Source organism: Lacerta agilis, chromosome 7, assembly GCF_009819535.1.
Source record: "Lacerta agilis isolate rLacAgi1 chromosome 7, rLacAgi1.pri, whole genome shotgun sequence".
In the NCBI taxonomy this organism is placed as follows: Eukaryota; Metazoa; Chordata; class Lepidosauria; order Squamata; family Lacertidae; genus Lacerta; species Lacerta agilis.
In genome coordinates this window covers 52,819,611-52,963,789 of record NC_046318.1, presented here as the reverse complement: position 1 = coordinate 52,963,789, position 144,179 = coordinate 52,819,611, and the positions used below count along the sequence as shown (strand labels likewise).

Sequence of the window (144,179 nt, the reverse complement as noted above, 5' to 3'; positions counted from 1 at the left end):
TGCCAGGGCTGGCTCAATACATTTTTTTTTCTGTCAGAAGCAAAGGGCAAGTTGGTGTCTCCCTCAATTTCATGTAGAAAAGCCAGCCAGCCTGGCCACTAAATGTTATTCCATCACTGTTAATGATACTCCACTGCACCCAAGAGCAGCTAGCTTAGGGTGCACAGTGTATGTTGTGTGATATGCACAGCTCTGTCTACTCTGCCACCTGAGGTGGCCGACATACTCTGGCTAATGGTAGGGCTGGCCCAGTCAGTTCCCCTCCCCTGGTCCCACCAATTTTTTTGCAGCTTTTGCAGCTTTCCGTAGCATTTCCCCAACATATTTAACCATGGATATTTTGGCTGCATTGCACTGGCCCAATGTTTGGCAATGCCCCATACCTCCTACCATTATTGCTGTTCTAGGTAGCAGGTGAAATGCTTGGTGATAAATTATCAAAATGGAAATTTATGAGAAGGTAAGTAGAAAAATATCCTTTATGGTTCTGTTCACTGAGATCCAATCCATTCATGCAATGGGGATTCTCCTCCTTCTCCTCTCCTGCAGGATGGGGTACGCAAGGTACTAACTGCTACATGTCATATTCATATGATGGCATAATATCTGAAATTTACTTTTCATTCAGCTGAGAAAAGAGAGAATTGATTTGTCTATTTGCTTATAAGAGTAGCAAAAATATTTACCCAGCTATCTTGTGAGATCCCCCCAGCCTTGCAAGAACCTGAATTAAGCATTGGTATAAGAAGAGGAAAGTTTATGAAACCCTTTAAAATATTTATGAAACACTGACAATGAGGTATTAATTGGCAAACAGCTTAATTAAAATGCTTTCTCAAATAATTAGAAGCAAATACTTTCCTATCGGTTATGCATGCCATTTGCCTGGCTCTCTGTTTGTTACAGCCTGCCTGTCAGTCAAACTTTGCTTCAGGTAATATTTTGGCTCTGTGGGGAGACTCTTCAAAAATTACATCTGAATTTTAAAATATTTTGATTATCATTTTTCACCTAACAAATCCTCCTTTTCGCTTCATCGTCTCTATGACCTGAGCAAAGCAGCATCCTGAGAACGTAGGGCCTGAAGATGAAATTCCGCATCAAGGCATTACTGAGTTTCCAAAAACGCTCTCCAGAGAACAAACTGAATCAATCTAGAATCAACAAACAGAGCAGTTAATTAATGAGAACACCATAAGGGAGCTTTTTTAAACAATGTTGACTCCTGCTGCCTCAGGACCAATAGCACCAGAAGTTATTGCGGGTTTGAAAGAAGTCACTCTTTGGGTTCCCCCAAGGCACCTCTTGCTTACATTAGCTATTTACTACAACTTTTTCTTTTATTTGCACCGACGGGAAACCATCCTTATTTGCTAAATTACTTTTTAAGTGATGCTTCTTCATGCCAGTAGCCTGAGGTGTATCAGTGAAAAAGAAGCCACAGAGTAAATAATAACAGAAACAAGCTGAATAATATTATAGGGGAAAGCTGAGGGGAGCCACCAAGCCACCTTCATTCTACAGGTGGTCAAGTTGGCGTCCAAAGATGTCTGTATGAAAAGGGGATTGCAGTTGTCCCCCAAAGAGTTGTGAAAGTAAAGAGCAGGGCACAGGGATAATCTTCCTAGTGAGCTTTTTAAAAAGTATGAGAGCTATTAAAATTAATGCTCAGGAATTATTCATTAAGTATAGCACTAGAGATGAGATTATTGTGTTTTAGTGAGCTTGCTACCCACTGGGGTCTTTTAGCGTAACTTAGAGGACACAAAATAAAAAAGGACAAAATATGAAATTCCCACCCTGCTTATACATTATTCATAAATGGATAATGAAAAAACAACAAGGACAAGAGTGCAGATGCAAAAGATATGACATGAAATCGCAACGGATTTGAGTTGTAGCTTCATACATGGACATCTTACAGAACTTACATTCTTGAGTCGGTATATGCAAAAGATGGTCTCTCTTAAATAAGTTTGAAGACTAAGGTAGTTTCTCATAGCATATTTAGCAATGGAAGGAGCGAGGGAAGGTTAATAATGTTGATGCTTAAAGAAATGTCACAATTTTTCCTCTCTGTTGTATCAATAACCCCTTATTAGAGGATGCTATATATCATGTATGTCCAATGCATAAATTGAAACCCCACTCAGCCCTAGTCCAACACTCTTACCATTACACCACACTAGCTCCCTGTGATATGATATCCATCTGTCTCCCAAGAACCTTACATTAAATGTATTAATGTAAACTTATGAATCAGACCAAAATGGAAGAATGGCTTTTCACTCACAATGGAAGAGTCAAGGGGTGTTAGGTGTATAGTAATACATACATTCCACTACGGTTTCTCACTATTGGCTTTCCTCCCTCCTTCCTTCCTTCCTTCCTTCCTTCCTTCCTTCCTTCCTTCCTAACAGAAGCTCCCCATCTCTTAGTCTAAGCAGCCTCACAGGGTTGTTGTGAGGATGAAATGGGAAGGAGGAGAACCATGTACACCATGTACACCACCTTGAGATCCTTGGAAGATAAAGGTCGTATATAAACAACAACAACAACAACAACAACAACTAATAATAATAATAATAATAATAATAATAATAATAATAAATCATCTCATTGTTTCCATGCACGTGATAGAAGCGTAATAAATGCGCTAAACCATTCTTGAGATATTCTCTATTCTCCCAAAGATCCGCCTCCCCCCCCCTCCCAAAAAATATTGCCAAATATTGCCTGGTAGGGAAAAAATTACTTGGGTGTTCCGCAACAGCTTGAGCATCTGTCATGTTGAGTGGTGATTTCAGACAAAGAATGAAAGCTCAGATAGTTTGCTTCACTCTCATGAGGCACCACATCTGCTACAGATAGGGCTAATGCCATCTGAATCCAATAAGTTAAATGCAGTCATTTAATTCTATTATGTTTGTGTCTGGTTTTGTCAATGTTGTATATTCCTAAAGCACTTTTGCAGCTCAGTCACCATGACAGTGTGACCTCAGCAATGGACATCTGCTTGGAGGAAAAGACCTTGTGTCATCAAAGCTCAAGCACAGAGTTTGAGAAAGGCAAGTTCAGTACTGCCACAGTCAGTGAGTGGCTACTGCTGCATTTTCTCCTTAGTTTTCCCCTCTGAAAAGTTATGTAACTTGCATCAGGTCTTCCTACCACAGTTTGCCCATTTTCCAGCTGACAGAAGGAGGCTGGCACCTAGAGGTTCCTATTCCACCATTATGGTGAAATTAGCATGCTAGCCTATAGCTCTACAAGCTTCATGCAAAGTTGGGGGCTTCTTTTTGGCTGCTTGTAAAAAGTATTGCATAGGACGCGGGTGGTGCTGTGGTCTAAACCACAGAGGCTAGGGCTTACCAATCAGAAGTTCAGCGGTTTGAATCCCCACGACAGGGTGAGCTCCCGTTGCTCGGTCCCTACTCCTGCCAACCTAGCAGTTCAAAAGCACATCAAAGTGCAAGTAGATAAATAGCTACCACTCCAGGGGAAAGGTAAACGGTGTTTCCGTGTGCTGCTCTGGTTTGCCAGAAGCGGCTTAGTCATGCTGGCCACATGACCCAGAAGCTGTCTGCAGACAAACACCGGCTCCCTCGGCCAGTAAAGCGAGATGAGCGCCGCAACTCCAGAGTCGTCTGCGACTGGACCTAACGGTCAGGGGTCCCTTTACCTTAAAAAGTATTGCATTGGGAAAGTGACTAGCTAGTTCCATCATATCTGTCTTTCCAGCTGATATGGGCTTCCAATCCTATACACAGTTAGACTGCTTCAATCTCACTGAAGTCAGTGGGATTAAAATAGCCTCTGTAAAGACCTGACAATTTATATAAGAAAAAGGAAGGCAACTTCTTGCAAGAAAGAGTTGTAGTTATCTGGGGAAAGGTAATTATAATGTGACAATTTCCTGTAGCCATTAAGATATGGAAACATTGTAGCCTGAAAACACACACAAGTGCACTTCATGAAATTTATAGTTTCCTAAATATTCTGATATACAGCTATGTATAGAATATTCACACAGGGTATGTTTTGAATAATATAGCTGACTTCCACTTAATTATATTCTGATTAACTGTATAATCCACTTAGGTGTATGGACAGTTGTGGAGTCTTGGCTTGATGAGAAAAGGTTTAATAACTGCGAGCTAAGATTAAATCTTGACATTATCGTTATTTCAGATAAGTGAGTGGCAATTTCTGAACTGGGCCTTTTCACCTACTAAAGGTTAATTTCCTGCTGGTGTGATAGCTTGTTTTAGTAATACATGGCTTCAGGAAGTTAATTAGGATAATAGGGGTGACTCTTAATACAATTGTCATGTATTGAAGAAACATTTATTAGGGTGTTGCATGTTATGGGAGCACTGAATATGGTCACTGGTGTTGGTGATTGACTTGTTCAAGATATTAATGATAAGTCAGTCAAGAGCTCTTCTTATATTTTACTGCTTAGAGAAAATGAAAGGTCCTGATATGATTAATAGTAAAAGGAGAAAAGGAAAGCTGGGGAAGTGGCCAAAAGGGGGAGCAACATGAGATTTGTGTAAGATTTGCTCCTTAGCCTTTTCTTCTCCTGAAGATACATCACAAGTTTTAAGATCAGGGTTATACTTGTCCTAGATGGGCTACCTTCCCAGGTTGACAAGCTTCATCTGTCCCTCACTTCCCACTACAGCACATGCAGAAGCTGCCTTTTTGGCCATTGGACCCACTATTGGTCTTGTCCACTCAATCCATCAGAGCCTGTCTTCACATGCAGGGCAAATCCATAGAAATGCATACATTGATTTAAAATCAGAAGCAAGCTACATATGTGAAATCGAGATGTATGAAATTGGCACATTTCAGAAATAGACTTATGTGTCCATCCATCCCTAATTTTCAAGATTCAAGGAGTGCATCCAGTGCTTATATTATAAGCAGAAGAGTAGCATAAATTACTATTAGCATTAGTATTGTGTGTGAAAAACCCAGGGCACGATGAGGCCGGTGGGTTTCTTTATCTTCTTGCATGTATATAAGCTACAAAAGAATTGTTTCATGAGCATCATATAAATGTTTGTTCCAACAGACAGAAATAATGCATAGGTGGGCTTTCAACAACAAGAAGAACAAAATAACAAATAGAAATTATTTCTGTTTCAGAAGGCAAAGGTAAATTTTACTTTGTGGGCACAGGTGTCTGATAGCACGTAGCATGCAGAAAGTGGCAGCCAGAACAATCAGCAGACTCTAACTCTAACTCCTCAGTGCAAAGGTGTGGATCTGCACAGCTTTTATTCATGGCGGCTGTCTACCTTTGTTTGTATATACACATCTGCATTGCTCTTGATGACTATGGTGGTGGTATTCACACTGATAGAAGCACATGTTGTCAATGCCATCCTTACAAGTTAAGGGAATTGTAGTGAGTAATGCAAGTAACTATAGCTAGTGTGAAATTCAGGTCATACCTGACATTAGAAAAGATAAAGGAGGCAACTCATGGGAAACAGCATATCCCTACAGCAAAAAGAGGGGGGGGGCTAGAACAAGGTTCGGCAAGGAGTTATGTTGTCACAGTTTCATGGTAGACATTCTTCCAGTTATAAGCAAAGGAAGAGCCATGTCATGTTCTGTGGTTGTCAAACCAAAGGCTGTCTGCAAAGGTGACAGTGAATGTGACTGCAGTTACAGGGTTGGTGCATGGGGGATAGGTCCTCTATGGTCACATCTGCAGCATCCTAAGGAAGCACCTGGAAAGCTGATGAGATCTGAAAGTTTGCTTTGTTAGAGTAAGTCCTCAGAGTCCAGATACAATAACCCTGTATTGTTGCTCTTCCCACTCAATAGCATCAGGAAATAGTAAGAGCAATCCCTCAGTGTGCTGGTGACATACATCCAGATGAATTTGCTTTGGAACCCAAAGGCAGAGACTGATCTCAGCAGTAGAATTTTAACTGGTTTTTTTTTTTTAAGGGATGTGTTCCTCTCCCTTCAATATTAACAATTCCAAGTTGGCTTGCATGAGATCGAACTCAAATCAACTGAGAAACAATTAAAGCAAGTCAAAATTATGTAACAATAGAACAGCAGAGCATAAACAAATTTGCATTTGAATAACTAAGATCTCATTGTTTCGTTATTATTGGAGCAACACACTTATTGGCAAAACACTACATTCTGATCTTTTCAATGTTTTGTTTAATATCTTGTTTTGACTTCAGAGTGTTAAATATGATCAAGCAAACCTACTCTGTGCTGCACCCAGTGCCTTTTTTCTGGGGGAGATGCAGGGGTACGCATACTCCCAAATATTTTGTGAATCCAAGTTTGGCCTCATTGAGGGGCAGTATTTCCATGTGAGTAGGAAAATGAGAGTACTCCTAAACATTTTGTTAAGGGGGAAAAGAAAGCACTGGCCACACCTTTATTCTTTAATGGTCCTGGTGAGATTTGGTATGCTTTTGCCATATCAAAATGTGTTTGTGTTTGACCCCAAATCATATAACCACATGTGCAGAGTTCTTCTCAATTGCAGTAGCACACTAAGGTAACTCATCACTGAAAAACTATTAAAGGTAACATTTCGGAAGCATGTGGGTGTTATACTCTATAGGACTCTGTCTTCAATTAACAGTTGTATCTAGAATGAAAGAAGACTGGTGAATGCTATCTACATCAAGGGTACGTAACCTGTGGTCCTCCATATGTTTCTGGATTTGAATTTTGAGCAGTCCCAGCCAGCATGGGCCATGGACAGGGGTGATAGGATAATTTAGCCCAACAATATCTGAAGAGCAGCAAGGTTTCACATTTGTATTAAATTGAATCAGGAATTTTGTCATTATATCTATCTAGAGAGAGCCAATTGCATGCAGTTGTTGTTTGTGTGTTGTGTGCACACAATATTTTATTCTAGAATCAATGGAGGCTGAGTATGTGTTTTTCCCCACATGCTCCACGGTGCCTAAGAAAAAGAAAGGAGAGGACAGAAAGAAGACTCTAAAGCTCAGCTTAACATTCTAATTTGTGTAGTTCTCTTGATGAAGGACCAGCTGTATACATTGGTGATTTGTTCTATTCAACACAGGATGGAAAAAAGAAAGAATAAAAAAACTGTATAAATTATTGACAATGTTTTTTCATGGATGTATCATACCAGTAGATACTCTTATTATAATACCCTTATTGTATTAATAACATGGCATCTCAAACCTAATTTTTAACACATGATGACACAAGGCCTTGAAATATTGATGTGCAATAGCTGAGTTAGTTATTGGAAGAGTAAAATGGGCTCATTTCACTGACCATGTGGTATGGTCCCATCTGTGACAACTGCTCCTTCCCAATCCTCTTGTAGCCATTTTGATGCCTGTGGAGCAGCTGGGGCATTAGTTTTCTATGGAGAAATCACAATTCCTTACCACAGGCCAAGGCCCCGTGCTGTTCTGTGTTTCCCAACAGTATATTTTAACCAGCAAACAAAATAGTGGTGTGTTCCAGATCTAGTTTCATTTTTTTTTTAAAAAAAATGCAATTTGGAGACCACTGCCTTATTAAATAAAAAATGGGACAATATAATATATATGAGTATGTGGACATTTCTCATATTGCACAACTTCCCATTTAATCAAAAGCTTCACATAAAGATTAGAGGGAAAGAATTGTTTACTCCCATGTTCTCTGTGTTGGATCAAATAATGAAAATGCAACCTGAGGACACAAAACTGACATGAAGCCTCCTAGTCGAAGAGATGATATTTTTGTTTTGTTATTTCAGTTGAAAACATACAGTAAAGTTCAGTGGTTGCAGATTTAGATGTGTGTTTTGGGTTTGAGTTAAGCTTGCATACCTGAATGAATGAATGAAGGTAGCATAGATTCTACACTGAGATATTTACTTACTTACATTTTCTGTTCCACCTTTCTTCCATTATGGAACTCAAGATCGAATACATGTGCTTCCCAGGCAATCATCCTATCCAGACACTGACCAGATTCATATCCTGGGACTATAATACATAAAAGGTTTATACATGGGCGTAGCCAAGGCGAGGTGGGGGGCAGCTGCCCCCTAAATCAATAAAAAACAATACAAATCTGAGGTTCTGTCCCCCTAACAAAAGTCTGTCCCCCCCCACAAAAATCCTGGCTACACCCATGGGTTTATATAGAGCACTCTTGCCTTACGGGTCATGCTAAGTGATAAAAAAAATGGTATAACACAATGACAAAGATCTCAGGAAGCACAGCCCAAAATCTACCTCAGCCATATTCACTGGATGCCCTTAGACTATTATCTCAACCTCCCACCTGCAAAAAAATTATAATTATACTTTCCTGCTTGTAAAGACTATGGGGATCATGCAGTCTTTTGTGTTCAGCTGGAGTGTCCTCTTCTCAACTTCACCAACCTGTTTACAGGATACAAAGTCAGGAGGTCATTTGGGCAATTTTGCAGATGGAGTGCAAATAAGGGTGAAGCATGGGACAAACAGGACAGCAGCTATAATTGCTCTCTAAGCAGAGTCAGCTCAGCCATTATTCAAGATGAGCCCCTCATTTCATATGTTGGATTGGAAGAGGCAGTGAATCAGTGCCCTCACCAGATGATGATGATGATGATGATGATTTCTTGAACTGACCCTGGCTCTAAGTTGCTGGCAAACACTGTTTTTTCTGCCACCCAGGAGCAGAATGAAGGCAAGAACCATTGCCACAACTACAAGGTGAGACCAGAAAGTTTGGTGAATGGTCACAGAAATTGGACAGCAAGAAATATTCAAACATAAATGCTTTACAGGCCTTCAGAGTAGGCCCCCTCTGATATGCACCATTGACAACATTAGTAGAACTGTTGGGAACTTCTAGAGAAGTCCTCTATTTGTATTGCTTTCAGTTTCCTCGTCACAGCAGCTTGGACATGTGAAATGTTGGAAAATCTGTGCGGATTTCAGTTTTGGAAAAGGAAAGAAATCTGGTGGGGCTAGATCGGAAGAATATGGAGGGTGGGACAACTCAGTAACCTCAGTAATGATGTCACGCAGAATATGCAATTCTTTCACCATCCTTTGGATGGACAAACGCCAATCCTGCATCAATAACTCATAACTCTGTCGACATTTGCCGCCGTTTTGCTTGTCGACGGTCTGCCAGACCGAGAGTCATTTTCGATGTTTTGCTGCCCTTCATAGAAATGCTTGAACCACTCATACACTGTCTTTCAAGGTACAGCTTCATCTCCGTACACAATTGTGAGCATTTTGTGGCTTTCCGATGCTGATTGTATGTTCAAATATTTCTCGCTGTCCAATTTCTGTGATCATTCACCGAACTTTCTGGTCACACCTTGTAGTTTGCTTAATGACACCCAGTGATGATGTTGTGCCTTAATGAAGCCACATCAGATTGCGGGCAATGCTTTTTGCTGATATTATGTGGCTCTTTGTGGATGGGTGGATGATATCCAACAGCAACAGGGAGCATGATTGCTACTGCAATTTGCACCACAAACAAGTGGTTGCAACAAACAAGGCTCCCATTCTCCAGAGCCCTACATTCAAGAAAGCATTCTGGGAAGATCTTTCAGTTGAGTGCTGCTTTAACACTCTAATGGCTAATTATTATCATCATTTTTCCACCAGACCACCTTTTGCTTGCCATAAGAATTATGGGTTGTTTCTGCAATATAATGAAATAGCTTACCTCTCCTTTCATTGCCTGTTCATACTGTCTTTTATTATATAAGAATGGAGGAGTTTCTGTTTCTCCATTTTTAGTTCACTTCTTGTTAATTGGTAGGTATGGGGTGAATAAGAGATAGGGAGAAAGTGTAAAGTAGATGTGTGTGCCTATTTCTTTTCTCCAGCTCAACAGTCAGAGGGCATGCGATCTCATTTTGATTTTTTTAAAATATATTTTCCACAGCTGAGGGATAATTGCAATTTGAGCCAAAATATTATCAAATAATAATGAGGCCATTCCCAATAGCTGGAAGACTTACAGGAGGTACTAATGTACTAAGACACTGCCTGCCAGAGTCATAGACTCTAGGGAACAACATGGCAAATGGGTTTTAGGCTTTGCCGGTTTCACATATCTCACAGATCACTGCTAAAATCCAGTCTCACCAGTTCTTTCTACCATACAGGCAGATGCCTTTCACGGAATGAACCAAGGCTTGATTTATGCAGGACACTGATCAGGCACACAAACAAATATGTGTGACATTCCACATGCCTGGCATCTTATTAAAACCACTACAACATGGAGTGCTATCCCAGAATGTTTTAGGTGTCCTATTTAAAATTAATCGGGTACATGGGGGCTTAGTTGATTTTATGGACTTTATTTATCACATTTGTACTCCAAACTTCCTCTGAAAGTCTCAGTTTATCCTCAAGACTATACTACAAGCTAGGTTAACCAGAGAGACAGTGACAGGCTATGGCATTGTCCTTAGTATCTTGGCTGAGTACAGATTCATAGAGAGCTCTCTTTAGCTGAAGTCCAATACCAGCCAGGTTCACCAATAATGCTAAACTATGGTTTGTCTAAGTCATGGCTTGTTTAATAAATGACCAGCTCACCATGAGTTGTCTGACAGATCATCAAACAAACCTTAGCCTACTTAGTTTACTGCAATATGCTCTACGTGGGGCTACCTTTGAAGATGACCTGGAAACTGCAACTAATCCAGAATGTGGCAGCTAGACTGGTGACTGGGAGTGGCCACTGAGACCACATAACACCGGTCCTGAAAGAACTACATTGGCTCCCAGTATGTTTCCAAGCACAATTAAAATGTTGGTGCTGCCCTTTAAAGCCCTAAACGGTCTCGGCCCAGTATACCTAAAGGAGCGTCTCCACCCCCATCGTTCAGCCCGGACACTGAGGTCCAGCTCTGAGGGCCTTCTCATGGTTCCCTCACTGCGAGTAGTGAGGTTACAGGGAACCAGGCAGAGGGTGGTGGCGCCCGCCTTGTGGAATGCCCTCCCATCAGATGTCAAGGATATAAACAACTATCTGACTTTTAGAAGACATCTGAAGGCAGCTCTGTTTAGGGAAGATTTATGTTTGATGTTTTATTCTGTTTAATATTCTGCTGGGAGCTGTGCAGAGTGGCTGTGGAAAACCTAGCCAGATGGGTGGGGTATAAAAAAATTTGTTGTTGTTGTTGTTGTTGTTGTTGTTGTTGTTAGCCTATTTCTTGAAAGTTTGGCTGGCTTTCCAGATCATCTTGGTGGGGTGGTCAAATGAGCCACGGTAATAGAGCTGGTAGTGGGTTCACGCATAATGCCAAGGTATAATTGAAGCAAACCAAGCTTTCTGCATCTCTCTTTAGTTAAGACTGTGAAACTTTTATAATTATGACATCATTGACCACCCATTCATCTGTGTGTGCAAACAAAGTCATTTTAGAAACAAATCACTTATTTTTGACAACTAATTGTGTAGGAAATATGGTTTCCATACTTCCTCTGGAGCATTTGCAAATATGAACAATATCCAATACACTTCAAACTATTTGAGCTGAGGCCCAGTTGGAGGACAATTCTCTCCTGCTTTAAGTTATGCATTTTGCATGGCTCTGCATTGAAATTGCCTCTTGGGCAACATCCATGGATAACTTTCATTGCCTAATTCATGGGGAAAGTGGTGAAATAAACTTTTCTATTTCCTGGTTTGTTTGTTTTTAAATCAATTACTAAAATATGCAGCCTTGTTTTGGATATTACCCACTGTAGATTTCAAGTGTAAAGTGATTCTACACTTTGTTTGTAATCCTAATATTGATTGCCTTAGGGCAAATAGCTTGTCTTTTCATGTGTATGCTTCTCTTAAGTAAGGGTAAAAACTTTTTTTCTGGTGAGAGTTGCATTCCTTGGGGAAATCTTTTGGGAAACACATGCTGTTAGTAGGCAGGGCCAGAGTCAAATTTGGGTAGCTTGCAGCATTGCACAATAGCACACCTTACTTTCTCTTTCTCCTTACCACCTGAGCTATGTGTGCGTTTTCCCATCCTTCCTCCACCTCTGCATACTGCCCTCCCCACCTTCCTTTGTTCAGTCTATTTCTGTTCACTCCACCTGGACTCACTTCACCCTATGGATCACTCCCCAGCTTCTCTATCTCTCTCACACACAAAATGTGGAAGAGTTCATGATTCCTAGAGTGGTGGTGTAGAGATGTGATCATTGTGTAGCCCACATTGGAGAATTTGTGCTGCTGCATCACAATCCTGGGGAGGGGAGCAAAAGAGAGGGCAGGTTGCACAACAGCAGTGACCATAGCATGGGAGCAGGAAGGGAGAGACACTGATGGGGGGGGGAGTGGTAATTTGAAACAAAACAGGAGTAAAACAAGAATGGGATGAACTGAAAGGGAAATTGTGTTTTTAACCAATGGCAGAGGTTTGAGTGAAGTCTTATGGAATATTTGAGAGCTCTGTATCCTTTAATTTTCTCACATGAGGCAGCTGGAAGTTTAAAACAGTATTTCTTCCCCTTTCAGTGTCTTTCATTTCTTGCTGCATTCAGTACTGACAGAAGTTTGAGTAAAGTAGGTGTGGAGAGACACTGAGGAGCTTTTGTTTGTTTTTTATAATTAAAAAAATAACCCAGATCAGTTTTAACAAGGAAAAATAGCAGTATGGGTATCACACAGACACTATCAAATTCCCACAATGTATTTCACCCCTGGTACCATTAGTAAAACTGAAAAATAAAATCACTCTCAATAATTAACTGAGTGTAAAATATACAAAATAGCAGTTCAATAATACAGCAGCAATTATTACTGCAAAGTCAGAACATCTAACCAACTCCCTCCTCCAAATCCTGGATGAAGATATGTGTATTTAAATGAAGCTGAAAAGCAAATAGTGTTGGCACCAGTGGTATCTCAAGAGGGCAGAAATTCCAGAGCTGAAGCTCCATCATGGAAAATGCCCATGGAAATTAAAAAGACACATCTTGATAGTTTAAAGAAGAGAGTAATGCCACATACTTCAAGAGGAAACAAAGCGCATAAAAGGCTATCACCAGAAACACTTATGAAAACAAGGACCCCAGGAAGACTGATAATGGCAGATGGGGAAGTGAAGGTAGAATTATGTACAGACAGCATTATAAAAAGGGAGAAACTGCTCTATGTTCTTGTGTACTGTTTTCCATCTGTAATCATGATTGTTCAGAATTAAAGGGAAGTCAATGTTTAACATGAACATGCTAATGTTTCCCATAAATTCGCATTTCAGAAAGCTTGTAGGAACATAGACACTATTTTATTTTATATTCTATTTAAAATGTTATGTAATCTACAAGTAATATTAATGACTAGTAAACCAGTGTTACAACCTTTGTGATCTTTCTGTGGACCAATGGCCAGCTGTAACTTCTACAATACATAAGGGGGTTCTGGATTTTCCCCTCTTATTTTAAATCAGTGTATATGTTAATTCCATTACTGCTAATGACCGTAGACTTTGCCCTCCTAGTTCCATGTGGCTGCATTATTTTTACTTTGCTTAGAATATGATTAGGTATAATGGAAATTTGGGATTCAATAAAGACACAGTCACTTAAATGTGAAGGTTTAGTGCAGTTTTATAACTTGATTATGCTAAAAAAAACGTTTCAACTTATAGGTTTTTTTTTCAAGCAAGCATAATAGACCTTATTCAATAAGTATACTTAATCAAGTGTTGCGTGAGAAGATGTATGACACTTCCTTTTAAGATGAAAAAAGAATATATATTTTACAGGGTACTTGTCTTTTGAAATCCGATAAAGTTTTGGAATCCTTTTCACAGAATTCCATGTGTACTAGCCTTCATTGGAACCAAAAATATTAATCCCTGTGTAGTTCATAGCTATCATACCCCAAAGATCTGTACACCTCAAAGCAATATACTAGTCTTGTTAGAATGTTTGATTTGGAAGGTGGATCTGCCATCGAAAAAGAAATCATCATCATCACCACAAGTGGGAAGTGAGCTACTGCTTCCCATCAGCATCTGGCTGGCTCCTGTAAGAACAGAATGTTAAAGGTAAAGGTAAAGGGACCCCTGACCATTAGGTCCAGTTGCAAACGACTCTGGGGTTGTGGCGCTCATCTCACTTTATTGGCCGAGGGAACCGGTGTACAGCTTCCAAGTCATGTGGCCAGCATGACTAAGCTGCTTCTGGTGAAGCAGAGCAGCGCATGGAAACGCCATTTACCTTCCCGCAGGAGCAGTACCTATTTATCTACTTGCACTTTGACGTGCTTTCCAACTGCTAGGTTGGCAGGAGCTGGGACCGAACAACAGGAGCTCACCCCATCGCGGGGATTCAAACCGCCAACCTTCTGATTGGCAAGTCGTAGGCTCTGTGGTTTAACCCACAGTGCCACCCGCTCCCAAAACACAGAATGTTAGTTAGACTAAATAAGATTTTGATCTTATTCTGAACCACCAAGGCTCTTCTTAAATTCTTATACAGAAGACATGAGCTATTTACTGCTGACATTCTGCTACAAATGTAGGGGAAAAATAACTTTCCAAATTTATTTTCCAGAAGGTTTAAGTCACTCACTGGACTGGCTCCAGAGTTTCAAACTTACTTTGTGAATTAAACAAAAAACAGAAAAACACTGATGCATTACAGAATGTAAGCAGCAGTAGGGAGACTAGGAAATTGAAATGTCATCAGGGAGATTCTCTAAACAAAGCAGCCGGTTATTTAAACTTGGAGTGGGAAGGAAGCGACAAACTATAACAAACAGAAGCTTTTTTTTTTACAGGCACTCAACTACCGGTATCTCTAACATGCTAGAAAACATAAATTTCCAACAGCAGGACCATCAGATAATTTCACTTGCATGTGTTGGAAAATTGGTGCTCAGGTTGGGGTGCAACAGATTTTCATACGGATGTGTCTTGTTACTGAAACAAGCCAAAGCAGGGAGAAAATATCTCTGACTATTTAAACAACCATGTAAAGCACCAACTATGAGGGGAACGAAGTATAAATAATGTCTATGCTATATTTTTAACGTACAAACCTGATGGTCCTAATGCCAATGAATGCCTTTTTATTGCTTTTACTTCTAAATATAAATATAAATCCCAAAATACAAATTTTAAACAATTTATGACTAGGTTCAACTTTTCTCTATCTGGCCCTCAATACTTTCTCCAAACCTCATTCCCACTTCAGACCATCCTCACTCCCAGCCCTGTTTTGCATTCTCATTCAGTGTTTTTTGTTTACCTGGCTGAAGCATGTCTTTGAACTTGCCAGGGTAATGAACCTGAACTGAATATTGCCTTTTACTTGCCTGGGTGGAGTATTTAGAAGTGTGTGAATATCTGTAATAGCTAAGCTACTGTACGAAGGAGAGGAAGTGGGAGTAAGTCAGAGTCACTTCAGCCTTTAGACAGATTGAGGTGGCAGGAGCCCCCACAGTGGCAGCCTGTGAGGGCCCACCTTCTCTGACGCCTCTGCCACCGGTGCAGAAGTGACGCCAGTACTGGCGCTGATTTGGACTGAAATCACATCTGAAATTGCACGAGATCTTGCGGAGCATGCAAGATCTCATGCAGTTTTGACGAGACCTTGCCCAAATTGGGCAAAATCTCACCCCAAATTAGCACCGATACCACTGCTGCCTCTCTGCCAGTGGTGGAGGCAGCAGGGAGAGCAGAGAAACAGTGCCAGTGGCAGCAGGTATGGCAGCAAAGGCAGGGCAAGGCAGCAGCTCCTGTTTTGCCTGAAGCGTTGAAATGGGATGCACCCCTTTTGGCCGTTGTGGGGGAATCATATTTTTGCTCTTAAGCATGGGAGTGTATGTGTTTGAGTTTCAGTTCTTTTGTCTTGTCTACTCCATTGGGCTATTCCTATTTACCGTATTTTCCGTCTATAATGTATAAGACACCCCCTATTTGGGGGACCTGAAATTTACGAAAATGGAGGGAGATGGCACAAAGTTGTTGAGCTTTTTTCGGGGAAGGAGTGCCGAAAAACCACTCACCTGCATGCATCGCTAAATTTGACTCCCATATGTCCCTTCACTGCCAGAAGCAGCAAATCGCCCGCCCAGTTGCCACAGCATCAGCCAATCAACACCACACATTATTGACGCAGCAACCAATAACACTCACAGTAGCTGCTAACAGCCACGGCAGCAACCAATAAAAATGCACTGCCCATGTATAAGACGACCCCCAACATTTTAGCATGATTTCTAAGGGAAAAACCATAGTCTTATGCATGGAAAAGTACAGTAACTTTTGTTATTAGGTTGTATTTTAATATGCTGCCTGAGCTTTGTATTTGTATATAACCCTTTGTGAGCCACCTTGGGATATTTGGCCAAAAGGCAGCACAGAAATAAATTGTAACATGACATAGCCATTTTTCCTGGGTGCTATGGTGGCGCTGTGGGTTAAACCACTGAGCCTAGGGCTTGCCGATCAGAAGGTCAGCGGTTCGAATCCCCGTGATGGGGTGAGCTCCTGTTGCTCGGTTCCTGCTCCTGCCAACCTAGCAGTTTGAAAGCACAGCAAAGTGGAAGTAGATAAATAGGTACCGCTCTGGTGGGAAAGTAAACGGCATTTCTGTGCACTGCTTTGGTTCGCCAGAAACGGCTTAGTTATGCTGGCCACGTGACCCAGAAGCTGTACGCCGGCTCCCTCAGCCAATAAAGCGAGATGAATGCCGCAACCCCAGAGTCGGACACGATTGGACCTAACATCAGGAGTCCCTTTACCTTTTTATGGTGGAAAAGCTATACTAACATATTCTCTTCTCTCTCTCTCTCTCTCTCTCTCTCTCTCTCTCTCTCTCTCTCTCTCTCTCTCTATATATATATATATATATATATATATATATATATAGTGTGTGTGTGTGCAATCTCTTTTTTGCTGGAATGCCTTCTCTCCCCCCTCCCTATCCCAACAACAGAGAGGATTTATGGGTGCTAAATGTCATTGAAAAACATTGCAAAAAACAAACCCAAGCTGCTCTGCAGCTTAGCATACATGGCTACAGCAAACCCCATCCTAGCGAGTTGGAAGCGTATCACTCTGAGCATCTGCACCACTCCTCCTTGGAGAGCGCATACTAATCATCTCTCTTCATGGTCAGTAACCACATAAGGACAGCACCAGACGATGCCAGTGGTTTTGGTCCTGTAGCATTTATGTGCTTCCCTGAAAAAGAGAGGCATGCCAGAGAATATTCGTCAGCCTTGTCTGTTGGTCCCCTCTCTTGATTGAGGCAGATGTTTATTTTCCATCTGCACTATATGTCAGTGCAACTGCAGCCTTCATCTGGCAAAGGGGGCCTTTAATAATATGAGGCCATTGCATGAAACTGCCGGAGAGATGGCTCTGGTGAATAAAAATCAGGTTAGAGCGGGAAACGTTTATTCTTCATTTTGAGAAGCCCTTTTAACAAATGAAAATTTGCCTCCTTCTCCTTTTGCCAAGCATAGGACCATGTTTATTTCCAGCTATATGGGTCACGGAGGATTCCCAGCTGTTAGATAGAGTCAGTTGTGCATTGCTGCACTCAACAACATCTGTTTCACAAAAACAGTATCCAGCTTTTAGCGCTCAAATGGAGGTTATACCATATGCCAGCAGACCACTTAGTTTTTACCTTGGGAACCAACTTTACACTAGTCAAGGTAACAGACGAAGTACTGAGTATTTAAATGGTAGCGGCCTTTGGTTGCATCTTCATTCGCTCCAACTATATATAGTAAAATTAGTTCCAAGCATACACCACAAGCTGTTCCTCTCTTCAATTATTCATTGGGAGAAAGTTTGTTTGCAAAAGCGTTCAAATGTTCATCGAGATCGACTCTGATATTGAAAGTGGCACCGTAAGATGCTTTGGCAAACACAGAATCATGTTAAAATGTCAACTGATATCAGCAATCAACAAAGAGAGATCGGGCTGAAAAGCCTTTTTCAAGCAAACAGCATTTTAAAAGTTACAACAATGTGGATGTTTTTGGAGCCTTAAAGAACATTTTCCATGTCTTTCTTGCATTTTCTCCTATGCGTCTATTTGTTGTTTTCTGTAATGATCCGCATTTTACTTAGAGATGGATCACTGGATGTTAATCAAAGAGAGGAAACCCACCAAATAATTTAACAGGAATATCTATTTCATTTTCATCACCCTGATTGCTTTACTTGACAACAATGCTAGCCATATCTTACAACAATACAATATATAATTCAGCAATAAACCACACACATACCTGTACAGGAGTCTATTATGGCACCAGTGAAATACCTGCAAGATCAAATTATGCCTATTGGAGAATGACTGAATCTAATGTATGGTCACTGTAGAAAAGGCTCTACAATGGGTGCCCCTTGACTCTAATGAAAGGGCCTATAAGCAAATCTCTCTGCTACTTGCATTGTCATGTTGTGCCATAGATGTGGCTGCCAAATTCTACTTCTGGGCTGGCAGAAGGAGAATTCCTGCTGTCACTGCCTCTGCTCTTCAGCCCCAAGCAGAAGATTCAGCCACCCCCAAACAAGGTAGATGGGGGAGAAGAATGCTATGGATCATCTCTGTGCTGAAGGATGGAATAATGGGGGGAATAGACCATAGGCAAACTCGACCCTCCATATGTTTTGGGACTACAAATCCCACCATCCCTAGCTAACAGGACCAGTGATCAGGGATGGTGGGAATTGTAGCCTCAAAAGATCTGGAGGGCTGAGTTTGCCTATGCCTGCCCTAGACCTTCTACCTTCGCTGCAGAACAGATAGAGTACAAGCAGGGGTTGAAGTGGCCCTAAATTGGCCAAGTCTGTTTCCCCATGATTGGTCACCTCTCCTCAAGTGACTTTCTCATCCCTTCTTGGAAAAATTCCTTTTGGAGTCCCCTTTAGGTAAGGGTGATCACATTGGAGCAAATGCATCCATACTAATGGTGAAACCACCATTCCCAAGAGAGGATTCATGGTTGGATAGGGCATACTAGCCAACATTTCACAGGTAGAAATAGGGCAGCACTTGTAATGTATATTTGGTCATACCAATTCTCAGAGCAGTAACAAGCCCAACTGCACAATGCTCATGAAGCATCCCATATCAGAAAGTGGAAGAACCCCGACCTTAATAATGATCAAGTTTGGGAACCCACTAGCATACCAAGAATGATGAGGCAACCAGGTTTGACTCCATAAACATGGTGTCATCCAGATGTTATTGGACTACAACTCCCATCATTCCTGAACATTAGTGACATTGGCTGGGGCTGATGGGCTGATGGGTGTTGTAGTCCAGCAACATCTGGAGGGGACCACATTGTCCAACCCCCTGCTATGAACTGGTTCGACATGTTCATGTGTCAATGCCTTCCAGCTGCCTTCTGGACCGATCACCTTCTGTTTTGCTCTTGGCCAGTGCCCTGACTTTCTGACACTGCTGGGCAACATCTACCTGTCAGTTATTCACAAAACCTTTGTTGACTTTGTTGAATGAACCACTCCCCTACCAAAAAAGGAGCAGCATAAGCCTAGGTCTTCCTAGTTCATATCCTTATGAGCATTATAGCCACCATGGATCTCAAATCTCCGCAGTAATCAAGCAACTGCAGACGTCTTTGTTCAAACTTTTCAGTTACTAACAAGAATAGCCAGGGAATAGACTTCACACTTTTTACACTATTATTGAATTTATGCACCAAATAATGATAACTGGCCTTAGTCATTTTATTTTTATAATGATTTTTGACGCCATTCTTCTTCTTCTTTAAAAAATATTCCACTGCAATCTTGTATACACACAAACACACACATCTCCAAGCTGCCTTTCCAGGTGGGTTTTCCCAAGCTCTCACAGCTCTCATTTGAATCAGGTTTTTACAGTTACATCTGTGCAAACACGGAAAACGAATGCAACATAATGGCACTGAGATGGAGGAAGTTAAGCATACCTCTCCACCTGCCAAAGCCCAGATGTGGGGAATAATATGGCACAGAATCCTCAGATACAAAGCATGCAACAGTAAGTTTTCTCCAGAAAGCTTCCAAAAGAGGCTCTTTGCAGTTCTGTGCAAGTTCCTGGGCATTTGTTTGTGCTTTTATGTTGTTGCTGCAAGCAGTTGGTAGAAAGACATCTATGAAATGTTTTTGTTATTTTCTCAAGTTTTTCTTTCTGTATAAGTAAATTCTAATGCTATCCATTAAACCAAACTAGAGACTATTTAACATTATCCGTTTCATGCAAAATTAGAAAAAAACACTATTATTGGGAACTTACATTAGTGCTAGTTTATTTGTATTTGCAAAGCTCCTGTTAAGTATAATTTATAAACAAGCAATGTAGGGTTATTACCTTCATCCCATCCTTCTTGCAAGTCCGTTATGACCTAACTCCACCAGCTTCCCCCAACCCTCTGAGACAGGTTAGGCAGAGATGGGGAGAGGGAGAGAGAGACTGGTCCAAAGTCACCCAATAAATGTAATGGCCAAGTAGGCATTTGTATTGGGTCTTCCTTGGCCACGGCACTTCCAGACTGTCACTATTTTGGGTGGGATTCAACAACATGCCAGCAACTTCAGGCTGAACAATTAAAGCTGATTTGGAGTGCTTGCAAAACAAACCCACTTCACTAAAAGATCAGGCTTTTTGCAAAAAGGAAAGCTAATACATTGTTACAACAATTGACACACATCCTGTTCTCTCCTTTTGAAGACAGCTTTCATGTGGGTGATGTCCCAAGCCTTGGAACTGGGAAACAAAAAGGGCACTTTTTGGTAGACATTGGGCATGCAAGGTCTGTTCACACCAGTGCTGTCACCTCTGCATCTTATAGATGGAGGCAGAGTTGAAGGTGCTGGCTTGCTGTCATATATATCCCTGTGTACTTTCCTGGAAGGGGATGGCTTTACACTGACATGGGAAGGCATGCAAGTCATCTCCACTGGCGGTGACATAGCACTCAGGTACTGAATGACACGGAAGTGGGCTGTTCCTCCGACAACCCTCTTGGAACTTCCCTGGATCCACGTCTCCACATCCTAATCCACTGAGAACCTCCCTAGGATCAGACTCTTCCTGGTGTCCAGAATCCCCATACCCTAACCTGCTAGGACCTTCCGCCAGGTTGGACTCTTCCAATTCCCTGATCTACAGCTCATCCTCATCATCTGACTGCCCTCTCCACAATGTCTCCATGGGGCTCATGACATGTGCATGTTAGCTCCAGAAGATGTCAGGCTAAGCGGATTAAAAATGCAGGTCTTTTTTAAACATTAATGTGAAATCTGTATCTTCAATGTTTTAATTGCTTTGACTCTCTGAAGATTATGTAACTATGGTCTCCATCTAAGTAATATATTAGGCATATATTTTTAAACAGTCAACAATGGAAGTAACTATCACCATAGTGTTCAACTATAATTCTCGATTCTCTCTGCAATGTCTCTTCTGTTGGCCATAGTCTTTCTGGATAATTTGCTTCAAAGGTCTTGTTAACTAAGATTTGCAGGTCCTCTTAGTTAAGGGTAACATCTCACCTACAAAACTTTGGGGAAAGAAAACATAACGTAATAGTATTTGGAGTTCATCAATACCAACCACAATGCTGTGTCAAGTCTGGCAATAGCAGCATAAGCAAATAATATCATGTCATAATAGTAGTAGTAGTAGCAATAGTAGCAGTACAATTAAAAACAAGTTGTAAGGCACCAGAGCTCTCCAGCCAGGAACTCTAGCAGTAGGGCCCAAGACTTTCTATGCCACCAGAGCAACTTGCTTAAGAAAAGGATCCACTAGATCAGTGTTCTTCAAGCTTGTGTCCTCCAATGTTTTTGGACTAGACTTCCCATCATTCCTAGCTATCTTAGCCAATGGTCAGGGATGATCCAACTCAAGGCAGAGGACCACTGCACTAAATTGCTCTCTGCTGTTCTGCAGTGCCACTGCTGCATAATTCCAGAGGGTGGTAGGGAAGATCCCAACTGAGCAAAGGGCAGGTGACACAATGAGTCAACAGGGTTCCATTGTGTCCTGTACAGGTGCTGACTTTGGACTGGCCCCTCCATCTGAGCAGCCTGTTACTGAGGAACAGACTAAGCTGCTTACTTATTTAACTTTTTCATTCCAGAGCACCAGGCCCAAGACAACTTAAATGTGCTAAAAACATAAGCATGGTCATAAATACTTCCCAAGGCTTCTTCAGTAAGTGCAAGCTCAGTTCCATGACCAGTTCAAAAGGTAGTTTGACATTTTGAAGGCAGGTCCGCATTTTCCCAATGGTCAAACAACTAGTAACAGCCAGAGAAAAAGACAACAGTGGCGAAGAAGCAGGACTGGCTCAATACATTTTGTTGCCTTAGGTGAAGGGTAAGATGGTGCCTTCCTAATATTTCATTTATAGAACACTAAGTGGATTGGCAGCTGAATCTTATTCCAGTACTGACAAAGGGATTATTTCATTCACAGCATCTAAGAGCAATAGGTTAGGTATGAGAGTAGTTCAGTACAAGGTAGACCGCATGGTAGTCAGAGCTCTGTCCTTCCACAAAAAGGATATGGTCAGAGAGCTCATGAGGAACAACTGTGGAGCTGTTATTGCTGTTATTGAGAGCCAGTGTGATGTAGTGGTTAAGAGCGGTAGACTCGTAATCTGGGGAACCGGGTTCGTGTCTCCACTCCTCCACATGCAGCTGCTGGGTGACCTTGGGCTAGTCACACTTCTTTGAAGTCTCTCAGCCCCACTCACCTCACAGAGTGTTTGTTGTGGGGGAGGAAGGGAAAGGAGAATGTTAGCCGCTTTGAGACTCCTTAGGGTAGCGATAAAGCGGGATATCAAATCCAAACTCTTCTTCTTCTTCTGTCCCTCAGCATCTACCACCTGAGGCAGTTGCCTTACTCTGCCTCAAGGTAGGGCCAGCCCAGAAGAGGAGGACAATATGCTGTTGTTGATGACACTTGGGATTTGTTTTCCATTTCAAGAGACTTCTTATTGACTGATCTGCCTTGGTGTTGCAGCGTATCATAATTCCACATCCACAGACTTTGAAAATTGCAGAAACAGCCACATGCCTTTCCATGAGATTTGAAGATGTGTGGCTTAATTCCTCTTTGAGTGCTGGAGCAATGAGTGAGCTGCATGCCCTCGAGGCAGAAAGCCATGAGCATGTGCTCAGTTGGCACTTTGGAGAGTTCTAGGAGACAGCAGCTTTGCTATAGGCTACAAGCACATCCCATGCTATAGCCCACAGTGTTTTTAACACTTTTGCACACACTATGAACTGTGATTAATTAAAAGTTAGCTTTGGCTCCTTCAAAGGAAAACCCTTTCTAGCAAGTTGATCTTGTTTGTAAGACCTTCATATACATACACAAGCATATCCACTTCCATTTAAATGAATAATCAGCACCGTGCCAAAAACAGGGTTTGGTGATGGATTAAAAAAAACACCACAACTTTTAAAACCTATTAAAATGGATGATGATTATGATGATGATGAAGAGGAGGAGGAGGAGGAGTTTGAATTTGATATCCCGCTTTATCACTACCCTAAGGAGTCTCAAAGCAGCTAACAATCGCCGTTCCCTTCCTCCCCCACAACAAACACTCTGTGAGGTGAGTGAGGCTGAGAGACTCCAGAGAAGTGTGACTAGCCCAAGGTCACCCAGCAGCTGCATGTGGAAGAGCGGGGAAGCGAACCCGGTTTACCAGATTATGAGTCTACCGCTCTTAACCACTACACCACACATCTCTTGGTCAACTTACCCTTGGCTTCCAAAAACTTATGTAAGCAGTTAGTCCTTAAAAGGGTGGTATCCAACTAATGTGTTTCATCAGTACTAATATTTCTGCTTGTGCAATGGAACTCCCCACTCCTCCTCTCTCTGTGTGCTCCCCAAATCTGCTTTGGAATGTTGGGAGGAAATACTTGAACAGAATTAGGGGGTGCATGGGGTTCAGCAGTGCCACTACTGCATAATTCCAGAGGGTGGTACTGCCAGAGGCGTAGCTAGCTGCTTGGGTTGGGTGCCTGGTGCGGGGGCATGCCCCGTAGCTGGGGGCAGGACGATCTGCCCATGGGGCGGAGTGAGCCTCTCCAATGCTTGGAGCCTCTCTGCCGCCTCCCCCTCAGCTGTAGGGCAGCTGAAGAAGAGGCAGTAGGCAGACACAAGTCCCATGCTGCCATTTCAGGCAGCATGGAACCTGCAGGTGCCTAAGCCACCACATCACACCTAAAATGTTTTGTGAGCCCAATTTTTTTATTTTTTTAAAAAACTCATTTTGTCACCCCCCTCAGTGATGACACACGGGGCAGACTGCACCCCCCACACCCCCTTCCTCCACCACTGGGTATTGCAGTTGCCAACTGAGCAGGCAGCAGGTGACGCAATGAGTCAACTGCACATTTATAGCCCCACTCCATCATTTCAAGGCTTGTGCTGGCTTTCCCTTGTTGTAGTGTACCTTCTGCTGTGGGAAGCCTTTTCTACTTGTGGAGCTTCCCTACACCATGAAGAACCCTGGAAGATCATGTGGGGAGCCTCCATGAGTAGAAAAAACTGAAAAACTCACACTAGAACATGAAGAGGCCAACACAAGCTACATGATTATGAAAGCTGAAGACATGGTCCCATCTCTTGTGGAGGCACAATTAGTGCCAACGCCTTCTGTCAAGAGTTTGAGTATAATCTTCGATGCCTCCCTTTCTATGGAGGCGCAGGTTGCATCTACAACAAAGGCAGCATTTTTCCATCTCCACCGTGTTAAACAGTTGGTCCCTTACCTCTTTTGCCATGATCTTGCCACTGTGACCCATGCAAGGGTCACCTCCAAGCTTGATTATTGCTATTCACTCTATGTGGGGCTGCCCTTGAAGCTGACCCAAAAACTCCAGCGGGTGCAGAATGCTGTGGCGAGATTCCTTATGGGGTACTCGCCATGGGATCACATTCGTCCAGTGCTATACCAGCTGCACTGGCTCCCGGTGGAGTACAGGATCAGGATTAAGGTGCTGGTTTTAACCTTTAAAGCCCTATACGGCCTAGGACCCTTATACCTACAGGACCACCTTTCCTAGTATGCCCCACGGAGGAGCTTATGGTCCGCAAATAATAACATCCTGGAGGTCCCAGGCCTCAAGGAGATTAGACTGGCCTCAACCAGGGCCAAGGCCTTTTCGGCCGTGGCCCCAGCCTGGTGAAATGCTCTGTCCCAAGAGACCAGGGTCCTGCAGGATCTGATATCTTTCCACAGGGCCTGCAAGACGGAGCTGTTTCGCCAGGCCTTTGGTTGGGGTCCAGTCTGACTCTTCCTCTCTCCTTATAAGAACTTACACGAAAGTGGCCCCCTAATTTTTCTCACAGGCTCATATAAGATCAGTATAAACAGTTAGGCCTGGTGAGCATTTAATGTCCCCCACCCTAATCTGTGGGTTGCCATCTGACTGGATTTCACTTTGACCCTGATTTGATTTTAGGATGTATTTTAATTGATTGCTTGATTTTATGTTGATATGTTATATATCTAATGTTAGATGCTCTGAGCCCGCTTTTGGCCGGGGAGGTATAAATAAATAAATGGTTGTTGTTGTTGTTGTTGTTGTTGTTTTCCTACTCATGTAGCCCCTCCATGGCTGTGATGCCTGAAGAAGCCTAGAAAGATTGAAGGATGTGGGCAGAAGGACATCTGTGTATCCTCAATAAATAACTGAAACCTAATATGATAGATATTAGATAATCCTTCCTCAACCTGGCCTTCTGCAGATGTTGAACTGCATCGGCCATCATCTTTGACCATAGACCATTCTAACTTGGGCTGATGGGAGTTGGAATCCAACACCATCTGAAGAGCACCAAGTTGAGGAGAGCTGCCTTTTATTCTGATCGTGAATGAGCCGAATTATCTGAGAACCGCCCCATAAATACCCACAAGATCGAGTAGTCACACCATCCAGGTCTCATTGTCAACTGTATCAAAGGTTAAAAAGCAATCTAACAGGGCTGGTATGCTGCCATTGCTTCTATATACCTTTAATTTGCTCTAAAACTCTTATCAACCAAGGCTATAACTTCAGCCAGGTCCAGGTGAAAAGTCACAGTGGCAGGAGTTCAGCAGGCTATTTTCCTGGTGTGCTTGGAGCCAAGTGGTAAACAACTACTCAGCAGCCCTTACCCCACAAATGAAAGGCTGGAGACAAACTGGCAAAGGCAATGTAACAAGTAACAGGACAATCTGTACCCAAATCATTATTTTATTTTATTTTTTGTTAAAACATACCAAACCAAACAGGCACCTTATCTCCTTGATCTGAATGTCAAGGCTAACAAAGGTGCCAGGCGGGGGCGGGACTGGCACGTGTCCTGGGGGTGGGGTGCATCACCTGCAGGGGCGTGGCGGTGCATCCTAGGGGCGTGGCGCCCACCGCGGGGGCAGCCGCGATGGCACCCCACACTCCTCCTCCTCCTCCACCAGTGATGGCACCCACCTGAGAGGTGCTGGAACTGAGTTCCTGTGAATTCCCCCTGAAAAAAGCTCTGAGAGTAAGCATGTGATATTCTATCTCAATACACACAGGAGGTGACAATAATATTAGAATTAAAGTGGGAGGGGTAAACCGGAAATCTGCAACTAACTGAACAGTAGTCATTGGATTACTGAAAAGGCAAGGCATTATGAAAGGTGTTGTTTCCTTATACACGGTTCATTCTTTGTAGATCTCAAGTTTGCTTAAAACGAAATAGGTTTCCTAATCTGCAGTTGCCCACAAAGTGGCTTCCTCAGAGCATCCTGCCCCCTGTTGTTTTCCAACTCAGTGTTTGGCTGGTTAGAACTTTCTTTCTCTCCCCCTCAAGGCAAAAAGGTATTGCTGATGAAGTGATTTCATTTAGCTCAAAATGATCCCTGTTAGTTACATGAAAGATGGAACACTTATTCTCTTACGCTGGTATGCAGAGAGTCTCCTAAGTACAAAATACACATCAAGGGCCAATTACACATGAAAAACCACTGATGGTATGAGAGCTGGTTAATATTTCTGAATTATTAAGTCTGACAGCATAATCATGCCTTTTTGTTGTTTAGGCTGTTGATACCAGATGTTGAATGCACAGCAGAATGTAACAGCATAATAGAAGACATTTTAAGGTAGCACCGTTCTGCAGAATGGAACAGAAAGTGCTCTGGGTAACTCCAAATGTAGAAAAGCAGATGCTGGATTCCAATAAAGGGGCAGCTTTGTGTAGCAAAATGCTTGTGGTCTTTCCGGATACATATGGCTGCATTGATATTTCGCCATGGATACATCCAGGCCACCAATTTATTCCTACTGAGTGGTGACTTCTGTACTTGCTGAATTCTGGGGTGCAAGATTAAAGAAGGCTCTTAGAAAAGATTCACCACAGGATGAGCTTTGGTTTTAGCAGGTTTTCAGGAAATTAGAGTTCACAACTTAGCTTAAGTTTGGTGATAATTCATGTGATTAATCTCTGGTCAGCCTACTACTCCTATAGGTTGATGTTAAATTAGATATGGCATGAATTGTGTGAATGGAATTAATGTGCATGTTTTCATATTGATTAATTTACATATAGTCTGTCATTCCCAAAGAGGTCACAAGATAGCTTTAGTTTCATTAAAACCAAGTCAAATAAAACCAAATCCCCCTCTCTCTCTTCCTCCAACCACCACCCCCTCTCCTTTAAACCATCATCACACTAAATACTAATGCAAAATATACATAATTACAACTGAATCATCACAGTCCAGTACAAAAATTCCTATATCTATTTGCCTGTATGTTGTTGATGTTGTTTACCTGACCTTAACCCTCAGGTCCCAGGGAAGGTTACAACATTAAAACAAAACATTTAAATCAGTTTACAACAACTTACAATCACAAAAGTAAGATAGGACCAAAAAAATATAAACATCAAGTGTCAAAAGTCAAAGGAAAGAGGTGATTTTGGCATAATTTGACAATTTTTATCAACTGAGGAACTATTATGCAAATTTCATCCACTTTTTGCCAAAGGAAGAAAGGTGATAGCTGTTTTCTAAATTTCTCAATGGCAAATGTGTGTGCGGCAACCCAAGAAGGCTTGGATGAACCCTGAGTCAAATCAGGAAGCCTATGGACTGTTTTCAAAAACCACTGAATTGCAGTGTGAACTGAATTTTGTGACAAGTGCACACCCCTAATGTACTCACAAATTCTGGCTGCTTGCATAGTTTCATTACATTTGTATAAGCAGCTCCTTTGGATCATGTTTCACATGTATGCTGCAAAAGTACATCTGGTAGAAATTCCTGGAGACTAATAAAAATCTGCTGATATGATTTAATATTTGTTCGTTAAATGTGTTTATTGTTTTATGAAAGGAGAGCATCAAGGGGAGAAATGAATATCAAGAGCCATTTGCATGTGAAATATTACTGACGATTATGAGAGCTGATTAATATTTCTGAATTATTAAGTCTGACAATATAATCATGCATTTTTCCTTGTTTCTTCTGTTGGCACCAGATGTTTAATGCAGGGTAAAATGAGACTGTAATATACTCTGTAATTAATGGCTGGAAAGCACAAAAGTATATACTCCAAATTTATATGACTATGAAGATGTTTTTGTTCCATTAGTATGAATAAACAGATGTTCCATTGAAGAATGTTCACTTGACATGTCTCAAACCCCCCCTGGGAAATGTGGATTTTAGGGGATTTTCCATGACAAAAGAAATAAGTTTGTTTTTTACATAAAATAAGCAGTGGCTTTGTGGTTAGTCAGCAGTCTTCCTTTAGCACCGGAAAAGACACAAAAGAGTAACAACAAGTTTAATATGAATATGGGTGGATGTGGAAGCGTGTAAAATTCTCAGATTCCATTGAATTGGGGCGGAGTACTAATTTCAATATAGAATGCAGTGTATTTAAACACAGACACAGACACACACTTACATTTAAATTCTCAAAATATGTTTAGTCTCTCTGCTTAAAAACAGTTGGTACAGACAACCACTTTGCATATGATAGCTCCCAGTTCAGTTGTATTAATTTCATTGTGTTATGGTACTGAATACAGAAGCCCCCTGGCCTAGTGTCTCTTGATGGTGCAAAATGGTGTAAGGGGTAGTCTTGTCCTACCACTGCTCCATAGGTTTCCTCTACATGAGGGGGAAATCCTAATTGGGTCAGGATTTGTCCTATGTACATACATGAGTACATCATGTTGGTCCCCTTGACATGGCTTGCAAATGGGCAGCTGTGAGTATTGCTGATCCATGCCATTATCAGGATGGGACAGGGCTAGCTACGTATGCATGCTTGCAGTACATGAGGGGGTTCGTGTGAATGCCCCTAATTTTCCTGCCACAGATAGAATATAAACCTCACGTCAATTTCCCTTTCACAGCAGTTATTGTGGTGAAGTGAAATTAACATATTTCACCCCAATCATCTTGAGGCACAACATGTTGGATAAACAGTGAATGCAAGAGTCTGTCTGCCACTTCCTTCCTTTAATAACACTGACTCACTAACTCCTTCTACATTTAAATAGCTTCCCCTATCCTTTATTGCACAATCTGCTAATTTGGGGAGGGGGGGAACAGCTGTTTGGTAGACAGCTGTTTCGTTTAACAAACAACTGAGAAAACTGCTCTCTTGGATGCAGTAAACAAACAGGAAAAATTTTGATTTAAAATTGTTGGGACTCGTGCAATTGCACTGCTGTGTGGGCTGTGATGAGGCATGGGAGCACATGAATGCTCACTCCACTCCTGTTGTGTCTTAAAAGCATCTTTCTCAGCAATACATTTCACCCCCTTTTTTGGCAAGCACTTTAACTCACTGAGTTTATAAATTAATCCTGGGGTTTGAGTGGATTCTAATGGGGAGTACAGGGTTTCTTCTATCCATTGCAAACCTGTACAAAAACTCTCATGCTCATGAAACAGAAAAACCCTGGCTTACCAGTCCACTTAAGGTAAAACAGTCATTGTTAGCAATCACTTGCAACACTGAGATGGAGAAGTGAGCCTGTTCTTGTGAAGCCAGGTAAAATTACTTGGTGAAACCAGTCATCCCAAAATCCTGCAGCCTGCTTTTTTCAGGATCAGGTGGGTAGCACATGTCCAAGATGTGAGCAATTCAGCAGTCCTGGTTCTACTATTTTGGGGACAACATGGAGACAAGAGATCTAATGAAGGCAGCACATAGCAACCACTATTAATCAAACTCTTCTTGGCCAGAAGCACCCTCGGCTAGATCACTGTGTAGCAAAGAAGATCTAGGCTGTCATGGATTAGAGGATGGTGGCTGCGGATCAAGAATGAAACTCCTCTTGAGACATTTGAATGCTATTGCCAGTCAGATAAGAGATAATATTGAGTTACATGGACCAGTGGCCTGACTTGTTGTATAGCAGGTCTTTCTATCTTACATTGTAGAAACAAAAAACACAAAAAACAAAACAGAGCTCTCCATCATATTTCTTTGCCCTATAGAAATTTGGAAGCCATTTTCTTCTGCAACCAGGGGCAATCTGGTTTGCTTTTTCAGTCTGATTTGTAGAAAATCTCCCCCTTCCAGTTCTTATCAATTTTCATGGCTGTTGAGCTATCCAATCTTTAATAACAAATCAGAAAGATGTCTGAAATATCATTAGACTATGCCACCATATGGCTGAGATTAAAAATGAATACAACTACAGCACATCTGTCAAAAGCAACTTACTATTTAATGAGAAATCAGAACTCGGAGATAAAAAGTCTTTGTTTCCCTAGTTGCAATACAGATTTATTTCTCTTGGCCATCTGGTCAACTGGGGTATTGTTTCGATTCAGACATGTGACTGCAGGGGTGTCACAGCAATTATGCTGGAATGCAATGAATATCCTAGGTTTTGCAGGTTATATACTGACTACATATGTGTACATTTCAAATCAGGGTAGGTTTGGTTGCTATTGTTCAGGTGATCAATTGTACAGAACTGGAAAGAAAGATTCCTGAAGAGATAGTATTTTTGTTATTTCTTACTTAGGTTTTGTGTTGTACATTTAATAGTGCTCACTTTGTGGCGATCAGAGCATGTATTCAAGAAACCCGTGCCAATCTGTAAGCTGCTTAATGCAGCTTAAGCCAATGTATATATTGTGGGTGTACATCAGCTCTGTGTTGTAAATTGAGGTGATTTGGTGGTCTTCCCTACCCCTCTGAGTCAAAGAGAGATGTCAATTTCCCCCTCAAGTGAGATCAGCATCCTCTGGAGGGGGTTCTTGTGCCTCTGAAGTTATAGTGATTTTTAGATTGCCTGTTACTGTGAATGGGGAAGATAGAGCTTCACAAAATTCAGAGAAGTGCACATTTCAAAGGATACCTGTGCTTTGCTTTGTGCATTGTTTGGTTAGAAGCAAATTAGGTGAGTCCATATTAAAATGTGAACCAATGGGAAATTGTCCCCCATTCCTAGCCAGGACCCACACCAGCCATTTGAGAGGATTGATTTGTCCATCAGTTTAAAAGCAAATGTGCCCACTTAAGTGGTTTGTGATCACAGCCCATATGCTCTAAAAGAATGCAACTGCTTTGCCTTTGGAGAGCTATAAATACATTAAAAAGCTGCCTTCAGAACTTCCCCTAACCCCAGTTGTACTTTTCAAGGATGCATTGTGTGATCTAACTGATAACAAGCCAGTTTTTGTTTAACCCCCCCCAAACATAAGCTGCTCCAGGGGTTGTGTCAAGATAACTTACCTTGCTTAACTAGCTATGCCCTGAGACACTGAAAGAACCAAAAGGTTTAGTAAGAGATGCAGTTTTTTAAAGTCTGCTTAAAGTCAGGTGTTTGCATCTGTTCCATTGTGAGCACACCCTTTGTGACAGGTTTTGCTTACCTCCATAAGCTTTAGGTCAATATGGCTGACCTTGCCAATGAGACGAGCGCAGAAGCAGATTCTGATTTCAATTACATCCAAACTAATTCAGCTTGAGCCAAAGTAGGGTCCAAGAGCCTCTTCCATCATCGTTTAGCCAATCAGCAGAAGGCACCTATGATGGAAGAACAGGTTGGTATACCATCTGCAAACGGGGTTTTATTTTCTGAGGGAATATTCACTCTGACTGCTAGGTAAATCTACTCAATTTAGCTTGTATTGGTTTTTTTGTTTCAGTTTGTTTGTTTTTGCCTGGTACAACACCTAAAATTGATCTCCCGTTTTGTTAAAAACGCTGTTAACAAAGCAGCAACTAATCATCACAATCGAAATGAAAGTCATTCACAAAATAGCAGCCAAAAAATAAACTAAGCACTGTTAAGTTCTTACCACTTTCTCCACACACACACACACACACACACACACACACCCAATTCATAACACTTCACTCTTTTCAGCTCATTAAAATACACATACACATAATTCCCTGCGGCAGCAATTTCCTTCTGAAGGTTCTTAGCTCTGGAGGGTGGGGCAAGGCAGGTGGAAAAAAACTGGCCAGGACAGAGTCTTTCTCTCCTCACAGTTCTTCCTCTCTTTGGAATGATTCCTATGGTGGCATCTGTGTGGGAAATTTTATGACTCAGCTGATTAATTGTGTGGGTTTTTCTGACATGCAAGAGTCAGGTAGAATCTAATATCTAGACATGATCCCCCCAAACCTGAGGGATAATAGAGCAAAGCATAGCCATAACTGTGCCTTGTTTGGAGTATGTGCTAAGCAGTTTTGAAACATACATGGGAGCAGTTATGTCCTGCTGTGGTTGGAGCCATCCAGATGATGGAGAATTGGTTGGCTTAAGGCACCAGTGGCAATAACAGCAGTTAAAGCAGTTGTTCTATGGGTTAGTCACAAATTGTCATGAAAGGAAAGTATCCTACCACCTGTAGTACAGATGGGGAACCTGTGGCCTAATTTCATGCATCTGAACACTGGGCCCATTCTTGTTCTTTGGAACACTACTCTGGGAATCAATGCCTCTTCCATGCTCGCTCTGTCTGTCTGTCTGTCTGTCTGTCTGTCTGTCTCTCACTCTGCGGCTACATGAAAGCAATTGACTTTTCATGTGGGTCAATGGACCTTCATAGAAAATGTGCTCCCCCACTCCTACCCTTCCTTATAGTTCATGTGGGAGACATTTCCATTTGAGTTGGAGAAGGAGGATACATGTCTATGTGGAGAGAAAAGCACACTGAGGAAGGCGGGGAGGAAGAAGGAGGAAGCAGCAGAGGAAAAAAAGGTGAATGATGGAAAAGAGGATGTGGAAAACCAATTTGAAGAAGCAAATTCACACCATCCCTTTTCTGACTATTGGCACATGAACCTATCAACACAACTCAAAAAAATCTTTGAAAAGGAAGCCGAACTGCAAGATGATGAGATTCAATCTAGGCACATGCTGTAGTGTTGACAGAACCAGCTCACCTCACTTTCATGCGCTGAAAAAGCCACTACATACTAATTTCACCATGTACAAAGATGACCATATGGATTGGCTCTAAGTTACCCATTTTTAAAACTGGAGAAATTTATACTGAAGAAACAAACTAAGGTGAGAGAGCAAGCATCACATGCAAATAAGAAAGAACAGAATGTTGCATTTGTATGAGTTATATATGCATATGGCTAGCAAGGGCATCTGGTGTCTTTTCCTTTTCTATCATATTAAGAAGAGGAACACAAGGTGGAATTTACCCAGGCATAAACAAATCTTTTAGCTGTAGGGGGAACAGAAGAGTGCAGTTTTGATGAGATACTGGAAGAAGAACCCACATTGGCTTTGCTGCAGATGCAATGCAAGTTACAGGAGTCAGTGATCACATGCAGCCTCAAGAGGACATGTGCTAGGGATGACCTTAACACTAAAAGTGAAAATTCCCAAGGAAAGACAATAGGCCTGATTTTTCCTGTTCCATGCAAGTGTATGAGACAGCAGTTGGAGACTGAGTGAAAGAGCTGGAAGGATAGCCCAGGATAAAGCAAGATGAAAGCCACAGTGGTTGCAGGGGTAATTAATAATAATAATAATAATAATAATAATAATAATAATGGACTGTGTATTTCTCTCTCTCTCTCTCTCTCTCTCTCTCTCTCTCTCACACACACACACACACACACACACATAACTGGTGCTGCTGCCACTTACAGCAACAATATTCTGCTTTTCAGCAACATGTACAGAAGTCCTCATGTACAGCATTATATGTGTACCCAGTGCTTTTTTCTGGGGGTACAAAGGGGTAAGCATCCCCTAAACATTTTGTGAATGTAAGTTTGGCCTCATTGAGAGGCAGTACTTCAATGTGAGTAGGAAAATGAGAGTACCCCTAAACATTTTTAGGGGGGGAAAGCACTGTGTGTACCCCATAGCTAAGGGGGGTGCCTTTATTTCCAATTTCAAAATAGGAAAAGATAGAGACTGAAAGTATCCATCTTCCGACATGTAAACTGGTAAATTACTTTTATGCTGCAGTCCAATACACAATCACCTGAAGATAAGTTCCACTGCACTCAGGGAGACTTATTTCTGATTGGCTATGTCTTGGATTGCACTGTTTAAGAGCTCAAATTACTGAATCTTTGCAAAGGCAAGTGTTAACAATAGAGGACATAAAAAATGTAGCTGCGATGTGACATTCATATCACTTTGGCTCTTGTTCTTTCTCATTTGCCGTAGCGCCTGTGAGAATAAGGGAACGGGGCAAATTCAAAGGTTGATGATAAGCAGAGGGGCTAGTCCTTGAGGTTCTTCATTAGCAAAGAATGCATCACATTCCCAGACACTGCTTTTGCTGAACATGCTATGCCATCTGCTCTGGAGGCTTTTGGTTTCATTTCAGACACAACTGGCTCCAGCCCATTTTCAGCAGTTGATGAAAAAAAAAAGTTTCTCAAAATGAATGAGCATCCCAAAACACAAATCACTTTTTTTTTTTTTTTTGCAAACATTATGGTAAAGTTTCAAAACAGTACAGAGGGACAGAACGTATGTGTGTAGCCCTAAAGGGCTTACCGGTTCCTATTGTAACTCATTGATTCCTGCAGTGCATAGATTCATCTGAATGTTCCAAAACAGCATTGATCATTTTATAGTATGCACTACTGTGTGTGTGTGTGTGTGTGTGTGTGTGTGTGTGTGTGTTGAATGCTACAACTGCTAGCCTAAAAGCACTTCAGCTGACAGAATCCTAGATACTTATAAGGTTCCGGCAGAACAAGTAGCTCTAAGAAAATAGCCAAAAGGCACATGGTGGGGTTTTGGGGGGTGGGTGGGGGGAGGAGAGAGTGTAATTCAAAATCTCAGACAATTTATGTGCTAGCATTAAGAGCAAAAGTTGCTGTGCTGGGGGCATCCATATTTGTTTAATTGCATGTAACATATAGGATGGGAATGAGGAGTGGGTCTTTAATACCAAGAGAGGTGAATAGGTGAGGGGACAGTGACCTTAAGGTCAACTTTATGTTCCTGTACTCCTTTGTCTCTAGAACCTTTCAATCCTGTCCTCATTCCTAGTACTAGAGCTGGTCTGGAAGCAAAATGTTCAAATAAAAGTGTGTGTGTGTGTGTGTGTGTGTGTGTGTGTGTGTTTAGACTGCCCTTCAGAGTGGGTTACATAATTAAAAGGTCAATATGAATTGCAAAAGTGGAACAAATGTAGCAGAATGAAAATGTAACACAAAAATGCCAGACGTAGAACTGGGACTTAATTTTTTTAAAAAACAAACAAACAGATGAAGTGTAACTTTGCACAAACAGATAAAGTGTAGCAACTGCTCACTGAAGGATGAATTGTCTTTTCATTGATAACTGTAGTTGGGATTTGTTCTGATTGTTGCTATTTTTATTCAAAAATAAAATAGCAGAAAAATGTAATGCGAGCAGGCCACACAGTGTGCTGAAATGCCTGGGCAAATAATAATAAAAAAGTCTCCTTCATCTGGCACTGGAATGACCACACAATTGGTGCCAGGGAAGCCTCCATTTGGTGAAAATTCCTCACCCACATCATATATTCAAAGCCCTCTTATGCCACTCTAAGGGTTGTGGCTTCCCCAAAAGAATGCTGGGAACTGTAGTTTTTAAGAACCTGACAGTTGTCAAGAGACTCTTAATAAACTATAGTTCCCAGGATAATATGGAGGAAGTCCTGTCTTTTAACTTCTTCTTCCCTATATTCCAGCCTTCCTCTCAGAGGATCCCAGGACAGCAATTATCCTTATAAAAAAAACATTCTAGAAACAGTTTAAAAACAATCACATCATCTCAGTCAATGAGTTCAATGTTGCTGGAACAAAATCTTTCAGCCACCAAATGCCTTGTTAAACAGGAATGTTTTTAAAATTCTTCCTGAAAGTCAAGTATGAGGAAGACAGACATACCTCTCCAGGGAGGGAGGCCATTCCAGAAGCAGATAATCATCCCTCTCACCATAGGAGCCAACTCCTAGGGGCCAAGGGGGCTGCCCCCCCCGGAAGGTTGATGGATATTGCTATTCAAATGGTGTATGTGCAGCATGTCATGTGATTGATTATGTGGGGCGGGACTTACCTCCCCCACAATATTTCATTCAAGTTAGCACCTCTGCCTGTCACAGGTCAACACCAACCAGGAAGCCCCTAGCAGTGGCACCACTAACAAGGCCTCATCTGCAGACTGCAGGGTCTGAAAACACAGACACACAAACAAGAGATGTGGCTTCCCTAGTCATGTTCTAGCCTCACCATAAATTTGTATGAACGTTGCTTTAAAAATTCCATGATGTACAAGGTAATCTGGAGGGCAACAGGGCTGCAGGGGCTTTTCAGCTGTAGTCCCCTCTGATACGATAGGAAAAGACACCTGTTTTAGTTCCTGGATGCTAGCTTTACAGGGGAAACATTTCAGTTTTTTCTCCCCCTTGAAGACCAGTACTGTATTATGGCAGGTTTATTATAATACCACTTATCTTGCTCTGTAGCGCAGCATTGTGAGCAGCTCTTGTTAATTTGTGGTACCAGAAAATCAAAAATTTTAAATTTATCATTTAAAAAAAAAAAAAAACACCTCACAATTTCTATACATTTCTTGTTATGCATCTGTCCTATTGCCATATACAGTGGTACCTCTGGTTACGAACTTAATTCGTTCCGGAGGTCTGTTCTTAACCTGAAACCGTTCTTAACCTGAGGTACCACTTTAGCTAATGGGGCCTCCCGCTGCCGCCGCACCACCGCTGCACGATTTCTGTTCTGATCCTGGGGCAAAGTTCTTAACCCGAGGTACTACTTCTGGGTTAGCAGAGTCTGTAACCTGAAGTGTTTGTAACCCAAGGTGTTTGTAATCCGAGGTACCACTGTAAAGCAGGATGTGGAGAGTTTCAGTGTTTAATGCTTCCCTTTGGAGAACTGCCAAAGTCTAAGTGAAACCTTTTCCATAGGTGATTCATTGTTTATTCATCTGTTGCAAACATTGTGTGACAATTACAGGGCAAACTTTAGTTGTATTTTAAAAATACCTTTTCTGTCGTCTTCCTATTCTTCTGCCTAGTGTGGAAATATCATTAGCTATTTTGCAGAATGGGTCACGTAAGTTTAAATCAGTTATACATCACCAAGTGACTTGGCTCAATCCAGACTATGTTACACAATTCAACTGAAAAAGTCAACTGGAACAGGAAGGGCAAAAGCCACACTTGAATGCAGCCTGGCAAAAAAATAAATTAAAAAAAATCCTCCTTACATCCTTGAAACTCTTGCTTCTTATTTGCAGCTGACATTCTGCATTTGACACAAAGTTAGCATTTCATTCAGGTTTACATTGAGTGTGAGGTGTTAAAACCTCCATTTCCCTTTGCTCTCTCTCTAGAATTCCCCAGGGGGATGTTGGCAGCCTGCTAAAATATTCAATGAACCAAAAACATTCCAAAGAGCTGCAGGTCCCAACCTCACCTCCCACCCGCCTCCACATGCTGCAGCCCTAGAAGCAACTTCTGCTGCCATTACATGAATGGAGCTGCCAAAAATATACTCAGCAAGAAGGGGAGAAGTAGGCTGAACTGGGCTTTCCTTGACCCAGAAGCACAGAAATCACTGTCATATTTTTGGTTCACCTGCTCAGTGGCTTGATCTATGGGACAGATAGGGAAGCTGTAGCCCTATAGATGATACTGAACTCTCTGGCTGCAGCTGATGGGAGTTGGGCCTCATGCACACCACAGCACTTGGTAACAGTCATGGTTTTACCCAAATAATTTTGGGAAGTGTCATTTGTTAAAGGTGTGGGGATATGTTGGGAGACTCCTATCCCCCTCACATTTTTACAATTCTCCAAGTTCCATGGGATTTGAACAGGGCTGGATTTAGGTTTGATGAGGCCCTAAGCTACTGAAAGTAATGGGGCCCCTTATATGTCCAGCTGTCCTTTGTCAACAACAAATTGTTGCTGTTTTTTGTGTTGAATATATGCTATATGGTAATTTATGGACCTAATAGCTCCACACACAACACAAAACACTGTTGCTGTATGTAGGTTTTATTTTATTTGTTTTTCATCTTATGTTTTGGAAATGTACATCCAGTTTTTTTATTCTTTATTGGGGGGGGGCAAGAGAGTGGTGCCCAAGCTATAGCCTGTTTATCTTATACGTAAATCTGGCACTGGATTTGAATGCTAAACCAGTGTTAGTCTGAGTTGTGAATTCGCCCTTGGAATCCACAGCATCTAGAGGAACACAGATACCCGGCCTTGATCTATGGCAAGGAACTAGGAGTCCCATCTCAAAGTGTGATGTGATGGGTCAGCCTTAGAAGGTGCAGAAAGGTCCCAGGTGAGGTGTGAAATAACTTTGAATAATTGTGGTTGTACTCATAAAGGCAATAATTTCCAGAACTATTCATTTGCAAAATGTTCAAATAAAATTTCATTTTGATTACTCTGAACTATCCTGGGGAGGAAGTGCTATAGCAAACAAGCTGTTTGCTTAATGCATGTCACAGGTTCCATGTACAGTACCTGTAATTATTATTATTATTTTTTAAGTTTTAAGCATCCTCAGAATATTATTTTGGACTTCATGGCAAGAGTCTAGCTTAGTTGTTGCAACAGGATATTTCAAATAAAACAAAGTAACAAAGTAATTCTCTTCTCATTTAGGTTTCGATAGTTTTTGGCAAACTTTCAATGGTGTGGATGTACTTTTAGGAGGGTGGTGTCACAGAACAATTTAGCAGCAGCCAATCATCTGCTTTAAGATGGATCGTGAATAGCACTTCTCATTCTAGACTTCTGGAATCCAATTTACATTCTGTAGCCAAGTGGGCACTCCTCCTTCCCACAGCCCAAAAGTGGTTTGGGGTATTTTCATGTGGACAAATGTGAACGTTAGATCCAGTCATGAACAACTCTGGGGTTGCGGCACTCATCTCGCTTTATTGGCCGAGGGAGCCAGCGTACAACTTCCGGGTCTTGTGGCCAGCATGACTAACGTTATATCCACACACAAAAATACTGCCAAAGTAAGATCAGCTCACAAAAGGAAGAAATTAGAGGCCAGATTAAGAAAACTGCCCCCACAAAGACAAATGGATGAAAGGGACATCCCAGCCTCTTAGCTTTTATGCAGGAAGCACAGGTGGTCATCTAATGTGAGAGACAAGACAGGAAAGGCAGCTAGAGAGCTTCTTTTGCATGCCATCTCACTTCAAGTTATTTCAAATTTTACCTTTGAAACTGAAGTTGCAGCATATAGATTAGGGATGCGGAACTTCTGGCTCTCCAGATGTTGTTGGACTCCAACTCCCTTAAGCCCCAGCAAGAAGGAGCAATGCACAGGAATTCTGGGAGTTGTAGTCCAGCAATATCTAGAGAACCACAGATTCACTGTCTCTGATAAAGATATGGTTCCCAGTGTTTAAATTTTATCAACAAGAGCCATATCCCAATTCAAGTCTAATTAAAGCAAAACTATCAATTTACACAGAGCCTGTATTTGGCTCTTTCAAAGAGGATTGCAGCCAAAAAGAACCATAGCAATATCCAATGTTGCACATATTTATGCATAGGGGTCTGCAGCTGGTAGCCCACAGGCCAAATCTAGCCCACTGAGGAATGCTGTCTGGGCCCCAATTGCCCTCTTTCCTCAGCGAGATGATGAAAGGCAGGCAAACACAGAAGAGCATTGAAGGAGAAATATTTCTACATTCCTCATCCAAAGGCATATTATTAACTCTGATTTTAGGAGATGGAAATCTTTGCAGAGGTGATCAGTTTACCTATGCTAAACATAAACTGGAAATGCTACACAATCGGGTGGCGGGGTCAAAGCTTAGGTTAAAAGCTTTTTGAAAGTCCAAGTATGCTATGTCGGCCGGATTACCTCTTATCTATATGCTTGTTGACAGCGCAGTCTTTAGCATATGTGCCGCCAGGGTGCAAAGATCCACCTAGTGCCCCCAAATTTAGTTTAGCCCCCAAATTAACTTTCATTATGCTTATGTCAGACACCAAGCTTACACCTTATCCCTTGTTTATGAAAGAAGGGAGGAAAAAGAAACAAACTTTTTTATTTGCTCATTTATTTACAACACACTTATACTTAAGTATACAACACCACCACACTTAAACTTATAAGTATTGTTTAGGCACCTACTTAGGAGAAACATCAGTGGTGTCACAGGTGCCGCTGACCCCGCTACCGTATAGCAGCTCAATACAATACGTAACATAACAGTTTGATGTAAGAGTTAATTTTGTTGAGTCAACCGCTGTCGTTGAGTCAACAAGTGCCACTGCTGGCGTGGTGCGTCTTTGGTAAATGAGCGCACGAAGTCGAAAGTCCTTTAGTGAAACAGTAGGTATACATTTCGGTAATACCTAGGCATATATGTATTTTGTTTTTCTAGCTTGATCAACCTGCTTATTTAACTTATATGCAGAATTCATCATGCGAAAGGCTGGACTGGATGAATCCCAAATCGGAATTAAGATTGCCGGAAAAAATATCAACAACCTCAGATATGCTGATGATACAACCTTGATGGCAGAAAGTGAGGAGGAATTGAAGAACCTTTTAATGAGGGTGAAAGAGGAAAGCGCAAAATATGGTCTGAAGCTCAACATCAAAAAAACTAAGATCATGGCCACTGGTCCCATCACCTCCTGGCAAATAGAAGGGGAAGAAATGGAGGCAGTGAGAGATTTCACTTTCTTGGGTTCCATGATCACTGCAGATGGTGACAGCAGTCACGAAATTATAAGACGCCTGCTTCTTGGGAGAAAAGCAATGACAAACCTAGACAGCATCTTAAAAAGCAAAGACATCACCTTGCCAACAAAGGTCCATATAGTTAAAGCTATGGTTTTCCCAGTAGTAATGTACGGAAGTGAGAGCTGGACCATCAAGAAGGCTGATCGCCGAAGAATTGATGCTTTTGAATTATGGTGCTGGAGGAGACTCTTGAGAGTCCCATGGACTGCAAGAAGATCAAACCTATCCATTCTCAAGGAAATCGGCCCTGAGTGCTCACTAGAAGGACAGATCCTGAAGTTGAGGCTCCAGTACTTTGGCCACCTCATGAGAAGAGAAGACTCCCTGGAAAAGACCCTGATGTTGGGAAAGATGGAGGGCACAAGGAGAAGGGGACGACAAAGGATGAGATGGTTGGACAGTATTCTCGAAGCTACTAACATGAGTTTGGCCAAACTGCGGGAGGCAGTGAATGATAGGCGTGCCTGGCGTGCTCTGGTCCATGGGGTCACGAAGAGTCGGACACGACTGAACGACTGAACAACAACAACAACAAGCTTGATCAAAATTATTTATTATTTCATAACAGGTAGATAGTTAAGAGCTTAGGCCAGGGGTCAGCAAACTTACTGCAACTCGGACCGGTGTCTCCAGTGCCGAGGGTGGGGGAGAGCGTGTGCCCATACGCGTGCGCACACGCTATTTCCGGCACACTTCTGGGTCGGAGGAGCACCGGAAATAGCATGTGCGCATGTGCACGGGCCTCCTCCGACCCAGATGTGCACTGGAAATAACACTTGCGCATGCACACAAGCTATTTCCGGTGCTCCTGCTCCTCCGACCTGGAAGTGGGCAGCCACGCAGTGCAGCGCCGGTAAGAGCAGGTGGCAGAGGTCACCGCAGGCCAGATAAACAAGTCCCTCGGGCCTTATCTGGCCCACAGGCCTTAGTTTGGGTACCCCTGGCTTAGTCGGCTTCAGTGACAGACGTCTGATCCCCTCCCCCTCCCCCCAGAATTCGGCTTCCGGGTGCCCCGGGTAAAGATGGCCCTGCTTGTTGACACTCTCAAAGAACTCTTTAAGAAGTTTGTGAGACATAACTTGCCCTTGCAGAAGCTGTGCTGGTTCTGCTTCAGCAAGACTTCTTTTATATGCTTGGTTATTTTATCTGTACCCCTACTTTCCACCAGTTTTCTGGGAAAGACATTAAGCTGAGCAGCCTGTAATATACAGATACCTTTTTACAAGATGGGTGTTACATTGGTTACTTCCCAGTGCTCAGATCTGGAGCTTTATCTGATGTCCTTATGGGATGTGTGTGTGGGGGGGGGGGGGTGAACATTAAGGCGAAAATCCAACTTCAGCTACACGGAACTTTTACTTTCAAATAGTGATGCACTGTGTTATATTGACTCAGGACACCAGCCTTCTCTCTTTCCTTTACCTTGCACTTAAAACAATCGCGTGTCTGGATTAGGAGCTCTGTCAGGATCTGTAGTCTGGTAAATAAATTACCAGATCAGCAGCTGCGCTGCGGAGCATGAATACAACAGGCGACATTCAACAAAATCCCGTAAAAAAAAAAAAATACACCCAGAAACTGATTCTTTCTCAGGCCGCCGCTTTCCCCAGAGATCTGAGCGACGATCTGCATTTTTTCCTTTCTGGAGCAGCTTCTGTAGAATATTAACAATCCTCCTTCGCTCCTCGCGGGCGGCTCTCCCCAGCTTCCTCCCTTCTCTCCTCCAATGGGAAGCCGGACCCAGAGATCCAACTTCCCTGGGGAAAGGAGCGCGGGGGGAGCGGGCGAGAAGGGCGCGCGGAGTCTTTGCCCATCTCCTCCGCGCTTCCCAAGCGGCTCTTCCAGTCGCTTTCCTTCGACGGTGGGGCGGGGCTGGGATTTTCCTTGGTGCCGCCCAACCGCGCTCGCCTTCCAATCGGAACGCCGTCGCTGCTCGCTGTTTTTTTCTTTTCCCCGTCGCTGTCCAAACTTCCTGTAACGCTGCGGGAGGGAACCGGGAGCGGGAGTTCCCTGGCGGGAGATGCCTGAAGTTTGCTGGTAGAGGGGGAGGTCTCTGCGGCGGGAAGAGCGACAGAAGCACGCCGAAAGAGCCGAGCTCCCCCAAAATGGGCCTCCTCGAGCTGCTGTCCCCTCGCACCTACGGCCTGGTGCTCGCTACTGCTCTGGCGCTCTGGGCGCTCTGTGTTTTCTGCAGGCGGAAAAGGTAAGAAAGGAGGAGAGAGATCGCCTGGCTGCATTGCCGTCGCTCTCCTGGCTACAGGAGATTGCAGCAGGGTTGTTGAGATCTTGCAAGACTGGAAGATCCGGCTGAGTCAAGGCGAACTTGGATCCTGTTTCAAAGTTGGCTCTGATGCACCAAGGTTAACTTTGCAGAAAAGGAAGGGGGAAAAGAGAGCGATTGTGCCCCGTAACGATTAGCAGATTTATAGATCCACTTAACGATGTTTTCTTGTTAAACTGGCACCACACACGCATACTCTCTCTTATTTTGTGTTTGCTGCAACGACCGGGGGGCCATCTCTCTGCTGGGACGTTTCCTACACGAGAGGCGCCAGGTTTTACCAGGGGGTGTTGTAGGTTGTGGGGGCCTGGCAACATGATTTGGGTGGCCCCTCGAGCCTTCACCTTTCCGCAAATCCCCAGAGCCTCACTGCCGCGGGAGAGTGAATGAGAGCGATTCCAGACGGTTGCTCAATGGGCAAAGGGGGCGTTGGCAACAGGTTTTCTTTAACATATCAGATTTCCCCATGAAAGGGCAAAACTACTGTAGATGGAGTGTACACGAATGCAGCCTGCCATTTTGATACCAGCAATGTTGCTGCAACAAAGTTGGTGGATGCATGAGAAGCAACCATCCTAAAATAAGCACCCATCCCCAAGTGAAGCTGTAGTGGGCCACTTGCTTGTGTGCCCCTCCTCTGGTCTTTTTATTTCAATTCCTTTCCTGATGACTCCTAGCATGGAATTTGCCTTCTTCACATGTGCTGCACACTGGTTGGCCCCTTCATCAGTCTGTCTGCTGTGACCCCATGATCTCATTCCTGGTCAGTCACTGCCAGTTCAGATCCAATGTGCATTTGTTTACATTGAAATGCATTTGCCATTTACCTGTCCATTCACTTGGGTTGGAGAGATCCTTTTGGAGCACATTGCAATTCCATTTTTCTTTTATTTTTTTGTTTTAATCATCCTGAACAATTTCATCAGCAAACTTAGCTGCCTCACTGCTCACCCTGTTCACCTTGAAATCTATATAATTTATTGACAAGTTATAAAACACAGGTCCTAATACTGATCATTGGGTGCCCATGGGAGTCCCACAAACAGGGCATCAGTGCTACAGTGCTCTGCCTACTTGTGATTCTCAGCAACTGCTATTCAAATGCATACTGTCTCTGAAAGGGGAGGTAGAACATACCAGCTATTGGGAGAACTGTCCATATGGTTCTATTCTGTGCTTACTGTTTCTTAACTTCTTCCTGATCTACAAGAGGACCACTCCTCATATTCCATGACTGCCAAGGTTACTCAGGATCTTTGATGAGACATTTTGTCAAAAGCTTTCTGGAAGTTCTAATACACTATATCAACTTGAGTCACACCTAGTTATATGCTTGTTGACATTATTAAAGCATTTGACAAAGATAATGAGGCAGGACTTGCAGAAGCCATGTTGGCTGTGCTTTGGTAGGCTTGCCATACATTACGGAAATTATTGACACGTCCTTGCTTCTGGGTGTAAAAAAGGTGTCAGGGAGGAATTATGCCGAATTGGCAAAATGTCATGGAAAACCTGGATATATGGCAACGCAGTGGAAAAAGCAGTTCAAAAAGCTTAATTCCCCCCCCCCCAAGCCTCAACAATTTCACGGGTGTCAGGGAATTTTACATTTTGAAAGTAAAATTGACAAATCTTGTTCTTCTGTGTGCTTGGTTATTTTATCTTTTAACAATTCATCTTTAAGGCCTAGAACATCATTCCTTGTCACCACTCTTTGTTGCAGTTCCTCAGACTCCCTCTCTGCAAAAGTTAGTTCAGGCACAGAAATCTGACAAATGCTTCTTTGCATTCTCCTTACCCTCCTTTATCACACCTTTGACTCTTTTGTCATCCAAAGACCCAGCTCCCTTCCTAGCTGATACAGTGGCGTAACAACGGGAAGGGGGCAGTGCACTCCCAGTGCCACATCTCCAGGAGTGACAAGGCATGCGGTTTGCTGGTGCCGCCACTCCAGCGCTGTACGGACAGTGCCAGGGTCCTCTGCTTGCAGCTGCAGCTGCATGTAGAGGATCCTTTGTTCGCTGCTGCAGCCGCGAGCAGAGGATTCTGGTACCGTCCGTACAGTGCTGGAGCGCTAGCGCCAGCAACCCGCTATGTACAGCGCATGTGCGGTGCCGCTACATACAATGCATGCGTCGTATGTAGCAACACTGCGCATGTGCGCTACATAGCAACGCCCCACCCCAGGTGCACATCATGTTTGCCGCTCCGGGTGCCTGAGCGGCTTCCTACGCCACTGAGCTGATAATCTATTGCTGATGTATTTAAAACAATTTTTTTTGTTGGGCTTTTATGATTTTAGCAATATGCTCTTCATATTCCTATTTAGCACCCATTATTGTTTGTGTCAGGATTCCTGTTCCCTATAACACCTTGCCTTAGGGACCCGGAATGGTTCCTTAGTCCAGGTTCTGCCTGTGTGATTCTCATCACAGGATCCCTTTTATTATAAGTAACTTTGCTCTGCTTCCCCAGCTTGCCTCTAAATTTTATAACTTCAGACTTCCTCCATCAGCGATCCTCTCACAGGTGTTTCCCTTGTTTTTCTTGTCTCTCTCTGGGGCAAAGGCTCTCCTTCTCCTAGCTACTTATCTCTCCGTTCTTTCGCCTCGCCTACCTCCTTGTGGTTTTGCTCCTGGTATCACACGCCCCCATGCCTGCCTGCCGTCTTTAATTGCGCTGCTGTGAGCGTGTGAGGGTACTGCATGTGCTATCTTCACAGCATGCCACTCCCTGTCCCTGAAAGTCTGCCTGCATTTCTTTTGCCAGTGTTAGCTTCTTTTCGTTCCCATTCCATTTTCTTGCTTCTGGTAGCGTACTTGACTCTGCTTGTTAACCATGCTTGCTTACCTTCTGTTGTGGGGCTGCAGAGGGGAAAGGATTGGAGCCAGAGGTGTCCCTGCACTCATCCCAAAGTGGGCAAATGAGAATAGGCCATGTCCACACCTCCATGCTACAAAGGTGGCTCTGCTTCTTCCTCTGTGCTCTTGCCCAGAGGATGAGAAAAAGATGAGAGGTTTGCTCTTTGCATGAGCAGCTGCTTCTGTCTCCCTCTGGTCAGAGTAGTGGTGGGGATTTGGCCCTGTGGGACCAACCTTCTTTGCTGCACCATCCAGAGAGAGGCAGGGCAAGCAGATGTGGTGGATTGTGGTCTCCAGCAGCACCACAGACTGAGCCTGCCACAGCCACGGCTCAGAAAGCATGTGAGTGAGAGAAGGCAATGGGTATTCCTACAGTCCCAGCAACTGTTGCTCACTCTCTCTCTGGGCCATGTAGAGAAAGAGAGTGAGCAACAGTTGTTGGGACTGCAGGAATAGCTATTGCCTTCTCTCGCTTACATGCTTTCTAGGTGGTTGTTGTGACAGGCTCAGTCTTTACCTCTGTACCTCTGAGAGCAAGAAAGGAGGTAGCAGAGCTTGTTTCTTGCAACCTCTACTCACCTTGTGCCAATTTCCCTCTCAGCCTAAGCAGAAAGAGCGGGAGAAGGAAGTGTTACTCTTACATGGCAAAGTCTTATTTAATGGCGTGAGTCTGCATCTGCTGTGTCTGTAGATACACAGCCTTTTGATTAAAATGCAATACGTAAACTGAAGTAAAGATGTGCATCTTTGCCTAGGACTTTGAGGGAGTGGGGTGGTGCATTGGGGAGTCACATGTTTTGACCTTTTAGTTTAGTTTAGTTTTTATTTTGAATCATACCTTTAGGCAGTTTTATGTTTGAGCTTGATTTATGCATAAGTATGGGTCCATTCAGTGACCTTTGGGTGAAAAGCAGTTTATAAATGAACAATGAAATCTATTTTCTGTTATCTTAACACATGTAAAATGTTAAATACTGGAATCTCAAGAACATACTAACCACGTAAGCTGGGGTTGCCCTGAATTCTATCCCTGTGCAGCACCCCCTTTTCCAATCAGCTTGGCTTAGAAGGAGCAGGGCTGTGCATTCAGCTTTATGGTTGGTTGTACACAGTGATATTTTTCTAGAAAAAGAGGTGCCGGAACTCACCATGAATGCTTCCTGCATTCTCTTAGAATGGCAATGGTGCCCATCTGAGAGGTGCCGGAACTGTGTTCTGGTGAGTTCTGGCTGAAAAGAAGTCCTGGCTATACAGCTGAACCTTTTGGGCTTGCCAGAGGTGGTAGGAGAATTCCAGGAATTGCAAGAGGTTAATGAATTATTCCAATGTTCACTGTGAACTTCCAGTTACAGGTACACTGGTATTATTGATTTACTTTTAAATAGTTGTGCTTGTTTATTAGCACAGAGTTCTACAAAGTAGATTACTCTAAAGCATAAGACTAACAAATGTCAACATAAAGTAACACACACACACAAACACACACACACACACACCCCTGTAGAATCTCAGTTATTAAATAATTATCAAATTCATATCATTTACAGACTGCTTAAATCAAAAGCAACAAAGTAACTGAAACTGACCAACAACCATAGCTATAAGAAGCTTGGCAGAAATCAGAAGTTGTCACTTGGTTTTAAATGTGATCACGGAGTGGGCCTCTTGGACCTCCTTGGGCGGAGAGGGCCTTCCAGGATACAATGCCACACCTCACAAAACTCAGTGTCTAGTTGGAAACAGTGGTGGCACCTGAGTAATTGAAAGTAGGTATGGTGAGAGGTGAAACTTTGCTAAAACCTATAAACTAGCCCATTCTTTGGAAAATTCTTGTTGTTTCCTAATTGCGTGGCTGTTGTACAATGGTACCTTGGGTTCTGGAGGTCCGTTCTTAACCTGAAACTGTTCTTAACCTGAGGTACCACTTTAGCTAATGGGGCCTCCTGCTGCTGCCGCTACGTGATTTCTGTTCTCATCCTGAAGCAAAGTTCTTAACCCGAGGTACTATTTCTGGGTTAGCAGAGTCTGTAACATGAAGCGTCTGTAACCTGACTTCTGTTTCAGTGTATCTGAAGAAGTGTGCATGCACACGAAAGCTCATACCAAGAACAAACTTAGTTGGTCTCTAAGGTGCTACTGGAAGGATTTTTATTGTTTTTTTGTTTTTTTGTTTTGACTATAGCAGACCAAGATGGCTACCTACCTGTAACTGAGGTACCACTGTACCACACACACACACACACACACACACACACAAAGTCTGATTTGAAAAATAATAATGGTATGTACATATTTTCATGTTCACTTGCTTTGGTGTTTTTACCATGCAGTTTTGAAGTGCTTGCATAAGGGTTCCTGTATACTGTATAGGGAATCTCAGCACACAGGCTAGAGATTAAATGCACCAGTAATGTTTGCCATATGCGGAACAATGTTGTGTAAGATTGCTTCCAAATAATAATTACCTAACATTATTCTGCAAGAAACCATTTCCCCGAACTAAGCTATATTTCTAAAAAAAGGGCAGGGATTCTGTGGTCCTTCAGATGTCATTGGACTTCATCTCATCCCTGCTATTAGCTATGATCTCTGGAGCTGGTGACATCCAACAACATTTGGATGACAAGAGTTTCCCCAGTCCTGACCTAGAAGATAATTTCCTTCTTTGTGACAAATTATAGCTGTACTACCGGTAACATCTCTTTTAAACCAAATGAGCCAAAAGTCAAACTCCACTTATATAAAACATCTGCATCTGTACACATATATGATAGTTTTTCTGCTTTGATCCATTCTCAGAAAGCATGGGAAAATGTAACTTTCTGTCTTTTCATTTTTATGCCTTCATTTTTATTGCCAGAATACCAAATGGTTTGTGGCCATTGATAGACTCTCTTAATCTGTTTGCTCCTCTTTTAAGACCATCCAAGATTGCGGCCATCACTGCCTCTTGTGGTAGCAAATGCCATAGTTTAACTCTGTGCTGTGTGAAGAAGTACTTTTTCACATCATCAGTGATGGTGGCTCTTGAAGAACATCAGAATCCTACCATAGGTAGGAATACTGCAACTCCTCCAACTTTATTCATAGATCTCATTGCCTCAATAGCTTTGGGTATAAAGCTTGGAACCAAAAACATAACACTGAATTTTTGAGACAGTAGAGTTGTGTACCAGCTCAGTAAAAACACAATTCTGTGTTTTCAACTATGAACATTTATCCAGCAAATACATTGTGGATGTTCTGTTTTTGGTCTTATTCTTAAAGGGAGATTGCCATGTTTTCTGCTTACTTTTTTTTGTTTTTTGTTTTTTTGTTCTGCACATGCCAGGGACTCTAAAAAAAATAAAAATACATCTATGAATATATAATTGTTTCAGGATGTATTAGAGTGAGTTAGATAAACTATTGCCTCATTCTGGTTTAGTGCACACATTTGGAAATCCTGTTTGTATATTTTGCAGTCTTTGGAGAGTGTCTGGGCTATTGGTATTACTTTTGAGCCAAGAACGCTTCTGCCATTTTTACCTTTCAAATTGTATCTTTTAATATCTTCAGAGGCTCAAATGGCCCATTTAGAGGAAGGATGTGAATGGCAAATGACTAATTCTATACCTAAAAGGATGTTAGATGTTTTTAATTGAAAGGAAAATAGCAAGAAGGTTTTACTAGGTTATAAAATGTTAACGGCAGAAGAGAGTGTAGCATTGAAAACACTCTATTTTCGTTGCCATGCCATAGTAATGTACACTACTTATTGCCTTTTTCATGATCATTCTCATTCAGTAGCTTATTGCTTTTCATGCTAGGTCGTTTATGCTCGAGAGATTAGATTTTGGTAGGAACATCCACCTAGAGAAGGGGCCTCCAACATTTTTCAGCCAAAGGGCATAGCTGGAATTTTGAGAGAGGGCACTACCATCTCTGGTTTCTCCCTCCCTCCCCACCCAGACAAAGTGTACATGTGCACACAAAAATGATTTAAGTATTTTATGAAGCATGGGGAGAAGTGAGATCCAGGAGAGATAAAATGGATCCTCTTGAATTTGCATGATTTTACACAGAGCCGTCCCCTACCCAAAAGAACACCATCAAATTAAACAGTAAGAATCGCAGAACTTGCCAGCACCACAAAAATACTAACAAAAGGCACACATTCATGATTTTTACACAAGATGGCAAGAAAACCACACACAAAAAGTCACAGAACCCATTTGTGGGTCAAGAAGTGACCTGATGATCCATAAGGACCTATGTTTTTGCTGCATGGCAACACTGAAGAGTACCAAATCAGTAATTTTTAAATGTTTGCTCAATGTTAGTTGGGTTATGTATGTGTGTGTTTGTGTGTGAAAACTACACAACTTCAAGATGATTCATTTAACTGAATCCAGTGTGTGTGCCCGCGCACACACACACGCAAATCTCTCTCATGTGGCATCCCACTTTCTTTCCTTTGCCACTCATAGTCTCTCGTTGTTGTTGTTTAATTGTTTAGTCGTGTCCGACTCTTTGTGACCCCATGGACCAGAGCACGCCAGGCACTCCTGTCTTCCACTGCCGCCCGCAGTTTGGTCAGACTCATGTTGGTAGCTTCAAGAACACTGTCCAACCATCTCGTCCTCTGTCGTCGCCTTCTCCTTGTGCCCTCCATCTTTCCCAATACCAGGGTCTTTTCCAGGGAGTCTTCTCTTCTCATGAGGTGTCCAAAGTATTGGAGCCTCAGCTTCAGGATCTGTCCTCCCAGTGAGCACTCAGGGCTGATTACGCCCTCCCATCAGATGTCAAGGAAATGAACAACTATCTGACTTTTAGAAGACATCTGAAGGCAGCCCTGTTATGGGGAAGTTTTTAATGTTTGATGTTTTGTTGTATTTTTAATATTTAATATTTAATATTTTGTTGAAACCCAGCCAGATGGGCAGGGTATTTTGTTGTTGTTGTTGTTGTTGTTGTTGTTGTTGTTGTTGTTGTTGTTGTCGTCGTCTCCAAGATCACTCTCTTTTCCTTCTTACTCCACCCTGCCCCATTTTCCTGGTCACTCTTTCCTCTGTTCAACTGTTCTGACCCTTAAAACACTTAGACTGAAAAAAGAAGTGGGACTGAGTAGCATTCTTTCAACTTCCTCCTTCAGCTTTATACAGTTTCCAAGGAAGAAAAAAGGAGGCAGTGAAGGGAATGCTCAGAGACTTTGCTGGCAGTAGGGGAATTCCTCAAGGCCACCATAGTGTCCATGGATGTGGTACTGGTGACCCTTAGAGGCACACTGCTAGAGGCATTGCTAAGGGCCAGTGAGAACTGGAGTCCAACAAATGGAAAGCAGCACATTGGCTATCCACATAGGCCCATCCAACCATCATTTTTTTCCTTGCTAAGAATATAAGAAGAGCCATGTTAGATCAGGCCCAAGACCCATCTAATCTAGTATCCACTTCTCACAGTGCCCAACCAGATTCCTGTAGGAAGCCCACAAATTCTTAATCTGCTTTGATAGAGGATGGGTTGCCAACCTGTTTGGACTAGCTCATTTTAAATTTCAGAAGAAGGTTGGGGTAGCCAGAAAAAGAATATGAGTGCCATGAAGGGGGCACAACCATGGGGAGCATAACATAACACAAAATGAGAGAAATAAACAGCCCTGACAGCCTTATTCACAAGAAGTTACCTATGCCCTGCTGGTTTTGATTATGGAGATCACACCTGCCTGCCCACACCCACTCACTGATACTGTTGCTGCCTAATAACAAGGAGCATTCCTCAGTACCAGGAAAAAAATATCCACACCACTCTCACTTCACAGAAATCACATAGGGCATCCTTTGCCCCATAACATTTCTTCTGGGAGACTTAACCCCCCCCCCAAAAAAAACCCCAAAACAAATGGAAGCTCAGAGTCTGGGGAACCTCTCCAAGGGAAGCCTTCATAGGCACCATGGCACCTGCAGGTACTTGGTTGGTGACCCCTGGTTTTGAGTTCTACTAATTGAGGCAGATACTGTTTTAGACATGCTGATTTACTGTTGATAGTCCCGTAATATTTAAGTTTTGCTTTCCTTTGTTAGGTTGTAACCTGCTTTGATTATTGTCTCCATAGAAAAGTGAGGTATAAATATTCAGGAAATTTAACTAAGGATCTGGGCCGTAATAGAATGTGGCTAACATAGGCAGATATATTAGATGACACTTGAATGTACTGCAGGATAACTATGTACTAGAAGTTTCAGGGACAACTTGAAAAGTGTTATAAAAAAGGACAGCACCATTTCACACAGAATCTCCTCAGCAAACCTCTTTAACAAATCAGTTCTCTGCATCCCCCGCCCTCCACTTTAATCAGGTGGCTAAATAACATCTTCATAGTTTCTCCTGTTCAGCCAGTCAAGTTCTCCTCCGGCTCTCTTCTGAAAGAACCTGACTTTTCATTCAACTGACAAAATGAGTTCTGACCCATGAAATGTTATGTTATAGTATATTTCTTATTCTGTTAAACTGCTACGAGATTAACGTGTAAGGAATTAGCGGGTGGCACTGTGGTCTAAACCACAGAGCTTAGAGCTTGCCGATCAGAAGGTCGGCGGTTCGAATCTCTGCGATAGGGTGAGCTCCCGTTGCTCGGTCCCTGCTCCTGCCCACCTAGTAGTTTGAAAGCACGTCAAAGTGCAAGTAGATAAATAGGTACTGCTCCGGTGGGAAGGTAAACGATGTTTCCGTACACTACTCTGGTTCACCAGAAGTGGCTTAGTCATGCTTGCCACATGACCCGGAAGCTGTCTGCGGACAAACACCGGCTCCCTCGGCCTATAGAGCGAGATGAGCACCGCAACCCCAGAGTCGTCCACAACTGGACCTAACGGTCAGGGGTACCTTTACCTTTTTATATAAACAGTGGAAAACCTGAGGCCCACCAAATAGTGTTGTACCACAACTCCCATCATTCCCAGCCAGCATGGCCAATGGTCTGGGATGATGGAAGTTGTAGTTCAGCAGCATCTGGATGGTCACCGGCTCCCATCCCTGATGCACCCACTTGAAATTTCTGGGGGACAAAACGGTGTCCCCAAATAACCCATTATTTGGGAAAAGGGATATTTTTGATAGAATTAGTAGAACATCTGCAAAGGCTTGTAAACATCTTGAGACACGTTTCTCAAATCTGATCACATATATTTCCATGATTTAATTAAAGTACGTATTTAAGAAATATTTCTAATGCGGCTTGCTTTAATGTCTACTGACAACTACAAAGTAGGTGATTTATATCTAGAAAGTGATGCCAGTTTTAATTTCTTCATTCTCTAATAACATATTGTCTGCAGCCTTTTAAAATCGAAGGCTAAGTAGATTAATTATGTTGCAATATATATAATTATAAACACTACATATAAAGTAGCAAACAAGCATGCTGTTGGGCAATGTTCTTTAAAGTGACATATCCATGTCCATATCTGCCTTTGTTGTTTTCGTTCTGCTGAGTTTCAGGGAGTCTCCCATTCAACCAGTTCTCTGGTTCTTTTTGAACTTTTTTTAAAAATTTTTTTAAAGGAATCTTTGAAGGTACCCTATTTTTATGGCAGGAAAACAAATGTCTCTTGCCATTTTGCTTTTAATAGTAGCTATAAAAATAATTCACATTTAAATAAACTCCTTGGCTGACATCTAGCATGCTATGCTTTTGTGTTTGCACAAATCAAAACTAAGAAGAGTGCTTCTTGATTTGCAGTACAGTCATACCTTGGGTTACATTTGCTTCGGGCTGCGTTTCTTCGGATTGTGAATGTAGGAAACCCGGTAGTGTTTATTTTCGGGTTTCCCCCGGCGAGCATGCGCAGAAGCGTTCTGCGTGGTTTGTGCATGCGCAGAAGCACGATGTCGCACTTTCGCGCATGTGCAAAAGCGCCGCTTGGGTTACGGACATTTCTGGGTGCGAACGGCACCCCGGAACGGATCAGGTCCGTAACCCGAGGTACCACTGTACTAACTTGTACTTGTGAATTCAGATCCAGGAATTCAATTTTCTGTGTAATAGATCCTTTTGTTTATTTTGAATAGTAGGTTCAGGTTTTGACCTGTAAAATGCTTCTGGAAAGTGATAGGATGATCACTTTTTATAACAATGCACTATTAATCCATGAATGGGTAAATTCCAAAGGCTTTGAGTCCTGGTTTAAACCCTGGAAGTCTCTATAGGCATGATGTCACCACACATAAACCATGTGGCCAGTGTCAAATTTAAGCACCACTGGTTCATAGTCTTGCCATCTTGATATGACAGCAGTCTGCGTCCCCTGGCATGCTTGCATACTGGAGTCTATGATAAGCACCTTTTAAAACATGCTGACCATGTTTTGGAACCATGTTTTTGAGATGCTCACCATTTAAACCATCTACTCTGGAAATCTTTTGGCAACAAAATATACATTTAAAATTCCTCTGTACTGACATCAAGTTAGCCAATGGTTTTGTGCATGTGGCTTTTCTAGAGTCTCTGAATTTATCTTATTCTTACAAGATGGTTTATGTGCTCTCTACTATCTTGAAGATTGAAATATCCATACCCTGCCTTTCTATCACAAACCTATCCCTTGTGGCTCACAATATTTAGCAAGACAAAACGCTAAAATGGTATATTTTATGCTATACATTAAGTGTTATTTTCACTGGATTGAAGGGTAATGTACGAATGTTTTAACTAACAAATAAATACAAGGTAATATTTAACCCAGCTTTTCCAGTCACAGAATATAACCTGAGATAGTGGTTGACAGAAACTAAATCTTGGGTCACTGCTTTTTAGAATCCCAAACTGAAACCTCCATAGCTTTTTCTTTTCCTCCTAAGGAACATGTACCAATCCATACAAAACTCTGGTGATAGGAGAAAGAAGCTTTAAATAGTGGTTGAAATGTCTGTTATATTTAGTGGTGACACCTCGTAAGGTGCCACAGATTTGTGTTGCTTTTGTTTTATTTTGGAATAACCCAACATTCTCCCTGCAAGAAGAGCTTTGGGCCAATGACTGTGTAGCTTTATTTGCGCCTCTATAGGTATAACATTTATTTTTATTTCCCTGTATATTTAAATCTAGTTCTTTACTTGTTAGTGTGCCATGCCATATGGTACAGAGCTGTATGCCAGTTGATAAAAATATTCTGGGAACATAGGAAACCAACAGTCGGTTCAAGAAGGGTGATGCTTCTTGACCAAATGCTTGTGGGCTTTTTGTGTTATTTTTAGCACTTGTGTGCATTTTGGAGCAGCAAAGGTTTGTCCAAGAGGACATCCTGTGTCTCGTGATTTCCTTAAACACATTCCTTTAATATTTCTTCCTCCCTAAAAATGCAAAGTTAATGCATTTACAAGCCATATTATCAGGAAAAAAATATCTCCGTCTTGATGTATCCTGTGTGCTCTACTAGTCTTGTCATTCTTACATAATTACTCATTTTTGTCAGTGGTGCATTTTTATTCCAAAACGAGGTACAAGTTCTGACAAAGAAAATAATTAACCTGTTCTTCCCAGTCTCTGGTCCCAGGGGAGAGAGGGAAAACCCACAACGTGTCAATCAGTGAGGTGCCCCCAAATTTCCTTCTTGTCTCAGACGCATTAGGCCCAGACCCACAAACTACAGGGATGGTTTGTGATCTGATGAACTTACAGAGCCTGGCACTGAGTCTACTAGGCTTCCCATATATTTTTGTGGCTAATCAGGGGAAGGCATGTTTGCATGTTGCCGAAGTGTCCATGGCCACTTCTCATGCTTAACAAAGTTGTTTGGGTAAAGGGCCCTTGTTATTTCCTGCAGCTAGCATGATCGGTAGGCTGTACATTCTTACTTTCCTGTGAAATTAAAACAAGCCAGTGTGGTATAGTGGTTAATCAAACTAGGACCAGGGAAATCTAGCTTTCAATCCCCAGTCAGCCATGAAGTTCACTAGTTGGCTTAGTCTGAGATCCTGCAATTGGCTCAAATGTGTACATCATGGGGCACTTAGGCTTCTTTCTGAGCTTCTTGTAGGGTAAGGTTTGGTATAAATATTTTTTTATTATTTTAAGACATTCATTTGTATTTTTATATTTATTTAGATGTGGAAGCAAGTAGACATACCCAAGTTCATGTTGCCCTCTATGTTGAAAATCTGACATGAGCTATATAAAAACCTATTGATGCCAGTACAGTCTTCTGAACACTGCTGATACTGGTGATGGCAGAAATATATATAATAATAATTTTGATTCTGCTCTCTGGAAGGTGTGTGCCCTGTTCATTCTCTTCAGTATTTAATGGCCTCCATAATATTTTCATTCAACCCATGAACCCATCAGCAATTTGTTTTTACAGGTTAATATACTTACAAATGATTTTCTAATAGAATATCCTCATCAGAGGGCAGATTTATTAACACTCCTCCTCCTCTTTTGATTGTCTTTTTTAATCCCAGCTCCATGTATAATTTACTTCTTCCTTGGTGAGTGCTTAGTCTGAAGAAGGCTGTCTTGCTGAAATACTTGAGCTTAGACAAATTTGTCTTATTCTCCTGGGCAAGATATGTTGGCTCTAAGCACCAATTTTTTTCTGAGGTGAACATTAATTTTAATTGAAATCTTAGTGAGGTTAAAACAGAAGTGAATGGGTTAAGAGTAAGAGCCAGGTTCAATACAAGTTTCAGCAAGAAGTTGTCTTCGGTGAATTCCATCATAAGTGCCTATGCAGGATAAGATTTTCTTTGAATGGGTTTTAACACTAGTTGCAATCATACTGTCAGTGGATATTCTTCCTTGGGACCAGATCTGTGAGTGTGTAGAAGTAATCTTTTTCTCTATGCTTCAAGTCAGAGCTTTCCAAACTGTGTGTAATGACACATTCAGTGTGTCGGCTGCAGTGTGTAAGTGTGTTGTGCAAATGCTCCTTATGATCCTCCTGGGGCTAGAAAGGGGTAAGTTTAACCTCTGGTTTGCTAGTAAAACTGAATTACTGCATTGCGAAATGATGCATGTCTAACAAGTGTGTCATCAACATGAAAAGTTTGGAAAGCTCTGCTTTAAGTGCTTGATATTGTGTTTGTTCTCTGAGCTGCCCTGAGCAGGGGAAATATATTTTAAGGCAGTATATAAATAAATGCAACTAACAACAATAATAAGGTTGGTCCTGCAACTCTGTCCCTAAACACTGAGATCCAGCGCCGAGGGCCTTCTGGCGGTTCCCTCACTGCGAGAAGCAAAGCTACAGGGAACCAGGCCGAGGGCCTTCTCGGTAGTGGCGCCCGCCCTGTGGAACTCCCTCCTTTCAGATGTCAAAGAGATAGACAACTACCAGACATTTAGAGGACATCTGAAGGCAGCCCTGTTTAGGGAAGCTTTTAATGTGTGATATTTTAATGTATTTGATTTTTGTTGGAAGCCGCCCAGAGTGGCTGGGGAAATCCAGCCAGATGGGCAGGGTACTACTACTACTGCTACTACTACTAATTATTATTATTATTATTATTATTAAACGAACCTGTCTAGCTCATTCACGGTGATGTTTTAGAAGTGCTGGTAACGTGGCTGTAGCTCAATGTCAGAATATCTGCTTGTCATGCAGAAGATGTCTGTTGCCAGTCAGTGGAGAGCACGTGTTGTGGTGGGGGCCGAAAACTACGCCTTTGTTGTTGGGCGGGATGGTTTGGATGGCCACAGCTATGATTGGACCCATGGTGTTGTTGGGGAGAATTCTATGTTGCTATTTGGTGATGGACAGCCCAGCGTGTATATATTGGTTGGCACACAGCTTGATCTTCTTCTTTGGCTGCGTGCTTCAGATCTCCCTCCCTCCCTCCCTAATTTAGGCCTCTGAATTGACCTTGCTATGCCTGTCATTCGGTCATCTGCTTTTGGGGCAGGGGCCTGGTAGGAATTTTTCCATTTGGCTGATTGGCTGGTGCCATCTGGTTTTCGCCTACTGCGTAGCAATTAGTCACAACTTGTAAGGTTGGCGGTTAGGCATTGGTTTTTGTGTTGGTTGGTGGAGGGGTTATGATTGACTGTGTCTGCCCCTCCAATTGATGCTGGTGTGTGGGGAATTCCATTAAAGGAATCCAGGGGCTCGATATGTTTTTGTCCATATCTCCCGGTTGGGGGCCAGGGCCTTGCAAGAGCCCCTGGGAGCCTGTGGGGAGAGGGGAGGGTCAGATCCACCCGGCTCCCTGTCTTTCCCCAAAGGGTTTTCCCCTTTGCTGACAAATGTCAGTTCTGTCCTTAGGGGACAGATAGTCTGAACCAATGCCTAAGCAGCCACTCACATATCTTGTATTTTAATAAAGTTGTGGCCAAAATCATGCCAAAAACCAAACCAAAAATTTATGTCTGAAGTGTGAATTTATTTGAGGGGTGGTTGGGGACCTCGACACGCAACCATAATTGATAGGTGCTTAAGTTACACATAGGGGAGGGGGACTACACTGGGGACTACCCTCCCCCAGCAAACTTGGCATTATTGGTGCCATACATATATTGAAAATAAACAAATGAAAACAATAAACCTTTGCGTCTCCTCTTCCTTCTGCTGCTATACCTTTTTGTACTTCACTCCTTGTCACTTTGCTGGATGAGGTGGGGGAAATGTACGCTTGCTGCTCCAAACTACTTCTGATATGCTTTCAGGCTTTTCAGAACCTTCTCCTTTTACTTTTGGTTTAAGTCATGCTTCCAGCACAAAGAGCAAGTGCCAAGCCACTTGGCATACTCTGGAGGAGAGGTTTACAAGGCAATCAGCTGCATTGCCCATATAATATTTTGATGGATTCTTTGCACAAAGATACAATTGTACTAGGCCTCCTCTGAGGCATGCAGAAATGAGGCTCGAAGTGCACGTGGTTGGATTCTGCTGTGCACTCAGCACAGCCAAGAAGTCATTGTGAAAGGTTTCCCCCCCTCTATTTCTGTCCTTGGATCCCCACACATTCATGAGATCTGATCTTACAGTTAATTATATCTTGGATTTGTGGGACTTTAAAAGAGCATAATGATGAACAAGTTTCTGCCTCTGGGGAACATGCTTCCATATACCTGAAGTTTTACTGTAATTACTTTTGATATTCCAGCTCATGACAATAGCAAAGGTGCCTTCTCCTTTATGTCCTTTTCTTGATCCAATAAGATATTTAATTTTAGTAGATCATTTGGGTTCTCAGCATTGGAATTAGATAGCCATGGACATCAGCCCAACACATTTCTCTTGGGGTTGCTATTTAAAGCTATTATCTGGAAAATATATCTCTCTGAAGGCTGGAAAGGGTGATTTATCCCACATGGTAGATTCAAATGTTTGCCATTATCTGCATCTTACTTGCTACTCCTTCCCAGATTATTTACAATTCTGTGGCATAACACTGGTTATTAAATGCATGGTGATAATTTTAGAAAAGAAGCTACATGAATTTAAATCTGATTTCCACACTGAACTAAATCTGTTCAAATTATGTTCATTTGGGGACTTTAAGAAATTTAATTCAAAAGTGTTTTCTGGCTTCAGATGTCTTTCATTTATTCCTCATAACAAAAATGGAAGGCTAGCTTTTAGTGCTCTCTTGCATGTACATACATAAACACACATACAGACCCAGTTCAGATGTAATTTTATGATTTGCTCAAGCAAACCCTAATCTTCTCATGCCCAGGATTGCAAACCAGGTTTGCAGGGAGCAGACAAACTACAGTTGCCTGGTCTAGATGTCATGGGAAGTTGTGGTTTAACAAACCATGAAGTCTCCCTTGGGTGTATGAAGGAAGGAAGAGAACAGGGAACGAGAGTGAACAGTTTTATTTAAATGTAATTGATGAAACATTTGCATTTTGGAGGCTAAATAAATCAGCCAAAGTATTTAATTATTTAATAGTCCTAGTGTGAATTCATGGACATTTCTAGCAGATCCTTCCTCAGAATCAGGAAGCTGATGGAAAGCCCAACATGGGCCATCCAACCAAGTATGGAGTTGGACTTGGGACTTATGATGGAACCTGGAATCCACAGTTGTGGGAAATCTTGGACACAGCAGTTAGAGAAAATATTGAAGGTCCAAGGCTGGAACTGAAGGAAAAGAGCAGTCTTCAAAGTTGGAAAGGCAAGAGCCAGGCCAAGAGATTTGAGATGAGAACAGGGTATTCATTCAAGATCAATTATAAGCCTCAAGCAGAAAGTTAAGAAGAAGAAAATGGAGAAGAAAATGAATTAGAAGAAGCATTGGGTCTGAGGCAGACAGAGGTGCTGTAAGTCTTTCTGTCTCTTTCCCCATAGTGTTTTGATGATTAGCAGAAATGTCAAGAAAGATTAGCCAATCCAAGACAAGAGATGGGGCAACATCTATGGTTGTTCTTGGAAGCAAAGCCAAAAATGGTAGAGGCCCATGCTGGTTTGGCTGCTATGCAACCAAGGAAAAGGGAAGGGAAGTCAGTGGGTCCTTAGACTAGCCCTGCACTGCTTTGGTGCCTGGCAAAATGCAGGAACCTCTCAAACTCAACCTTCCTTCCAACCTTGAAGCTGGGGAGGGAAATCAGGAAGCTGCCTTATTGGACCATTGGTCCATCATGCCCAGTAATGTCTACACTGGCTGGCAGTGACTCTCCAGGATTTCAAACATGGAGCTGTCAGAGATTAAATCTGGGACCGTCTGCATGCAATGCGGATGCCCTATTGAGCTATGGCCCTCTTCCTAAAAGGCTGGGGGTTATATAAGAACTGTCAGGCTGACACATGTCACACTCGCAGCTCCAGGCTTGGGAGGAATGCCGTGGGTTATCATGCCATTGGAGGATGGTGACACATGGTCCTGACAAATAAAAAAGTGGAAGGTTGCACAAGAGCAACATAGAGTGCCAGGAACTTGCTGTGTTAGGTCAAGTGAGTCTCTGCTCAGGTTAAGGATTTCTATATTGGAGTGTTTAGAGTGGCAGTAAGCAGCATGGTGCCTGGGAGTTTTGAGGGGCAAGTAGAGCAGACCATAGCTGTCAACCTAGACTATAGTACTGATAGGGGAATTTCCCGCAATAAAGGAAGGTTGACAGCTATGGAGCAGACAGATGATCTTGGTACTTGAGATAGTAAAAAATAAGGTTGGCGGGGGGGGGGAGTCTGGAAAACATGATTAGAGAAATAGTTATTCTCTTGTGCACACATTGTTCCATTCACTTAAATTGTGTTTTTGGTTGTTATCCAAAGTTGCATTTCCTGGACAGTTAAAAGTCCAGTAAAAGTTTGTATCATATGGTAGAAAAGCTCCAAGCACATGGAATCTTTTTGGGTAGAATGTGAGAATGGGTCAGGAGAACAATGTAACCATGTAGGAGACACCATTACCATTGCATTTCTGTGTAGCAAGTTTTTGTACTTGTGTGAGATGTGTAAAGGTTTCAACTGAAAGGATGAAAACTGTTTCAGGCAATCTTGTTTTCTCATGCAAGTTTGCAAAAACAAAACAAAGCCCCCTGAAAAACTCACTCACAAACAAATCTCTAACAGCTATTTTTGTGGATTCCCCTTAGGATAAAAAGTCACACAGTGAATATCTTGCAAACATAATTGCTTTTTGATTTGTAACAGCCGCTGCAAACAAAAGGATATTTTACATTACAAATTCTGGGCAGGCAGTCAGATTTTGAACTTTGTAACAACACAGTTTCTCTAACCACTTTCCCCAGAGGACTGTTATAGCAACAGTTGCTTTTAAAGCATATAGCAACTTGCGCAAGTGAGGAATTTTGAGGGGTTCCATCCAACTCCTTGGAGAAATTGTATTGGCCAGTAGTTTAAATTGACCCCCACGCCACCAGCAAATCCAAACCTACACTACATGGAACTGAGACCTGTTGAAGAAGACATGGAAACAATAGAGTGATGGTGAGTCTCAAATTAACTTTTGCTGGAAGAGAGCATTGCATCCCAGCTGGCTATATGTGCTGCAGCAATTAATGGTGAACAGTATAGAGAATCTTGATAGTTCATTCATTTAGACCTCCCACAAACATCATGGTCTTGGTGGAAATCAGACAAATGCTAGATGCTTTTAAACTGTCTACATAAAATGCTTTAGGTTATTAAGGCTACACCATCCCCTTCAAGTGGCCACCTGTGATTTCCAATTAGCAGGGTAATTAATAAAACTTTCAGGATGTTTTTTTTAAAGATGTGCTCCCTGATACTCTGTTTGAATCTGACATATTTAGTTATTGCTTTGAAACCTTTCAATATTCTTTCCCCAATTGTGGATAGAACTAGTGTGATCATGCATGCAGGAACTGCTGGACCAGTCTGCAGCGGCCCAATGTGATGGATCACTGAATTACAGCTGGCAACTTGATTGGTGAAGAACTTACTGGGTTCACTCCCCCTGTCCACCCAGGCTGGCCAATTGATTCTTCTGGGCAGGACAAAGTATATACGGGGCTTCTTGTTCTACCTGAGCTTTGCTTAAGCAACTCATTGAGCTCTCATATGTTCCTGCATCCTTGCTTATTCCTTAGTCAGATTTTTGATGTTGGACCCTGCTTTGTGGTTTGTCCTTGACTTTCATTGATTCGGCAGTGATTTTCCCTTGGCTCACCTGGGACTGCTGCCCCTGGCTAGTACTAATAGCAGCATTGCAGTTGAAAACAGTAGCGCCATTCCCACATGCTTCTTATCACCCCATAATGTTCAGCAATTGTAGTGTGTGATATGATGTCATCACACTGTCTGTTTCCCTGCCTCCTTCCCTCTATACAGTAGCCAGTGATGTGGAGCTAGAAAACCGGATGTTGCACATTTCCCTTACTAAGCTAGAGTGCAGTTGGACAGAGACAGGGGAAGCAATCTGCAGCTACCATTTCCTGCAGCACCCCCACAGTGGTGTTGTGTTCCATTGCACCCTGTGTTTCCCACCTTGTCTTCTCTTACAGCCTTGGCGCAAGTAAAAGATTTTGTATCTCTCCCTCTGTTTTTCTCCCTGGTGCAATACTGGAACAGCTTCCTCCTGTCTGTTTGTACTGCTGTGTCTTGGGTCACCTCCAGGTTGTTTGTATTTTGCAGGAGGGATTCAAGCAGATATCAGAAACTTAAGTTTCTGAAATTAAAGTGAATTAAAGCACTCAGTTACTTTAATGTAACAAATCTATTTAAAACCAACCAACAAACCAGACCTTTTGTGGTTAGGAGAGTGCTGGCAAAATGCACTGCTCTGGTTCACCAGAAGCGGCTTAGTCATGCTGGTCACGTGACCCAGAAGCTGTCTGCAGACAAACGCCGGCTCCCTCTGTAAAGTGAGATGAGAACTGCAACCTCAGAGTCGTTTGCGACTGGACTTAATTGTCAGGGGTACCTTTACCTTTACCTTTAAAGGTGTATAATGAAGACACTAGGTGAGCCTCTCTGGGGACAGCATTCCTCAAATGGGAAAAGACCTGCTCTCGTGTTGCCACACTCCAGACCTCTTGGGAAGGAGGCACACAAAGAAGGGCCTCAGAAGATGATAGCAGGGTCTGGGTTGGTTCATATGGGGAGAGGCAGTCAAGGTACTGTGGTTCTGGGCTACTTAAGTCAGTATAGGTCAAAACCAGCACCTTGAATTGGGCCTGGAAACTAATTGGCAGCCAGTGCACCTCACCTTCCCAAGACATCCCTTGTTCTTTGTTGTCAGTAGCTGACCTCTCTTCCCATTCCTTCCTTGTTCACCCAGTGCAGGGATGTGGCCCTCCAGATGTTGTTGTTCTCCCATTCCTGTTAATCCCAGCCACCATGGCCAACGTTGAAGGATGTTGGGTATTGTAGTTCAACTTCTGGAGAGCCACAGACTCTCTATCCCTGACCCAATACACTCTGCTGTTCCTACGAATGACCACGCCACTTCTGTGTCCTATACAATGTACCTAGCGCATTCTTAGCACCAAATAAATGGTGAGTAGAGCAGTGGCAGCTGTTTCTTGAATGAACGGCAGAGGGCAGATCATACAGAAATCCTCCTTCTTGGAATTGCCCTGGGCTTGAGGACTTGAGGTCTATTTTGTCATATTACAGTGTTCTAAATCAGCAGCTATAATTTAAAAGGACATTGTCAACCCCTTTGAGAAGCTTAATGTCCATTTTGCAGCAATTGGAGGATATGAGTTATGACTATGGGAATTTAATTTCTGTGTTTAGATTGTAAAACCCACAGCATAAAAGAAAAACCCACCCTGAACTGCAGCTATCGAGTAGCATGAAAATTATTATCTCTCTGCTGAATTTTGTAACGTGCCATCATTCTTCCTGCTCTGAACTCCTATATCACTAATGGATTGGAGTTGTATTCTGGAAAGTCATGATTGTTTGTTTAAATCTTAGGCACAATAGGAGAAACTGTTTATGACCACTTGATCACCAGCCTGCCTATACATCCACGCTTGCATAGACGCATGTAAATTCAAGGGTCTATTTTGAACTGAAGGAAGTCACTGTCTTTTTAATACGTACCTGCCTCCTGTAGTAATTGAAACAGTGTTTGTATTTCAGCTGGACAGAATACTTAACAGGTTCTGAATACAGGCTCAAATCATTGTCACATGTGATTAACTCAACAGGGTGGGGGGAATGGTGGAGGTTTAAAGGAGTATTCTTCTTAATTCCCCTACTTTCTCCTTTCCTCCAAATACATGAGAAATCAAAAGGAGACTGCTTTTTTAAGGACTCTTGTCTTACCCATGCCAACAGAGCTACAGAACCTTGTTTTTGTAAAGAAAAGTTATTTGTGATTTTGGGCCAGGCTTTCTGCTGGTAAGCAGTACTCAGTAATTAAATAAATAAAATAAAATAAAATAAAATACTTATAAATGTGTTTGTGGCCGGGGGTGGGGTAATGGGGTTTAATGGTTTGTGGTAGTGGTTTTTTCCTTGTTCTTATTATGTATTTTGAGTTTTTATCTTGCATGTTTATGTTGTGAACTGCCCTGAGATCTACGGATAAAGGGAGGTATACAAATCTAATCAATCAATAAAAATAGGGATTCACAACTTTTATGGAATTTATTATTCATACGTCTATGTCTTCCAAGGTTCTATAATGGATATTACCAATTATTGGGAAAACGTTTGTATAAAGAAGCTGGATTTTTAGATAGCAAAATTTACCTGTTAATTTTCAATGGTTAAGGAAAAGCAAGACTTTTTGGAAATAGGGTAACATATAAGCACATCAAATTTTACAAGGAACGGAATTTTGATACAGATTATTACCAGTGCTAATATGGCAGCTCCTCTGTGAATATTCAGTGAATACCTCTGCGCAGGATCAGCTCCCTAGGGCATAGAAGGTTTTGGTGTACAAGAGTTGGTGCTAGGGGGTCACATGAATGAGTTATTGAAAGGACAGGGTTTGGGGGTACTGAAAAGGCATGAGATTGGTAGGCAAGGTTTCAAACTCTTCTCTGGGGAGGGATGATTTCTAATTGGGACTGCAGCACAAGGGAATATTTAACCTTATTTCCAAGCTGCAGTTTCTGCAAAGAAAAAGAAAAAAGTTCCCTGTGCTGCAATAAGTGGTGGGGGTGGGGAGGCTCCAATTGGCATCAATGTGAGCTCCCTGCCCCATTGCTAATTGCAATGCAAATATAACCTTTTGGGGGGTCAGAATTCACAGCTGAGGAGAGAAGGGTGAAACCTTCCCTCATGCTGCAGTCACAATTCAAAATCACCCACACAGGCAAACATACTTATTAAGTAAAGCAGAATGTCCTTTGAACAGTCATTCTTTTTTGACCTGAAGAGGGGATTTATGTGGCTGTTTTGTGAGGGGCCACTTGGCATTTGCTATAGCTCACCTCTACTCCCTTGTTGAGGGTGGAGCCACCTGTCTTGGCTGCGATTGCTGTTGCTTTGACCTGACAGCAACAGGATGTGGCAGTGTCTGAATCTGCAACCAGAGGTGGAGAGGGGTGACAAAGGTGGAAAATCTTGGCCCCAGAGGAAGATGTGCAAGACTTCTATGTACAAGAAAAAGAAAGAGGTCAAAAGAGCTGAAGGGTTGAGGGGCAGAGGGTGGGAAGTTTCTAGACTTAGGGGGTCTGGGTGTTCCATGTCTGGAGAAGCACAGAATAATCAGAAACCAACAGAAGAACTATCAACTATCAGTCTTTGTAGGGAAATGAAGAAAGGGATTCAAGATTGTCAGGAGTTGCAGAATGAGGATAAAGAAAACTGCTGGCTGCATGACATCACTCCAGTTCTTACCAGCAAGCCTTGAAGCCCTCTTTTTCAGAAAAGGGAACATATTGCTGCTTATGACCCAGAGCTTCCCCCCAATCCCTGGAAAGATGATGACGTAGGCTTGTTCAGATGTTACAATGAACACAGTTGCGTCTATGCGTGTACAAGTGTTTATGTGAAAAAGGGCACAGATATTAGGGTTGCCATACATCCAGAATTTCCCAGATATATCCGGAATACTGCAGCCGCAAGCAGTGTCCGGGCGGAAATCGGCTAAATGGGAAAATCCAAACGTATTGCAGCCCATGACAGCAGTGTCATTTTTGCCGATTTCCCTCAGAAATAACTCGAAAACTTTTCTGTCCGGATTTTGAAATATGGCAACCCTCACACTTACTGATTTGTACAGCTGACCTGTTGTGCACACAAATTGTACACTTGTTGAATGTGAACACCCCACACCTTTTACTCCTGCAGTATCTGCCCTGCAGAACTTTGTGGGTTCAATTAAAGCATGAAGTATTATTTCTTTAAGAAAAATTAAGAGGCATTAGGCATGGAAAGCACATTTGCAAAGAAGGTAAATGGCATGTCTTGTTATATTCTTTTTTTTTTAATTAAATGACAGGGTTTTCTTTCCCTAAACACAAGGTGGCTGAAATCAATGAATATTTTCTTCCAAGTATTTTACCTCCCAATAAATTTTCTAAGAATTTGAGCACACTTAAAAGGAAGTGGCTCATCTGATTTCATTGAAGCTACTTCCTCATAAGTGTACTTTAACTTTGTATGCACCTTATTAGTTGTACTTATTAGTCACTGCCTCCTCCCCCCCCAAAAAAGAAACTAAAACTACAAAAAATGCACATTTAAAGCCAAGTATAAAACAATCTAAAATACATAAGTAAAATATATTTTTTAAATATATAACCCCACACACTAAAATATAAGCATTATTAGGAAGTAAGGTCCTTGGAAGGAAGGCTCACTGATTTCAGTAGAACTAAATTGGTTAGAAAAGAATTACCATTTATTTTAATATGATTCTGTTTTATGTGCTTTTTTTTAGCCTTAATAGGATAATGCATATCAGAAAGTGTAAGAAATTTTGCAATAAAAGGCAAGTATATTTTCCATCGATGTGCACAGTCTGTGCTGAACTCCTCTGCCACCCATCCAGACTGGGAGTAGCAGCTGGTATGGGTGAAAGACCTTCCCTGTTGGTATTTTAAAGAGCACCATTTCAGATCCCCCTAAATGAGAACAATGTCTGTCTCTCTGTCTCTCATTCTGTCTGTCTGCTGTGTGTGCAGGAATATTGGAGAACGAAGTCTGAGGTGCAGAAAATAGCATGGGATCCAAACAACTTTCCTCTTGCTACCTCCAAACTACCGTATTTTTCGCTCCATAGGACGCACCGGACCATAGGGCACACCTCATTTTTAGAGGAGGAAACAAGGAAAAAAAATATTTTTCTGGTTTTCCTCCTCTAAAAGCCCTGGGTTTGTTTTGTTTGTTTGTTTTTTGAGGATCAGCTAAAGGTTTTGCAGCTTTTTTGCAATGGGAAAAGCCCTGGCTTTTTTGAGGACCAGCTAAAAGTTTTGCAGCTGTTTTTGCAAAGGCAAAAGGCCCTTTTTTGAGGATCAGCTAAAGGTTTTGCAGCTTTTTTTGCAAAGGGGGAAAAGCAAAGCTCCTTTTGCAAGGGGGAAAAGCAAAGAGGAAAAGCCCCATTTTTATGGGGTTTAACTCACATTTCTGAAAAATCTTAAGGGAGCTGTTTCTACTGTTTCCAGTCAGATAATCTAATCAGCCAGTCACATGTCCTGGGGAAACAAGCAACCTTCCTCTGCAGCACATTCAACAAAGGAGGGCGGGGCTGAAAGGGAGCCGGGACTCTTATCTCTCTCCTGATCTCTTGCTGATCAGCTGCTGAGCGGGGTCCTTTCAACACTCCCTTTTCTCTTTGTAAAATAAAAAGCACAATCTGCTTTTGGCCCCTGGGCAATTCAGCTCCAGGGACCACCATTCACTCCATAAGACGCACAGGTATTTTCCCTTACTTTTAAGGAGGAAAAAAGTGCGTCTTATGGAGCAAAAAATACGGTACTTCTAAACAGGGCAGCTGCATGCAGTCTTTCTCATCCTGACAGATCCTGTTCTCTCCTGGCACCAGAGGGCAGTGTGGAAGTAACTCTGGGCTAGCAATACCCATGTTTCAAGAGCTTATGGGATATGGAACCAATGTTGGCAGTGCCTTCTTGCTTGTAGGTTCTCTTGTTGGCGGGTGTTTGTTCAGTAAATTTGGGTGCCAGCTCCTTCATCCTTTGCTAGTGAAGTGGAACTATTCCTTTGCTGTTGAATGAACTGAGAAAAGAGGGGACATTGGACTGACAAAGGTGGGCATCCTCAGGGGTCAGTAACCCTTTTCAGCCATGGGCCGGTCCACCGTCCCTCAGACCATGTGGTGGGCCAGACTATATTTTGGGGGAGAAATTGAATGAATTCCTATGCCCCACAAATAACCCAGAGATGCATTTTAAATAAAAGCACACATTCCACTCATGTAAAAACACCAGGCAGGCCCCACAAATAACCCAGAGATGCATTTTAAATAAAAGGATACATTTTACTCATGTAAAAACATGCTGATTCCCAGACCTTCCATGGGCCGGATTGAGAAGGCGATTGGGCCACATCCGGCCCATGGGCCTTAGGTTGCCTACCCCTGCGAGTCTGAGCTCACATCCCCTCTCAGTAGATACTGGGCAGGCAGCCCCCATCACAGCAGAAAGAATTCTGTAGAGCAGAAGTGGGGAGAATCTTGCTTGGAGGACATGTTTCTCTTTAGCCAACTTGTGTAACAGTTGAGTCAGTTAAATGCAAATCTATAAAAAAATGGTAAGTGGACCCAGCTTCCTCTTAATGGGCAACACACAAGCAGGGCAGCTGAAGCCAAGACAAATTTTTCCTTGTCAGCGTCACTATTTTGCCGCTGAACATTGTGGTTGTATGTTTTAGGCAGAATGTCTTTGTGTGCAGTGTACCTCGGTTCCTCAAGGCATATCATTAAGATGCTAAAAAGGGTCATTGGTTGATGCTAAAAATGCATTTAAAGATTCTGTTCACATACAGTGGCTTATTCTTCTTTCTTTTTTTAAAGGTCTTGTTGTAACAAAATTCTTTACTCAGTGTATAAAGGGTTTTGTTACAACAAGACCTTTTTAAAAAACCCTTAAAAACCCACTCTGTGATGTCACTGTGTATGAGCAGAATTTTAACATGTATTTTTTTATTTTTTTGCATCAAAAATGCTCTTTTTCTCAGCTTTGTGATACAATGTCTTGAATAGTTGACTCTGGGGTTTTCACTAAACTGCCCATGAATGCTGAAACCATCTGTTTTTCTGGACGTTTGTCAGGGTGAGTGTGGCAGAGGCAGCTGTCTGAAAAGGGACGCTTTGGATGATGAACCAGACCATTGTTTCGGAGCAATTCTCTTGCATTCAGAGGCTCTACCCAAGCGTGCTATGGAGCAATCAAAATCAAACTATTGTTTGTACCGATCATACTGAACTGAAAAGAAGGTGGTGGGATGACCCCATTGTCGATGCAAAGTCTTGTTCAGAGCATCTGTATCCTGGCCAAGATGTAACCGCAGTAGGAAACACACTTGGAAGCTAGAGGGCTGATGCACCCTACTGGGGGGCGGGGGAGAGAAAAGATCATGCCAGACTAAGCTCTAGCTCGAAGCAAAAAAACTGAAGATGCAGGTCTGCTGGCATTGCCAGCAGTTTCCCTTTGCAAAAATTGTTGACATTAGCACTTATTAATCAATTAAAGTGGATTGGTTTTGCTAAATGCAAACTGGAATTTCTATAAGCAGGATAATTACTAAATATATTTGCTTGGACTTCTAAATGTCAGCGAAGTGGAGGGTGGTGGGCTTTTTTTGTTTGTTTGTTTTTGCAGCATCGGAAAATGACATTTTTTATTGCTCATTAAGAATCATTCACTCCAGTTTCATGCACAATTTAAAGATTTCATAATTTATTTATGATAGAAACAGCGACTGAATCAAAACATATTGTCATGTTCGTTGCTCTATTAAATATGGCTTTTATAAATAAATAAAAATCCATGAAATATCATCTTCAGCTTATTCAATGAAGGTTATAGATTTTAGTTTAGAGTATAGCAGCACTTCATCCATTAACATCTAAGCTTTTTCAGTTGGCCTTGTCACTTCATTGCTTGCATACTAATATCTCCTCATATAAAATTTAATCTGTCGAACTAAATGAAGACATTAGTAGCTGAAAGACATCTTTCATTATGCAATTAACAAATCTTTCTAACAAATCTACAAAAGCATATGTGTTTATATTTAATAAGTATTTGTATGATCAGGCAATTACTATACATGAGGACATCTTGTTTTTATTTAGTTCTGAATATTTCATATCTTAAGCTCCAATTAAAATGGCAGTAATGACTTGGTAACTATAACTATACCATAAAAATCAACAAATTTCATTGGAATGGATTAAATTACCAGTCATCTTCCAAACCAAAAATCAAAATAATCATGCAATTCCGACCCCAAGTTGTAACTTACCTGTTTTCTCACAGATTTCCACTGCCAGACTTTATTTGTTGTTGAATGAAAATCCAATGGCAGAAATGAGTGCAACAAACCTGACTCTAATTGTAGTTAGGTAATGTACCCCGAAAATTTACAATGTGGTATGCATGAAGTTAAATTAACCAATAATCTCTTTAGTAACCAAATTGTAGCGGACTGTTCGCCACACTGTACCCAGTTTTGCTAAGTCAGGGAAAAGCACATGGCAAATTCTTATTTGAATGGTAGCATCTCAGAATGAAGATAATGGATGGTTTGTTCAAGTAACCATCAGGAAGCATGCGCCACATGGCTACATTGGACTAGATTGGCTGTATCTTGCCAGCAATAAAGAACTGAAAGCTAAACAATATAAGTGCAGCAGTAAAAATTTAAAGTACTAACAACTTTGTGTTGGTAACACTAAATAAGGAAGGTGGGATGTACTAAAATGATGACCATCTGCACTGACTAACATGGCATTAAAATAGCTTTGCTAATGCTTTCTGCCTTGTCTAGTCAGTTTATATCAGTTTCTGTAGGGAGAGTGTCATGATTTGCAGATTTGTTTGGGTTATCCTTTTATCTGTTGCCATTGGTTGTACCTCGTTTTCCCACCAGCACCGTCTGTTACCAGTGGGGCTCCCAGCTGATGAGATACTTGATAATGTCACTGATAATCTTTTAGTTCTTCATATGAGATATAGGGACATATAAAACTGCCTTGTATCAAGTCAGCCCATTGGTACATTAAACTCATCATAGTCTACACTTGCCCCCAATGGCTTTCCAAGGTTTCACATGGGGGGGGGGGGTATTCCCACTGCTACCTTGAGATGCCAGAGATTCAACCTCTGACTTGGACCTAGGGGAAAAGCAGAGATATAAGTACAGCCAATCAATCAAATAATTGGAGCATTCCTAGCTGAGATGTTCCATTCTCCCACCACTTGTATGTCCAGGGGCGGAGCAAGGTGGGTGTGGTCCGCCCCGGGTGTCACCTCCAAGGGGGGGGGGTGACAAAATGCTGTGCAGTACTCAATGTCTGTGAGAGACGCTGTGGCTTTCGGTGCACCCGCCAGCTCCCCCTCAGCTATAGGGCGGCAGGCAGACTCAACAACTCTGGCTCCTCCCAAAATATGAAATAAAGTCAAACCATTTTTGCTGGCAATAAAAAATAAAAAATAAATTCAATGGGGGGGGTTGACAATAAATTTTCCACACTTGACCTTGCTACGCCACTGTGTATGTCCCCCACCTTTCCTGCCAATTTTAACATCATTAGTGCATTACCTAGGGAATTTTCTTGTCCACTGTCAAAAATTCCCTTCAGCAACCCCTTCCCCCATCCCAACTCTTGCTTGGTGTTCCCTGCACCCGCCCACCCCGGCCTAAAGAGTGCATTCTGGAAGAGCTAATATCCCTTAAGAAAAAGGAAAAGGAAACTTGGAGAATAACGGCTCTGTACTTAAAAATAAGAAAAATATCCGATTACAACTTTAACCAAAAGTGGATGAACACTTACCATATTCTTGTTTTGTTTGAATGCATTTTATTGTACATTATATCTTGTATGTTGTAGTTTCTGTAATTTGCTTTGGGGTTCTTTCTGCCAGTGGTGCATGAATTGAATGCACTGGAATTGAATTGTAAATTGAAATTAAATTGAAATTATGGTAGGAAAATATGCACCAGAAGTCTAGTGAAACCAGCCACCATATTTCTAGGACATCTCCAGTTTTGGCTTTAGAAAAGCAAATGAAGCTAACAGCCTGGTGCAGAGAAAAAAGCCCAGAACCAGCCAAGTTGGAGAGGGTGCCAGTCCTCTATCCCTTTATCTGTATATTACTCTAGTAACCACACTGTCCAATCTGTCTGCAGTCACTGCCTGGAAGAAGCGGACAGCAGCTTCAGAAAGTCAGGTGAAGCAGTACTTATGCACACCATGGCTTAGAAAACAGGTGGATGGAAGTCAAGAACCATGCCCTTTCTCACTCACTCTCAGGGGTGAGGGACTTCCCCCCCCACCAGGGGCTGCATCTCCTGCTGGTCAACCTTCTGAGGGTTGTATACCAGTAGGTACAGCAACAGATGTGACAAACGTTACCCCTGCAAGAGTTAGAGGTTTTTAGATAGAGATACATGCATACAGCTCCATTCTTCATCCAAACAAGCAAGAGGCAGTATTTCAGTTCAAGAACACATTCCAGCCAAGCAAAAACTCTTGAGGAGGGCATAGAGCAGGAGCAGTGAGAGGTGTGGCCTACAAAGGGGGTGTGGCCTGAGAAGAGTCCTACAGGCTACATAGAGAGGCCCAGAGGTCCTGGCCCCAGGTCCTGAGGTTTCCCCAGGCCTGTTTTATCTAGAGAGACTTCTCTTGCAGCCTAAATCATGGTTGCATGTTGCACATGCACCAACACATATCCTGGCATCTTCATAAATTGGACGTTGAAGCCATTGTTTGAAGGGGGCTTGCAAATAATGTTTTTGAGAAAGCCTAATTTGCATTTGCTTGATTGTTTTTATTAATATTTTTATTGAAAGAATTACAATTATAAAAAAGTGAGGGTGGAAAAGAACAAAGATACACACACACACACACACACACGTAATATATTTCCATACATTCTTACATAAACTGATATACCGGTAGTGTTATTATCCTAATACATACCAGTATATAGATGTTAATAGTCTACTATATTCCGTATAAACTCATACCGGGTGTATAAACACATCTTTTGCTCATACCCTGACATTGCTGAGATTTCCTGGAATACTCCCTAGCCAGTGGGATATGATTTAGACTCATGAAGAAGCACTGCTCTTCGAAGAACAAATCCAGGCATAGTGGAATAACATCTAGGGACTTGATGATATTGGCATACATAAGCAGGTAAACACATTTGATATTATTAACATGCAGTACATTTTACATAGACCAAACACATTTACAGTGTTATATCTGCACAGATTTTCACTGTTTCTGAACTGAGAAATTAACTCTTAACAAAGTTTAATAGCAATCACTTTTAATAATATTTTTGATATGAAGAGAAAAGCTGTTACTTGAAGAGTATCCCAACACAATTTAAGGTACAATGGGTGTCCTGTCAGAAATTTATGATACACAATGGAAAGTACAAATGAAAACTGGGGGTGGCCAACAGATAGGGCCTGATATGAAATGAAGCTTCCCAAAATAAGCATTAGTGTGTTGATTGTCTGGAAAGTGGAATAGCTCAAAATTAAACTGTATCTCTAAGTGTTCTAGTCAGATTGTATACCAAGAATGAAATACCTGTAGCCACCAAGCTACTAATCAGGAATGAGGTCTTCCCCAAAGCTTGGATGTGTCTAGCAGAGGTAGGCAAGTGACTCATGGAAAAAAAGACCTACAGCTATGGAGTTATTTAAATTCAGCCACCAAGGATTTCTCTCCACTTACAAAACATTTGTTGTTCTTGCATCCAATATGCAAGTGAAGATTCTAATATTCTCAACCACACTGCTAAACTGGCTGACACAATGGTAGCTTTATCTCATGGCATTCTTACTCAGCCTAAATAAGAGTAACAATAGTAGACAAATGATCTTAGTAAAGAAGATAATGCAGTAGGATGGAAGGGTCCCAGTAGTACTGGAACAAGAGCACAGCACATTTTCTGGGGTTAGCACCCATGTCCCTCTATCGGAGAGAGAAGCATTATATCCACAAATCTACTCTGCCCTTGCATACAAGAGATATCTCAGTAAGCTTAGAATTGGGGAGTGAGTAGCACTTCCCATTTCACCTCTAGTAGTGAAATGCGATGCGCCATCCCTGAAACAAGTTGTGGTGAAACAGGAATGAGAAACGTATGGCCCCACAGATGTTTTGGGACTCCAAACTCCATCATCCCCAGCCAGCATGGATAATAATGGTCAGGAATGATGGGAGTCGTAATCCAATAACATCTGGAGGCCCACATGTTCCCCACCTGCTGGGTCCTTGGGTTCTAGGACTACTTCCTTTGTAGAATGCCTTTTATATGCCATGTGTTGTCTCACATATTGCTACAACTAGACACACTCCTTGCTATCTCAAATAGCATAACAACAACAGCATATAAAATCAATTAAGTATTAGAATGTCGCTACTACAGTGGTACCTCTGGTTACGAACTTAATTTGTTCCAGAAGTCCGTTCTTAACCTGAAACCGTTCTTAACCTGAGGTACCACTTTAGCTAATGGGGCCTCTTGCTGCTGCTGCGCCACCAGCACACAATTTCTGTTCTGATCCTGAAGTAAAGTTCTTAACCCGAGGTACTACGTCCGGGTTAGTGGAGTCTGTAACCCGAAGTGTTTGTAACCCGAGGTACCACTGTATACACAATTGCATTATTTATTTTACATGAGTGAACAGGCAGAAGGAAGTAAACATAATTTTAATGATGTAAAAACATAAGACAAGCCTTCCTGATTAGGCCAGTAGCCCATCTAGTCCAACATCCTGTTTTCACACAGGCCAACTAGTAAAGAACCTGCAAGCAGGACACAGCACAAGCAAAGTCCCCCCCCTCCCCACTGTGTTTTCCAGCAACAAGTTATTCAGAGGCATTACTCCCTCTGAGCTTTGAGGCACAGCATAGCCAATCATGGCTAGTATCTACTGATATCCTTATCGTCCATGAATTTCTCTTTTAAAGCCATCTGAGTTGGTGGCCCCCACTGCTTCCTTTTGTCTTTCCTTTTCTCCCACCTCTCCTTTTACCCAACAAGTTTGGGAGCTGCAACAGTGGCATCCTTCTATATCAATCAGAGGGTACCAAAAGCAGGTGTGCAGTGCCTTTCAGGGGCTGAATGTTTCCCAAAGCGATTCTGATTGTGAGTCAGAAATAACCATAAGCAAAACATTATCTGCCATTTCAAAGGGGAGACTGTGATATGCAGCAAATAATTGAGAAACTGACTCGTTGAGCAATTAAATTAGAAAAGTTCTTCAATCAATGTGGCAGTGTATTTAACTGCATTTGTATTTTCCCTCCTGTCTGCAGTGATCTAGTCAATCCAAGTGACAAGCAAAACTGACCAGCTCTAGCACGGCTGCCTCCACAGAATGAACTGCATCTGTCATTGAAAAAAGAGGTTAACTTTAGGATTTCTTGCTGCAATCACAGCAAAAATAGTTTCCTAAGAGGTCTCTAAACTTGCTACACTTGTTAGTGCCATCATTGAGGGTATGCTACCATTTTACACCCCAATACTAGACAAACTGGCAATGGCTAAATTGTTTATTTTTGTATTTACAGCATTATGATCCTGTCAAGGGCAAAACAATTTTATTTCTGCAAGCATAAAAAAAAACGTTTCTGATAAAATCAACAGTCCAACAGGCATGTATTATGAAGTTAATAGTCTGTCAAGACATTAACAATGTTGATTCCTGAAGAGAAGTCGAGAATTTTTAAAAGACAAAACGGTGTTTATCAGATGGGACAGATTGCTGCTTGTCTGACTGACTTAGTTTGTGTGACAGAGCTACGAGCTGCCTTTGGGTTCACAAGTCCTTCAAAACCAAAGATTCATGCTAATAGAAAGCTTTTCAGTGGAAAGCTCCCAACAATCTGAATTAAAGTTTTATTTATTGGCTTTGACCATCTACTTCTGTTATCAACCATAAGGGCCCGCACACTTCATCAACTCTCAACAATAGCCGCAAGCTTGGACAATCTGTCTTGTGTCTTCATTGGGGTAAAACTTCAATGGAGCAGCATCGATTAAAGAGCAACCCACGCATAAAATGGAAACTCATTAAAATGGACTTTTTCAAAAGGGGGAAAACCTCCGTTCCAATTGAATTGAACTGTTTTTATTTCGGAGATGAAAGGTCCATTACCCAGCTATACATTCATGTGGTCTTGGCTTAAGTGCTTTCTATTTGACTTCAAACTTTGGTTCCTTCCCATGTCTTTTTGAGGCTTTCAGAGCACAATGAGAATTCAATCCTTGCTGCAGACAGTGTAAACCTTATAACAACAACTCGGGGACCTTTTATGTTTATCATTTTGGCGACATCTCTTTTATCTGGGTGACTGGGGAAAGAACAACAGGGCTGCTTTCACATGTATTTGTACAGATTTTTAAGCATTCCTCCAAATTAGATGGATGCCCTCTAAATAGTAGAGGAAGCTAAACATAACCCAGGTGTAGTCATTTGCATTATAGATGGAAGACTGCATAAGCGGTAGATGTCAAGATAGCTTTTCTGAAGTGTTTATATGCAAACTGACTTGCAGCTTACTGCCTGAAAACCTCACCTTGAACTTATTATGAGGGCAATAATAATATAAAAACCACACTTGGTAACCTGCGCTACATGGAAACTTTTATTTAACACACAGCATGCCTGTAAGTGTGCAATCTACAAAGCATGATCAAAGCTAAGTAATAATATTCCAATTGCCTTCGAAGGAGATGATTGAACACTAAATGAAATGAACTATATTCTCAGTTACATACATATACTGAATGTCAAGGGAAATTTGTTTAACACTGTGCAGCTACAAAGAAATATTCACTGAGTCTGCTACTAAAGAGCCTGACAGTGGAGGAAAATGAATCCAAAAACATTATTTAAAAAATCATTACATCATGTCCTTATGTGTTCAGATGCCTTTCAATATACAGACTCTTAAGTCCACTGCTAGTAGATTGTAAGCAATTACAATCTTTTTCAAAGTCTTGCTTTCAAACCTCATTATATAAAAAATATACTCACCCCAAACACACTATTAGGCAACAGGATCAGTTCACTGCAATGCTATAAAATGACTTCATCAAGAATTCAGAACCAAACCGGTTTGCTCACCACCCGACTGTGTAACATTGCCATTGACTTTGAAGACACAAAACTGTTAAAATATAATACAGCAAATTCAACTTTTTGACAACATCCAAGGCCAAAATAAAATACTGTACTTTATACAACACACATTTTCAAAAGTAAATAGATCTGGAAGGTTAATAGGATATTCCAATTCTATTTTAATATAAATCTATATATTATTTCCTAAAAAGGAACAAGAGTCAATAAAAAGTAAACACTCCAGGAACTGCTTTCCACTGCCCTGTGTGGCAAAAAGTGTCACTACTGCTTCTCAGAAAAAAATATTCCAGACTGAGCCCACCCAGACTGGCCATTGGCTCCTTCTGGAAGGTGTAGAAGATGCCTTCCTGACTCAATGGAATTTTGCTTAAGCATGAATGTCTTCTGGCATGTCTTGTGTTTCTGATCTTGCTATTCAGTCCTGACTCTGACTTGTTCTACTGGTCCGGCTTTCTGGTTTGCCATCGGACTCTGAATATGATCCTGACTTCTGGCTTAGTATTACTGATCCTACCTTCTGGCTTTCCCTTGGATTCTGATTGCCCAAGTTCCAGGCTCTTGATTCTTTCCAAACTGTTACCCAGTGGAATGATTCCTTCTCATGATCTGGACACTAAGCTTCTGTTACTGCAGTCCAAGATTGCATTTTCTTCTTCAACAGCTATGTTGTTCAAGTTCAGTTTGTGGTCAGCTAAATTGTGATTGTACGATCAAACTTTTGACTGCTTCTCAGTTTCTCTTACCAGTATTAAAACAACTTTAAATTTGGCAACAGTCTAGCATTGGTACATTCTGGTACAGCCATAAAATGGTACTCTAGAGCAGGCTTCCTCAAACTCGGTCCTCCAGATGTTTTTGGCCTACAACTCCCATGATCCCTAGCTAGCAGGACCAGTGGTCAGGGATGATGGGAACTGCAGTCTCAAAACATCTGAAGGGCCATGTTTGAGGAAGCCTGCTCTAGAGTGTAGAGGTAGAAGTGGGAGATAGAAGTGGGAGATAGAAAAAGCGGCGCTGTGGGTTGCGAACACTGTGGGTTGCGAACGTGCCTCCCACACGGATCACATTTGCAACCCGAGATATGACTGTAACTCAGCTTCTACAGGGCATCACAAAGGGCCAAGGAAAATTCCATGATTATAGAAGCACATCACAATCAGGGGACTCGCCTCTAGGTCTCTGGACAGCCCAGGCTGCATATTGTGTTCCATTTATAAATGTAGCCCAGTAGCAAAGTTTGGGTGTTATCGTAAGATATTTTGGAAATGTATAAAAGAGGGAGGTCCCAATAGACTCCTTTAATTGGGATTACTACTCATTAAAGGTACTCTTTCATGAGTACCTTTCAGATACTTAGTACAGGTAGAATGATCAGGGAAAGGGTGGCAAGATTAATATCCCCAGTTTACTGGGGATGGAGCAAAAAATTATTCAGGCACTGAGGTAAAGGAAGATAGTTATAGATTTGGGATTCAGTCTGGATGATACCCATGGATCTCTTCCAAACCTGTGATCCTGTGTAGGTGAGGGTAGAATATATAAGAGGACATAATCCAAACCAGTTCCTTTGTTAAGTACTGCCATTTATGTTAGAAAGAGGTTGCCCTGCTGTCACAGAGACAAATGAAAGCAATGCCCATTACTGAGTTTAAAGTGATATCACCTTGTGAGAGTGTTAGCTAATGCTGGGAACTGGAGACACAGGGACATGTCTTACTCTGTGCTGGACCTAAAGCCAAGTTTGCGACTTTCCTTAAAACCTCATAGGGAGGCAAGATCTGCTGGAGTGTTAATGCAGTGAGCCCCCTAATCTTATGCTCTGTCTACATTGCTCTTCATTCCAGAGGAACCAAACCCTGAATAAATACTAGAATCGCAAACATTTTTATTGCTCAGAGACTGGTGAATGGGTGTGCAACATTGTTGTTGTTGTTGTTGTTGTTGTTGGTAATAATACTCTGTCTTTTCCCCTAATGGGACTCAAGGTGTTTTACAGATCAAAATGAAGGGCACCATGTTGGCTATCCCTTCTATTAATACTTTCTACAGAAGGAAACTTAACAACTCTTCTTTCCAAAACCAAACCTACCAGAAGTGTCACTTAATTCTGAATTCCTAGGTGCATTCCAGGTACTGATCCTCACTTGATGACAGCTTCCAACAAGTATGTGTGAGAAATCATCTTATCTTTATCAAGTTCTGCTTTGGAAAAATAAGTTTTCCATTGTGAAGCAAACACTTCATTGTGCAAATTTTACCCAGCCACACTTATTCATTGGCAGCAGTGGTAGCAAAAAAGTGTTTCTAGAGACTATTTACAGTATAGCAAAAACATTTAGTACCAGTAGCTTAATCAAATGTAAGAACATCAGACAGATAGGGTGTTTTTTTAATTGTCTCATTTAGTTTTGAAACATAAGGCCCTGTTCACTTCATTTAAGTCTCACAATGAAGGGAAGCCTGATCAATCTGTCTTGTGTCTTCTTAGGGCGAGACTGCAATTGAGTGGAAGCAACAGATGAACAAAGCCCACATTCAAATCTGTAGCTCATTAAAATATGTTAAAAACGGGGTTAAATCTCAATTGTAAGTGAACAGTGGTTGGCTCCTTTCAGCTACATACATTTGATTAATAAACCATACATTCATTAGCTCTGAACCAGTAGTCTTCCAAGTTAAATTTGAATAAATAGCTCTACTGTTTAGACCTTTAACTAGCCTTGAAAAATGTTTAAGCAGGCAAAGTTTTCTCCTTTGGTTGTTTTTGAGAGTCCCCCCCCCCCATACTAATGACAAGGAACTCAAGGGAAAATATATATCAAAATGTCAATTCCTTTTTGTGACTGTTTCTGTGGGCATACAACAAAGCTAGTTAGATAGACAGACAGGCAGTGTTTTGAAATGCATTCAGTATCAACTATTCCACAAAAAACATTGTTTGTGAGAGGTGACTGTAGCCTGCTTGTCAGTGAGGGCTTAATCACATGTAGGAGATTAAGGTGAAACAGAAAAGCATGTTGCTTGGAGAGCTGTCAATAAGCCAAGGAGGAAAAGACATAGAACAATGTGGTACTCTCCAGATGTTAATGGACTATAGTTCCCATCCCTGACCATTGGCCATGCTGGCTGGGGCTGGGTGCTCATGGAAAGCACCATGTTGGCCATCAAAGTAGTAGAGGGAGGTTCTCCTGTGCTTTTCTTTGAACCCAAAGAAGCATGGAGACAAGGATGAGTTTGCCAGAAGTGGTATATGTGCAACTTCCGGACCAACCTGAAGGGCAGCCCCACGTGTAATGCTTTACATTGCTGAAGCTTCCAATGCATTGCTCGCTGCAGCCAGGCTACCCCTGCTCACAAATGGATCTAGCCATAGCTGGGAAATGGTGCTCTTAGCAAGTCAGGCTGCCAGTGATGATGTGGGGGTAAAGGATCTCTCCCCCTACCCCAAGTATGCACCTGCTCCTCCATGGAGAGTGCATCCCTATCTAGAAAGGGCAAATTAAAATACAGCTCAATTCCTGCACCCAGGAAACACATCCACAAGGCCTTTGCCTCCTCAGAACATAACCTCAGTGGAATTGTGTATAATGACATAAAATGCCAATGAACAATCATCATTTGAGAATATGCTGGGTAATCCCAAAGAGACCTGGTGCAAAAAGAGCTTTTAAGCTCTCTGCCCTCCTTAGGACCTAACTTGTGCAATTTCCGCCAGCCTGCTTCCAACAGTGTAGTGTTGAAACTGTGCAAGTCAAATGTGCGTAATATGAGGGATTTTTTTTGTACTTCCAAATGAAAGGAAATAATCTGAGTTTCCCCCCTCTTTTATAAACATAAAAGACTGCATTTTGCTTTTTCTGAAAATAATAATCATTTTGTTTAGGAAATCCTTTCAGGAGCCATGGAATTCTTCTGATCACTCTGAAAAGACAAGAAGTTATATGTTGGTGTGTTTAGACTGTGATATAGCCCAGCCCAGCCCTGTGTACTGTGTTGCTTTTCTCCTACTCGGCTCTTATTGATGCCAAATGTGGGTCGAAAAAGTAAGGCTGGTCCTCCTTTGTACCCAAGCAATGGAATAACGAGGACATCTGTTTTCATATGGTTCTTGACACAGACCACCAGAAATTTGGTGTCGTGCTGTCCAACCTTGTACATCACTGCAGAACAGCATCAGATTTTCTGATTGATTCTGACAAGTCACTGACAGTTTTTGAGGTGAAATGCATACATGACAAAGGGCAAGCAGAGGATGCATATGTCAGCCACAACTCAGCCTGGTTGCAAAACTGCATATTGCCTGTCTATACTTACCCCTATTTGCCTGTTTCGCCTTTCCCCTATTATCTCCAACCATACACTCTCTTATGCCCCCAGAATTTCCATGATAGGAGGTGCGTGATAATTATTTGGGGAGAAACTCAGTGCTGCAGAATTAATTCTTTGTATGAATTCATTATTATGCCCATGAGGAATACTTGATATACTTGAGTCATGGAATTGTCGGGAAACATTTGGCTGTGTTTTCATATGATTCGAGGCTACAGAACTGCAGAGTTTTGTTGTTATATCCCCATTTTAACTATGCAGCACCAACTGGTTCCAATTTTCCTAGCAGAAAGTGCCTGGGATGGGCAATAAGATCCCAACTGCTGGTGTAAAGGGGTTAACTTGGGGTATATTTCAGTAAAATATAAACATAGATACATCGGCTGACTTAACATGGGTTTACCGGCTTCAAACATGGGTTTGAAGCCGGTAAACATGGTAACATGGGTTTACCGGCTTTGGGAGCCAGTTTGGTGTAGTGGTTAGGAGCGGCAGACTTGTAATCTGGGGAACCGGGTTCGTGTCTGCACTCCTCCACATGCAGCTGCTGGGTGACCTTGGGCTAGTCACACTTCTCTGAAGTCTCTCAGCCCCACTCACCTCACAGAGTGTTTGTTGTGGGGGAGGAAGGGAAAGGAGAATGTTAGCCGCTTTGAGACTCCTTCGGGTAGTAAAAAGCGGGATATCAAATCCAAACTCTTCTTCTTCTTCTTCTTCAAAACAACAGTTCATAGGGTTAGATATGTATTTTGTTCTCTTCCATAAAGCAGATGCTATTTTGCAATTCAGTAACTTGTCATTTGTGGTAAAACATATAAGCAAAATAAGGAAAATAGGCCTACTGGAGCCTGCCATCCATTAATACCAATAGCCTTGCCCTCTTTGACTAAGAGCTAAATAGTAGCAGTAAGTAAGAGCTAAATGGTAAGAACTGTTCTGCAGTGGACCAGACTGCCTTGAAACATTATGAGATTTCCTTTGCTGGAGCTATTTAAGCAGAGGATAGGCAGCCATCTGTCAAGGATATTGGGGTTCCAGGATTCCTGCAGTGATCAGGGGCCGGACTAGAGGATCTCAAAGGAACCCTCCCAAAGTCTATCATTCTCAGTTTTATCACAGGTAAACGGGGACTTGTGGCCACTGGGGTATTTAAAAAAAACAACAGGGAGAAATACAGGACTGTTCCTAAAGTAGCAATGCAATCCTAGGCATGTTTTCTCATAAGTCAAATGTTCTTAGTCCCAAGCTGTCTGCCTAATTGTACATTTTGCTTGATTATTTAAAACCCTTGTAGCCAGGCTCATCTCCCGCTGCTGTTCTTTGCTTTTGTAAGTAATATCCCCAGTGCTTGTTTCCTCTTTTTCTTTGCCTTTGTAAGTAATACTCCCAGTGCATAATTTGTAGAAAAATAAATACCAGGATTCAAGTCTGCACGGAAACACAATCCTTCCTGTAAATTTTTAACTTCTAGGGGCTATTTTAGTTGCCTAGTAATAAGTGGAATGCACTCTGCGTCGGCTGTGAGACATACTCATTTCTTCCTTCCTTCATGTATTTATATGTTCCCAGGGTTGTCACATATTGAGACCTGAATATGCCATCACAACCTTTGCTGTTATCTCTCCTCCTTAATGCATGACACACTTTTGTGGCACTCTACATAGTAACAGTACAAATTACAACAACTACTACTAAAAATAATTTCTTTCTTTCTTTCTTTCTTAAAAAAAAAAACAGTTTTGCAGCCTACTTACCGGTAATCTGGAGCACCTGCTCAGAAGGAAATCCCATTGAGTTCATTAGGAATTAAAGGGACCTCTGACCATTAGGTCCAGTCGTGTCTGACTCTGGGGTTGCGGCGCTCATCTCGCGTTACTGGCCGAGGGAGCTGGCGTACATCTTCCGGGTCATGTGGCCAGCATGACTAAGCCACTTCTGGCGAACCAGAGCAGCGCACGGAAATGCCATTTACCTTCCCACTGGAGTGGTACCTATTTATCTACTTGCACTTTGAAGTGCTTTCGAACTGCTAGGTGGGCAGGAGCAGGGACCGAGCAACGGGAGCTCACCCCGTCGTGGGGATTCGAACCGCCGACCTTCTGATCAGCAAGCCCTAGGCTCTGTGGTTTAACCCACAGCGCTACCCGTGTCCTATCATTGGGGATTAGTCCCTAGTTAATAGTCATAGGATTACAACCTAAATGGGTTTTAATCATGTATCACTTATACATTGCAAATGAACTTAGAATGTGGTCATACACTCAACTGTCATGCATTCTTCTTTTTGATCATTTTGGGAGCATACATTCCCTGCATTCCTCTCCCCCTACACACCCAGCTTTGGTGCTTCTAACCTGAATTGTAAAACTACAGTTGAATGAAGTGCACACTGTGAAACACTGGTTTAATCACTGCTTACAAACCTGAGCATGCAAGGACCTGGTTCAGATGCAACAATCTTGAGTGACAAAACCTCCATTAATCCCAAGATTTGTTGTCATTAATTTACACCACATTTATTTTTATTCAGATACTGTAAATAAAGGGACCTGGCTGACACAAACTACCATTCACAACATTTGTGTACTTCTCCTCCTATCTTCTAACTTACTATGTAGCAGTTTTATCTGTAGCTACCTTTTCCCTCACTTTGTATAACTTTTTGTTTATGTTTTCAAGGGATTCTTTTACAACTTTTGTTTTGTTCATTTGGCACTTTTGTCTGCTTACATTTACTTTCTTTATCCTTTTGTGTATTTCTGCAGTCTTTTGAGGTGTGCTCCAAGCTGCTCTGCCCCAGGCCTTAAAAGTAATGCAAAATGCTTTTTGCTTTCCCTCCTGAAACTGAATCTATCAGTTGGGGTGGAGGGGAGAGAGGAAGCATAATTTCTAAGACAGAGTTTGTTTTCCTTTGCTCTCAATTTGGAGAGCAAAACTGCACCACACTTTTGAGGTTTATTTTACAAGCTAAATGAGAAGCAGCAACACAAGGAGAAATCACATATTCATCTCCCAGGAATAAACAAGAGCATTAATATCCTCTTAGCCGTGACCTCTTCAAAGCAGCGTTTCAGTTCAGGGAGTGACAGTTGGAGTGATTGGAGTCAGGCAGGCAAGCTTTTTTTGGCACCACCTCACTTGGTTTTGATTCATTTGGAAGAGACTTTATTGGCACGGCAAGTGGAAACAAGTGTTGCTAGACAGGTGACAGACTCCTGACTAATCTGTTTGGGGCAGCATTTGAAGTGCAGGGCTACACTTCCATCATAATGTCTTAGCACCCAGGTCCCCTAAATCAGGGATGGGGAGTGTGTGTGGCCCTCCAGATGTTGCTTGATTACAGCTTCCAAAATCCCTGACCCTCAGCTATGCTGGCTGGGAATGATGGGAGTTGGGAGTCCAACGATACATGGAGGGTCGCAGATTTCACACCATGGTGCTAAACTCATTTGCAGTCCATATTTGGCAATTTCCTTTTTCAGCAGTGCTCTCTCTCCCTTTCCTGGTGGCTGTGTTGTCTATCCCCCCAAAAAGTCATGTCATATCCTCCAGCATTCCTCAGATGAAAATAGGGACGTTTTTCACTCCCCTCCAACTGACCCTCCTTGAACCCCACCCCATTTTTATCTTCCTCTCCCCTGCACAGAGCATTTCCTATAAGAAGAAGAGTGAGTGGCTTCAGCACTAGGTGAAGTTAAAGGTAAAGAACCCCTGGATGGTTAAGTCCAGTCAAAGGCGACTGCAGCACTCATTTTGCTTCAAGGCGAGGGAACCGGTGTTTGTCCACAGACAGCTTTCTGGGTCATGTGGCCAGCATGTCTAAAGCATTTCTGGTGCAATGGAACACCGTGACAGAAACCAGAGTGCACAGAAATGCCGTTTACCTTCCACCGCAGCCATACCTATTTATCTACAGTGGTACCTTGGGTTAAGAACTTAATTCGTTCCGGAGGTCCGTTCTTAACCTGAAACTGTTCTTAACCTGAAGCACCACTTTAGCTAATGGGGCCTCCCGCTGCCACTGTGCCAACAGAGCACAATTACTGTTCTTACCCTGAAGCAAAGTTCTTAACCTGAAGCGTTATTTGTGGGTTAGCGGAGTCTGTAACCTGAAGCATATGTAACCTGAGGTACCACTGTACTTGCACTCTGACGTGCTTTCAAACTGCTAGGTTGGCAGGAGCTGGGTCAGAGCAACAGGAGCTCACCCCATCACGGGGATTCGAACCGCTGACCTTCTGATCGGCAAGCCCCAAAAGCTCAGTGGTTTAGACCACAGCGCCACCCACATCCACTACACCAACAGGACACAGTACACATGCTCTCTGCCATCCTGAGAACACCCCTTAATTCCAATTTTATTTTATGCTTTGGTAGAGTTACAAAAAGAAAAACACAGACCAATAAATACATTTTAGAAAGGGGCAAGATTAGACGTGGACACACATAGCATTTAAAATAACCGAAACAAAAAACCAAGACTTCTTGTGCTCCCCTCTCCTCACCCTTTCTTCTCGCCCAGCGCAGCCCTTTCCTCTGCTTGCCCCTCAGAGCTGGCACATCGCACAGGGCTGGGCCTCGACAGCCACAGCCTCTCCTCCTCCTCACCTGCTCTCCAGCAGCTGGAGGAGACTGGCAGTGGCAGCCTCTTCTGCCATGAAGAGGCCATAGAGAGGCAACATGATGGTCCCTCACAGCCACCACACAAGACATGTGCTGGCTCATCTTGCTCTCCAAGCTTGACAGTGGAGAAAATAAAGACATTCTGGGATCAAATTAGAAGCCAGGGTGGCTTTAATAATTCTGGGACTACAAAAGCGGGACACTTGGAGGGTATGCCATGTGTCAATGTAAAATAAAAAATGATTCCATACATATATTTTAACAAGTGAGGATGTATGCACTTGCACTCCATTTGTTCCTGCCACCTTCATTGCACAGAATAGCAGGCCCTAAGCCATGCCCACCTGTCCTGCAGGTGTGAGGTTTCCAGGCAGTGCCAGTCAGGTGATCACCAAACCCCTGGAAAACGCTGTGCCTTTGCCTGTGTGTTTTGATATCAAGCTGCACTGGGCCAATGCAGCGAGGTTTGCAAGCACTGCCAGCTGATCACCAGTCCTTGCAAATCCCCGTGCCTTTTCCCCACATGATTTGATTTCAAACTGCATGGTCAAAGGAAAACTATGGTTGGCCAGTAAACACAGTTTGGTGGCCAAAGGATCTGACCTGTCCACTACAAAATTCTTCATTTTGGATTAGCAAACTGCACTACTATGTGTTTATAGAGTTTGTCCCATTTTTCACATAGCAAAAGCTCAAAGATCAAGTGACTGTCAGGAGTGGTGTCATCTGGTGAGTCTTGATCAAGCCATTTGTCATTCTCCTCATTGATTGGAGTTTATTTAATTTTTCTCTGAATAAAGCACATAATGTCCATGTTACTACTCCCTCACAATAAGACAAACCATTAGGATACTTTTGATATTAGGTAATAGTAAGCTTAAGAGGAACTGTAAATGTATTGCATCTAAACCCCAGTTTATTTCTAAACACTTTACCCCGCTTCAAATAATGGCCTTCTAGCCAGAGGCAAACTGCAATCTGGCAGGCACACAAGGCCCTGAAGACTCTACCCAAACAGAAAAGGGCTCGATAGCTCATTTGAAAGCTTCAGAGTGGCTTGAAATCCTCACTCCTCTGAGAATATGTTTGCTTGAAAGGTTTGCCTCTCAATACAATGAGAGGGCAAAAAGGATTAGACAGGCATTTTACACTTTGATGCCTAATTTATTAATTTTGTTGTCATTGAAAAAGTTTGGGCTCTTCTATCTGTATATCTCCAAAACCAATGAATGAAACTTCATATTAGTATTTTCTTCAAAATGGCTTCTTATTTGTTTTGGCTCACCTACCTTTTGGGGGTGGGGGAAGTGTTTTATTTCTTTGTTTTTGTTTTAAAGAAAGTTTATCTAGCCATTGTAACCAAGAAACGAATTATCTAGTGTTGCTAGCCTGCTTCAAGTGTAATAATCTCCCAAATGAGTAACATTATGTGGAGAAAAGTGGGGATAAACACATGCCCTCTGCTGCCCTCTGAAAGCTGGAGGTAAACATTTGAAGCAGGGATGCTACTGTACTCATGGAGGGTCCCTGTGCAAATTAGAACCCCAAAGTATCAGGGTTGTAAATCACATGGAAGGCTATAAGGATTATGCTAGGAGGTTGAGACTGAGCACCTTTATTCCCAATTCCCCCACATGATGCTATTTGTTCAGCACATTGAATTCCTGAAGAGGGCTAAAGCGGAGTTTGAATCTGTACCTGCAGCTATCCTCTCTATTGGTTTTGCACAAAGAAGACAACTAAATTGTTGTGGAGCATGCTAAGAGTTGTTGTTGTTGTTTTATCATATATTAAATTTATATACAGTCTTACCTTGGAAGCTGGATGCCTTGTGAGTTGAACATTTTGGCTCCCGAATGTCGCAAACCCAGAAATGAGTGTTCCAGTTTGTGAACATTCTTTGGAAGCTGAATGTCCAACGTGGCTCCCGTGGCTTCTGGTTGTTTGCAGGAAGCTCCTGCAGCCAATCAGAAGCCACAGCTTGGTTGTGAAACATTTTCGGAAGTTGAATGGAGTTCCAGAACGGATTCCATTTGACAACCTAGGTACGACTGTGCTGCCCTTCATCCAAAGATTTCAGGGTGGTTCACAAGTTTCTCTGTCATGCTTGTGCTAAATATGACATAAACCAGACGTTTACTTTTTGTGGATGGAGCACTTCTGAATTGCATTTGATGATCGAACCACATTAACCCCAAATAATCTGGTATCAAAGTCACCAAGGGCGAGAGAGTTATGCTAAAGGTAATGTAGGAATATGCACATTTTAAGAACTGGTAGTATAGTGACTATAGACCAGACCTGCAGCGGGGAGACCTAGAACTAAATCAGGGATGGGAAACCACTGGCCTTCACAGCCTTCTTCTGAAACCATCATAATTGTGACAATACATCACATTGATTTTGTTGGGCTTTGTTGCCTTTAGCTCTGTGTTGGATTATGGTCAAAATATTCCAATGGTACGATAGGGCCTTCTCAGTAGTGGTGCCCTAGATGTGGAATCAGAGGTACAGCTGGCAACAAAGTGGCTTAGCTCTCAGCACCAGCTGAAAACGTCTCTCTTCCTCAAGGCTTTTTGTGGAGGTGAGAATTGATATATTCAGCGTTTTGTTTTGTTTATAAAGGAGCAAATTGAGTGTTAAGTGTTCTGTTCATGTGGTTTTAATTGTTATAATAATGTGCATATTCCATTATTATTATTTGACTCACACTGAGATCACTTGCAATGATTTAAATTCCATAAATAATGAAAATAAATAAATAGGAATGCTCTGCCTGTGATAATGTTAAAGGTTAAGTCAATGTTAACGATGTAGAGGCTTCAGATTCTGCAAGTAATTTAATTTGAGTAGAAGAAAAATAGGGTTTTTTCTAAACATAGGACAACTGCTATATGGCTGTAGATTACCTTCTGTTGTGAAGTATTGTTTGGGGTGTGGTGGAGGACTCAAGAGCTCAAATTATTTGCATACTCATGCATTTTTTTTTCTTATGTTTGACAAAATGCAGTTGTTTGGCATCTCCCTTCTAGCTTGCAGCTACTCTGCAGAATGCCCTTGACCTCAAATATGAAGTTTATAGCCAGCACAAGCATATTCTTGGCTTGAGTATGATTTGCCCTAGTCCACTCCCAAAGCATGTTGTAAGATGGCAGGGTGTCCATGGGTTTAAGAAGAACAATGTGAAATAAAAGGATTTATTTTCTGTGTAAAAAAATAAATAAATAGCGCTTGTCACAAAAAGTACAACATATGCATCAAATTGGATAAAGTGAAAGCATTAATTCTTTAAGCATATTTTATGCTTTTGCTCTAGTATTCTGATTAATTCACACCTATGTAAATTTGACACAAGGCTACTTTGAGATCTTTTATAGGACATTCTATAAAAGATCTCAAAGTAGCTGTCTTAATACAAAGAAATTTCAGAAATAGACTGGAAAGAGAAGTGGCTGAATTGCAACTAATCGCCAAACTTAAAACCATGGAGAAACCTGGTCTGAACAAAGACATTGGATTCTTATCTCATTATACATAACAAAGCTATCTTTAGCCATCTCACCCCTTGCCTTTCCCTGCAAGACTAATTGCAGCCGTTAAGAGTCGTCAACAGGTTTTCCACACCTATCAGCTGATCACCCATTCCCACCACCCTTCTCAGTAATACCCCTCCCCACTCCCTCACTATATTTAAGGAACTGGTGACTTCTGTTTCAGTGTATCTGAAGAAGTGTGCATGCACACGAAAGCTCATACCAAGAACAAACTCAGTTGGTCTCTAAGGTGCTACTGGAAAGAATTTTCTATTTTATTCAAACTGTTTTATTAGGTTCTCTCACCCCAACCACCAAATCTTCACTGGCCATTTGGTTGCTAGGCAAGCAATGTTTAGCAAGGTGTATGTTTCTTAATGCAGCTGTTTTCATTTTAATCTGATTTTGATGAGAGTTTTGCAGTTGTGATTTTGTATGTTTCATATTTGTTGCCCAGAGCCCACCCAAGTTTCCAAGATGGGCTTGAAATTGAAATTGGCAACTATTGTACTAGTTCTGCATGCAAAGTATTAAGCTGGGGAAGTACCCAAACTTACTTATCTAATATGAGAAGGCTGGTCCTTGCATTACTACTATTACAGAGTCTCACCTTGTGGCTGAGCTTCATTGAGAGAGCAGCAGGACTTATGATGCAGCAAGTAATATGGATGTCAGTGGAGTTAGAAAGAAATGCTGCAGCCAGAAAATACTGCAACTCCCTCTTGCATTTTGAATAAGCAATTTTCCAGTCTGTTGTCTTCTGTCAAACGTGATGTTCTGAAGCATTTAAGCAAAGTTAATATTGCCATTGAGCTATAAATTGGGGTGGTGAAAGCTTCATAATGAAACTTCCTCCCAAGCAGAATCAACCAATATTGAGGCTTCAGTATAAACTAAAATCTGGTCCAGCTCTTGAACCTGCCAGTGGCACTGAGCTGATATCCAAATCTGGTAATTTATTTGAATTTAGACATAGAGCAGGAATGGGGAACCTGTTCGACTCCAACTCCCATCATCCCTGACCATTGCTTATGCTGGCTGGGGCTGATGGGAGTCAGATTCCAACAACGTTTGGAAGGACACTGCTTCCCTATTCATGATCTAGAGCATGCTTTTTTTCTGTTCAAAGTCAAAAAGTACTGTGGTTGTTTTTGTGTGTGTGTGGAAACCAAAATGCAATTTTTGTGTACAGAGAGAAACTATGTTCTGTAATCTTAAGAGCTAATTCACTAAACAAGTTAAGGTGATATATTTTTATCATATCAAACGATTCACTTATTTCCACCATCATGCTTTGTATATCAGGAACTCGGGTAGAGCTGTGGTCTAAACCACTGAGCCTCTTGGGCTTGCTGATCAGAAGGTTGGCAGTTCGAATCCCCACGATGGGGTGAGCTCCCATTGCTCTGTCCCAGCTCCTGCCAACCAAGCAGCTCAAAAGCATGCCAAAAGTTCAAGTAGATAAAAAGTTACTGCTGTGGCAGGAAGGTAAATGGTGTTTCTGTGCACTCTGCTTTCTATCACGGTGTTCCATTGCGCCAGAAGCAGTTTAGTCATGCTGACCACATGACCTGGAAAGCTATCTGTGGACAAACACCGACTCCCTTGGCCTGAAAGTGAGATGAGCACCACAACCCCATAGTCACCTTTGACTGGACTTAACCGTTCAGAGGTCCTTTACCTTTACCTTTGTACTGTATATGGTTATTACAGTTTCCACATGAACGTTGCCAGTGTAGTGTGGTACCAAAGTACATTTGGGTGAATGAGCTCTGTGCACTTTGGCAACAGTTCCCATTGATAGAAAAACACAGCTGCACAAATTGACAGCGTCTTCAGGGCATTCTGGGTCAGCCAATGTCAGCAGCCCATGTCATGTTAGTTCCACCACCCTCAGAGGTTTAGGGTGCTGATGGCCTGGAAGAAGGCATTTTCTGTGTCCCTCCCACAGAGATTTATCCACATCTGCAGCTTTTAGCAAACATTGAAGACACATTTCTTTACCCTGGCCTTCAACACATGATATGTGTGTTTTGGGGACCCACCCTATTCCTGTGACTGTAATTTGTTTTAAATGTTTTTAATTCTGAATTTTAAATAGTTGTAACCCACCCTGGGACCTGCTGGTGTTGTGTGGGTAATAAATAAATGTAATCATCATTATCATCATAATGGCATTGTGAAGATGCAAGTGTCACTGCCCTAAATCTGTTTGGCAGGGCAGTTGCTCATAACTTAGCTTAGCCTCAGATTTGGGTGGTAGGTTTTACACTGAAGCTCCATGAGTCTTGCCACTGATGAAAACAGACTTGGGAGGTTACACATGTTACCGTCTGCAGCATGTCAGATGCCTCTTTTTCATCCTACAACATATGTAAAGATCTAAGCATAGGCATTATATCTACATATATTTGTCTGCTGTAGGCTCCTTGATCCCCACAGGTCAAACATTTATCATACTAGTACATTAACCCCATTAAATTAACGGGCGCTAGAACATATGTGGTCAAACTGTTGACCTAGCAACTTTGGGGACATGCGCAGTGCTGACTGAGCGGCTCTCGCTTATCTCATTTTTTTCCTAACAACGCGAGAGGCGCATGACGTAGCCAGCTCTGCGCATAGCGTCCCTGTTGCCCTAGCAACATCGGGAACACACACAGAGCGTCTCTGCGCTCCAAGTCCCAACGGCTGTCTGTGGGGCACATGCACAGTAACGCAATCCCACGGACACAGGGACTGGACGCAGAGACACTTGCACTTTATTATAGGTGATAGACTCCAAATAAGAGCTTTCAAATGGTGTTATTTATGTGTTCTAAAATATAATTCTGAAGTCATCAGAAAGCTATAGTATACTACATGGTTTGGTATTGGGGATAACCATTTTGTTTCTAAAAAGTCTTTTTATATAGCACTTTCTAAACAACGAAATAGGGAGAAAAGGGTAGGACACTGCTGTTCCAAACTGTTTGTCCATCTATCCCAGTATTGTCTACTGGCCACAACTGTCCAGGGTCTCAGCCACAGGGTATTTTTCATCACCTGATGCCTGTACCTTTCAACTTGGGGTGCCAGTCATTGTAGCTCGGGTTCCCTGTCTGAAAGAAATGTACTCCACCGCTGAACCATTCATTGTTCCTCCCTCAGGTAACTGTAGAAATCTTAAAAGGTAACTTTGCTTTTAAAGTGTCTTGGCTAAAAAAGAAGGAAATTTGTTTGATGGCAATAACAGAGCAGCTGTGACTCTTTCATAATGAATTTGCCACACTTAAATAAAGGGGCTCACCTAATTTCTAAGCCCACTTTTTAAAACTCAAAACAGCATTTTTTTCTGGTCAGGGTACAATAGTGGGAGAGGGAGCCGAAATTTCCTGAAAGACTGAATTGTATTCTAAAGATCTGAGAGAGAATTTCTCACGCATGATATGTAAAGCCCATCTCCAGACATTGTGACACTCGCTGCTGCAGACAGTGTTTGCCATCCATAAATTTACAACTTATTCTACCCTATTCATAACTTGACTGTTTTTTTTAAAAAAGCAAAAATAAATAAATAAAACAATATATGTATAGATAGATAAAGATATAGGTGTATAAAATATATCCGGTTACAGGTTGTGTTCTATTTAGTCCTTGATTGAAACGTATTGCTCCTCAGTATCTTTTAGCTATGAAAATTATAATATGGAACAGAGATTAGAATGAAATTATCATGGCTTGAAGCCATTTGCTCAGTGGTGGCAGCCACATAAACCTGGGCCCTGAGAATGATGATAATACATTAGGTTCTGCATGCCTGATATTATTGCTGTACATTATGTATGTTTCATTTATACTATTTCGCATACACCAGCAATGCTGACAGATAGGTAATTACTCTCTGCGCCAATGAACACTTATCAGCACCGCCGCTGTTTATTGCTGGGATGAAGTGCGCTTGTCAGTCAAGGTCACTTGTTTGTGTGTCCTCTTTAATAGTTCTTTCACAGTTGTTGAACTTTGCATACAGTTCTTATGGCAGGGTTTCCAGGGGTTACTTTACTCCATAATGTGTTGCTGGTGTTATCAAAGTCACTTATATTTATCACTTTAATTGATAAACAACTGGGTTGCAGGAAGCATAACTAAAGATGTGGAAAAGCATATTTTGCTAGTCAGCTGATCCCAGCAGGCACCTAGTAATGAATGACTTGAACGTGGAGGTGTTCAGTATAGACCTTCCTTCGTAGATGATGATATATGCCACAAGCCTAAGTAGAATTCTTTGCAAGAAAGCAACACCTTCATTCCACAGCAGTGGGCACCAGTCCAGTTTTTCAAACAAGCCATAGAGTTAATATTGTGTGCTTTGGGGAAAGGTGGTCACTAAATCTGAATAGGGTGGCTATTGTTTTCCTCCTAGGGCATTTCTGTAATAGGAACCATCCCTTTTAAAATAAGGTTTACACATCTCAAATTAATATTGTAGGAAGCCATTATTAATGCATTAATGATAGTATTTTATTTCTCACGGATAATCATTTGGTGCCAGATCAGTGACTCTTCTCCTTTAAACATGTCAAGGTTTTTTCCCCCCTCTCTTTCTTTTGACGTCAAAGCAATCACAAAGGCATTATGTCAAGCTTGTAATTTCATGGTTGCAAAAGAGAGTGAAATTCTTAAGCATTTTCCCTCCCTCCCTTTTGCTTCACTGCCCGCCTAGCCCCCGTCCACAAACTGAAGCTTTATTAGAAAATCTGGAACAACCTTTAGGATATAATTTATCCAGTAAAGATAGCTGTAGCTATTTCCTTAAGCCTGTAATCAGCATGAGTTTGTATGTCATGAGATTTATTCTGCAGTTGCTGGTGACCAAGAGGAGAGGGGAAGCTTAAGATAATTTATGAAGATCATATTTTGTGTGTGTGTGTGTGTGTGTGTGTGTGCATATTTACTTTACTTTTATACCATGATGGCATTTAAGTGTGTTGTGTGTGCATGTGTACCATGAAAGACAGATTTTCTTCAGGCATTAAGGAAAAAATGCACTAAATCGTTAAAATAAACACTGCTTTTGTCTAGAATAACACGCAGCTCAACACTATATCTCCTCATGTCTCTTATAAATAGCTGTGGGGATCTGGCTCTGCAAAAGTATATAATTTAATTATTAAAGGATTTTGACAATTGACAAGGTGCATGGTGCCCATGAATGTTTCGGTTAATTTGATTACAGCCATAGAAAAAGAATTTGACTTGTGCTGAAAGCAGTAGATCTTGTATCTTAATATTGTGATTTGAGTACATTTAAATTTTAGCCCTGGATTTGAAAGCAACGAATGTGGATTTCGACAAGCAACCTGTCCATTTTCAGTGAGGCTTGAGTGGTTGGCCCCATGGAAATGAATGGTACCTGCACAGCAATGGTACATGACTGTTTGCGCCCCCTATGGATAGTTTCTGATGTCTGAGTCAAGAGTGTTGTTTTTAACACGCTGGCTCTTCTGAATCTCTCCTACCTATCGTACAGTCCCTATTTTCAAATCTATGCCTTGCCTTGGTTCTTAGTTACTAGAACGTTACAAAGGAAGGGTTTTGATCTCATGTAGATAGCGTAGCATTAATTACCCTGACACTAATTAAACTGCATCAAACAAATACCACCGTGTTCCTCAGGGGGACAACAGAAGGCAGTTTAAAATAATTACTGGAGCTTCATGCATGTGTGAAGTTTTCATTACTCTTAGGACACGAGCAAAAGAGATTTCATATCATTAAAAATCCCCCCTCCCTCCGTTCCTTTAGTGTTTTGGAAAAAAAATAAGGCTTAAAATTTCCTTGGAGCATATTGATGTCTAAATAGTAGCAGTTTCAGTTCCTGCATACAGTAACTTTCTCTAAGAAACGCAAGTCTGGGAAGCGGGAACAGGTGTTCTTGTCCGCATTCTGGTATGCTTATGTATTAGCTTATGTTTGTCAGACCATTTCATTAACCACCCACTGCTATCACATATACATATACTTTGTTCTTTCTGAACCATGAAATGAAATGCATATATCTTCACTAATGCTTGCTATCAATGTAAATGAGAAAAGGAGGCTTATTACCAATCTCTGCTGCTGTGAAGCACATACCTCTGTACAGTTACAGGTAATAAACATCTTTTCATAAGTAGGAAGCAAGATATATTGAGCTCTGCTGCATACAGTAAAACGGTGGTCCTTTCGAGCATACTCAAGGATCAACAGACAGCAATGCTTGCACATGTTACACATTCAACAGGGCACCCAAAAAGCATTTTTTTAAAACAACAACAGCTTTGGAACAATATATTTCACACTGTATTGAATCCAATGAAACTTTTCCGGCTAATGGATCCCATATTTCAGATGGCAATTAGGAAACGTGTGTGCCATTGGCTCTCAGCAGACTTCCTATTCCCCAAGAGGCCTCTCAAGTCTTCTGGCTTCCACGTTCCTCCCACCTCCTTCTTCCCCTCCTCGTTCATCCTTCTTCCCCCTCTCACTCATGTTCTCCTTCTCCCCTCCCCAACTTAAATCCCCTCCCTCTCTTTTGCAATGCTATGTAGAGCAAATTAAAGGCTCCTGCTTTAAATCTGAGTTTGAAACCACGATTAGAAGTAGGTTTCCATCTCCATTTTAAAACCTGTGTTTGAAAGTCACTTTTCCAACCATAGGTTCAAACTCTTGCCTGAAACAGACTATGGTTAGTTGGCCTCTGACACAAGGCTCGCATAATGATAACCTTCATTCTCTCTGGAAGGGGAATTAAAAGGAAGGAGGGGGAAGAGCATGTAAGAAGACAAAGGAGGATCAAAAACAGCTGGAGAACCAGGCCACGTACATGCAAACAGCTGTGCAAGTAGCTATTTAAGGTTTAGGGAATTATTCTTTGGGGCAAGGGATTTTCTTCAGTGTTTCTTGGGAAGTGTTCTCCTACAGCTCACCTAGAGGAAATCATTTGATAAAGAGTCTGATTTCCTGAAAACAGGCATTTTGTGTTGGGTTTTTAGTTTTTTTAAAAAGAGAATGCAAGCCATTTCCCCATTCTTAGCTGTGGTTAAGTCGACACTGTCCAATAGGCACTATAATAGTCTTGGTTCTGCAATTTTCTTTCTTTCTTATTTCATGAAATATATACAAGGTTTGATTTAAAAACAAACAAACCCAAAAGTGATTTACAAGGTGTTTTATTTTGTGTATTGTTATAAGCAAGCAGAGTTCTGTGAAGCCATGATTAGAAACATGTCCCAAGCTCTTCTGGATCCCAAAGGTTATTTGGGATTATATATATATATATATATATATATATATATATATATAACCCTTAAGAGATAGTTAAACTGCTTATTGCAGGATGGAATACAAAAGTGGTCTTTTGCTTTCACACTAGGGCTATTCCAAACCTCTCCACCCAATTATTTGCCACCCTCATTTGTTCCTGAAGCTCACAAGGCTTTCCAGATCAGCACCGCTACTTAGAGATGTTGGAATCAACAGAGCACCTTATGAATGAGCATGTTGAGATGTTGGCAGGGAACTCTTTAAATCACAGCCTGCATTCATCAGAGAAGACCCAGCTACAAAATAAAAGGCTTCATAATTTATTTATTTTTAAAATCATATGCCTTGTGGGAAATAGTGAGAACATCGTTAGCAAAAGGGTCAAATTTTGATACCAAATCTTAGGGCCAGGGCCGGATTTAGGTTTGATGAGGCCCTAAGCTACTGAAGGTAATGGGGCCCTTTATATGTCCAGCTGTCCTTTGTCAACAACAAATTGTCGCCGTTTTTTGGGTTGAATATATGCTATATGGTAATTTATGGACCTAATAGGTATCTAAAGCCATTTACACATGTAGAATGTAAGCACCCTATACAGTGGACGCTCGGGTTCGAACGCGATCCGTGCAGGAGGCGCGTTCGCAACCTGCAGCATTCGCAACTTGCGCCGCTGCATCTGTGCACGCACGTGATGCAATTTGGCACTTCTACGCATGCACAAAGTGTGATTTAGTGCTTCTGCGCATGCGCGATTGCCAAAACCCAGAAGTAACCCGTTCTGTTACTTCCGGGTTCAGCGCAGTGTGCAACCCGAAATTGTGCAGCCTGAAGTGGCCGTAACCCGAGGTATGGCTGTATATAGAAATGAGCAAACCAGTGATATTTTAGGGAGCAGGCTAGCATGTGGGGCCCATTACTTACATCATAGGCACCTACACAACACTAAAACACTGTTGCTGTATGTAGGTTTTATTTTACTTGTTTATTATCTTATATTTTGGAAATGTACATCCAGGGGGTTTTTTCCTTTAATTTTTTTTGGGGGGGCCCCAAGAGGGTGGGGCCCTAAGCTATAGCTTGTTTAGCTTAATACGTAAATCCGGCTTAGGGGCTTAACGAAAATGATCTACCTTTTCTCATGCCCATTGGTGACTAGTAAAATTGGGGAGAGGTGGTATTGCTATTATTTTTCGGGAAGAGAGGAAAAAATGTAGGGGAAATCAGGAGTTTCAAATGGGGGTTTATTATTATTATTATTATTATTATTATTATTATTATTATTATTATTATTTGTACCCCACCCTCCCCAGCCGGAGCCAGGCTCAGACAGCTAACATCATATAAATAATACAATATGCGTAAAAACAAGCATATTTAATCGATCGATTAAAATGCATCCCAAAATTAATTCAAAACTGGACAAATGACAAATGACAATCTTCAGGTTAAAATTGAAAGCGGTTAATACTCGCCAGGCTATCCTAATGGCCACACACACTACTGAATTCTTTGGGAATGATGCTGTGTCATCATTGAGCATTGTCCCAAGGGAAATTGCGGAGAAATAATAGTAGGCAACCAGAAAGAGCGTTTTTCCTGTCACTGATGCTTCCGCAGAACTAGCAGCAGTATTTAAGGGGTGTGTGTGTGAGTGAGAATAGTTTTACTCCCCCTTTTTCAACCCTTCACCATTTTGAGGCAAAGGTTCTGATCCATGTATGTGTGATAGGAATTCTGGATTAAAAGGAAAAGAGGATTCCTTAAATCAGGGATGGGGAACCTGTAGTTCTCAGGATGTTGCTGGACTCCAAGGTGTCATAATCCTTCACCACTGGCTATGTTGGCTGGAGCTTGAGGTTATCCAAGTCCTCCAACATTTGCTTTCCCCCCCTTTACAAAAAAAAGCTGCAAAACCTTTAGCTGATCCTCAAAAAACCAGGGCTTTTCCCTTGCAAAAAAGCTGCAAAACTTTTAGCTGATCCTCAAAAAAACAGGGTTTTTCCCTTTGCAAAAAAAGTTGCTTTTAGAGGAAGAAAACCATGTGTCATCTTCAGAATCCCCTTTCTTCATTGTGAGCTGAGGCAGCTGATGATGGGTGAGGGGGCTTTCCCACCTACCTGTGGAATTCTTCCTCCAGAAGCACTTGCTTGGCACATAATCTTACATCTGTTTGCCATCTAGCCAAAACTTCTTTGTTCTTTCAGGCTTTATGATGTGTTCATCAGCTCTTAGTTTAATTAATCCTGTAGCCTATTTTCTTGTGTTAAGCTACTATATTGCTGTTGTTTTATTTTATGATTGTGAGTTAATTGCAAGTTCTAATTGAACTGAATTTTAACGGGATATTAAATATGAAGGACTGCACATTTTAAGACAGCGCTGTCTAAAGAAACAAATGGAACACCCTGATCCTGCCCAGTCTCTGAAGTTAAATGGTCCTGTGTCATGCTAACACATAGTTGAGAGCTCTTTAGGAAACTTTGTTTTAAATAAATAAACAGGACCAAAAATAACTTGGGAATGTTATAATTTAAAGAAAAATATCTGTAATGTTTCCTGCTAATATCAAAAGATTGCTCAGTTAGTTTCCTTAAATAGAGCACTGGGGAAATTGACACATTGAGAGTAAACCTGTAGAAGGGATTCTGAGAATCCAGCTAACACACAGGGTAGAGAGTTTCTGTTTCTTTATAGACAGATGGTTTGTCCTATTTTAAACTGATAGATACTTCATACATTTCTTTTGCATGTCACTGATTTAACTGCCAGACAGTATCTACTTGTAAAATTTTTGTTATTCCTAGACTATATCAAATGTATTTTTGGCACATATGGGATATCATACTGTATGTGAAGTTAATTTTTCCTTACACTTAGCTCATACTTGAAAAAGTGTTTATATAATATTTTTTTAAAAACTGTCTAAAATGAACAGTTCATTTCCCCCCTTCTTCTTTTGACATGATGTTGACAGAAGTCGCTTTGATGTAGTTTAGAGTCATGAATTTTCTATCTGTTCTGTTTTTCCTGGGGCTCCATCTATTCAGACATCCTGATCTGTCATTTTGCAACACTTTGTGAAATGCCTGACAGAGAGTAGTTTTGACAAGTGCTGGACATCAGCAGCAATTCAGAATAAGCAGTGTATATTTCTCCAGGTAAAGTGACAAAACGTCTAAAAGCGTAAGAAGAGCTGTACAGTCTTCCATCACATTTAATGTTACCAAGCAAAACCTTTTCTGTTTTCTATATTTGTTCAAGCAATTTGTAGCAGTTAGTTCTGGAGAGAATGTCGGAACCTGAGTTCAGAAAGGTCAAAATTAAATACAAAAAATAATTTTGAATGCACTGAAAACTAGCAGAAACCTTTTTGAAATAGAATGAAGATCTAAAATATATGAGGCAACCCAAATACTTTTATTGGCAGGCACAATTTCTTATTTTATGCACTTCATCAGGACCTGCTGAAAGTTCAGCTTAGGTTTTATATATCATTCAGCAATCATAAGAGTATTATTTTGTTTGAATGTTCACTATTGGTAGATACCCACTTACTAATTATAGTGATTTGCAATTATGTAGTGTCTGTTACTTTACATGGTTTTCAATATTGAAAATGTAAAACATTTTTGTATAATTAATTTGCATCTGTATTCACTCAAGAAACAGCTGTTGAAAGTTGAGGGGGATGTAAAATGGCACAGCCTCGAGATGTCCGTGTTCATTCAGCTAACTCCTTTTTGATGTGATACCTACTGGCAGAGTTGTGTGGTGAATTCAACTTCTTTGACAGCCATCAGCCCCACTGACCAGTAGTTTCAGGTTTTGTAGTTAGGAAAGAGAAAAAGGGGGGAAATATTTCCATAATTTAGGTTTAGTTTTTTTTTTATCTGCCAGATCGAAAGGCCCTGCCAACAGCTATCTAAATCAACACCATGCCAACATATTCTGTAGTCCGAAGGTCACTCAAACATCTGGCCCCGCAATCTTGTTCTTTAAGGTTTGTCACTGGGCAGCATCTGTTTATAGATGCTTTCTCAATCTCTCTTTGATCACTTTGACAGCAAAAAGAAGCTTCTATCATTCTTGATGTGTTAAGGAAAAATATTTGGAGCATGGACCGTTTAAAAACGGCCACGATTTCTGAGAAGCAATGTTATCTGTGTTGTAAATTATAAATCTTTCAGTGCTGCCTATTGCTACAGATTAATTTAGTTATTACCAGTATTGTAGCATGGGTGTGAGGGTGTTTTGGAAAGCAATTGCTTTTTTTAAAAAAGAGCCCAGATGGCCTTTTTGCTATGGCTTTCTGATGTACAGTCAGATTGCAAGAGATATCTAAATGAAAGATACCTTGCTCAGCTAAGGACGGTCATAGCTGTTGTTTTTTTTAAAGAGAATTTGCAAACTAGACTGTTCGTGCTGGCATAGGTCACATTATCCCCTTCTTAAATATAGAAACCTGCTTCTGAAAGGACAGTTGATACTGAAAATGTGCCAGTGGGGTGCTTAATCACTTGCCCCTGAGTGGAGTTAGTGGGCCAGGGATGTTAGCCAACCATCTCACAGAGGGACAGTATAGGTCTGCAAGCAATCTGGAAAGTGCAATAGGACTCAAGATAACAAGCTCTCTTCCTTTGGAGTGATGCTGACCTTGTTGAATATGGTCAAATGAAGAAAGCTTGAGCTAACCAGCAGGTGAGATTTTTTGTGAAAGAATTAGGGGCTCAGTTGAGTTCTGGTACCTAAAATGAATTCCTAGGCCCAGAATGTACTCAGCTGCCCACCCCCACCCCCATTCTTAACTTGTAACAGTATGTCTTTGGCAACTGGCTCTAGTTGGTTTATTGAACAAGATCCCACAACCCCACAGGCTCATTCATATCCTTACCTGATACAAGTCACCTCTCTTGGTTGATTATTGGTTTGGTAGAGTTTGGGATATAGCCCTCTCTGAGCAACCCACATATCAAATATAAGCAGGGATGATCTAAATCAGATCATTATTAAGTTTGTGAAGAGGATATATTTTAGAATGACATAACTGTAGGCCACTTTCATCGTGAATGGAGACAAGCCTATACATCAATAGCATTATTTTAGTTCTCTAGTTTGCATTGTTTCTGGCAAGCCAGTTGTGGCTCTATCCATAAGCTGACTAACTAGTAATTCCAGCTGGTATTAAATTATCCCAATTTTCTTTTTGTTTCTTTCTTTTTTAAATATTTTATTAATTTTCCAAAAACAAAAATAAAATAAAAACAATAATACACATTCAAACATAGAAAAAAATAGAGTTGACTTCCCTCTATTTCCTTCTCTGGTTCCATTGTTTGTCATCATACCGCATGTACATTTTAAATTACAAAATCGTTAAAATTACTTATTGACCAGTCATAATGTCTTTACAAGTATGTTTAGGGAAGCTTTTAATGTGTGACATTTTAATGTATTTTTAATCTTTGTTGGAAGCCACCCAGAGTGGTTGGGGAAACCCAGCCAGATGGGCGGGGTACAAATAAATTATTATTATTATTATTATTATTATTATTATTATTATTATTATTATATCTTCTAATTCTTAACTTGTGTACATTGCTTCTGTATATTTGCAATAAAGTCCTTCCAATTTTCTTTAAATTCATTGTCAAAATTATCCCCATTTTCATGCATTTGAAGGAAGCATGCAGCCTGTGGAACAGATGTTCTTCATCCTTGCAGTTGATTGGAAAAATTGAGATGATGGTGCAAGAACTGATTATTTAGCACCTGCCTCAGGCTCAAGGCTAGCTTAGCATGCCATCATGTATCTATAAAACTATTACATAAAGTCATAATGTGCATTTTCTGGCTCCTTACACATTTTGTCCATAGTGGTTCATGCTGTAGGTTTCTTCTCACCTTTCGTCTCCACTCTTTGACTGTTAATTGAGCACGCATCCGCCATCAATGAAGATAGTACCTCTTGTTGGAAATTTAGGGAGGATTCCTATGCTCCTGGAAAGAGGTTGTTGAATGCTGCAGACTCCCCCTTCCTACAGATGGAGTAGGAAATCTGTGGGCAGAGGAGGCCTCCTTACTACAGCAGCAGAAAGTTCAGCCACCATCAGTGCTCTGAAAAATGGTGTTTGGTGGATCAGGGGAGGCCTCAAATCCTGAGGATCTATTGCCTTCCCATTTGCCAAGAAAGGAAACAAATTGTACCAGCCCTGGAAATCGGTCTTTGGCCTCCCATTGAAACCTATGGAAAGGGAATGAGCCATGTAGGCACCCATAGCAGAGACCTTGTCAGCCATCTGGAAAAGCTTGTTAGAACAGAAATGTCTTCAATTGTTTCCGGAAATTGGAAATAATGGGGCCTGTCTCAGCAAGAATGCTGTTCTAAAGAACAGGGACAGCTAGGCTAAAACCCCTGCTCCAAGTTACTGTGCAACAGGCTTCTGAGACCTTTGGAGCTTAAGAAGGTCTCTTGCAGACCACAGTGACCTACTGGATATATAAAGTATAAGACAGTCTCTCAAGTAACCTGGTCCTCCTGTATATTAAAACTGATGTCTGTAAATCCATATTTTCTGAACACACTTATAATGTTTCTCTTTTCCTATGGGAGTAATTACAAATCATACAAGAGTGCAGGCTAAAAATAAAATGGCTGTGGGTGGAAATCAAAAAACGAGTACAGAACTTTTTAAAGTGGCACCAGAGGGCAATTGGGAAAGTAAAGATTCAGGATGTGAATAGTGAGAAAACTGAAAAAAGCATCCTTGGAAATGCATCTTGTTGCACACATGGAGTTAGACCAGGGGTCCCCAAGCTAAGGTCTGCGGGCCGGATAAGGCCCAAGGGATTTGTTTATCTGGCCCGCGGCGACCCCCGCCGCCCACTCTTACCTGTCTGCGCGTCTGCCCACTTCCGAGTCAGCGGAGCACCGGAAATAGCTTGGGCGCATGTGCAAGCATTGTTTCCAGTGCACATCCGGGTCGGAGGAGGCCCATGCACATGCGCACAAACTATTTCCAGTGCTCCTCCAACCTGGAAGTGTGCCGGAAATAGCGTGTGCGCACGCGTATGGGCGCACGCTCCCCTGCCCTCTGGCCCGCTGTGCGATCGGCACTGGAGACACCGGCCCAAGGCGTGGTAAGTTTGCTGAACCCTGAGTTAGACTCCCAAACTTTGATATATATATATATATATATATATATATATATATATATATATATATATATTGTTGTTGTTGTTGTTGTTCAGTCGTTCAGTCGTGTCCGACTCTTCGTGACCCCATGGACCAGAGCACGCCAGGCACGCCTATCCTTCACTGCCTCTCGCAGTTTGGCTAAACTCATGTTAGTAGCTTCGAGAACACTGTCCAACCATCTCATCCTCTGTCGTCCCCTTCTCCTTGTGCCCTCCATCTTTCCCAACATCAGGGTCTTTTCCAGGGAGTCTTCTCTTCTCATGAGGTGGCCAAAGTACTGGAGCTTCAACTTCAGGATCTGTCCTTCTAGTGAGCACTCAGGGCTGATTTCTTTGAGAATGGATATGTTTGATCTTTTTGCAGTCCATGGGACTCTCAAGAGTCTCCTCCAGCACCATAATTTATATATCCCTTCTGCATAAGCAGAATAAATGTTCCAGATTATAAAAACAGGAGCTAGATGAATGAAGGTGCTGCTGTGTTTCACAGACTATAATAAAGGGGTGGTTTCAGATCTGAGGGGGACCCTCAAAATGCGCCCTTGGACAAGCCCCTTTCTAAGTTAGTAGGCCCCTGCCCCACAAACTTATTTGAACAATGCGAAGTGAGCATTTTATTTTCCAGTTATGGTATGGAACAACACTCCATCCAGAGGCATAGTGGGAAATTTAAAAGGCTGCCTGTCATTGCTGCCCTCTGGAAAATTGTATGAATTAAATAATCATACGTTCTCTCAACCACAACCCAGGCAGGTATTAACATGCATAGATGGAACATTGCTGATTAGGCATTCACTTTTATTGGGACTATTTTCTGACTGAAGTATTTTAGGATAATAAATTGCTGACTTTTTAAACTAATGAACTGATAAATCAACTCAATTTAAATAACTTTTCATATTAACAAAAGCTAATGCTCATTGTTAGTGCAATAGGAAATGATAAATGATTAAAAATGGCCTAACACACCAAAACGAAAATGGGCTAGAATAAAATAAAATAAACAAGTGTGTCCTTAATTCTGAGATTAAACCAGTTGAATTTGCAGTCCTATTTATTTATTTACTTATTTATTTACTAATACCTTAATTGTAAAATGCTGAGGCAAGGGCTGGAATATGAATCTAAATAATAAATAATTACAAATGCAAATGTTCATATTTATTTAGGACATCATTTCCCACCCTTTCTTCCATCATGGAACTAAAGGTGGCTAATGCATGTGGTCTCCCATGCAGGTACAGGGCATGCCATACTTAACTGTAGCAAACTGACTGCCTATTTATCCTCAGACCATGTCTTGAGACACTGCAAGAAAATGAAATCCCCTGTTCCTAATATAGCACAAACTTTCACACAAGCCACGTTCTGCTGTATTAGTTGGAGGTGCAGTGCTTGCGCTATTCAGTAGGATTTTGGGTGCTCAACTTGTTGCATTGTTTGTAGCTTTTATTACCATCTGTGTGATGCTGCTGGTCCTTGATGCATATATATAGATAATTATCAGTTGCTAATTATTAAGTTAATCACACTTCTCCCCACTGAAATCAATTAGCCATGATTTCACACTGAAGTGTGACTAATTTAGGTTAACTCCAACTCAATGAATGCAACTCGATGAAAGAGAACTTGCTGCAAGACAGACCCCAAAAAGAAAATAACAGAACACCACTAGTAATCACATAGAGCTCCCAAGTTAAAACAGTACAATGCATCATCAGAGATCTACAACCTCTCCTAGACAATGACAGTTCTCTTTCTCAAGCTCTGGGAGGAAGACCTTTCATCACCTACAGACAGCCACCCAATCTTAAACAACTCTTCACCCACAATAATACAACAACAGGACTCAACATGGACACTGGTACGAGAGCCTGCAATAAACCCAGATGCCAACTTTGCTGCCACATATACCTGGACAACACCATTACTGGCCCAAACAACATCGAACATACCATCTCAGGACTATTTAATTGCTCATCTTCTAACATTGTGTATGCCATCAAATGCCAGCAGTGCCCTTCAGCTCTCTATATTGGACAAACAGGCCAAACCCTACGCCAAAGGATAAATGGACATAAATCTGATATCAGGAATCACAAGACAGAGAAACCAGTAGGAGAACACTTCAATCTCCCAGGACAGTCTATAAAAGATCTCAAAGTAGCTGTCTTAATACAAAGGAATTTCAGAAATAGACTGGAAAGAGAAGTGGCTGAATTGCAACTAATCACCAAACTTAAAACCACGGAGAAACCTGGTCTGAACAAAGACATTGGATTCTTATCTCATTATACATAACAAAGCTATCTTTAGCCATCTCAACCCTTGCCTTTCCCTGTAAGACCAATTGCAGTCGTCAACAGTCGTCAACAGGTTTTCCACACCTATCAGCTGATCACCCATTCCCACCACCCTTCTGAGTAATACCCGTCCCCACTCCCTCACTATATTTAAAGGTCTGGTGACTTCCGTTTCAGTGTATCTGAAGAAGTGTGCATGCACATGAAAGCTCATACCAAGAACAAACTTAGTTGGTCTGTAAGGTGCTACTGGAAGGATTTTTTGTTTGTTTTTTATTTTGTTTTGACTATGGCAGACCAACTCGGCTATGCAACTTACACCCCCCCCCCCAATTGATCTTTGTTATTATTATTGGATTGCCCATTTCTCTTAGCCTCATGTTTGTCTTGAGATTCCCTCTTCCCCCTCCTCCCCAACTCGTTTTTTCTAATACAACTAGACAAGACACATGATAAAATTAATCAATAGATGGGACATTATCACTTCTGAGGTACAAGTGATCAAGGAAGCTGCTGGAAGGTTCTTGTCAAAATATCAGGTGTTAATCAGTGTGTCTCCCCCTCCCCTTTAAAAAAAACCACATTTATTCATTAAAACATCTATATGCCATCCTTCATCCTACTTGAATTTCAGGGAGGTGAACAACAAAAATATATCTCATAATATCAAATGATTAAAAATATTGTTTTCTACTGATCCAAAGGACAAGACCTGAACCAATGGGTTCAAATTACAAGAATGGAGATTCTGAATAAAGATTAGGAAGAACTTTCTGATGCTGGGAGCATGGGCATAGCCATGATTTTTGTTGAGGAGGGGGCTGGACTTTGATGGGGGGTAGGACATTTTTTGGGGGGAGAACCAACGTGATTGGTCAGTTAATCAAGTATTTCGATTGTTCTACAGTGGTACCTTGGTTCTCAAACTTAATCGTTCCAGAAGTCCGTTCCAAAACCAAAGCATTCCAAAACCAAGGCGCGCTTTCCCATAGAAAGTAACGCAAAACGGATTAATCCGTTCCAGACTTTTAAAAACAAACCCTAAAACAGCAATTGTAACATGAATTTTACTATCTAACGAGACCATTCATCCATAAAATGAAAGTCAATAAGCAATGTACTGTACTATAAAATAAATAAAGACAGTATTATAGATGATAAAATTAAAATTATTATTATTATTATTGTCCTCCACTGATGACAGTCATTGTTTGGATGGGGGGCGGGCTTTTATCCATTTCCACAGTCACACAATCAATCAGTAGCTGAACTGGGTTCCACACAGCCACAAAAACAAATTAACTGAAAAAGCCTCAAAAACAAAAACACAAAATGAATAGCAAAAACAAAAGTGCCAGCCTTAATCCATTCCAGAAGTCCGTTTGACTTTTGAAATGTTCGAAAATCAAGGCACAGCTTCTGATTGGTGCAGGTGCCCCCCCCCCAAAAAAAAACAATAGCCGACCACCGCATCAGACGTTTGGTTTCTGAAAAACGTTCGAAAACCGGAACACTTCTGGGTTTTCAGCATTTGAAAACGAAGGCGTTTGAGAACCAAGGTACCACTGTACTTTATCCAGGGGGATAAACTGCCCCCGCCCCCCCCCCCCCCGGCTACATCCATGGTTGAGAGCTGTTTGGCAGTGGGACAGACTCCCTTGAAAGGTGGTTGGCCCTCCTTCACTGGAAGTTTTTTAACAGAGGCTGAATGGCCATCTGTCAGGGATTCTTCAGCTGTGATTTCTGCATTGCAGGGGATTGGACCAGGTGACTCTTGGGGTCCCTTCCAAATCTACAGTTCTATGATTCTGTGATACACACTAGCAGATAGGAAAGGAAACATAACATAAATAACATTATGTCCTTCTTTTTGACTACTGCATAACAGATAAATTTCAGAAAATACAAAGCATTGTCCGCTGCTTTAAAATCCATTCTCTTCAGTGTCCATGCTTCCAAAATATCATATTGAAAAACAAAAGGCTCTGCGCCATGTTTCTATAGCATACCTTTCTGGGGCATAAAGCCTCTGGGTTCATTGTACACATTACAGTCCCAAGTGTTCAATAATGTTAGAAGCCCTCAGGACTCTTACTGCATGTCATGTTGAAGCTGTTTAAATATTATGATAGTGAGTGAAGATATGCAAACTGTTCTGACATGTTCGCATTAGCTTTTGCTGTACATCTGTACCAGTGCATTGCCCCCACCCCAAACGTGCCCATTTTAAAAGAGAGGGGAAAATACTCTAGATTGCTACATTTATGTTTGCATCATTTTTTGATGAGGGGAGGAAATGCCTTGCCTGCCTCCTGAACTGGAATTCAACACAAGAGTGCTCTTTTCCACCAGCCCTTTTCAACCTGTGTGATGCCAATGCCACTTTGTAAAATGAAAAAGATATTCTCCAGGGAAATGCCTTCTTACTGACTCTTTTTCAGGCCCTTTTCATTCTTGTTTTTCCTCCTGAAAACTATTCAGAGATATCACTGGTTCCCAGCAGGGTGGCATCTCCATGGTGGGCTGTTCCAATTATTTTTCATACCGCAAAAGTTATGTTAAGAGCAGATGTCAATCATCACTCGCCACGAGTGGATTTGCTAGATTTAGGACAGGCAGGAGAATGAAGGTTAAGAACAGGCCACAACAGAGATTATCATAAGTAATGAACTTGTGTGTGTGTGTGTGTGTGTGTGTGTGAGAGAGAGAGAGAGAGAGAGAGAGAGAGAGAGAATGTGTGTATATGTATTGTAGACAATTTGTAGACAGATCTGGATTCATGTTTATCCCAAACAAGAGATTACTATATGTCTGTTTCTGGCTGTAAACAGACATTATTAAACAGAAGGTTTATGTTCATGAATGGCAACTACAGGTGTTGTGCATTTATGATGTATTATATTCCATGAGAAGAATTCACCTGTTCAGTTCCTGCTCTGAGAATTATATTGGAAGTGAATTACAAACACCTTTTCCTCTGTGATGAAACGTACGTAGGAAAGATAGCAGAGTCTTTCCTATCTGGAGATGCCGGGGTTGAACCTGAGACCTTCTGCATGCAAATAGATTATTTCCTGCCAAGCTATGGCCCTTCTACACAGATCAAATAAATAGTTTCCATAAAGCTCTAAAATCTTTGATGAAACTATTTGCCTGGGCAGCCATGAGCTATAAATACTTCAGCATCTTAGACTGTTAGACATGCATCAAAGCAACTGGAAAACTGGCTAGCTGTCTGCATTGGAGGTTGGACTAAATGACCCTCGGGGTCCCTTCCAACTCTACAATTCTATGATTCTAGGTACATAGCTACTAGATGCATAGTTATTGTCGGAGGCCCAAGTGAGCTGTGTGGTTAGGAGCGTCTTTTACCAGCTGATATGGCAGATACGGACATATCTGGATCAGGATACCTTAAAGACTTCCTGAGCTTTTCTATCCCAGCTTGAACACTGAGATCATTTGGAAGAGGGCAGTTAGTTGTCCCCTGTGTTACAGAGACCCAGCTGGCCTCAAGCAGAAGTCCAGCATTTAGTGTCACCAGTCCAAAGCCGTGGAGCACTTTTCCACTTTTGACTTTCTGATGTCTCGTGAAGACTTCTCTATGCTAACAGGCCTAGGCAGCTGTTTAAAGCCTCTTGACTCACGAGCCAGCCATTTTAATGGTTTTCATATTTTATTTTATTTATTTTATGCATACTGTTGCACACTGCCCTGCTGTTTTATGAGAGGTCAGTATATAAATACTTCTGTAAGTAAGTAAATAAATAAATGTGGCATATCAATTCTGAGAAGGAAATACATGCATGTTTATATTGTACTAAATATTGTAAGCCCTGTCTCTATCTCTGTTACAGCCTTCCCCTCCAGTCTGGTGACCTTTCGATTTTGCTAGACTACAATTGCCATCATCCCTGGCTATTGGCCATGCTGGCTGGGGCTGATGGTCAATGGAGTTTGAAGCATCTGGAGGATTACTGTATTGAGTAGTGACTTCTATACTTGCATCGTGACAAAAAAAAACTACTCTGTAATATATCAATAAAATATAGTTCCGCAGAGGAATTTCCCAAATTGCTTTATGGTGCAAGTATGTACCTAACCTGCTGATCCACTCTGGCCAGCGACTGAAATAAATCAATTCATCCTGCTTATTAACCTTTATCCTGTGGGAGGTTATTGTTCTGGAGTTTTTTCTTCTTGTTTTTATTATGTATTTTGTGTTTTTATCTTGTATTTTTATGCTGTGAACTGCCCTGAGATATTTGGCTGAAGAGTGGTATACACATTTTATAAATTTAATACCTGGGAGTAATTCCCACACAATACAGTAAGACTTACACCTGAGTAGAAGCAAGCATTGCATTGGAAGGCTGCAACTGGACACATTTACTAGGGGGGAAAGTCCCCATTAAATACTGTGGCACTTATTTCAGAGTAAATATGCATAGGCTAGCATTGCCTGTTTTAGAAATGTTCTATTCAATGCTCCCTGGGAATAAATTATTGCACCTGGTACATGTTGCGGCTGTTTTTTCAGAGTATTTTCCCGTTATAGAACCAACACCTTCACAACATTAACAAAAACAGGCCAGCAGATGTTGTCAGCCAAGCTCCTAAATTCTATATTAAATACATGGATTTTGTGTTATACTTTAAAAGAAGTATAAGAATAATAGGAGGGCATAAGAAACTCAATCCAGATGTGTTTTATAAGTTTTGTACAGTGAAACATCTAATTCTAGCGCACACACTTGAAGGCTAATATATTAATATATTATTGATATAGTAGCATGCCATCTCGGCTCAGTTGGCAGGGAGCCATAAGTCATCAAAATGACCTCTATCCTCCTAAGCAAAGACAGAAATGAAGATGCATTTCTGTTATCAGTCCATTATGGGTCATAAGCGGTACCAGTATTGTACTTTCCTCTTGAAATATGCAAAGCCTTGACATGGTATTGCTCCACCTAATAGTGAATCTCGGTCGGTGAGTGCTGCCAGGATTGTAGCAAAAAATGGAGCTACCAGTAATAAGAGGGGGAGATCAGCATGCACAAGGGAACCCCAAAGTTATTTAGAGGAGGAAACTAAGGAGGAAAAAGAAGGCCCATGAGGACCTAAGTCTGCACAGTGGCCACAGAGTGCTGTGTGTCTGTGGTGGTAGTGGGATACAGAAAGAGGGGAGGGAAGTGAGGCAGAATGGAGTGTCCTGGGAGAGGGTATGACTTACTGGATGTGAGCACTGAAAGTGAGTCCAACACACTACCATATTTTGTTGCAGGCCCTCCTTGTTTTACAGTATTAAGCTTATCGCTGCTGAGCTAAACTTGTCTGAAGCAAACGATGACCCTTACGTCTTTGCAATGGCAAGATGTCTCCCCAATGTGATCTTCCAGACTTGGAGCATTAAGTTAATTTCCTCCTGGATTTCTGAGCTGCGTCTTCTCTACCCGGTGGAAAGCTTGTGAAGAATACAGCTTTTGACCGGATGACAGAGCAGAGAGGTTGAAACGAGGTGCATTGAATTAGAATATGACAAACCGCCAATCTAAATGGATTTGTCACGATGTTACTTGAGTAATGTATTGTCCGAAAGCGAATGTTGGCCACTGCCGCCACCCCCCCCAAAAAAAAGGAATAACAGGTATAGCCTACCATCTGAATAGGTTAGCAGCTTTGAGACACTAATTGTCGGTTGGATGTGGGCTGCCATAACACAGCAGAGATGATTCCATCTATTCTCTGCTTTTTCTCTCGATTTTGTCATTTCACGGAGAATTAACCATTAGCAAGTTTTCTGTGTCCAGGGCAATATTTGTGCCAAATCAACAGACAGTAACTGCTAGAGATTTTCTAGTATACTAGCTCTATAAACTCAAAGTGTCAAAAACAACAAAACAGCTTGGTTTTTTTTTCTGCATCTGCTAGTAAACAGTCAGCTTTAGAGCACAGCCACCCAAATGAAAAATATTCTGAGGCACTCCCTAAACATTTGGTGATCCAAACTTGGCAGTTAGTTTACTAGTTCTTGTGTTCTCCCTCCACACCCCTTTGAAACCTTATTCTTAATATTTAGTCTTCATCTGTAATGGACAAGACTTAGGTCTGTGTAACAGAATTTGCTCACTTTTATCTCAATAGCTGTGTCTCTCCCACTTCTGTTGTCCTGTTCCATCTTTCCCAACTCTCAGACTATATATTGTAAGCTTATTGGGGCAGAGCTGTTCTCCGTTTCATTGTGAAAATCCAGTACACTGAAAGTTATATATTAATAAAATATTTAGGGCAGCAATGTTTAAATCAATAGCTTGATTTGAGCTATTGATTCATTTAGCCATTTTGCTCAACCAGAAAGCTACCCCAAATTAATTGGGTAACGGATTAATTCTATTTTTACTACAAGTACTTACTGAAACTCTAATTGTGAAATGCCATCTTAAAAGAGCATTGTGTGAACAAGAAATAATGTATCTTCTATGATTATTTGTATCATCTACAAAGTAAATTTTCCTTAGAACTATTGCGTTTCTCATATGCAAATTTATGCAGAATTAATCTGTTAAATCATTTTTGTTTTAGTTAATTGATCACCAAACAGAAATATATTGTTTTTTAAACTAAATAATAGCAATAGTAAGTAAAAAGTTTATTTTTTATTTTTTAAAAATCTATCATTTTATGAGAGGCTATGATTGGGTTAATCCAGCCACATAAATTTCCATGCCGTGTATGGTAGTAGTGATGCTTGTGATCCCTTGATCTTTGATTAGATTCAAGCTAGCAAATATCTTGTGATTAATCAAATTGAGTTGCTCTGTATGCAGTGTAAGTCACTTTTCCAGATGGGACAATAGTATCAGAGGCTTTTTAATGCATTATATATATGTTTTAATCCTTTTTATAAAAGACTTGGCATCTTTGTAAAACCTTAGATAGATTTTTAAAAGGAGCTGTGGGTTAATTACAGTTATATTTCCCCCCTTGAATTGGTCCCCTAGAGAATCAAGCTCTCTCTTCTTCCAATGTTTACTTTACACTGAAGATAATCGACCCAATCCATGGATTTATGACACTCTTAGAAGCTTTGATGTATATGCAACTCCCACAATCAAATGTTAATTCCTCTGTGGGACTGCCCCATACCTGCTTCTTCCCTGCATGCATAGGACTTTTCCTGTGCACACCTGGAAATACAAAGAGCTTTGGACTAGATTCTCCACACCCAGCTCAGAAAATTATGAAATGTTCATCTCCTTGGGCAAATTGGGTCTACCCTCAAAAGAGGGCACATATTGTGGTGAGACCTAGAAACCGACACCCTGTGTTGTGGGTGGGTTCGATTGGTCTGCCACAACACCTGATTGGAAGGTCCCTCGATGCTGGGTTTAATCGGACCAATGGGGCACAGTTCAAATGGATCAAGGGACCTATTTATACCTATGCACGTGACCCAGAGTTTCCTCTTTCGGCATGTGCATTCGGATCACCCACCCACCTCTCCCTACTTTCAGGGCTTTTGTGCTTGACCTTGCTATGCCGTCGTGTGTCGTCTGTCATTGGGACAGGGGCACGGCAGGAATTTTCCCCACTTAGCTGATTGGCTGTTGCCATTTGGGTTTTGCCTGCCGCGTAGCAAATCGTCACAACTTGTAAGGTTGCAGATAGGCTCTGGTTCAGGTGATAGGGATAGGAGAACACTCTCGCCATTCCTATGTGAAGAGTATTCCATTAAAGGAATCCAGGGACTCAGTGGTTTGGTCAACCCCTGAGAGGGGGTTGTGCTGGTGCCTGAGTCCAGGGGGACATTTGGGTGGCGGAGATAGCCTTCTCCCGGCTTTCTGCTTATCCAGGTATTCACCCTTGGCTGACCTATGCTGGAACCCTGGGTGAGCGCTATCTGCATGGCAGGGAGCTAGTCAAACCAGAGCCTATGCAACCACTCACTTTCTGTAATCAATAAAGTTGTGGCCTAAATTCTGCCAAAAACCCAAACCAAATATTTGAGTCATGTGTGGATTTATTTAGGGGGGAGGTTTCTGGGCCTGAACATGCAAATGAATTAACAATGCTTTCTATGTATCGTATTTATTTTACAGGAGACCAGGAGAGGCACCCTTAATAAATGGTTGGATTCCTTTCCTGGGAGAAGCCCTGAATTTTAGAAACGATCCTACCAAGTTTTTGTTATCTTTGCAACAGAAATATGGAGATGTTTTTACCGTCCATCTTGCTGGTGAGAAACATGCTATTTCGTTCTTTAAGCGTGTGTGAAGATATGCTTAAGTACATGAGAAACTTTGGAGTAATTGCCTCACCGAGATGCCAGTCTCCTCAGTGAGGAGTAGCTTTCCTCAGTACTTCTTCCACTAGGCCAGGGATGTCCAAACCTTTTTCAAAGAGGGCCAGATTTGATGAAGTGAACATGTGTGAGGGCCAACTAAAGTTGTTGACCCCCAGGCCAGACTTTGGACATGCCTGCACTAGGCCTTTGAAGATGAGGACGTATGATCTGCTGAGGTCAGTTTGAATAGAGCCCATGGCTGCTTTGTGCTATTTGCCATTAGTTACGTTTACACTGAGTCTATTTTGTATTATACTCTTTAACGAACATCAGTGCAGAACACAATAGAATATGCAAAACTAACTGTATAGTTGGGTATTTGCACATATACACCACATATGCATAAAATGTATATTTTTACCAAACATGAATTATCTTTATTTTCTTTATATTCTGTTCTCTGCTAAAGTGATAAATTACACCATCTACAGCAGAAAATGCTAGATCATATTTAGACAATGGCTATTTTTTTAAAGCAAAATGTCTTTCTGTCTAATTTTTTACAGTGGAGTTGACAGTAGCACAGAAAAGTGACTGACACATTAATTCATTGATTCATTAGAATGAGAACAGCGAAACTACTTCTCCAATGACCCATAGCTCTGAACACACATCTTCATAAATGCAGAATAACAGGAGCTGCTCCTATCTCTGTAATCTTTACCTTGTACACAATTCTGTAGTTACACACCATCATGCATCAAAGTTACACAGGTTTTACCGTCTAAGCGAGGGTGCACCTAGGTTTGCAAAGATCAGATCTGTGATCCAAAAACAAAACAAAAAAACCTGCTTAAATTTACTGACAACAATGGAATTTAAGCATCCTAACATTGCACAGGGTTGCAGCTGAAGTGCTTATCACACAGGGAACACAGAACTCTGTATACAGCATGCATCATAAAATAAGCTGTCTACTAACCCAGTGCTTTGATTTGGTGGGCACAAAATGATGGTGGTGGGGAATTTAGTGATTTAGAGGAAGCAGGCTTTGTGGATAGAAGGGGGAGGCGGCAGTGGTCCCTTGGGTGCTCCACATCTGGTCTCCTGTGGAGAGGCAAAGGTCTCCTCATCAGCTGTGGGAAGGAAAATGGGGCGAATAATGTGGGCAAAAGCAGTAAAGAAATCTGCAAAATATAAGCCGAAGTTCAGCTTGTCAGACTTTCATCAGGCTGCTAAGTAAACACTCCAGCAAGGTATCTAATGTAAGAATTGACATCCGGACAAAACAAAAACACACTGTACTTCTGAACATATTTTAAATAAACTATTTTAAATTAATTTTAATTGCAAATTGTGAAATTTTGGTCAGTAAATTAAGTAATGCATTATTATGCCATGAGATAGTAAGCAGAATAGACTGAGTTATAGATAGTATTGTTTCTCAGGAATATCAGAGTTTTTATTACTTCATGACAGTTCCTGGTTTTTGTTAATACTGAATATCTGCAGCTCATAAAGGAGAAAGAGAAGCAAATCTACTCCTGTAATAAGCACTGTGCATCGTGACCCCCAATACCAATATACACATCATCTCGTGATGTCTTTTTGAATTGGCAAAACTGACATATACAGAACGATCAAATAATCTACAGCAGTACTGATGTGTATGCTCTATCATTACTTTCTCTGCTTGGTGTGTAGCTAAAGGTCCTGTCAAAAAATACTGCCAATATATATTGTTCTAATTATTGGTTCCCGGAGTAGTTCATTTGGAAAATGTGGAACGATGCTTGGAGTTTCTGGCGTTGCCCTGGACTGGTAACATGATTTCACTGATTGTACTTTCCTGTGTGATGAGCAAATGATTGTCATCCCGAAAAGTCTCAAGGGACATGGATGTCATCTTAATAAAGAAATTAAAAAGCACATCTTTCCACAAGAAACAATGTAAATTCCTGACCTGTCGCAGAAAATAGTTCTCTAATTGGTTTTGTGTGGTGGTGCAGCAGAATCGTTTTCCCCAAACGTCATTCCAACGAATCGCTACTGTACATCATTGTCAGCAGTTCAGCAAAATCTTCCTAATAAGACCACTATTACATAAATGTGATCATCTTCCCTATCTCCCCTCCAAAAAACCCTGTCATTTCTATACAGTGGTACTTAAAGACTCAACCTGTACTTCTTGATCCTCCAGGTAGATGACAGCGCTGCAAATCTTAAAAGTTTGCTCTGTTTGTCATAAAGCCATGTCTGCCTCTATCGCAATGCTGAGAAGAATCTCAAAGGGGAAGACACATTAATCTGTCATAAGGAAAGGAACCAAGAGCCCCATAGGTGCCAACTCCCGGGGCCCTAGGTGCCCGAGCACCCACAAAATTCCCCTTGAAGGAGCTGGGCACCCACAGATTTTGGTGCCAGGGCCATGCATACTGCATGACCCCCACAGCACCGGGCACCCACAGTTGTGGGGCCAAGCTGGCACTCCTGAAGAGTCCTGTGGTTTGCTAAAAGAGTAACAAATGTATGTTGGCACAAGCATTTGTGAACGGAGCCCACTTTCTCAGATGCACTATTTGCATATTTTGCATAAATCAAACCTTTCATTGCAGCCTTGACAAAAGTGCACTTTGTCCGCTTCACACCCCACTACTGTTCTAACTTACAAACAAGTCCCCACAAACTCCACAAGGTGATATTTTTAAAACACCTTTGCTGTTGTATCTGCCTGAAGCAGGGTTGGCCCAGTGATGAGGGTGTGTGTGTGTGTGAGAGAGAGAGAGAGAGAGAGAGAGAGAGAGAGAGAGTGCCTTAGGTGGCAGGATCCACAGGGTCAGCAGCTCCCAATGTAGATATTTATTCCCTCCTTGTTCCTGATGTAGATCTTCACCCAACCCTTCTTCGCTGGCAGAGAGAGGGGTGCCATTTTGTGGTTCATCCTCTGAGCGTTTGTCCTTCTTACCTTGAAGTGTAACTCTTTCTGCAACCATAAAGACTTTACTTCCAAGTTTAGCTTGCTTTGTGCCAGGGAACATGTCCTATCAAGTTGTTCAGGAGTGGGCCAGCTTGAATTTGAACACACCGGCATAATTTGCTTCTGGATCAGTCTATTTTAAACAGTCATTGCTAAATCATTAAAAACAGTAAAAACCCCATCAGTGTATATAATATTACTTGATCATGCTGTAGCCCATGCCAAACATTCCATTGTATCTAGACCCTGATGTTGGGAAAGACTGAGGGCACAAGGAGAAGGGGACGACAGAGGACGAGATGGTTGGACAGTGTTCTCGAAGCTACCAACACGAGTCTGACCAAACTGCGGGAGGCAGTGGAAGACAGGAGTGCTCTGGTTCATGGGGTCACGAAGAGTCAGACACAAATAAACGACTAAACAACAACAACAACAACAACAACATCTCTATCTATCTATCTATCTATCTATCATCTATCTAGCTACAGCTATATGCTATATGTGATGTTATTCTTAGCAGTATTAAAATACTCATTGTTGCTGCACTACTTCCAAAATTGCAGGATTCTCCAGTGACTTCGTTCTTCCTATCTTGCACACTGTGCTTTTTTGCTACAAAGATACAATACAAACTAGCAGTTGTGAAGTCTTTGTAATAGACACTGTAGCAGAAGTCAGAGGTTTGGGAGCAAATGGACAGAAACAAACAAACAAAAACACAAAACTCCTTAAGAGTTATTTAGTCTCCAGGATTAGAAGTGGCTTTTCTTTTTTTTACTTACTTCTTTTCATACAATTAAATAGAAGAGCTGACTCTGCTTATTAGGCAGTAAGGAGTTTCTACATGGCTGTCCCATACAGACATGTCTCTTCATATTCCACTGGGGAGAAGAGATTTTAGCATCAGCAGACATTGCCAGACTCGTAAGGAGAACTTCATTTAACTGTCACTGTGGACCTAGTATAAATGGATCTAATACAGAAAGCAGGCTGCTTTTAGGAAGACTTGTGCTCTGATCCCTTGAACTCCTTGGCAGATGTGGGAACCTGCTCCCACAACCAGTCAGATGGGTACTCTGGCTTCTGAGCTTGCGGTGATGGATTTCGGTGTCTTATAGCACAAAGCAGAGCTCCTCTGAGGTATTTGTGGCTGAGACTGGACTGGCCAAGTGGCAGGATGAGTTTGAAAGGAATGGGCTTGTTTTCAAGTAAATGTAGGAAAGAGAATCTATTTTCACCTATGTATGTTTACTGGTGGGGAGTGGAGTGGAGTGAAACAAAGTCTTTACAACCAACAAAAATAAGCACAGCTAAGTTATGTTTGTGTGTGCTTTTTATTGCCTGGGCTCATTTTTATGTTACTTCTTTTTATGTGAATCACCATTAGCTATGGAAAATGCATATATAACTGTGTTATAATGCTTTAAAATTGTTAAAATTAATTAAATTATTTTTAATTAAATTATTTTTAATTAAATTAATTGGGGCAGAATAAATACAGTATCTAGTGTCTGCTGCGACATGTTTTTAAGTGTAAATAACAGCAGTAATGAGATTATTGTGATGCCCACTCAATTCTGTAATGCAAAGCAGAATGGTCAGGTTAACATAAAGGACTGTTTTAAACAGGCTGATTTGCCCAGTCCAGAATGTGTTGGCTTCAATCCTGAGAGCCAGGCAGGACTCACAGAGTGCAGTGTGCATTATTATTCGCATGCTCAATCCAGCAGGCCTTGCGCCTAACATGTCTTGTGCATTCAAATTTAGGGCTGGGGTAACGTGAAGTTTGCTTCTTTGCAGCAGGTAGTGTCAAAACAAATACAATTATAAACCATATGGGTATGATTCTGATCAAAGTCTTTAAATGAATTGAAATGAATTGACCATGCAGCAATATCCTGGACATATTTACACAGGAGTATGTAGGATTGTAGCCTTACCCTTTTCATGAAATTGGTTTATAATAAAGGATTTGATCTGTGGAACTTTGTGCAGAGAGATTGTCCCCAAATGCTATGCTTGTGGGTTGTATTCTCTCTCCCCCCCCCCATTCTCCCTTTAAAGTAATGATTGGGAAATGGTTTTTAGTGGGTGCCTTGTTATTGTAAATTAACTAAATTTGATTCAGCATGCAATTACTTTTCCATATTAAATTTATATGCAAAATGCATTTTGCAATTTATTTCTTCCATTTCAGTCACTGTGTTGACTTCAGCAGTGACTTTGCAAATTAGGGGGTTCACTTTTTGGCATGTGATAACCAAAAACGCAGCAAAGTAATTGAGGTGTCGATGTCTTGACACTTTATTTGTCAGGATTGTATTGCATGCTTTTGAAAGTAGTTACAATGAACAAGTGTTTATAAAGATACTGAAAGCTCTGTCCTAAACAAATCTACTTGGAAACTGTTTCAGATACAGGTATTTCCTAGGGAAGTAGTTTAGGGGCCCATATTAGTATCATATAGGACCTTATTCCAAGCAAGTGCATTCAAAACAGGATAGTTGCCCATCCTGGAATGATTATTTGCTTGAAATTATGTTGATATTTAAATATATAAGAATTGGGAATTGTTTTGCAAAATGTTGGAGTGAAGATCACAAAAAGCAGCTCATATTTTTTTTTCATCTGAAAATAGCAGATGGTGGGCAGATGGTTTAAATTAATATTAATTAATTTTTAAAGAAATCTTAAATTGTTTACCCTGAATGCTCAAAGTTGGGAAGCTAGCTGACATCTTCAGGTTAATAGCATTCAAAACCAGCTTGTTAAATACCAGAGCAGAATGTAGTATTTTCAGTCTCTTGGTCACAACTTTAATGCCTATAATAAAAAGCGACTCCAAGATGAATTCATTGTAGCAGATTGGGTTGGAGCCAGGAAAAAAAATTACAATGCTCAAGTCTCTCAAGAGTTTTGGGCAAAACTCTGAAGATGTTTCTTCTTTATTTTTTTCTGAATACAAACTGTTCAGAGATGAGTTTTTTATTGTTCATATGCACTGAGATTGTATTTGAAAGGTTGCTTGTACCAGTTTGAGTCATTTTGCACAACGGAATTAGTGGGCAGGATCCCAGGGTTGCATAGAAGAGGGGTAGGGAATAGTCTGAAAAACTTGGACTTCAGGAGGTGAAGGGATATAAATAGTAGAATACAGGGGTTCTCTTTTTGCACCTCTCATCCTATATCTGGAAACCGTAGCAGTGTCCCAATATCCTGTGCTAAATCTTCCACCAACCCCAACCAGAACCTTTATTATTTTAAGATAGAAATAATTACACTGTTCAGAGAAAATCAGGAGGAAAACAAGGTATGGAGGGAGAGGCAACAAACTGTGTTGCTGAGGTCTACCTGCTTGAAGGCACACAGTACTTGCTGAGGGCTATTTACTTAGAAATAAGAATTTAGCACTTATGGTACTAACTGGCAGAGCAGTCTAAACCTCGTTTATGCCATACAGCAGCGTGTGTGTGTGTGTGTGTGTGTGTGTGTGTGTGTGTGTTGGATGGAGGTGTCAAGTTCAAAAAGGATAGCACACCCTCCAACATTTCTCCGATGAAAATAGGGGACGTCCTATTCCATAACAATAATAACAACAACAATTTTCGTATTTATACCCTGCCCAGCTGACTGGGTTGCTGCAACTATTCTGGGCAGTTTCCAAAATACATAAAAACGTAATTAAACACTAATCATTAAAAAAACTTCCCTTTAAAAGGCTGCCTTCAGGTGTCTTCTAAAGGTTGTACAGCTGCGTATCTTCTTGGCTAGGGGGTCGCGTAACTCCATACCCTCCAACATTTCCCTGATGAAAATAGGGATGTACTAAGGAAAAGAGGGGTGTTCTGGGATGGAATCAGAAAGTTTCTGTAAATATGGGACTGTCCCTATGGAAAATAGGGACATTTGAAGGGTCTGGTACAGAACTCCTGCAAGAGAAAATTCAAGCAGGTGCAGTTTGTCGTTGTTAGGTAACTAAAGTGTGGGACTCCTGCCCTCTTGTGTACCTGGCTACCAGTGATAGAGGTATAGATGGGATATGTAGAGCAGTCGTAAGTTCAGTGGGGCTTGCTTCCATGTAAACAGGCATTGCAGCCTTGTGCTTAGTTTCCTGCTCTGTCTAATGTTACCCCTGGCTCCTTTGGCCCTGCCCTTCACCCCGTCAGTCTCTATGGAAGGGTATATTTTGGCGAATTACCTTTTGTAAATAAAATAAAATAAAATAAAAAGCTAAACAACTTTGGATTTTCACTTTTTGAAATATTCCAAACCTAATGGACACCACCACAAAAATGAGGTAGACAGCTGACCTGTATGTTCAGCAGTAGCATTTAGAGCATCTCTCTTTGAACTTTAAAATCATTTTAAAAATAAAGGCTTCAGGGGTTTAGATTGTTGAATGCTTGTTTTTATTTGTTATTTGTTTGGGTTTTTTAAAATTCCCCATATGTGGAAACTATTGTGTCCGGTAAGTCTATCTTACTATGAAGATGAATGGTCAGGCATGCAATTTCCCCTTTCTCAGTCTGAAGGCATTAATTGACTCCAAGTGTGTGTCTATGAGTAGAATCAATAACTAGCATCAACCAGCTACAGTAATCATAATTTTCCTAGAATCTTGAGCCTGGTTGATTATAGCTTAGGCTGTGATCTCATGCAATCCATTGAACATCTGAATACATAGAACTGCCCTCTAAGTGTTGTTGGACTAGAACTCCCATAATCCATGACCAACGGCCATGTTGTCTGGGTTGATGGAAGTCCAGGTTCCCCATCTTGGCTCTAACCAACCTTACTAGGTAATAAACCTTATTGGTGTAAATAGGGTTTAAGATTGGCACATGTCTAGTCAATAAATCATAGATGTGTTTGAATTCGCCATATGGGTTATATTGTTTAATAAAAATAAAGAATTGTATAAAAAGAACCTAGAACAACCATTCATAGCTTGTCAACAGGCGCAACATACAAGTAATGAAGTCATGTTTTGAGGCCTATAGCTGACATGTGAAAACAGAACTTTGGACAATTTTCTAAAAGTACACGTGACTGAGTACAACCATTGTAATACTGCTTTCCTTAGTACTAGTATGACTGTTATTTGTGCATAGACATTTCACTGTCATGAGTGGTTAGCTCACCATATCACCCCGGCTAATTAGCTAAATGGCAAGATTTACTGCGGCAAATTGTATGGTGAATTTTTTCTTTTGTTTTTACTGCTGAGGAATACTTAAATGCTTAAAATGCATTTGTTTTTAGGCACAATTTATAGTTTGTCACATTAGTTTGTTGATTAGGCATCCATTTGTATATACTGTTTTATTTATTATTGGATGTAAGCCTCTGTATTAATTCCTGCATTTTATTTCAATGCACTGTATCTGTGGCGCATATCTTGCAAATGATCTCACTTCTCACACGTGGAAGATAGTGATTATTCCAGCACTGCCACATAGGCCAATCCTCAAACAAGAATTGTTGCCTTAAACTGTCACACTGAGTTTAACCATTCTCTCTCTCTCTCTCTCTCTCTCTCTCTCTTTCAGGCAGATATATTACATTCATAATGAACCCCCTGCAGTTTGTTTCTGTGACCAAAAGCAGCAAGTATCTGCAATTTAAAGAACTTGCTGATCAGATATCGACCAAGGCATTTGACCATCCAACCACCCTCAATGATGATCTCCCAGACATGCATGAGAATGTGCACAAGGCTTATCAGTATCTTCTGGGCAGGCCATTGGACGTGCTCTCGGACCACATGATGGAAAACCTCCAGGGTCTATTTGAGAAGATGTGCTCACAAGCAACAAACTGGGAAATGGGGAACATGAACAAGTTCTGCTTCTCCTTAATGTTCGAAGCCAGCTTTTTAACACTGTACGGAAAGGATCCTGGTGCAGTTGACTACAGCATTGTGGAAGCAATTGGAGACAAGTTTAATAAGTTTGATGCCAGCTTTTCCTATTTAGCTGCCAATGTACCCATTGAATTATTAGGTGCTGCCAAGAGTATCCGGAAAGACCTTATCAATGTGTTTTTACCTGAAAACATGGCAAGATGGTTGGGGGCTTCAGAAGTGGTCCAATTCAGAAAAGATTTATTTGAGATGTATGAAGTACTCGGAGATCACGACAGAGCAGGTAGCAAACTTTCTAATGATTGCTTGTCTAGAATCAGATAATTTACTAGAGACCTTTGAAATAAAATGGCAAAATGGCGACCTTGAACATTTTTAATGTTTTTTCTAATTGGCTAATGATAAAATGTTTTACTCTTAAACAACCCTGTATGATAATTGATTCTCTCTCTCTCTGTCTTTCTTTCTCTCTCTCTTTTTGGCTGAGGTGGTAAAACAAGATACTTAATGGTGATAATGAGAGAGATTATAACTCAGCTGCATTTCCTCCCTTTATTTCGCCCCCACCCTGAAATTACATTTCAAACTATTCTCATTAAGCAGAAAATTAGACTTCAGAAGCCTATTGGTCCTCATTAGCATTCACTGATCCTTGGCTGGGTCTGTGTCCTAACATCTTTTAATTAGCACACTGCAAATCTAATCAGTGTAATAAACGCTATTAATCTTCCTTTTCACTTATTTTCTCCCAGCACATCATTTTGCCTTCATGTGGGCCTCTGTAGGAAACACGGTTCCAGCTACATTCTGGGCCATGTATTATCTTCTGCGGCACCCAGAAGCTCTTGCAGCGGTGCGTGACGAAATTGACCATTTGCTGCAGTCAACAGGTCAAGAAAGGAAGCCTGGATACTGCATCCGCCTCACCAGAGAACAATTGGACAACCTGGTCTACCTAGGTAATTTATTTTATCCCTCCTGAAGAAAAGTAGGTATTTCCCTGTAAACTCCGTTTATCACCCATTCTATTTAGTGAGAAGGTGGAGAACACAGCTGCTTAATTGACATAATAACAGCCATTTACATCAATTATGAATTATGCAGTTTATAGCTGGAGATACACTTGCTGCATGTAAACATAAAAATCCCAGGTAATTAACTAGGCAAGGTATGGAAAAGGCTGAATCAAAGCTTTGCAGTTATTTACCAAAAGTTTATGCACATGGAGTTTGATTCTAAACATCTGCTGAAGTGGTAATGCATTTCAGAGACATCAGTGCTATACTGGGAAGACAAATTGAAAAGAAGTATTTGGAACTATCAATTTAGCCCAAAAATATAATTACATTTTACGATGATAGCTTTTAAAGCATAAAAGAAAGTGTGTTTTCTAATTGAGCCACAGATTGGCAGCTTGCAAGCTTAGCAGAAAGAGAAGGAAATATCTTCAGGACAAAAATAGCTATTTACAAACATTAGGTGTGTGCAGAGTGTGAGGAAACTTGGCTAGCCTCCCATTTTTTTAAGCACGGTTACTTGGAGGGGAAGGGTTTTTGTTTTGTTTTTTGCTTAGTAGCTTTTCTAGATTATGTACGATCCTCATCTGTCTTTAAGCAATAAATAATTAGCATGAAATGTGTCGCAATGGAAATATGAAAACATATATGTATGTATATAATTGCATGTACAAAACTAGGTCAGGAGGTCTGAAAAGTAAGGAGGGTTTTTTCCCCGTCAGGTCACTTTTCAATGACTAATTCCTGTCACCTCTTGCAGGGGCGGAGGAAGTGGTGTGCAGTGGGTGTCACCACTGAGGTGGGTGACAAAATGCTGGGCAGCACTCATGGCGGGGCCTGCAGCGCACCCGAGCCATGCGTCTCTCCCGGGTGCTTGGGCACGCACAGGATCCACAGTGCCCAAACAGTCTGCCCACTGCCTCCTCCCCAGCTGTAGGACGGCTGAGTGGGAGGAGGCAGGCAGACTCCGGAGGCCCTGCGGTGCACCCCGCCCTCGCCCTGTTCGTGAGCGTGCCGCCCCAGGCGTCCGAGCAGCTTCCTCCGCCGCTGACCTCTTGCATTCTGAAGTACAGGCAGTGCAGTCCCATTCCAAGTATTTGAATTGGTTCAAAGAACCAATTGCAGGTAAGTAGTGTAGGAATGTAGCCTCAGTTCAAGTACTCAGGTATATTTCTAGGTATATTTCTAGAACCCTCCTGGTAATCTCAGTTCATCTCAACAACTCTGATGTTCAACACAGTTATGCCTAGGTACTTGTAAATATGCTTGGTGTTGTAGCTGTGGGATCAACCAAGATCATGGGTGCTTTGCTGACTCCCCAACTCAGTGCTGCCTCTGGACTGAGACATCTTAGCAACAAGTTTACATCATTGTCACTCATTCTATGCTATTCTTTATGTACTGAAGAATTAGCTCATTCTCTCTATTTTTAGGAGTTAATCAGTTTATTTATTTATTCGAGTAAGCCTGTTAAATATATATACTAAACAGGCTAACTCTAATAAATAAATAGTTTGAGGTTTCTATTACAATGCAAATAAGATTTGATTTAATGGCTCTAATATAATATTTTATGCACTTGATGAGAAGTGCTGTTCAAAACATGCCCTCAAGGAATGATTTTCCCACAGTGTATTGGCCCTGAAATCAATGAACACTTATTCTTTGCTTCTGGAAAAGATGGTGAATGCTATCCCAGCTATTACTGAAGTATTTGACAAGCTAAAGATAAAATATACTTTATATGGGGGCTTACTTAAAATTACTTCGAGCAAGTTCATAGGATTATAAGAAATCTGCCAATGAAGGCTAAGTCCAGTGTGTAATCAGCCTATATTTGTAAGAGGAGACGAGTGAAAAATGTGAGGGGAAGCAATGAGACTGGACGGCGATACACTCTTCATGGGGCAAGTGACCTAATACTCTTATTCATCAGAACTTGTAATATACCCTCTCTATATTCAAAGACCTTTGGCATCAAATAAAGCATAAGTGTTGGGACATGCAAATAGCTGTGTAAGGGTATGTGTCTTAAGATGTGTGCAATTGTATAACACCAATCTTGCTTCTCTAGCATAATGAGTGATAGTCCTCTGCGGTCCACAGTACAGCTACAGTCAGGAGCAAGTTTCCTGACCATACAAATAGAGTCAGATTTGCTTTGTTTGCAGAAGAGCTTGTAGAGACCTCATGTGTTGCTGCCTAAATCAGTGTTTCCATTTTGCAAGACCCTCAATGCACACATTCCCCTTTACATACATTCCCAGGGCAGGTCATAACAATGACATATACAATTATGAAACAGTTACAACCATAAAACAAGAAAAGTGTAAAAATCATTGAAAGCAGTTTAAAGCAATTCCATATAGAATCCCATACACAGTAAACCATGTCTGCTTCAAACTTTTTTATGGTTTTAATTTTATAATTTTATGTTTTAATTGCTATAAACCACTTAGATTTTTTTAAAGACACAGGGGTATCCAATTTTTTTTAAATAAATAAGCAATAAAACAATACACATGATCATTTGTCATTGTTTTTCACAATTTATATACCACTTAATTACGATAATCTCTTAAGTGGTGTACAAGTAGCCATATATAAAAACAGTTAGAAACACTGTACAACTCTTCAGTCAAAGCTTTTCTATCAAATAATCCTCCTTACATACATGTTCCTGTTTGTATATATATAAAAAATCCAAACAGCATTTTTGCCCTTTGTTTTTGGTTTTCCATGCTGTGATTCCTTCATCTCCATTCCGTCCCTCTAGACATAACAGTCTATGACTAAAAAGATGGTGAATCCATGCTCACCACTGAGATGTGGGGGCGCCGTGTGTCAACTACAAAATCACCACATGGGTGATGCTAAAAGCTAGTAAAAAACAAAAACAAAAAAGCAGTTTTCTGTTGATTGTTTAGTCCCAAGTGTTTCTAAATTGCTTGAGAGCCACTACAAAATTACTTCTTGGTACAAATAATATATACCGGGTATTCTTAAAGCAGATCAGGAGAAATCTTCCAGGTGCTGGTAACATTGTTTTTTAGGAATCGCTGTAACCAGCTTTATCACAGAATTAAAAGTGTCAGGAAAATATTACTTCACCAGATCCCATTGGCTAGCTTACATTTCCCCCCTCAGGGATGTCCATAACTCTCCAGTCAACTTTTTTTGGTGCTGCATGTTCTTTTGCAAAGAAATCAGAAAATGACTTTTGCATTCCCAGTGACATGTATTATTGGCCACTATGGTTAATCAGCTGCAGAGCTTTAATTTAGAAACAGATACACAGAAATGGTCTGGTTTTTTGGTTTTTTTTTTTTTTTTACAACTACCACCAAGATTTAAGGAAGCAAAACAGATTAAACAGTTATGCCTCGTCACTGCGCATTTAGCTTGGGTCATGTTTTATTTGCATAAATTTTAATTGCTGCATACATTCCTTTTGTGAATTATACTTTCCCTGGAGCATTATTGCATTCCAGGCATTTCCATAAAAAAAAAAAAAGAGCGCTACTTCAGTAATGACTTTATTTTCAGCAAGATGTAGAAGAACAAAAACCAGCCGGTATGTCATTTTTGCAAACACTTCTGAAAGACTGAATGGACATGTTATGGGGATACATCTGTATGCTATAATGTACTTAGGCGTTTTCAGTTCTCAGCTACATAATCACTTCTCTATCTAGACATTATGTAGTCACATCACCCTGGATGAACAAAATACATATTTAGAATATTTGCATACCCCGACAACTTTTTTTCTTCCATGCCACTCCTGATACTTACAGGGTCCTCCTATTTACCTGCTGAATGCTTAGTATAAAATTAACTATCCATTATGTGCTGTAAGGTTTAATATTGTTATTATTAAACAGTTACAGATCTAGATCATGTTTAATTAAAATTAACTTGCTTACAAAAGCCAAATGCACTAATGATTCACAATGACCTTTTATTACCTGCAGTCCCTTGTTTTGGCTGGATGATTGACAGCTTGCTGTTTGGCTACCGTGTTGTATTTCAGCTGACAAGACTTTTCATTTTAACTCAATTTGCCTGCCTATCACAAGCTGGTGGCAGGCCAGGCGCAAGTCGCCCAGCTTTGCCTCAGCAGCTTGCTCTATTTCTCATTAGTACGCATTTATTCAGTGGAAATTGGAAGACAAATGCTTGAAGGCATGTGAACTAAGTATAGCAAATTAGGTTTAAAGACTGAATATTTATAAGTATATTGAAACGGCTTCAACTTTTAAAAAAAGATCCAGGGTGAAACTGAAAGAGTATATAAGAGTGAGCGGAGTTTGGGGGGAGAGACAAGTGGGAAAATTCCAAAAATACTCTGAGGTGGCTGTGGTCTCTCGATGCATAGAAAATGTCGACATTCCTGAAAACCCCTTTTTGTGCGCATTGAAAGTTTCGGCATCTCGTGTGTGTGTGTGTGCATGCGTGTGTGTGTGTAGGAAGGGGGGGAAATGAGGGTCATGTTCATTTGCTGCTTGGTTATCCCTTGGTATGCTTTAAATTGCCTTGTTTGTTCGGCACTAGCACAGAAACAGATGTTGCTCTACCGTGCTGGATAATTTACTGTACCTCATGGTGCAGAATGGAAGGCCTCCCCAGCTACCCAGCTGGTCTGACAGGAGCACTGGCTTGTGGCTACTGAAGTATGACAACAGCAAGTACAGGCTGCAGTTTTATCATCCAGTTGTCATTCTTCTCGAGGTGGATTTCGGGCATCCGTACAGAGGCTGTCGGGGAAGGGTTTTTTTTGGGGGGGTGAAACGTCGAAACAAACGTCCTTTTTGTTTGTTTATTTTAATGGTAGGCTGCCGCAGAGCCACACAAGCTCCATCCTCTTTTGTTGATCATAATGTGACTCATTACTTTTGTCATCTAAGGATTATCGGCATGATCGCTCAGAGCTAGAGCCAAGCTCGCCTTCCCCCACATAGCTGGTCCTGGAAGGTAAAACAGATTTGTCATTTATGATCTGACCACTAAGCCACACTCTGAGCTCCATTATTGTGATTAGCTCCCGCATTGGATGTGCTTGCCCAATTGTCATTTGCGATACCGCAATGGGCAGCACGACTTGCCATGCTTCCTGGGAGGATGTCGGCCAATCTGACATGGCTGTGTTGCTTGTGCTACTCAGCAGAAACCCATTTTAGCGGCGGCACTTTCACTGTGTTTTGCTCGTTCGGCTGCTGCCACGGCTGTTGTTGTCACCGCTGTGCTTTCTTCATTCCCCTCCCACCGGTTTGGATCCATCAGCGCACAATGGCGTTACGTATGTCAGCTACCATTTCCACACTGCCGACTTAAAAGGGTGTTATTGGCTTCGAATTTCCTCGGCGGGAGACAGCCGAGGAGTGGAGTCTGGACCTTTTTTTCCTTTGTACTGCGTAAAGTTTTTTGTTGCCAGAGTGCTGCCAGTTGAAATCTATCGTGTCAGGTGCCTTGTGGCTATCTGCAGTAGAGGCCGTGTTCTGGAACCAGAGTTCTTTTCTGGCTTCGTCACCAACAAGCCGATTTGACTCTCCCTGATTATAGTAACGAAGGCAGTCCAAAAGAATATGCACAGCCTCACTGTACGTCACATTGAATCACGGCGCTGGCCACACAGAGCTGACCGCAGCCTCATTTCTTTAGACAAATGCACGCTTAAGGAAAAAACTCCTGCGAGAAAGCATCCAAGGCCACTTTATTTGCTATGCACCCTGCAACAGATTTAATTTTTAGTGAAAGAACGCTTGTTATTATCTTTTTCAGATGGTTTCCATGCTGGGGATGCTACTATCTCTAGTAAACTAGCTGTTGGGGTCTACCACCTCTAGTAAGCTAACTGAGGGGGTGGGTCACAGGGCTTCACATACCACTTAGGTTTCTCATATATTCCAAATAAAAAATGAAAGCGACCATCTATTGAATCATTTGGTGAGAAGGAAGCTCTGCTTTGGGGCTTTTCATATGTTTTTTTTTTTTTGTAAATACTAATTTTCACACTGATGACTTGAAGGAGTCATGCCGCCTATTATGGCGCCCAGCCTCGCTGGTGGAAAGATAGTCAGTTTTGATTATATAGTCAGAGATGCGGGCCCAGACAGCAGCTACATGCTGGTATGCATGCTATCAGAATGATTTATGCAAATTATGCATATTATTCCCAAAGGAATTCCTCCTCAAACTGCCAGGATAAATTGCCGGAAATTAGCCATAAAATCTGTCGTGCTAGGAGCAAGAGGTGAAGGCCACTGGGAAAGCAAGGACATTTGCCTTCTAGAGCCTTCCAAGTTAAGGTGGGCTTCTGGAAAAAGGTTTGGGATTTGTGTCAAAACGTTGCGCTGTATATGGGCTTCCCCCCATTAACTTGTCCACACCTAATTTGAATTTGCTCAGCCGGCAGTAGATATTACGAAGGATTCCTCAATTCCCAATATTCTTGCCTCACATATGACTGTATGGTTATTCAAGTAGATGGTTTTGTAATGCATGGCTGCAGTCTTGCATGGTTGTTGTTTTTTAAAGCAGGCAGAACAGAGCCATTGAAGCTATGCCTGGTATTTGCTCCCAATCCCTGAAATGTATGGAAATGCATAAAAGCATTCATCTCTTTTGATTGTGGAATTTTCAACATGATGCCCAGATAATGGTTTTTCCACCCAAAACCCACTGCACTGCCTAGAGCCTAACTAAATTCATTGGCTCTATCGGTAAAGATTATATTTAAAAGTTCAGAAGTGCTTAGCTTCTTCTCTAGCCCTCTGGGAAAGTTTATTACCTCTTTTTAACACACACACACACACACACACACACACAAACACACACACACTGCTTTCTTTGGTAGCCTGCTCTAGTAGACCTGTCAAATTTTGGCAGCTGTAGCAGCTTATAACTTCCAATCTCCTTCTATATCTTTAATGCTTTGGGGTTCTTTCTCTCTCCCCGCACCCAAATTCCCCTTTATTTATATTCAGAAAGTGCTATCAACGAGAGTTTCCGACTTTGCTCATCTTCCACAAACATCCGCATCGCCAGCAAAGATTTTATTCTCAAGCTTGAAGAGAACCAGGAAGTCAGCTTGAGAAAAGGAGATTGGGTAGCAATTTACCCTCCAACTCTGCACATGGACCCCGAGGTCTACGAAGATCCCAAGGTAAACATTCAGCTGCTATTAGACATACCACTTCAGGCACATTTCAGCAGCCAGGCATTTTGTAATATAGAGAGCTTTAAAAAAGAAGAAGAAAGCAGGGTGGGGGTGGAGAGTGCTGTTCCTTCTTGTGGAACAAATCTTCCTACTTTCAGATCTTTCCAAGGTGCCTTCAGGTCAAAGGATTCGTGGCCTGAAGAGAGAAATATGGTGATGAGGCTGACTGCTACCCCTTTGAGAGAAACTGACAATTGTGCCTTGACTACCATAAACTTGAGGCTAAATGTAGGCTTTGTTTGGAAGTGGATCATTGGATGCCCAAAGAAGGCTGGATAATAGAAGGTGGCTTAAAGAGCAAATAATGTGGGCCATTTAGCTAAGTGCCCCCAAAGCATCATTGACTCTCTAAAGCCCCTATAATAGCGGTGTCTTCTTGAGCCTTATGCTTTTTCACCTCTCTTTATAGGGATTGGCCCTTTAGTGGTCAATTAGTATGGCGTTGTGAACTCAAGATTGTAAAGCTGTTGCTCGGCAGTGAAGCTTTGAGGGTAATTGTGTCATCTCCTTGTATTTTTTTCCCCATCTGAAGCTAAAGTTAATGAATATCAAAGGCTGGAAATTAATCCACCCTAGCTCAGCCTTAATACAGCTCCAGAAGTTCATCACCTGCATGCAAATTGCATAGTCATGTTCCCTAGATTTTGACTGAGAAATTCTTGCTAGTTAGAGGAAGATGGCCACAGACAAACAAAGATTTATGTATTTATTAAACAAACAGAGCCCTGAAATGACTACTGTGGATTTACCTATGTCATGTATGACTCTGAAGAGCTTTTCCCCCTTTATGATAAATAAAATAACTGATTAAATACACTATACTAACATGTAAAACCCTAAACAACGTGGCACCAGGTTACTTGAAAGACTGCTTGCCACTGTATAGACTTGTAAAATCACTTGAATTATCTGGTGAAATTTTACTTGTGGCATCACACAGAATATCACAGGGCTCTGATCTGAAAACAGGCATTATGAGTTGTTTCAAAATATTTTTAATGTTGTGTTTTAATATGGTAACGTGCCCTGAGGGAAAGGCAAGTAATAAATTAAATTATTATTATTTTCCACCATTGTTCCTGCTTAAACTCAGAAGGCAGAAAAAGCCCATCTTACATTTGTACTACTGCCTCTGTGTGGCTTTTTGGCTGAGTCTGCAATCATACTAGTTGTGGCATATGAGCATAGCATTACTTAACACTTATTTATTTATTCCATAAAATTAAGACACTGCTTAATTGTAAAAACAAAAAAACACCTAGAACTGGTATACAAAGAAAATAAAACAATAAAATCATCAGTAAAAAAAGAGAAAACTCTGAGACATTCAAATGCTAAAATCAGCAACAAACTAAAAACAGATACTGTAATAGCATATATCCACCTTCTACATGTCTGGGGAGGCTTGTCTAAACAAAAATGTTTTCAGCAGGTGCCAAAAAGAGTACAGCTGTACCTTGGAAATCAAACAGAATCCGTTCTGGAAGTCCGTTCGACTTCCACAACATTCAAAAACCAAAACGTGGCTTCTGACTGGCTGTAGGAAGTTCCTGCAGCCAATCAGAAGCCGTGGAAGCCCCATCAGACGTTTGGCTTACAAAAATTGTTCGCAAACCAGAACACTCACATCCGGACTTGCAGCGTTCAGGAGCCAAAACATCCGAGAACTAAGCTGTTTGAAAACCAAGGTATGACTGCTTGGTGTCAATAGGCAGAGTACATTCTGCCACACTAAATGATCCATTTTTGTCCAAGCAACAGACCTTATAACAAAACAGTTAGCTTTATTCACACAGCAGCAGTGCTGGATTTACGTATAAGCTAAACAAGCTATAGCTTAGGGCCCCACTCTCTTGGGGGCCCCAAAAATATTTAAAGGGGGGAAAACTGGATGTACTTTTCAAAAATATAAGATAAAAAACAAATAAAATAAAACCTACGGTACATACAGCAACAGTGTTTTGTGTTGTGTAGGCTCCTATGATGTAAGTAATGGGCCCCGTCTGCTAGTCTGCTCCCTAAAATATCACTGGTTTGCTCATTTCTATATATAGTGTGCCTACATTCTGCATGTGCAAATGACTTTAGATACCTATTAGGTCCATAAATTACCATATAGCATATATTCAACACAAAAAACCAGCAATCATTTGTTGTTAACCAAGGACAGCTGGACATATAGAGGCCCCCCCCCATTACCTTCAGTAGCTTAGGGCCTCATCAAACCTAAATCCGGCCCTGCACAGAAGGTATAAGGATCAAGGTGGATGTATACCACTTTCTTGTCCTCTGACACCAAGATCTGCTGGATCTTCCAAAGCCTTTCCACTGGAACATCTAAAAGTTTTAATCTTGATTCTTGCCTGCAGTTGTACAAAGCCCATGTGAACCTTTTCCTACTCAGCCTTCAAATGGTAGTGCAAAACGTCACATACATAGGTATACTTGATTTAAATGCAATTCTCCCTTTCCAGAGTCAACTTCTGGATAAACCCACGAAAGCTATCCGTGAATACAATTGAAAATTGATAATAAATATATATTGTGCTTATTGCAATGGGAATTCGGCTTTCCTCACTAAAGAAGCACTTCCTTGACAGAGGATGTTTGCATCTTCCAGAACATCTTCAAGGATATGCATTGTTTACATTTTAAGAAAAATCTCTCAAAGCTTCAACTGCAAGAGCTACTATGATGGGGTACACAATTGCCACTTCTGCTTAAGTTGATTGGAATTTGTGTATAATCAATCGAATTTGAATTATTCTTTAATTCTTTAATTGCTTTAAATTAGGTTCCCGAAAACAGGACAAATGGAGATCAGACTAGCGCCATTTAGTATTTGTAGACTTTAGGCTCCAATAGAGGGAAATATGGTGCTTCAATCTGGACTATTACTTTTATATATATTTACAGCAGCTCATTTTTCACACAAACTGGCGCTGACATAAGGAGCTAGAGAAGTCGACTTCCTTCTGTGCCCTGTCTCTGATAATTTGTGATTACCACTTTGCTTCCTGATTATTTAACATGAAAGTTACTTAGTTCTCCACTAAAGAGGTACTGGCCTTTACTTAATTTGGGCAAAAGTCTCAGAGTTCCTTATGCTCAATGTTATTCCACCCCTAATCCTTAATTGTTCGACCCTTTTTTCTAATTTTGCAGTAACTACTTTTCTAATTTAAAATTAACTGACTTGGATTGTTTAGGGGAAATTAGCCCCCAATTTGGATTTTCCTAGCTACTTCACAGAGTACTTCAAGACTCACAATACACCCTTTTCACATAAAAACTCTTGTCTGTGGACACATGTGTGTTTACAGGGTTGCACAGCTATTGTAATTGTTTCCCTACTTCTTTGGGTGTTATGTTCCATCATTTCATGTAAAATGAATTCTGATTAGTGACATTAAGTAGAGTCAATACTCCTTTTTTATTACAAGGATGTATTATAATTTTTGGGATACTAATCTAGCAAATCATAGTTTTTAGTTCTGGAAAGGATCTGACAAAACCAGGATCATCACAGTTCAATGGCCTTTCTGCCCAACATCATTTTTCATGAATGGACTAATGCAGCCTATAAATAGTGTACTAGGGCTGCAGTCCTGAAAGTCCTATTCAGCTTAATTGTGGAATGATATGCATAGGGTTGTGTTGGAAAAATGAAAGGATGTAGCCAGTGGCAGAGGAAGGCAGGTGTAGGGGGTTGCGGGCCGCCCCGGATGTCATCACTGAGGGTGTGTGTGACAAAATGACAAAAATAGGAGTAGTTTTTTTTAATTGGGCTCACAAAACTTTTTTGTTCAGTCAGCAAACGTAACGAGATGCGGCAGGCACTGGGCACCACACCGTGAGGACCAACACTTACCGCGGGGCCTGCAGCTTCCTCGAGCCATGTATCTCTCCTGGGAGTGACGTGGTGGCTTGGGCACCTGCAGGCTCCGCGCTGTCTGAAATGGCAGTGTGGGGTTTGCATCTGCCCACTGTCTCTCCCTCAGCCGCCCTACAGCTAAGGGGGAGGCAGCGGAGAGGCTCCATGCAGCAGGCCCCACCCCCATGGGCGGCTCGCCCCATCCCCAGCTGCAGGACGTGCGCGCTGCACTGGGCACCCTAGTGGCTAGTTACGCCACTGGATGTAGCTTGTCATCAACTGTATGTGTGCACTCGACTCAGGATCAGAAGGAGCAAAGTCAGTAAGAGTCAACTTGTGTTGACCGCATTCTGGGAAGCAAAAGTGCATGAGTTGAGTCTAAGATATGTGGGGAAAGTAATATGGCAAAATGTGCAGCCTCTGGATGTGATTCCAGAGTTGAACTCATAGCTGTCTCCCCAGAGCATTTTCACAGTGCTTAAGACAGAGGTGCAACCTTGCCTTCTAAAAGTAGCACGGGTAAGAAAGAAATCCACTGCTTATTCTTTTTTTGCTTTTCAGATCAATCTTGACATCGTTGTAATCACTATATTTATACAACTATATTAAAGTTCACAATCTCTATTTTTCAGAAGTATAAATTTGATCGTTACATAGAGGATGGCAAGAAGAAAACCACCTTCTACAAACAGGGAAGGAAGCTGAAATACTTTCTGATGCCTTTTGGCTCTGGAATCAGCAAGTGTCCTGGCAGGTTCTTTGCAGTGAATGAAATTAAGCTGTTCTTGGTTTTATTGTTGACATATTTTGATGTGGAAATAACAGAAGAAAAGCAAGTTGGACAAGACAAGAGTAGAATAGGTCTTGGTATACTCTTGCCAGACACTGACATTGCCTTTCGTTACAAATTAAGAAATTAATACTCTAATACAGTTTCCAACATTACAAATAACTTACTCAGGTTTTGTTCTGTCTTTTTGCACTACGGTTGCCATATCTTTCTGGTGTCCTTACAATTATGGATGAGGCCTGCCACAATTTGATTAAAAAAATAAATTCATATTGCTGCCATTTTAATTTAAATTTTTGATGGGATGGGTGAAATAATCTATTTTTACAAGTTTTCTATCTGCATCAGTGCCCTCAGTGTGGCTACCTTTTTTGTAGCACAATACTGTATGGCAGTGCAGGAGATCAGAAGGCACACCTATTGGGTTGTGTGGTATAGCTGCTTGGGCTGGCAAAGTACCTATGTCTGCCTCTTCTTCAAACAGTCTCTCTTATTTTGGCACTTGCTATTATCCATAAGAACACTACTCGACATCAACAGAACTTGCTTCTTATGCCCACTCAGTCCTTTTACACAAATTTATCAATTCACACAGAATCTCATTTGGGATTTTGAGCACTTTTCTAGTTGGAAATTAACATAGTGGAGGGACTGAGGGTTTTGTTTTGCTTTACTCTAAATATTTGGGGGCAGTGTGTGTGTGTGTGTGTGTGTGTAGATAAGGATAAAGGGACCCCTGACCATTAGGTCCAGTGTTGTCTGACTCTGGGGTTGCAGCGCTCATCTCGCGTTACTGGCCGAGGGAGCCGGCATACAGCTTCTGGGTCATGTAGCCAGCATGACTAAGCTGCTTCTGGTGAACCAGAGCATCGCACGGAAATGCCGTTTACCTTCCCGCCAGAGCAGTACCTATTTATCTACTTGCACTTTGACGTGCTTTTGAACTAATAGGTGGGCAGGAGCTGGGACCGAGCAATGGGAGCTCACCCCGTAGCGGGGATTAGGACCACCAACCTTCTGATCAGCAAGCCCTAGGCTCTGTGGTTTAACCCACAGCGCCACCCGCGTCATATATATATATATATATATATATATATATATATATATATATATATATGATTGTCCAACCCATTCATAACATTTCTCTTTGTAAATGTATAACCAGAACATTAAATATTGATTGTGTGGATCTAAAAAAAACTATTGTGATAACCAGCCCTTATGGAAATAAAACTATACTAAGTGTATATTCACTAAATTTAAACTCAGAACTGATTCATCATAGTGCCTTCACAGACATTTGGTGCAGATCACACACAGTTCTTACTATGCACACCTTCTCTTCCCCCTTTAACCTGCCCATTCAATGCAGCTACATCTGCTTGCAGGAGGAGCTAAGTTTTAACTTGGAACCATCTCCAATGGCTCTTCCTTGTGGGGAGTAACTTTAGAAACTGTTGACTAAAAAGCAACCTTGAACACAAGATTGGGGAACTTCTGAATTGATGGAAAATCTATCTGTGGCTTTTGAGACGCTTGCACTTTGAAATAGGCTTTGCTATTTTCATTTAACTTTCATGATAATATTAGACACTGATGGTGTTGTAAGTCAATGGACAAATAAGCTCTACCACTACATATCCAATAATAGCTCACATCTGTTACAACCTATTATGTTGAGCACAGACACTGTTGTGTCAGTGTGGGCTGTAAGATGTCTCTTACTAGAGTTATGATCAATCCTTCTTTGGCATCCTTTTTGTTAGCAACTGTGAAAAATGAAAGCAGGTATTTGTTTTCAGCACAACCCGTATTTTGATTCATGCTGTGCTTTTAGGATTTTGAATTTTAAATATCACGAGTTGGAATATAATATGATAGGATGTTGTGGCACTTTGTCAAAGGCAAAGCATACATCAGATTAATCACTGCTCTGAAGCTGAAGTGCCTCTGTGGGAACCAATAGTAGAGCATTTGTAAATGTGCAAATGAAAACTAGAGAAGAGATCTCTCAAAGCACAATTGGCTGCTAGGTGCCCAGCTGCCAATCAAACCTTCGCTGCACATAGAACATACTGGGAAGTGCTAGACGGAGCCCCAACCCTACAGAATAGACTCCTCAGATCTCAAAATAGATTTTGCTGAAGTGCTTATGGCTGACTGAGTCTTGGATTTTTATAACTGCTACCACTTTACCAGCTCATGAATTCCTAAGTTTGTGGAAATTCTTTCAACAACTTTTCTTCCAGGACTGGTCTTCTGGTTTTTTCCCCATAGCAGCCAGTTCATGGCAAGAGCCTGTCCTTTGACAGAATGAATGGGTGGTATGGGAGAGGAGTTTCATGAGAGGGGGGTGGGTCTTTCCTATTCCCTGGCATATGTGTCCTCTTAAGGATACAGGAACACATTCCAGGTGAACAGAGCCAGCCTTACAGAGCAATGAAGCTAAATGACAGAAATGTATTATTATTAACATTCTCTTGAGCATTCACAAAAATCAAGAAGTCCAGTGTAAGGGAAAGTAAAACTTTTTGAAACAGTAAGCATGTACATATGCTAGCAAAACAGTTGTCCTAAAACTTTTCATAGGCAGTGTAACTCTAAGCACATCTACTCTGGAGACCCACTGTGTTTAACAGGACTTACCGTACTCTCAGATATGTGAGCATAGGATTACAGCCCAAACTTATTTTGGAATATTCGCTTAGTCTTATGAAAATGAGAGGCACAAAATGTGGAGTACATATTAAGTATTTTATTTCAGTAGGAGAATGTAGCAAATAAATGCTTTGCTTTAGTTTTCATTGGACTCAGAAGTGCCTTCCTTTGACTGCATCTTCCTCTAGAGTTTTATGTGCTTATGTTTGCCACATCTCTAGCAGAATGTTCTTACAAACTGACATAAGTTGTATCAAATCTTTAAAGCCAAATGAGTCAATGACTTACTATTTTTTCTACTAATAAAGTATCTCTGACCTCATGAAAAGTTTGCCTCATTATTATTAACTGTTCTGCCATTAATAGACCCCCATCACAAACCGGCATTTCTAAACAATACCATTTGGTTTTACTTTTCATTTGTATCATGACAAAAAGGTATACTTGAACGTTTCTGACAAACTAGGCTGAAACTTATGTACACATCTAAGATGCTAATTATCTATTTTAAAATGCCAGCCAACTGATCAGTTCCTCCATACCACTATTAATGTGTCAATATAATATTTATATGCAGCAATATATAGGCAGGTAGAAGGAAATATAACTAGTTTCTGGAGGCAGTGATGATGGTGATCATCATACTCTACCCAAATGGTTTTCCCAAACTTGGGTCTCTCTCCAACTTTATTTGGACTACAGTTCCCATCATCCCTGACCACTGTTCCTGCTAGCTAGGGAAGATGGGAGTTGTAGTCCAAAAATGGCTGGAGACCATAATTTTGCATTATGTTTGTGAATTACCCCGAGAATATAATGTAAGGAGGAGATTAAAAAATACTTTGAAAAATAAACAACTGGTATGCCCTTGGATGAGAAAAAAAGTACTCGGAGGAGCAGGGTCAAAGGCTGCTGGCTGAGCTATCTTCCACTTAGAGAAATCTCAATGGGAGCATATATGTGCTGTTGATGGTACATGTGTTACATTCTGCCATATAAGTCAGTAAAAAAAAAATTACTTGCAGTTCTTATAAGTACACATATACATACCTGTACAATCCACGAACTAATTCAGTTGGGAATAGTTGTGATTCCAGCCTGCTTAATCCCATTGACTTTAATAGACTGATTACTTAAATCCAAGTAGCCTCATACAATAAATGGTGAGAATCCAGCTATTGATGAGCCATTCAATAATCTCTCCCATGCTTGTAATCTTGTGACCTCCGTAATAAAATATAGCCTTTACTGATCAAGGCACACAGGACTAGATATCACTTAGCTATTTAAAAATACACCATTTGTGCATGCCTGGTGAGTTGATAGAAAAATTATTTGGTTGCCAAACAGCATGCATAACTTTGCAACATTTAATAAATGGACTTACACTTTGAAAATCATTTAGTGCTAAGCAAGTCATACTAAAGCATGAAATGCTAGTGAATTCTTAACAAACTGCACATTTTGGCCCTATTCATACAGCCAAGGTATTTTGGTCCCAATCATACAGCCAAGATCTTAATCATACAGCCAAGGCAGAAATAAACATAATAGTAATTTCCCTGTATAATATCCATAGCTAATATTTGCCTTGACATTGTGTATACAATGTGTAGTAAATTATATGTAAAATGCAATATAGCTTTACTTTCATTCACTGAAACTAAAGGTCTAAATAGGTTACAATACTACAAATAAAATATTTACACTGGGTGCATTTATATTTAAGAGTTGGAAGTTTACTAGTTATAGGATATTTCCCTCAAAATGATGGCTTTACATAAGCGTTCGTCAAATGTGTCATACAAGTAGGTAAAATAATTTTTTCCCACTTTTTAAAGGCTTTATAATTTCTAGCTTACCATTTATTCTATGCCAGGAATGACTGGGTAAAAATATGGAGAAGGCAATGTGGTCATAATTAGGCAATCATATTAAAACAATTCTATCCATATTTTACTATGAATCACATCTCTCATGTTCAAACATTAATCTGGTCCCTATGACAGCAGATCTATTTGTGCCTGCGTATTTTGTAGTTCCTAAAAATTAAACTTCATTTCTAACTTGTGGTGCAAGTACAGGAAAGAAATGTATTTTGAAACCACAGTTCTAATTTAAAATGTCAATCTATTTTAAAATGGGTGTAGATGCCTGGCCTCCTTACTGGAACAGGAGTGAGAAAGCCCATGCTGTCAGATACAGATTAGTAAGTATATTACAGCATTATGGGTGATATATTTTCAGCACTTGCTCTTATCACTTCACCAAATAATTGCTGTTTTAATCTCAAGTAGACAGGAAGTCAATACTTTTGTTATTTCTTGCCTTATGAACTACCCTAATACCCACTCAACACCATCAATTTGCCCCCAGTTAATTTCTAAAGGTGAATTATATACGGAACCGACATGTATGATTTGTTTAAAGTGTAAAGTGAAAGTGTCTTGATAACCTTTATGAGAGTTTCAGCAGTGCTTCCCTGTCTCCTTTTTATAGAGGAAATGTCATAACTTGCAATGCAACATTCTGATAAATTTACTCTCAATTCTAGGAACTAATAGTTAAAAGATAATTTACTCCTAGAAATTGCTATGTAGCAAAACAGCACTTGCATCTCAAGGTATAGCATGTTTTACAGTTATGTAAGCTCAATGTGATCCTGGTTTTATCCCAACACTTTGTATCCTAATATTGCAGTATACAACAATACGCATTGTCAGTCATTCCAAAACATACCACTTTTATTTAGTAGCATGGAATAAAATTAACAGACTTGACCTTCCAGAATGTTATCCCCGAATTCCTAAAATATAAAAACTGAAATGGATGAGAAGTGGATGAGTTAAAAAGACAATAGTATGAAATATTTCCCCTGCCCCACCAAAAGGACCCTATTGTCATAACAAAATAGCTCTTAAGTGCTTGATCCTTTCTTAATATTTGGTTGACAGGTGACTAGCAAATCTACAGCCCAATTCTATGTCCTTTTCCTCAAAGGTAAATCCTATGGAGCTCAATGTGTCTGGCTCTCCAGCGAGGGAGCACAGAATAGCAGCCTCCAACTTGCTTAATATTTGTGACCTTTTAAGAAATGTGTTTTTAAACATTTTAAACAATTACACGAGACATGCTTCCCTTTCAGCTAAACTATTTCCCCCTGCCATCTACCATTTCAAATTATTCACACATCTTAGTTCTTATGTGTGTGTGTATATATGAATTTTAAAATGCAGCAATAAAAGTGCTTGGAACACATCATAAATTTACTTGCTATTTTACTGCACAGCTCTGAATCGTGTTGAGCCGACAAGGGCAACCGTAGGGCTATTGGGGGGGGGGATTTAACTCCTTCCGAGGCAGGGCGTTTCTAAGGAAAGCTAAGCCCATTAGGAGACGCTTTCTCCTAATGGCACTTTGCAATTGAGCTGATCTCTGCTAAATTGTTATGGAGTGGCTTACACTTCGCCACCTCTTCCTTTACTACCACCCTAACCAAGTTCAGTTGCGGCCCTTAGCCTGAACCTGGTTACTAGTCCTCCTTATTTCAGTAACGTCACGTTTTTAATACTTTGGCTTTTGGCAGCGAGCGTCCATAGAGTTTGCAAAACAATGGAAGAAGTAAGGCTGTGGGGGACAAGAAAGTAAAGTAAAATATAGGTCTACAGTGACCATTTCCAACCCACCGAAGTAAAGGAAGGCGTAGCTGGCCTGGACTGGGAAGCCAGTGTGGCTCCTTCAGTGTTGGGGTTTCCTTTCCTTTAGGTTTAGACATGAATTCCATTGGAATCAGCTGTGCTTAATCCGATGCAAGGCACTTGGGCGGTAGTCGCGGGGGGAAAGTCGGTGTCTCACGTGTTAAGCCTGCTAGCGCGGGGTTATTTATTAGAGGACGGGGCCCGAGAGAGAAGGAGAATAGACCCATCGTTGCAAGAACGAACGTGAGATCCCCTGCGCTTTGCAAAGTGGGAGCTGTGAGCTGAACGCGAAGCCTAGAGGGGGAAAGTTCGGAAGAGCAACAGTCAGCAACGAAGAGAGCTGCCCTTTTGGCCTGGCTTTGCTAGGCTGGCACGTCTCGCAGGCGGCGCGGAAAAGAAAAGGAAAAACGCACCGCTCAGTTTATTCCGCCCAAGAGGAAAATACTGTAAAGGACGAGCGACGGGAGCGAAAGGGTGGCTCGGCGAGCGT

At 41.3% G+C, this 144,179-nt stretch overlaps 1 protein-coding gene across 1 annotated transcript; it reads left to right on the top strand.

The window, feature by feature from the left end:
- Window positions 1–43,128: 43,128 nt before the first annotated feature.
- Window positions 43,129–138,033, top strand: LOC117050025 (cytochrome P450 7B1). Its single transcript, XM_033155308.1, has 6 exons — window positions 43,129–43,426; window positions 115,410–115,546; window positions 124,121–124,717; window positions 125,187–125,393; window positions 132,437–132,615; window positions 137,176–138,033. The coding sequence occupies exons 1-6, from the start codon at window positions 43,329–43,331 to the stop codon at window positions 137,461–137,463; spliced, it is 1,506 nt and encodes a 501-aa protein (XP_033011199.1). The 5' UTR covers window positions 43,129–43,328; the 3' UTR covers window positions 137,464–138,033.
- The last annotated feature ends 6,146 nt before the right edge of the window (window positions 138,034–144,179 follow it).

Bases quoted from the DNA above. Each gene is read 5' to 3' on its own strand.
- LOC117050025 (XM_033155308.1), top strand. From the start codon at position 43,329: ATGGGCCTCCTCGAGCTGCTGTCCCCTCGCACCTACGGCCTGGTGCTC. The intron at 115,547-124,120 runs GTGAGAAACATG...TCTCTCTTTCAG, and splicing joins TTTTACCGTCCATCTTGCTG to GCAGATATATTACATTCATA. The intron at 125,394-132,436 runs GTAATTTATTTT...ATTTATATTCAG, and splicing joins GGACAACCTGGTCTACCTAG to AAAGTGCTATCAACGAGAGT.